The sequence below is a fragment of the Cynocephalus volans genome, chromosome 8 (assembly GCF_027409185.1).
Source record: "Cynocephalus volans isolate mCynVol1 chromosome 8, mCynVol1.pri, whole genome shotgun sequence".
In the NCBI taxonomy this organism is placed as follows: domain Eukaryota; kingdom Metazoa; phylum Chordata; class Mammalia; order Dermoptera; family Cynocephalidae; genus Cynocephalus; species Cynocephalus volans.
This window is the reverse complement of record NC_084467.1, coordinates 19,448,871-19,570,980: the sequence shown is the minus strand read 5'-3', so window position 1 is coordinate 19,570,980 and position 122,110 is coordinate 19,448,871. Positions and strand designations below refer to the sequence as shown.

General features: G+C 40.8%; 1 protein-coding gene and 1 pseudogene across 1 annotated transcript; one reads left to right on the top strand and one right to left on the bottom strand.

Moving 5' to 3' along the window:
- Positions 1 to 47,123: 47,123 nt before the first annotated feature.
- On the bottom strand, positions 47,124 to 112,735 carry CLIC4 (chloride intracellular channel 4). The gene is made up of 6 exons (XM_063105457.1): positions 112,460 to 112,735; positions 76,078 to 76,187; positions 65,531 to 65,656; positions 59,258 to 59,364; positions 51,569 to 51,750; positions 47,124 to 50,826 (listed from the first exon to the last, which is right to left on the bottom strand). Exons 1-6 carry the CDS (start codon positions 112,529 to 112,531, stop codon positions 50,662 to 50,664), a joined length of 762 nt encoding a protein of 253 aa, XP_062961527.1. The 5' UTR covers positions 112,532 to 112,735; the 3' UTR covers positions 47,124 to 50,661.
- On the top strand, positions 89,338 to 89,438 carry LOC134385327 (U6 spliceosomal RNA; annotated as a pseudogene).
- Positions 112,736 to 122,110: the final 9,375 nt, after the last annotated feature.

The following is a 122,110-nucleotide window of genomic DNA, read 5'->3' as shown; positions in this document are numbered from 1 at the left end:
CACTGCCCCCGGCCCAGATCTTAGTCATCTCATCCCACATTCCTGCAGGAAATTACCCTTCTCCCGCCACTCCCCCAGAATGACCTCGCTGTCTCAGCTGTGCCCAGTGCTGTCACAGGCCGGTCTCCTGGAACAGAGGCCATCTCTGTCCTAGAGAGAGGTGACATTTGCCCACAGGGTAAACCACGGGTCTCTGGGAAAAATCTCTTCACCCCCTACCTTCCTCAGAGGCCCTGTACCCTGTGGACCCAGCCTCTCTCTGCATTTACACAAATTGAATCAGAACTGGAAAGCCCCCCAACCCTGAGAGGGGTTCCCCTCATTGTATAGATGGGGAAGGATCCAGGACATTGCTGGCACAGATGGGAGGAGAACACGCCCACGCTAGTGTCCCAGCCCTGCTTCCCTACAACTCCTAATAGCTGAGAAGCCCCCTGACCTTGTCCCAGCTGCCCGTGGGTCCCAGGCCCCAGAGTAGTTTAGTCTATGGCAGCAGGTCCCTAAAACTAGGGAAGGCATCTGCAGACCAGATCCTTTCATGCACTTTACCAGCCCAAGACATTCCCAGTCTATTCTTGGGGGGGGCGGGGGACGGAGTGAGGGTGGGCGGGGAGGGAGTGAGGGAGGGCAGGGGGTCCCTTTTTCCCCTAGGCTGGTCTCATAATTTCCATTCCTGGAGAGAACACAAGGACCAGGTAGGTCCTAACAGAAGCACTGAGGCAAAGGGTTACTGGGTCAGACATAACATCCCTGTCCTACCTCGGTCCAGCCAAGTTGTGCCCTCCCACCCCAGCCTCCTGGGAAGGCCCAGCCAAATCTTCCAACTCCTGACACACAGCTCTCTATTTTTGACCTGTTTGTGCTCCAAAAGCAAATAGTCTTAAGCAAAATCCAGTGTTTAAAACTGATCTTAGAAAGAGAAGGTTCAGTCCAACATTTTCAAACATAAGGTCTCTTACAGGTAAAGCCCCACCATGATGGGGAACCCCATCCCCTCCCCCACCCCACCCCAGCCTGCTGTCTTCTGGGACTGTGGGGTTATGAGGGTCTCAATACCTCCTCATGTGGTTACGCTCCCTCAGCAGAAGCCCACCAGCTTCCACCAAAGGCGACCCTGGAGAGGACCCAGGAAAACCCTGGTGAGATGCTGGACTGTCTCATCTGTGGCTCTTGGACATCTGTCCAAGGGGGTGTGTGGGTGTCCTGTTAGGGGTGAGTGAGATGTGGGAGGTGAGCACCCTGGCTGTGTGGTGACAGAACAGAAGAGCTGTAACGGGCTCCCGCTGCAGCTCGGCCCCTGTGCGCAGAGGTGTAGTATTGCCCCGGAATTTTGTGGATGAGAAAGCAGGCCATGTCCAACGGCTTGGACCACATGGATTCTCATGTCTGAGCTCTTTAGTTTTAGAAAGGCTTGGGTGGAAAAAAGACAAGAAAACTCTTAAGGGCTAGACAGCGTGTGGGTTTTCGTAATTGTTTCAGCCACATCCTCTGGATGTGGAAATCTCCCCAGCACAAGGCTCCTTAGTGGTTGTTTCTGTCACAGCACTTGGCCTGCCATTGCCACCTCCAACCTGTAACAAGAGCCAGACACACACTCTGGTAGGTTAGGAAGTCCTTCTGGTGATTCTATTCAAATCCCTCCTGCTGCAGTGTCTCCTATCCTGCCCTCATTGAAAAAGCAGTCTCCATCTCTTCAAAATAGCTGGTGGGGCGCTCCTGCTGACTCCTTCACCCAGGGGGCCGCTCCACCCTGTCTCAGGAAGCAGCTGCAAATCCATTGCCCTTATACCTGTCACTTCTGTTCCCTGTGGTTGTAGACTGGCCCCAAGCCAGCCTGGGAGGCGCCTTTGGGTTCCCAGTGCCCAGCACTTTGTAACCCTGCCCCAGATTACTATCCCTTCCTGATACCCAAGCTCTGATGGGGGCAGGGATAGGAAATAAATTGACTCCTGCTCCTCCTACACCACCCCTCACCCCTGACAAAAAGTGGTGGCAGCCATGCTGAGTCTGTTTTTAAGGCCCATAGTGGGTACAGACAGCCTGGGCTGGTAAAAAAAAAAATGGGTCCTTATTTACAAGGCTGCTTTCAAGTTGTACTAGGCAAACACACTGATGTAGAAAGCACAAGGAAACGAATGGAATTTGATACATTACTGTAAGCCCGTCGGTGATGGTTACAGATCCTTTGTGACATATTGTCATGCTGAGGTGTTCATACCTGCTACACTCGCATTGTCCATAAAACCGTCCCAGAGCCGGGAAGCGGGGAGGCATAGGAGCTGCTTTGCACTATCGTTTGCTTGGTGTGTTTGTTTTTAATGCACAACTTGCTTGTACAGTAAACTGTTTGTCTTCTGTACTATTTAACGTAAAATGGAATTTTGACTGATTTGTTACAATAAGTCTGAGATGTGTTGAAGGAACTCAATGCCAGGCTTCAAGGGCCGTGTGGGTGAGGGGGGAGTTGGGGGAAGAAGACACCCCCCACCCCTGCCATTGCCCAGAAGGCCTGGGGACAGGAACAGGGCTGAACCTGCTGCTTTGGAGACACCTGGCACCTTGTCCTCCTGGCATCCAGCTCTATCGGAATGGCCACAGAGACCCTGACCCAAGGAGAGCTGATAAGACCTCCTCCTGGTGTGGCCAGAACCCCAGAAGAACATCAGACAGGTCTTCAAGGTGCCACCAACCCCTTCTCCCCCGACGAGCAGCCTCTGATTCTTCACAAGGGAACAGAAGCAGCCGTGCACCTATTCCAGCTTGTTCTCCAGACCCAGGTGTGGGGAGGAGCAGAGGGATGCCATGCTGCCTTGCTGAGAGTCACCATTGGCATTTGTGTTTACTGGAGCCATAGCAAGTTAACAACCAGGACTGGAAGCAAGCAGCTGCTTCAGCGCCCCCATTTTGCAGACAAGGTGACTGAGGTGCAAAGAGGGTTGTCATTGGGTTCCATGTCTCCCTGGAGTTGTTCATGGCTGAGCAGGGACCACAGCCCAAGGATGGGGGCTATAAGTGTGATGATGTGGGGACCTGGCTTGACAACCCCTTCCCCAGCCTGCCAGTAAGGAGGCCTGGCCACTCAGGGCCCAGCCAGCTGGGACCTGTGGAGGGCAATTTTCACAAAACAGACCTTATTTTTGAGTGATGACCACTTACTTCAAAAACTAGTCCCCACACTTTGCTCTGATGAGTTGGGTCGGTTTGCCCAAAACTGAACACCCAACAGGAAGTTGCCATTTCCCCAGCCTGGCGTACCCCCTGCCCCAGGGAGTAGGGTCCCGCCATAGCTACAGACTCTATGGACCTGCTCCTGTGGCGCCTGCCAGGGATAAGCAGGGCTGGTCCTGAAGCAGCGTCTGCATGGCCAACCCTCTGCTTTTATTTGTGTTTATTTGGGGTCACTTTGTAGGGAATAATGGCCCTCCCCACCGGCCACACTTTGGTGCCACAGCTGCTGAGAGAGACACTGCTACCTCCAGAGCCCCTGATTCAAATCTCTATGTCAAATCTGCATCCGGGCAGGCACAGACAAGCACACCCAGCTTGCCAGGGGGGAAACGGAGGCCCAGAGAAGTCCCGGCTTGGCTCGCCTGAGGTGGTAGAACCCAGGGCTGTGGAGGAGGCGCTGCAGTAACCACAGTGGCCTGCGGGTGGCAGCAGGGGTGGGGGGAGAGAGAGAGAGCAGACATCCCCCCGTGGGTAAAGTGGGGAGAAAAGGCCTCCTCGATTGCAGCCAGAGTTTGGGTTAGGCATCCAAAAGAGCTTCCTAACCTCAGGAGATTCATCCCCAAAAGGGCCTAGGAAGTGTGTTGATCTGGAGGAGGGGTTTTTCCTCCCTTAGCTTATGGAGGTTGCAGGATGTCCCTGCCCCTCTCTGAGCCTCCCTTTGCATTCACATATTGAATGAGCAACTACGGTGTGTCAGGTATGTAGTAGAATCGCAGGTCCCATGACCCCCAAAGACCCTGCTTTAGGACAGGGATTTACCTGGCTTGAAGGAAGGGTTGACTTCTGGAGACCAGCGACTCCAGCCTCCTGGAGCCTGGGCCCAGCCCTGTCCACCTTCCCTGAGCCACAGCAGGAGCTCAGGACATGGAGCAGCTGGGCCAGGCTGAGAAGGCCACTTTGTTCCAAGACTGGGAGCCCTTGGACTCAAGGGCTCCATTTTAGTGCCTCCAGCTTCTCCAGCCCCCACAGCCTGGTGATAGACTGAGAAAGGTGGTACCGGCCTGAGGGCTCCCAGAGGAGGGCCCCTGGGTGCTGGGCTGTGCTTGGCACCTCCTGAGGGGTGAAGTGTCCCCAGACAAACCCACCTTGCTGGCTTCACGGAGCAGCCCTGAGACAGCTAGGGCTCTGGTCATGAGGATGCCTCTGGCTTTTATTCTGAGAAATGGTCATCCTGGCACGGTTTCACAGGCCAGAGATAAGGACGTGTACCCAAGGGGGATAGTGTGAGGGTTTGAGGACACAGGGCGGAGTGGGTCAGACCTAGGCCTGCCTCCTTCTCCTCGCAGACCCCTCCCCTGCCTCAGACTGCACCCCCATAAGCACAGCCCTCAGACCCCCCAGCATGACCCAGGCGGCAGCTCTCAGCTGCACTGAGCACCCCAGCTTGGCCACGTGAGCAGTGAATGCACCTCAGTGGGTCGGTTCATTTTGGGGTTGTAAATGAAATGAGCTGTCAAATGGCGGGGGGCAGAGTGGAAGAATGAACTGTTCCTGGCAGACATCCAGGATGCCCCGGCTCCTTCCCACGAGGGCTACGGGGCTGGGGTAGAGTGAGGGGCCGCACCCCCCGACATCCGCAGCCACACCTGTGTGGTCCAGCGGCCAGAGGAGCCCGGGGAGCCGGATTCCAAGCTTCCTATTTTTAGTTTTGCTGCTAAGAGCGTGCTGTTTGTTTTACATATTTATACTCACCCACAGAGAGCGCCCACCCTGAGCCCGGCCCAGAGGCCTCCGTCATGCGGAGGGAGCGGAGCGGCCCTAGCGCCAGCTTTCCAGAGCCACCCTCGCTTTGTGCCCACCCTGACTGCTGGAAACAGCGGTGGGCTCTTGGTGCCCTCATCGGTGGCAGCCATTTGGGCCACAGCATCCCACGCTGCTCTCTGGGCCCGGCGTCTTCAAGGCCTTGGCCAGGATTCACCAAACATAGGCCCGAGCTCCACCCCACCCCAGGTGCCAGACACCAAAAAGAGCAAGGAGAAAAAGCCACAGCCACACCCTAGAGGAGCCCACGGAGCAGACAGACAGGAAAGCAGGTCGTGCTAACCCGCGGGATCCGTGGTGTGGGCTGGGGCGAGCAGGGGAGGCTTCTCGGAGGAGGCGTCCCTCCTCCTCTGATAAGGTGGAGAGATGAGTAGAAATTCATCAGGCAGGGAAGTGGCAGGAGAGCCCTGTGAGCACAGTGAGTCCCCCATGCAAAGGCCTGGAGGACCGGGGTGTGGCTGAGCTGGACAGGACGTGGGGAAGGTGGAGTAATGGCGATGGGAGAGAGGAGACAGCAGGCCCAGGTCATGGTGGCCCTGGGGAGCCAAGCTGAGGAGTGCGTGGGAGGGGATTGCCGTGGTGGCATGGGCTGGGGCTGGGGCTGCAGAGACCTAGGCTACTATTCACAGGCTACTGCAATAGTCCGGGCAAAGGAGGGGGAAGCCTGTGCAAAAGGATGGGAGGAGGAGATAAGTGGTGTCTTAGACATTTTTAGCACTAAAGTCAGAGGATGGACACCATGCCCCAAACCTCAGGTTTCAATGTCTCTCACTCCCTCGGGTTAGTGGTATTTAATGGAGCCATTGGGGACAAGGTCTTCTTTTTTTTTTTTTTTTTAAAGATGACCGGTAAGGGCATCTTAACCCTTGACTTGGTGTTGTCAGCACCACGCTCTCCCAAGTAAGCTAACTGGCCATCCGTATATGGGATCCGAACCTGTGGCCTTGGTGTTGTCAGCACCACGCTCTCCCAAGTGAGCTAACCGGCCATCCGTATATGGGATCCGAACCTGTGGCCTTGGTGTTGTCAGCACCACGCTCTCCCAAGTGAGCCATGGGCCAGCCCGGGGACAAGGTCTTAATAATAGTCTTTGTTATTGCCCAGTCAGCCCTTGCCCTCTGCCTCCCCTCACCCCACAAGTTTTTAGTAAAGCCTTATGTCCTGCCTCTGTTTCCTCGTGACAACCATCTGACCACACGCAAGGCCACATACAGCCTCTCAAACCGGAGGGTCCAGGACTCAGAGTCTCCTCCATGATCTGAGATATAAAGGTTACAAGACTCCTAGTCCTAGGTTCCCAAGGCTATGTATTAAATTTTAAATAACATTTTTAAATGACACTAATAATACCTAATCATCAAAAGTAGACAATACAGATTACCACAAAGAACACAAGAAAAATTACCCATAACCCTACCCCTCCAAAAACAACCACTGTTAATATTTTGGATTTTTCCCCCTAACCAGATGTTTATTTTCTATATACATATAACTACCTTTTAGGTATAAGCACTTTTCTAGCCAAATACACGCTGTATATACAGTGTAGCAATTAATGTAGTTAAAAAATACTCTTAGAGATAAAAACAATCTAGAATGAAATCACTGAAAAGATGAGATTATAGCTGTTTTCTGTTCTTTATATTTTTCTGTGTGTTCCAAGTTTTCTAAAATGAGCAAATTTGTCAGGGGTGTAGTATATTAAACTTCCAGACTTTGATAAATATCCAAGCAGAGGAGCTCAAAATCGTGCTAGGACCAACTCATCTGTCATTAGCCACAACGTTGCCTCTTCCAGGTAGCCTTCCCCGATACTCCATGCTAGGTTTGATACCTTTTCTTTATCTCTGGAATAATAATAATAATAATAGCTAATACTTACTGCATGCCAGGCACTATTCTAAATGTTTTGCCATTTTCCACTGAGATAGGTACTGTTGTTATCCCCATTTTACAGATGAGAAACTGAGGAACAAGGACAGAATTCCGCGCCAGTACTGGCAAAGGCAGAGCAATAGATAAAAAGGTTGAGTTTAAGTTCCCCACCAGCTAAAGGTATTAGAGGCTCAAAGTAAGAATTAAGTTGACTTTGGGGGAAAGGTGATATTTCTTACACTCTTGAATTTGTGCCCGATGACACATACTTGCTGTAGAGACTGATCAGCAAGTGGGGTGCAGGGAGGAAAAAGAAATGAGAAAATGTCTTTTCTTAGAAGCAGAAAGGACACAGGCTCGAGGGCCCTTTCTCTGTGTCTCTGCCTTTCTAAGTAGTGATTCTAAGATTTCACAAAGCACGAACTGGAAAGATGGAACTCACTGTCTCCATATCCCTCTGGTGACCCAGCCCATCCCTTCCTCCCATAAGGGGGTGCCTGGTGGGTGAGGCCTCCCTGGAGGGGGTCCCTGGCCCCGCTGGGACTGGCTCACGCGCCCTGGATGTGCACGTGGTGGGAATATCTGCCGAGGTGGCTGTCTTGCCCTGCCTCAAACAGGTTCCATATCTTTTTCCATGAAAACAACTCAGTCCTAAATCACCAACGCCTGAAATTAGAAAAACACGAGGCCCATATTATCATAAAACGATTTTAACACAGGGGGCCCTCGCGGTGGCGGGAGGGGTGGCCCAGTGCTCCACGGCAGCCCCTTCCAGCCCCAGCCCCTGCAAATGCTGGGAGAAGAAATTTGGTTTTCATTAGCGGCGAATGTGAGGAGTTCTGTCGCTCTGAATGGACCTTTGATTCCGGCTGGCGGTGGAATCTTTCCAGGGCCCAGTGAGTTTTGTTTTGTTTTGGTTTTTTTTCATGTAAAACAGGCTAGGCCCTTCTAGCTTATATCTCGCTGAAATACACGGGACTTGGGCAACACCCAAACCTCTTGACTTCTAATGTCAACAGCTGGGCCGGCAGGAGAGGCACCCGAGACCGCTCGCCTTTATTGACTCTGAGGTTTTATTAAAAATGTTATGGTTCCTTGAGGTCTGTGCCAGACCCAACAAGAAGACTGTCCTGTGAGGGGCTGGCACCCGGCAGAAGGGTTTTCACCACCTGGAAGACAGCCCACCTTGACCTGCCTTCTCCCACCCCAGCGACCCCCAGAAATGGCCTCCACTTTAGACTGTCGAGGGAAAACACTATTTCTTCCCTCTGCCTACTTCAAGTGAGAGAACCTTGGCCTCCTCTCTCATTCATTCAACACATATCGGTGAGGCCATACATGCCGGATGCTTAGGGTGCCACTATGAGTAAGTGTGACAATGTCCTTGGCCCCATGGAGCTTACACCCTAGTTGGGGAGAAAGGTCATAAACAAGCAAACATGTTACAAGATTTCAGAGAGCCATCAGTGCTGTAAAAAATAAATCAGGATGATATGACGGAGGAAGACCGGGAGCTGGAAGACAGCGTTAGAGAAGGTAGTCAGGGAGGTTCTCTCGGAGGAAGTGACTGCAGACTGCCATGAACTTAGCCAGGGACAGCCCAATTCCAGCTGCTGCGCTAGATGTGGTGCCTTTCCTGGAGCAGACCAACACAGTCTCTAGAATTTGGTAACCAGCTACTGATTGGGCAAGCACATTCCTCATGATCTCCAACAGCAGAGAGGGACCAAAGCAGATCCCCTTTACCTGGCAGGGACAGCAGACCACCTTCCAATGCTGCCCCAGCACAACATGAGCTCCATTCCCCACCATAATACCATTCCCAGGAACTACCCTAGGTCATGTTCCCCCAAAGCAGATTCAGAGATGGGGATCTTGGGAGGCTGGGCTTTCAGAAGTAGAACGAGGGAAGCTGGACAGAGCAGGGAAAGAAAACTAAACCATGGCATCCTGGGGCCAGGGACTAGCCTTATTCTGGCCTCGTGGGGGTGTAAGCAGCATGAATTGCACCACTGAGTTCCCCTCCCCCACGGAGCTGGCCTTTTGCACCCCCATGTCAGTCAGTATAACTGGCAGCCCCCTGAAAGGGTGTCACCTCCATGGTGAGATGCCTACTGTTCGGCAGAGAGCAAGTCTCCAGAGAAGAGGGCAGATACGAGCTGTTTGCAGCTTGTGCTCACGTGATGGCAACGTGATGGACCTGGGTGGTGTCTGTGGAACGTCAAGACAAGCAAGGACATTGCAGGGAATGCTGTTTGCAAGATGTTCAGGCCCCTTCATTGAATGCTGCCTTCATTCCCTGCGGCTGTAAACCTGGGGAGCAGAAAGTTGCAAGAACTCAAGATGCCCTAGTGAAATGCATACATGCCAGAGAGCAGCAGATATACCCCGTGGAGATCCAGGGGCCGACCATATCTATGAGGATCTTAAGGAACCAGTTGTCTAAGCCATGCCAAGTCATCCCCCTAAGATAAAGGACTAGTTGCTGCACCTTGCACTTCTACTATGCCGTAGGCAAAAAATGCCCCCCCCCCCACAAAGATAAGTCCATGTTCTAACCCCCAGAATCTGTGAATACATTATTTGGAAAATGGATTTTTGCAGATGTAATTAAGGATCTCAAGATGAGTAGATAATCTTGGGCTGTGCAGGCAAGTCTTAAATCTAATGGCAAATGCCCTTCTGAAAGAGACACTGAGAAGAGGAGGAGGCAGTGTGACCACAGAGGCAGACTGGAGTGACACGGCCACAAGCCAAGGAGTGCCCAGAGCACCAGAGGCTGGAAGAGGCAAAGAACAGCTTTCAGCAGGAGTGCAGTGCTGCCAGCACCTTGACTTCACAATTCTGACCACCAGAACTGTGAGAGAATGGATTTCTGTTATTTTACACCACCCTCTTTGGCCTCTCTGAATTTTGGAGCAGCATATGCCACACTTGGGAATACCACTCTAACTTATTTTGTAGGTGATTCAGAAAGCTAACAGTTTTGAGACAAAGCAAGAGATAACTCTGCAGAGATCCGAGCTGCAGTGCAAGCTGCCCTGCTATTCAAGCCACGTGACCAAGAACATTCCACGGTGCTAGAGAAGAGATGAGGTAGAGTCTTTGAAAAACCCAGTAGAAGAGTCCCAGTGCAGACCCCTAGAGTTTTCTGCAGCAGAGAACCACTCTCCTTTTGAAAACCAATTTCTGGCTATTTCATGCTACTGGACCCTATAGAGACTCAAACCTAACCACAAGACACCAGAGAGCTGTGGTATCTGAGCTTCGCATGATGAGCTGGGGATTATCAGATCCACTGTGCCATAGGATGAGGGGTCTCAGCAGCAACCCACTGTACAATGGAAATGGTACAATGGCATTTGGAATGGGGACCGGGCAGCTCCAGAGGGGACAAGTAGGTTACGTGAAGAGGTGTGCCAGACCCCACATCACCTGCTCCTATTGATTCTATACCTATCCCTCAACACACACCTGTGGCCTCATGGGAGATTTCTATAGTCAACTGTCCAAGGAGTAAAGGACTTGGGTCTGGTTCATAGGTTGGCACACAGGACTATGAACAACAGATTCTGGGGCTCTGAGAAGTGCCTCATGTCTGCACTAACTCCCGAGCCAGTTGGTAGGTGGCCTGAAAGGACAGGATTAAGAGCTCTTAGACAGTGTGATTAGGGAAGGCCTGACTGCCGAAGAGACAATGAAGCAGAATGTGTGGGAGACCCTCGGGTGCTGGCAGAGGGCTTTCCCATTTACAGAGCACATCTCCCATGACTCACTGCACCCTCACGATCCCGTGAGGTGGGTACCTTCAGGGCTCCCCTGGGCTGGGTTCCCACATAACAGTCCTGGCTGCAGCAGGCTCCAGGTATGGGCCCTGTCTCAGGGTGGGCTACCCAGAAGCGGACTTGGAGAAGAGGATTCAAATAAGCGCTCCCAGGACGAGCCAGTACCAGAGCAGAGAGAGCTGGATAGGAAGGGTGAAGAAGTTAGCTTGAACCTGACCTGTAGGGAGCTCTGGAGTGTAAGTTACACCTCAAAGCCTGTTCCCAACTCAAGGCCAGTGAGCTGGGCTTTCCTACTTTTGCGTGCACACCCGTCAGTCATTACCATGCTAAAGTGGCCCCAGGGGACATGAATGCCCAGGTATTTTGGCTGTGTGTGAGTGCATGTGTGTGTGCGTGTGCGTGTGAGAGAGAGTGGAGCAGCTCTAATAGCTCAAGGGGAGGCCTAGGATGAGAGTCATAGGTGCAGGCTGTTAGAAGCAAAGGCACTCGCAGAAATGCAGTGTCAGCTATGGCTTCCTATCTAGTTATGTCCCTGGCATTGCCTGGTGTACTGGGTTGGATAGTTTCCCCCTCAAAATTCATGTCCTTCTTGGAACTTCAGAATGTGACCTTATTTGGAAACAGGGTCATTGCAGGTATAATTAGTTAAGATGAGGTCACACTGGACTAGGTTGGGTCCTTAGTCTAATGTGACTGGTGTCCTTATAGGAAGAGGGAAAGAGACACAGGGAGAACACTATATGAAGATGGAGGCAGAGACTGGAGAGATGCATCTACAAGTCAAGGAGCACCAAGGAGTGCCGGCCACCCCCAGAAGCTAGGAGAGAGGCAGGGAACAGATTCTCCCTTGGAGCCTCCAATAAGAACCAACCCTGCCAACAACTTGTGAGCCTCCAGAATTGTGAGAGAATAAATTTCTGTTGTTTTGAGCTTCCCAGTTTGCGGTACTTTGTGATGGCAGCCCTAGGAAACAACCACACCTGGGAACATCCAGGCCGTGGATAAGAGGCAGCATATGGAGCCACTCAGCGTTGACAGGGAAGCTGACAGGCCTGCACCAGCATCATTTGGCCAGAAAGGCCCAGGAAGTTTCGTTCCAAAAGCAAAATGAGAAAAAGAAAAGCTCACTTCCACAACCTTCCAAGAGGTGAGGAGCTGCAATCCCACCCAGAGGAAACAAACCTGAGTCCAGGCTGTGGACAGGAGCACCATTAGTCTGGAAAACATATCCAAATGCTCCTGAGGTTGTTTTTGGAACTGCATCTGGCTAAGTGGGAGAGGTGCTGGCCTGGCAGCTGGATGAAGGCCAGTTAGGGGAAGGGGAGGAAGTGGCTGTGTACCAGGTAAGTGGTGGTAGGGTGGGGGGAGAAAGGGAGAATCACTCGCCTTTGCTCCATGAATGCATGTCTAGGAAGGGAAGAGGAAGGGAGCCTGGCTGGGGTCTTGCCAAGTTGCCCCCCTGGATGGGAGACCAGTGGCCATATCTCCTCAGTTCTGGCATCTTTTGCTGAATGAAACATCTCCCTAGGCCAAAGAAAACCCTCAAGGAGAAAGAATCCACTAGAAACAGCATTGCCCAAACTTCACTCAAGTACCACCTTCATACTTTTTGCCACATCTAAGGATCAGCTCAGTGTGTGTGTGTGTGTGTGTGTGTGTGTGTGTGTGTGTGCACGTGTGTGTGTGTGTTACACTAGTATTTTACATAATCTTTTCCTTTAAAATGTTGCTTTTTTCTACTCTCTCCAACAAATGGTGCTAGGACAACTGAATGTCCACATGCAAAAGAGTGAAGTTAGACCCCTACCTCACACCATATACAAAAATTAACTCCAAATGGATCAAAGACCTAAATGTAAGTACTAAAATTATAAAACTCTTAGAAGGAAACATGAAAGTAACTCTTCATGGCCTTACATTTGAGAGTAAATTGTTAGATATGACACCAAAGCACAAGCAACAACAACAAAAAATAGATACATTAAATTTCATTAAATAAAGATACTGCATAAAAAGACACTATCAAGAAGTAAAATGGTAAAGAATGGGAGAAACTATTTGTAAATCATTTATCTAATAAGGGTAACTTATCATTCAGAATATGTAAAGAACTCTTACAACTCAGCAACAAAAAGACAGAATAACCCAATTTAAAAATGGATAAAATGGTAGAATAGACAGTCCTCCAAAGAAGATATACAAATGGCCAGGAAGCACATGAAAAGATGTTCAACATTATTAGTCATTAGGAAAATGCAAATCAAAGCCATGATGAGATATTGCTTTATACCCAATAGAATGGCTGTAATTTCAAAGTAAGAAAAAAATTGCAAGTGTTGATGAGGATGTGGAGAAATTGGAACTCTCATACGTTGCTGGTAGCAATATGAAATGGTGCAGCCACTTTGGAAAACAGTTTGGCAGTTCCTCAAAATGTTACCATATGACTCAGCAATGCTGCTTCTAGGTATATACCCAAAAGAATTGAAAACAGGTGTTCAAACGTGTTCACACACAAATGTTCATAGCAGCCCTATTCACAATAGACAAAGATGAAACAACCCAAATGGTTATTAGCAGATGAATGGATAAGCCCAATGTAGTATACCCATACAATACAATATCATTTAGTCATAAAAAGGTATGCTACAACATAGATAAACCTTGAAAATATTATGATAAGTGAAAGAAGCAAGACACAAAAGATCACACATTCTGTGATTCCATTTAGACAAAATATCTGGAATAGTTAAATTCATGGAGACAGAAAGCAGATTAGTGATTGCCAGGGGATAGGGGAGGGGACATAAGAAGCAACTACTTAATGGGTTCAGGGTCTCTGGGGTGATAAAAATGTCTTGGAACTAGATAGAGAGTATGATCGCACAACATTGTGAATGTACTAAATGCCACTGAATTGCATACTGTACAAAGGAATTAATAAAAAATGGAAACAATGCAGATGTCCATGAACCGATCAGTGGATAAACAAGATGTGGTATATCTATAAAACAGAATATTACTTGGCCATAAAAATGGAATGAAGTAGACTACATTCTGGACCATACAACAAACCTTAATAAATTTATAAGAATAGAAATCATACAAAGTCTGCTCTTAGACTACAATGGAATTAAACTAGAAATCAATAACAGAATAATAACTTTCAAATCTCAAAATCCATGGAGATTAAATAACACACTTTTAAATAACACATGGGTCAAAGGAGAAATCTCAAAAAATATTAAAAATATTTTTACCTGATGAAAATTCAAACACAACTTATTTGTGGGAGGCAGTAAAGGCAGTGCTTAGAGGACAATTTACAGCATTGAATGTGTATCTTCAAAATGAAGAAAGATCTAAAATAAAAACTCTAAGTTTCTACTTTAGGAAATGGGAAATAGAAGAGCTAAATAAGCAGAAAAAGAAGAAATAATAAGAATTAAAGCATAAATCAATGAAATTGGAAACAGGAAATTAGTAGGGGAAAATCAATGAAATCAAAAGCTGGCTCTTTGAAAAGATAAATAAAATTGATAAGCCTATAGCTAGACTAACAAAGAAAAAAAGAGAGAGTATACAAATTACTAATGTCAAAAACAAAAGAGTAGACATCACTACAGATCCCATGGACATTTAAAGAGTAATAAAAGAATACTATGAACAACTCTATATTCAGAAATTTGATAACCTAGATGAAATGGGCCAATTCCTTAAAAGACACAATCTGCCAAAAAGAAAAAAGACATAGACAATCTGAATAGGCCTATATCTGTTAAAGAAATTGAATCAATAATTTAAAACCTTCCAAAACAGAAAGCACCAGGCCCTGGTGGTTTCTCTGGTGAAATCTACCAAACATTAAAGAAAGAAATTATACCAATTGTGTACAATCTCTTTCAAAGGATAGAAGCAGAGAAAATACTTCCTAATGTCTCATTATATAGGCCAACATTACCCTAATACCAAAACCTGACAAACACATTACAAGAAAAGAAAACAACAGAACAATATCTTTCATGGACATAGAAAGATATTAGCAAATATCACACCCAACAATGCATAAAAAGAATTATACACCATGACCAAGTGGGATTTATCCTAGATATACAAGGCTAGTTCAGCACTCAAAAATCAATTAATGTAACACATCACATTAACAGGTTAAAAAAGAAAAATTGTAAGATGATATCAATAGATGAAGAAAAAGCATTTGACAAAATCCAACACCCTTTCATGATTTAAAAAAAAAAAGAAAAGAAAAAGCTAGGAATAGAGGGTAATTTCCTCAACTTGATAAAGAATAGCTACAAAAAAAACCCATCATATTTAATGATGAGAAACCAGAAGCTTTCCCACTTAGATCAGGAACAAGGCAAGAATGTCCCTCTCACCACTCCTTTTCAACATCTTACTGGAATAATGCAATGCAATAAGACAAGAAAAGGAAATAAAAGGTATACAGTTGGGGAAGGAAGAAATAAAACTACCTTTACTTGTTCATGACATGATTGTTTATGTAGAAAATCTGAACAAATCAACACAAAAACTCCTGGAACTAATAAGTGATTATAGCAAAGCTGTAGGATACAAGGTAAAGCAAAAGTCAATTGCTTACCTATATATCAGCAATGAACAAGTGGAAATTGAAATTAAAAACACAATACCATTTACATCAGCACACTCTCCCACTCACCCAAAATGAAATACTTAGGTATAAATCTAGCTAAATATATGCAAGATCTAAATGAGGAAACCTACAAAAGTCTGATGAACAAAATTGAAGGACTAAATAAGTAGAGAGACATTTCACATTTATAGGTAGAAAGACTCAATATTGTCAAGATATCAGTTTTTCCCAACTTGACCTATAGATTTAATGCAATCCCAAACAAAATCACAGCATGTTATCTTGTGGATACTGACAAACTGATTCTAAAGTTTATATAGAGAGGCAAAGACCCAGAATAGGCAACCCAATATTGAAAGAGAAAAACTAAGTCGGAAGACAGATATTACACGACTTCAAGACTTACCATAAAGCTATAGTAATCAAGACAATGTGGAATTGGCAAAAAAAAAAAGTAAGCAAGCAAGAAAGAAAAGGACAAATTGATTAATGGAACAAAACAGAGAGCTCTGAATAGACCCACCTATATGCAGTCAACTCACCTTTGACAAAGGAGGAGAGGCAATATGATAGAGCAGACGTGGCCATTTCAACAAATGGTACTAGAACAACTGGACATGCACATGCAAAAAAATGAATCTGGACAGACCTTATACCATCACAAACGTTAACTCAAAATGCATCCCAGATCTAAATGTAAAATGCAAAACTATAAAACTCGTAGAAGATAACATAGGAGAAAACCTAGATGACCTTGGGTATGGTGATGACTTTGTAGATACTACACCAAAGGCACAATTCATGAAAGAAATAATTGATAAGCTGGGCTTCATTTAAAAAAAATAAATCAATAAACTTCTGGGAAAGACAATGTCAAGAAAATGAGAAGATGAGCCATAGACTGAGAGAAAATATTTGCAAAAGACACATCTGATGAAGAACTCTTATCCAAAAAATAGAAAGAACTCTTAAAGCTCAACAGTCAGAAAACAAACGGCCCAATTTAAAAATGGACCACAGACCTTAAAAGATACCTCAGTGAAGAAGATGTATAGATGTCAAATAAATACATGAAAAGATACTCATCATCATATGTCATCAGGGAAATGCAAATTAAAACAACAATGCGATACCACTAGACACCTTCTAGAATGGCCAAAATCCAGAACAGTCATAACAGCAACTGCTGGGGTGGGTGCGGGAATGCAGAATGGTACAGCTACTTTGGAAGACAGTTTGGCAGTTTCTTGCAAAACTAAGCATACTCTTACAGTACTACTCAGCAATTATGCCCTTTGGTGTTTGCCCAGAAGAGTTGAAAACATGTCCACCCCAAAACCTGCACAAAGATGTTTGTTATTCATAACTGCCAAAATTTGGAAGCAACCAAGATGTCACCTTCAATCGGTGAATGAATGAATTGTGGTACCTCCAGACAATAGAATATTATTGTCAGGTTTTGGTATTAGGGTAATATTGGCCTATAACTAAAAGAAATGAGCTATCAAGGGCTGGCTGGTTAGCTCAGTTGGTTAGAGTAAAGCCTTATAACACCAAGGTAACAGGTTGAGATCCCCGTACCAGCCAGCCGTCAAAAAAAAAAGGAAAGAAAGAAATGAGCTATCAAGTCATGAAAAGAATTAAAGAACCTTAAATTCATATCACTAAGCCAGTCTGAAAAAACTACATACTGTGATTCCAACTATATGACTTTCTGGAAAAGGCAAAACTATGGAGACAATAAAAAGATCAGAGGTTAGGGGGAAGGAAGGATGAATAGGTGGAGTATAGAGGATTTTTAGGGCAGTGAAAATACTTTGTATGATACTGTAATGATGAATACGTCATTATACATTTGTCCAAACTCATAGAATGTACAATGCTAGTGTTAACTATGGATTTTGGGTGATAATGACGTGTCCACTTAGGTCCATTAATTATAATAATTGTACTATTCTGGTGGGGGATGCTGATGACAGGGAGGATATACATGTGTGGGGGCAGAGGGTATATGGGAAATCTCTGTGTCTTCCTGTCAGTTTTGTTGTGGGCCTAAAACTGCTCTAAAAGTTTTTTTGAAAGTCTTTAAAAATTTTTTAATTAAAAGAGATTTTTAAAAAATGAATGATGCACTCTACAACATGCATGTTTCATCAGTACAACATGTACTGATACATGTTACTATACAGATGAACCTTGAAAACATGATGCAAAGCGAAAAAAAAGACCACATATTATAGGATTGCATTTATATGAAGTGTCCAGAATAGAGAAATCCATGGAAACAGAAAGGTCAGTGGTTTCCAGGGGCTGGGGACAGCAGAATGGGAGTGACTGCTAAAATGTACAAGGTTTCTTTTGGGAGAGTGAAAATATTCTGGAATTAGTGGTAATGTTGTATGACCTTGTGAATATACTAAAAGCCACTGAATTGCACATTTTTAAAGGGGTGATTTTATGGTATATGAATTATATCTTTAAAAAGATTACCTTCAAGTCTGGAGAAGTTGGGGTCCAACTGGGATGAATGAGACTTTTACTCTGCACGATAGCAGCACCTATCTCATAGGGTAGGTGAGCAGAAGAATGAGCTAATGCATGTTGAAGCATGCTTCATTCCTTTTTTAAAAAATCTTTTTTAGTTAAAAATTTTTTAAGATTCTCAAATTTTAGGTTTCAGCAGAATCTCCTGGAGGGCTCATTAAAACACAGACTGCTGGCTACCTTCCCAGAGTTTCTGATTGGACAAGTGGAGCTTGAAAATTTGCATTTCTGACAGGTTCCTAGTGATGCTGACACCACTGGTCCCCCTGGACCTTTAATTTTGAGAGATAATTAATATAAAGTGCTCTGTGTCTGGCCCTGGAACAGGGGTGCAATATCACATGAGCACATTTCAATTATTCCCCCAAACCAACCACCCTGGTAGACAGAATCAGGGTTATTATCTTGGTTTTTCATTTGGGGAAACTGAGGCTCAAAGAAGGCAGTAACTACCAGGAGTTATGAGGGAGGACAGGACTTGGCAGAGCTGGGACTGTGCCCAGGTCTTCCAGCTCCAGGTTGAAGGATCTTCCACTGGTTGAAGCAAGCACACTTCCCTCTGAATTCCCCATTGTCAGTAAAATGGTGCTCTGGGAGTCACCCAGCCCTTCAACCCTCTCCCTCCCTCCTCAGCCAACTCCTAATCTCCCAGCCCCTTCTGATTTTATCTAAAGCCTGCTTGCCTGGCTCTGAATCTACTTTATTCATGGATTCTGCTTCCTGCCACTCCCCTTGTCTGGCCCCAGAGCAGACCTCAGCCTGGATCCCCTGCCACTCCCTGCCCTGCCCGGGACCCAGGCCTTGGTAGGGTTGCTTGAACCAACTCACAGAAGGGGTGGTCCTGAAGTTTCTAAAGGGATCACATAAAGACACTCACAATTAACCCCTCAGAACTCATGCAAAGCCATTTACATCATTGTGTCATTTGCTCCTGTCACTTACAGAAAGTGGCTTTCCCAAGGGCAGCCAGGCAGGCAGCCTTCAGAATGAAGTCTCTCCACTCTGGGCCTTTCGTCCACTCATTCATTCAAATATTCACTAGGTGCTTGCTCTATGTCAGGGGCGTGCTGGGCTTTGGGAACACCAAGGTGATTAAAACCCAGGTGCACGGGCCGGCCCCGTGGCACACTCGGGAGAGTGCAGCGCTTGGGAGCGCAGCGGCGCTCCTGGGTTCAGATCCTATATAGGGATGGCCGGTGCGCTGAGCGCTGTGCGGGCGACACCACGCCAAGTGTTGCAATCCCCTTACCGGTCACAAAAAGGCCAAAAAAAAAAAAAAAAAAACCCAGGTGCAGAAGCTCACAGTCAGGTCAGCAAGGCAATGCTGACCTGGAAACAGTCATCACAGGCGTGTGTCCAAGGTCTGTCCCTAAGGACCACCTTGAGCAGTCCCCAGAGGGCATGAGCCCAGTCTTCATCTGCACCCAGGAAAGATTGTCTGGAAGCAGCCTGATGGCAGAGCTGAGATTTCCTACCATGTCCTGGCCTTCTCTTTCCAGATCAGGGCCAGAGGTACTAACACCTGCTGACCCATCAGAGAGGTGGGCAGATGCCGCCTGTCTGGGGGCAAGACTGCTGGCCATCTGCTTTATGGGGCTGAATCGTCAAGACAAGCTGCTTCTCAAAGGAAACTGCTTTAGTAAAGAAGATGTCCAAAAAGATAACACACTGTATTTCAGTGATTGCAAGAGGCCTGACTTTTCACATTTTAATATTTCTGAAGTCAGGGTGTGTCTTGACATAGCTCTTGACTGGGGGCCCCTGAGGGAGTTGCTACAACCTGTTCATGCTCAACACCCAGTCTAGTATGGGATTCTGTGGCTTGAAAGAAAATCCCAGAGACAATAGAGGAGTATTCTTTCAACCTCTAGGAACCACATGGTTGTGGTACTGGGTGGAGGCGGTGGTACCAGACGTGTTTAGCAGCATTCCTCTCATGGGAGTTGAGGTGGGCCAGTGCTGCCCCATGGCAAGGCCGGCCAGCGCACCAGCTACACTAAGTAGTCGTTCCCTGGGTGGAAAGGGTCTGGGGAGGCCATGAAGATCCTTCTAGGATGCTGGAACTCTCTCTCCTGATCTGGGTAGTAGTATCCGGGTGGTGTGCTGGTAAACCAGATCTCTGAAGGGGGTAAAAAACCCTGAATTGTAGCATTGGCCAATTTCCATGGTGTAAATACTCCCACTATTGCTGATTCTAAGTGACTAATGGTTTAAAAACTAGTTTGCAAAGTTGCTGAATGTTTAACAATGGGTCCTCATGAGTGAGTGTGAGCTAGCTCCAGCCTACCATAGATTGTGGATGTGTAGATACATGGATAAAAAGTCATCTAGTATACTTATGATTTCTGCGTTTCACTATATGTAAGCTTTACCTCAATAAAATGATTTTAAGGAGAGAGAGAAATCTTTTCACCAACACTTGAAAAATCATTGACTACTCTGACTCAGATTTTGAATGTGAAGAAATTTATTTTTATATACATTTAATTTCATTTTATATAAATTTATTTTCATATAAATTTTCCTTTTATGTGTGGACAAGAGTAATATGCATAATTATATGATGCTTATAAATCTAAAAGAGCTCTTTTAATAAGTATAAAATAAAAATTATATTTTATTAATTTTTTATTCTAATTAATTTAATTACCTTCATTTATAAAATAAACGAAGTGATAAGAAAGTATTGTGTCGGCTTAATTGACAACATCTTTATTTCCTAGGGTATATAAAATAGTGGTGTGTCTACATTCAATGATTTTGTAGATTTGTGGAAGTATAATAATATACTTTAAGTTTTATAGGTCTTCTCAAGGGTTTGTTAGCACACTGAACCAGGAGTTAAGACCAAGGGACAGCTGCTAGTTCTGAATTTGCTGCAGCGTGACCTTAAGCAAGTCAATTATCCTCTCTGAGTCTCAGTTTCCCTACTTCCAAATTATATTAATAATATCCACCTCGTAGGGCCGTTGTGAGGATTAAATGAGGCGCTGTGCAGAGTGGTTTAGCGCCCCGCTCTAGCAAGGCGTGCTGAGAGCTCCGTGAAGGCAGCAATTGTTGTCATTGTCATTTCTTAGCCTTTCTAAGCCTCCACCCATCAGATGGACCCAAGTCTCAGGATTGCCGGGAAGACCCACTGAGCCACTGCATATAAAAGTGCCATACACACTGGAGGGTATGCTGCTCCTGGAAAGGATCGGTAAGAAGGGTCTACAGCTTCTGCGCGACAGACATGGAAGCACATCCAGGCAGCAAGACCATGCCCGGACCCATCACCCACAGGACACAGTGAAAGAGAACCACAAAACAGCAAAACAAGACTCAAACCCACTTCCACACGTGGAAACATCTACCAATCTGTGGTCAGAACTGCTATCCCAGGCTGGCCTCTGGGGCAGGCATTTCAGAACAGAGAAGTGGCCGTGGGAATGGCCTCCTCATCTGCAAGGGGCTGACGTCAGGCCTTGGACAGAGGGTCGAGGATGAAGTGCCAGAAGCTGAACCCGAGAGTACCCAGGAAGTTGCCCCACGCAATCCCACTTGCTGCCCAGCTGTGCTGTGGCTGGGCCACAAGGTCCCATGGCCAGAAGAGGCTGGGTTCCATAGGCTCTGCCCCTCCCTCGCTGAGTGGACTTGGGCCTCTCCTCTCTGAACCTCCAGCTGAGAAAAGGGGATGAGAATACCTACTTTCAGGATTGTTGGGAGAATGAAATTCATGCATGCAAAGCACTTACATCATGCATTTAAAGCACTTAGTAGACCTATAGATGCCTCAGCAAGTCTCTGTCACTTGGGGCTCGCATGAAGGAGGCAGAGCTGAGTCCACCGAGCTCCATACCCCCGATAAATCAGGTGGAACAAGGAGGGAAATCCATGTTTGACATAATGTAGATAGTGCCAAAAACAGAAGGAGACACAGGTGGCATGGAAGGACACAAGAGTACTGCCACTCGACAAGGGGGTGCTGGAAGGTTTCCTGGGAGAACTGGGTCTCATCAGATGGGTGAAAATTAGCCAAGCCACAGAGGGTGGGAGGGGCATTCCTGGGAGACACAGCAGCACGAAGTGACACACAGTGGGTTCTGCTGCAGAGACAACCCCTTGTCTTTAGGTTGGGGGTCACAGGGAAACCAATGTTTCTTCCATGTTCTGAGCCAAATGCTCGTGCTCAACTGGCAGCAAAATGAGCTGTTGCTGCCACCTTTCTAGTTAGGGAGTGAGCTCCCCAGCATCCGAAGCGTTTAAACACCAAGTTGCCGGGCCAGTGCTGGGCCTCTAACCTCAAACACATTCCTCTCTGTGTTGTGGGGGGGGGCCGATGCTGCCAGCTGCATTTCCCAGGCTCTCTTGCCAGCCGGTCTCCAGCAGCCTCTGCCAAGGCAGGGCTCTGGGGAAACTGAAGGCGGGGCAGGCATGAAGGGAGAAGCTGGAGTATCTGTCTCCTTCCCTGTCTGCCTTGGGTGAGGTCACCAGCAGCATCTGCTCTCCTCTGCGTTCCAGCTCCCACCAAACCAGCCTCCACCAGGCGGCCCCAGGTTCCAGACTCTGCTATCCGTATCACCTCCCCTGGTCCCTCCATCCTAGGGCTGGTGGCAGTTTCCTGCAGTGGCTCATCACTGGCTTCTCAGCTCTCCCATAACTGTGCAACTAATTCCCTGTATTAAGTTCCTTTGTCTGAAATACCTAGAATGTTTCTGTTTTCTTGGTTGAACCCTAAAGAATACAAGTCCTTCCTGGTGCCCCATGGCAGGAATTGAAGTCATGGACAGGAGGCTGATCATGACGGTCCCTTGCAAGCCTGAGACTCTGGTCTCAGCATCAGGTTGCCCAGGCATCCACAGCCCCCCTCCCATCCTAGTGCCAACTTCCCTCTCATGGGGCAACAGCTACACAGGCTCCATCCAAGCAGCAAAACTCTGGAAACAGAAACTAAAACCCCCATCCTAAGCCGCCAGAGGAGCCCAATCGCCTTTCCACATTCTCCAGAGCAGAGCACGCCAGCTCCTGTGGGCAGGGGAGAATTGCATAGCGCCCATGGAAGTGTCCCTGCCCCATGGCTTTACAGTCTGGTATCCTGCTTACAAGCTAGAAAAGGCTTCCAGTGCCCTCTGGGCCAGCATTCCCATGTGAGTGTGGAGAAACTAAGGCTCAGACAAGGGAAGTGGCTTTTTCTTAAGGACTCCCAACAAGCGAGTGGCAGAGCTGGGGCTGGACCCCAGGCCCCCTGGCTCCTGACCGGAGCGCCTTTCCCCTCTAGAGTTATCCTGCCCCTGGAGCAGCCTCACAGGAAACGGGTTCCCAGGCCCACTGGCGACACTTTACATCAGACCCGCTTTGAGGGCAGCTTGCCAGGTGTTACCACGACTGCTCTTGGGGGCTGCTGTGGCCTAACAAGCCCACTTTTGGGGTACTGCCACTTACGCATGCTTCTCACACAGGCCCAAAGATATCTGTGCAATGGTGTTTACTGCAACCTTGCTTAAAAGCGACAAGCTAAAGATAACCTGATGTCCATCAGCAGGCGGTTGATTAAAAAGCATGGCATGTGCTCCTGGGCAGCTGTTAGACCGATGAGGTGTGAGCTTTTCTCCTGTGTGTGTTTTCATAAAGGAGACCACATCTGGGCATGCACAGGCAGCCTTTAGCTGTGGCCAGTGTGGGGGTGGGACTGAGGGTCTGAGTGGGAAATAGAGTCACCTTTCAGGGCAAACCCTTCACACCACCTGTGTGATGGCTATGGGCAAGGTGATGTTCTGAGAGCAGTTAATAAAGTTGTCTTTCATATTTGATTTCAAAAATAAGAAAGAATGAGGTTGGGTTGTATGTCTTGACATGGACACATGTCCCTGTTATATGAACAATCACTACGTGTATTCACTTACATATGGAAAGAAAAGTGCTTGAAGGGGCCACACCAAACTGTCCACAGAGGTTAAGATTCGGGGAGGAAGAAGAGACGAAAAAGGGCTTTGCTTTTTACTTGGTACACCTCTGAATTATTGCACATTTTTACAATGATCTTGTTTTTGTAATTAAAGGAAGAGAGGAAGAAAACCTGTTTTCAGTAAAAATCCCCGCTGGGGTCTCCTCTGGTCTCCTTGTAAACAGCTGGTTCAGCCCGACCCTCCCTGGCTAACAGAGGAAGGGGCAGCAAGGAGCCCGAGGTTCAGACAGCTGGGCCTGTGCTTTTAGGATGCCCAGAGGGGAGAGAGAGAGCTGGCGATGGCCGTGCCATCAGGTAAAGCCACCCTGTATAACGAGGATGTCAAAGGCATCTGCATTCTGCATCCAGAATGTTATGTTCAAGCCCACATGGAACAAGGATCTGGACAAATGAGAGGGTTGGGAGGAGGAAGGGGCCTGGGACATCCTATGGGGAATATCTGGAGGGACCAGACAGGAGACCCAGACAGCTGTAACCTGCCAGTGGATTCGATGTGCGATGAGCTCCACATGGTCCCAAGAGAAAGAACTAGAACTCATGGGAGGAGACCACCAGTGTGTAAAGCTGGGCTCCGCGTCAGGAAGAACTGCCAGTGCACCTGCCTCGGGGGGGATGCGCTGCCTCGAGGGCTGGGGAGAGAGCTCCCCGTCATCAGAGGGGATCAAGCGAGCTGGGCACTGCCAGCAGGATGCAGCGCCTGCCCTCTCGGCCTGTCAACAGCCCCCCGCATGTGTGGACGTCGGGGCTCCTTGCTTCCCTCTGCTTTTCTCACAGGCCGCAATCCTGCCGGCCTCTGAGCCAACTCCAAGGGAGGAGGGGCTCGGGGCAGGTGCCTGTCCTCCCACCCTGCCCCCCAGTGGCCTTGCCTGACAGCTCCTCCCACTCTCATCTGTCCAGGCTGGATGCCCCTCTCGCTGTTCCGAGCAAAGGACATGTGTCCGCAAACTCATTCCCACCTCCTGAGATCACCTGCACAGGCACTGCACGGTGGACCCTCACCCTGCCCCAGCCACTCTGGCCTTGTTTAGTCCCTCAACTGCACCAGCTTTTCTCTGCCTGGGGCTGTGCCTCAACCCGTGACACTTCCCCTAAGGAGCTTGGCGTGACTGACCTCCCACCGCTCAGCCTCTGTTCAGATAAAGCCTCCTCAGGAGGATCTTCACTGGCCGCCTGGCTCAGCAGCCCGACCTCCAAGCCGGCTCCACCGCGCTGACCCACGTCAGTTCTTCATGGCACTTGCCACCCTCTGAACCAGCTCCTTGGTTTACCGGTTGTCTGGCTCCAACCACTTGAAAGTACCTCTGGGGACCAGGACCTCATCTGCTGTGGATGCTGCTGCATCCGCAGATCGGAGAGAAGGAGTTGGCATGTAAGTGGGTGCATTATAAATGTTCATTTCAGGCTCGAATAAACAGCACTTCCCAGTTTACATGGTGCTTTCACGGCCCTAACACACTCAATCCACACAAGCCTGCAAGGTGGGTGATTTCTTGCCCTTTTTGTAAATGAGCAAATAGAGGCCCGAAGAGGTGAAGAGATTTGCCTGAAGTCACATAGGTGGAAAGTGACAGAGCTGGGACGCAAGCCCAGATCTTCCTGACTCCAAACCCCTTGTTCTTTCTTGTGACATCATAAATTCTGTCCCTGGCGACATGCTTCAGGCCGTGTCTCCCCCTGTGTGAGGGGCTGTTGTGAATCCCTGTCCTGCCTTACCCAGTTGGTGCTGGAATCAGTGCCCATTCAGGGGCTGATAACTCGCCACTGGGGTCAGTCATACTTGGGTTCAGAATCTGCTTTATCCTTTTCCCAGCCTGGACAAGGCCCTTCACTTCTCTGGACTTCAGTTTCCTCATCTCTAAATGGGCATGATAATTATCCTCACAGCTGGCTACAGTGTAAGAGTTCAATAAATGGGATGATTTTCAATCTTATTTGCATACGTATATTAAAATATTTTCAATACAAAAGTAGACCCTCAGTACAATTCTAGTTACAAAAGATTAAAACAGAAAGAAAACCGATGACCCCCTGGCAACCACCATTGGTTTGGTGACTAATTTCCAGGCCATTTTTGCCTTTCCTGGAGAGATGGGGAAGAGCATTAAAATTACAGTCACTGCCATCCCGTGTGGCTCGGTCCTAGCTTGAATTTTCCACTTAGTGCTTTGTCTCAGAGACATCCCCACGTGTCATCTTGTATGGAGTGTTTTCCCTCCTGCTTTCTGCTCTGACCTCTGCAGGTCTGTGATGTGAGCTGGGCACACAATATCCCCATTTTGCAGATGGAAAAACTGAAGTTCCAAAAATTAAGTAACATCTGTCCAAGGTCCCAGGGGGAGGAAGGGCCACATCCCAAATCTGGATTTTCCAACTCCAGGATAGCTGAAAACATGTTTTCTGGGATCAACCACCCACCCGGGTGTGCTTGGCACAACTCCATTGTTTTCATTCATTCATTCATGTATTCATTCGTTCCTTCGATCTCTCGTTTGTTCCTTTGTTCATTCCACCTTTGCCAAGGGCCTGCCATAAACCAGGCTCCTGCTGGGATGATGAGATTCCAGCAGTGCCCTGACCCACTAGCACTCCAGAGGGGAGATGAGAAATCTCTAGAGGCTGCCCGTGCTGTGCGGGCCACGTTTTTCCCGGGAGGAGAGAGGATCTGCATTTCTCTGTACTGTTTATAGTTTTAGAGACAAAGATACATTTCTTTCATTACTAAAAAGAAATAAAAAAACAAAACCAGTGGGAGTCCACAGGCAAGGTAAGCCCAGGGTAAAGCCCAGTGAGAGATCGGGCAGTGGCGGTGGCTTCTGCCCTTGCCTTACTGAAAGGCTTTGCAAGGCAGCCCCAAGACACGGGGATCTGAGACGTTCAGCTCCCAGGCAAAGTCTCAGGACGCGAAATGGTAAAACGGGAAGCATGGAACTGTCAACAGTGCTCAGGCCCCATTAAACAGGCCCCAAAACCTGAAGGTCATTTCCTCCTGCACAGTGGAGGTATTTATTTTATATATGTGGCCAAACGCAAGGGAGAAACCCAGGCCGAGAGAGAAAGGGGGAAAAGGAAAACAGAATGTGAAGTGGTGTTTTATGAGCGGCATTAAATCCCCCTCACACGATGAATCACGCCCACCGCTAACGAGGATGACTCCAGAAAGTCTAGGGAAGGGAGTCGGGGAGAGGTGGAGGAATGGGATCAATGTGGACACACAAACACATGCACACACGCACATAACACATAGGCATGCACATGCACACATGCACATCACACATGCACACACATAACACACATGCACACACGCAGAGAAAGAGAGCTGATCTGAGAAAAAAAGGGGCCGGGGAGAGAACATGTAACCTGCAAGATTAGAGCTCTCAAGCCATCCCAAGAAGAGCTCTTTGTGTAGAACTTTCATGGTCAGTGGCCGTGGGCAGCAACGGAGAGACGGCCGCTGAGCATCCCTTAGCTTGTCTCCCAAGGACTCCCCGGTGAAAGGCTTTGCCAGGCGGCCCCGAGACACAGGGATCATCTGTGGAAAGCACCTGGGGCTCACTTCCTTGTCCCCTACTCTCCTCTCCCCTAGGGCCTAAGAGTTGGGCCTGACACAAGACTGATCTCTCACACACATACTCACATGCACTCACACACCCCCACGCATACATGCACATGCACGTTCACTCACACACACCCACGCCTACACACACACACCCACGCCTACACACACACATGCACACTCACACACATACACACGCCCGTGCACTCACACACTCACATACACCCATGCACACACACACATGCACTCATCCCCACGCATATGTGCACACACGCGCACATACACCCATGCATACATGCACACACGCATACATGCACTCGTGCACACACATACACGCACATATGAACACGTGCACATACCCCACCATGCATGCATGCACACATGCACATACACACGTCTATATGCACATGCACGAACACACACATGCACGTGCACACTCACACCCCACACACATACATGCATACACACATGCATACACCCATGCATACATGCACACTCACACACACACACCCATGCATATACGCACATACACACACACACACGCATATACATGCACATGCACACATGCACACTCACTCACACCATTTAATTTCTTTTCCTCTGGGGAAGGCAGGGACATCTTGACCAACCACTGAAAGGCCGCATGTGATTCCCCTATGCTTGCCCTAACTGCCGGCCCCTCGCCCCCTCAGCTGCGGGAGGAGACAATCTCTCCCACACCTGGTAGTGCAAGGGCCTGATGACACTTGCAAATTTCTTAGCACAGGGTCTGGCTCAGAGCCTCCATAAATGGGAGGTTTTCTTTTCAACATCACTGTTATTATCATTGGTAGTGACCTTGGGAGGACCTGTGTGAGGGGGTGGGAGGGAAGAAAAGAAGGACTGAGCAAGCTAGAGCCAGAGTGGTCGGGGAGGGAAAGCCCGGAGCACAGTGTCCGGGTGGGCTGGCCCAGCAGAGACCCAGGCCCGCCTTGAGGGTTTGCTGCAGGGTCAGGCCTCATGCAGTGAAGGGAGCTGGTGGACAGCCTGTGCCCGCTGGTGTGGGACCTGAAGTCACTACAGGTCACCTAGACTGGAAGTCAGGAAGGAAAACTGGATGTGGATGAGCGTGAAAATAAACCGGACCTCAAGAAGATGGGGTCAGGGCATTCCCACTGAGCAATGGGGGAGGGGAAATATGAGTTCGGTCTCCAGGAGGACAGAGGTGGCCTGGAAAGATGCCTGCTGTCCATTTAGTCAGGCACAGAAGTTTTTCCTCGAACTGTTGGCCCTGGGCACGCACCTGACCACTCTGAGCCTCAGTTTCCTCTAAGTCGCTGAGAGTCCGGGGGTCCCCCCTTCCCACAGATTTATGGCTCAATTTGATGCTACCAACTGTACCTGCCAACAGTGTTTCTCTGCCATGGCCTCTCCTGCAAGACACTGCCACCGGCCCTTCTGGAGCTCAGCAGCAGCCAATAATTTCTACTAATTGCTCTTCCTTCCAAAGAAAACAAACCAAAAAGAGTCACAATTTAAGTGTCTTTTGAGTCTGCTGCCTGACCTTCTCTGAGCCCACCCTGATTTCTTTTAGGTCCAGGTGCACAAAAACCCCACCTTATCCGACAATTGAGAAACAGCCACTGAGATCTGATTCAGTCCACAGCAAGAAGATTGTTCTGGAGAAAAGGTAAGATGGCATATCCTGACTGTTGAGTACAGATTTGAAATTATTCTGTGGTGAATGTGTGGAAGTTAATAACAGGTTCTGCCAGGAGGGAGTGCCCGGCTGGGAGCCCACAGCCACCATCTGGGGTGGAGATGCAGAAAATTGCCCACTGTCTGGAGGGTGGGCCCGTGGGGGTGGTGGCGGCCTGGTGGTCCCCAAACCTGCTCCTTTGCAGATGTGAGCTGGAGCCCCCACCAGCCTTTCCAGGCCTAAGCCAACAGCTATGGCCAGGGTAGGAGGAACCAGCAACAGCACACCATTTTCTGGGGGCACCAAGGTAAGTCATGTTCCCCAGCTTGTCCAGGGCCACTCGGCTGGCCAGGGTGGCCAGGATGGCCAGATGCCCGTGTGGGCCATGCCATCCTCGCCTCTGTCCCTGGCAACTGTACTCCACATCTGAAGCTCAGGGCAGGGGGCATGAGGAGACTGGGGCCCTGGGTGTCTCAAGTTACAGAATTTGCAATGCCCTCCTAGTCCCCTTTCACATCTCCAGTTGACATGATTTCTGCCCTCGGAGACTCCAAGGCCAGCAACCTGTCACCGACAGTGGCTGGAAGAGGGTGGGGACACTGATTTCTATGTGTTCTTGCCATCCCGTGGTTCTTAACCAGGGGGGCACATTGGGATGCTCAGACCCCACCCTAGACCTACTAAAGAGACTCCCGATGCCCTGTGCCTGCCTGGGACTCCTGGGTCCCCTGATTATTGCCATGTGGGACATGCTTCCCCAGGCACAATCCCAAGAGCCAACAGATCCAGGATGGAGCCTGGTGAGCTGTGCAGCGTTGAGAAAATGATTGAACCTCTCTGAGCCTGAGTTCTCATCCCTAAAGTGAGGATAATACTAGCACCTATCCCATAGGGGTTGTGAGGAAAACATGAGATAGTTCAGCACAGGGCTCAACAGACCAAATGATCACTAAGTGCTGCTACTGTATTGCTGTTGCCTGTGTGGACAGGGGGAGCCTGCTGTTAACTGCTACCCTCGCCTGCTTTCAGGCTGGAATCTCTCTCTGCTCCACCTTGCAGGCCAAATTACCCCTGCCAGTGAGGGTTGCCACGAGGTTGCATAGCTTGTGCGCTGCTCAAGGGCTGGCACTGATACTGAGGCTGGAACCCAACCTGAGTTCACTGCTAAGCCATGCACATTAGCATAAGGGCTGTGTCCACAAAGGGCACATTTTCTAATCTGCCCAGCTGATGTCGCAGAGCCCTGGCTGGGCTTGCTGCAGCCTCTCCAGTCACAGAACCTGGATCAGTGCTTGCCAAATACTGTCCTCGGGCCCCAGCCCAGCCACCTTGAGAAGGTGGTGGCCAGTGCCTGGCTCCCAGTACCTCCCTGACAGGAGAACACCCCCACCCCACCCACGCCTCCACCTCGACCATGCAGGCTGGGAAGCTTTGGTTTCCCTACCTGACAGCCATTGTCACTGATGTAGCTCACAGGCACAGGTCCAGAGAGGACAGGAGGAAATTTCAAGTGGGTGGAAGAGAAGAGGATAGGGATTCACTGGAACCTGGTTTTTAAAATTATATGTGCACGTGTGTGTGTGTAGGACAACTTGGGAAGGTTAAAAATTAATTTGTTACTAGACGATATTAGGAAATGATTGTTAATTTTCTTAGATATCAGGTTATGTAGGAGAATTACCATATTCTTAGGACCTGAATATTGGATTATTTAGATGTGAAGTGTCGTGATATTTACAATTTACTTTGAAATGTTTCAGCAAAAGAAAAAAAAAAAGGACAGATAGATAAAATAAATATGGCCAAATGTCAAGTTCTTACATCTAGGTAGGTGGTGGGTATATAATATTTGTGGGACTGTTTTTGCACCTTTCTGGGTGTCTGAAAATTATCATAATAAAAATATTGAAATAATTTTTGGTGAGAAAGCGCCCCAGGCCCGTCTAAGTTCTGTTTGCTGCCTCTCTGCCCTGCGCTGCTGTCTTTGCCTCCGGGAGGGATGCTCTTGGGCAGACCCCTGTCTCCTTTTGGTGAGTGGAGGAAGGGGACCCCCAGGGTGGCATGTTAGAGCCACTCAGAGCCCAGTACCCACAGAAGGGTGGCCCAGCCACCGTCTCTGACTCGGCCCTCCCAGAGCAGCTGACGGTGCCCAGCTCATGTCCCCCTCACCCTCTCAACTTCGGAAATACTCCTTTGGGAGTGATAAACTCTACAGAAGGATATCCCCTGCTGAATTTCAGAAGGCAGCCATGCTCACACTCTACCACCAATGCCGATTCCCTGCTGTATTTTGTATAATCAAAGAGAAAGAGTGCAACCAGCCTAACTGTCCGTCAGGAGGGAATTGGTGGCAAAAATTTAAGAGCTGTGTATTTGTATGTTTTAACATGAGAGAAAACATGTCCATGATATTGGGAATGAGAAAGCAGGTCCCAGAACACTGTGTATGATAGGGCACTGTAAAAAGAAAACACTGTATCTATATGATCGTTATGTGTTTCTAGAGAATTGTCTGGAAGGTGGCCCACTGAACTATTCACAGTGATTTCTTCTGGAGAGTGAAATTGGGTAGGGCAGGAGAAAACTTCACTTTTCACATCAAACACGGCTGCATCTTTGGAATCTGTTTATAATACTTATATCGTGCATCGTAGAGCCCTGACTACATTTCAGGCACTATAGTAATATTATCTAATACTCAGGCAGCACCTACTATGTGCCAAGCACTGATCTAAGGGCTTCATGCATTTTAACTCATTTAATCCACACATGGTTTAATCCACACGTTACCATCATCCTTCTCAGTTTAGAGATCAGTGAGGCACAGAGCAGTTGAGTAACTTACTCAAGGTTGCACAGCCAGGAAGTGGCAGAACCGGGATGTAAACCTGGGCAGCGCCTCTCTGCTGACAGTGCCATGACGCCTCTATTTGAATCCCTCAGAAGCCTCTCTGGGCATTGTTCACTAATCCTCACCACAGTTCTCTCAGGGGCTCATTGGCTGACTCGAGTACTCTGTGTAGCTGCGTAGGACAATGAGAAATGGTCCTAAAGCAATTGGAGGCTGGAGGGAGGCTGTCCTCTTCTCTTCTTAGAAGGAGAAGGGGGGACACAGAGCCACGAAGGTGGACACGTGCACAAGACCCTGAAAGCTGCAAAGCCCTTTCCCTTTCACAGATACCTGTCATGCCGCACAACGTTCCACCTGGAAACTGAGGCCCAGCTGCTCATTTAACAGGTGAAGAAACTGAGGCCCAGAGACAGGAAGTGTCCAAAGTCTGGATGAGTTTGGGGCAGCCAATCCCTGAGGCCGGGGTCTTGCAGGGGAAAGGGGGAGAATAAAGGGCAGTCCTGTCCCTCCCGGGGCCCCTGGTCTTACCCTCTGCAGGTGGCAAGGACTGAGTTTTGAAATCCCATCTACTTCCACACATGCAGTGATAGGTGTGGCCCGTTTGGGGACCCCCCCGTCATAGCTGGGACCTGGGTGACTCCAGCACTCACCTCACCCCCCACATCGTGGGGGCCTGGACAGAGGCGTCACACTGCCCTGAAGCCACACCTTAGACTTCTGAGAATAAGATGAGACCCAACACCCAGGAGGCGACACAGCTAAATGTTAACAGTGGCAGATCTGGGGTGTGAAATTGTGGGTAATTTTTATTTCCTTCTTTGTACTTTCCCACAGTTTCCAAATTTTTCTACAGTGAACATGCATCACTGTTATAATTAGAAAAAAAAAAATACTGTACTTTTTTTTCTCTGCAGGAGAAACCAAGGACATTTCACAGGAAATGTTTCAGCAAGCATAAAATGTGCAAACCTTAAACCAAGAAGAGGAAATGGGAGAGGGGAGAGTGGAGCTAACGTTTGCAGGGTGCTGACTAGGCGGCAAGCATGGAGCCAGGAGTGCTATGTCCATTGCCTCTTTAATCCTCACAGCTACCCTGAGTTTGATGCTAGGATCCCCATTTTATGGATGGGGATACTGAGGCATAGAGAGGGAAAACAATTTGCCCAAGTTCACTCAACTGGTAGATGGTAGAGCTAAAATCTGAACCCAAGACTGTCTTGCTACAAAGCCCCTGGTCTTTCCACCTCACCTTGCTGCCTTTTCACTAAGTGGCAGAAAATGCAATTCTAAAACCAGTTTGGTTTGAAAACATCCAGAGGACTTAATATCCAGGGCCGATCAGGGAAGAATCCCCAGCTCTCCACGATGAGAGCATCACTGCATTGCAGCCGAGGGCAGCGACTGGAGTTTACTGTTTGCCACTTTCTTGATGACAGAGGATCATTTTTATGTTCCGTGCACAACGTTTTGTCCGGCAGCATTAATGCCTAGTGTAGAGAAAGCTGAAGTGGACTTGGTCTACCATTTGCTTACTAGGAGCTCTGAAAGTTGGTGCAGTCCTTTTGGAAGCAATAATCAGAAATGAGTTGAGATCTTTTGACTCGGGAATTCCATTCCCATGGATAGATTTCTAAGAACTACTTCAGAAATAGGAAGCTATGTGCATAAAGCTGTTCATGTCAGTATTCACTACAGTAGCAAATAACAAGAAAACAATGTGACAGGAGATGCTATAAAAAGTGATCTTTTGCAGTGGACCAACAGTGGCAGCCAGCCTCTAAAAGGCCCCCAACGATCCTCATCCTAGTAGTCACACCCTCATGAAGTCCCCTCTCACACTGAAATGGTGCTGACTTGGTGACCAAGAGGATATTGTGGAAGTGACTATGTGTGACTTCCAATGAAAGGTCATAAAAGATGTTGCAGTTTCTGCCTTGGTCTCCTGGCTCTCTCTCTGAGGGAAGCCAGCTACCATGTCATGAAGAAACTCAAGCCACACTATGGAGGGGCCCACGTGGAGAGGAACAGGGGCCTCCTGCCAACAGCCATGTGAGTGAGGCATCTTGAAAATGGCTCTCTTGAAGCCCCAGTCACGGGTCTGCAGCCCTGCTGACATCTCAACTGCAGCCTCACAAGAGACCCCGAGCCAGAACTGCCCAGCTAAGCTGCTCCTGAAATCCCTAGCCCATAGAAGCTATGAGAGATGATGAATGTTATTTTAAGTCACTAGGTTTGGGGGTATCTGTTCCACAGCAATAGATACAATGCCTCATGCAATGGAATACCACACAGCAATGAGAGGGAACGAACTATTGCCACACATGATATGGATGGATTTTTCACAGATATAATGTTGGGCGAAAGCAGCAGATACCAAAGAGGACATACTTTATGACTTTATTGATGCCAAGGTCAAAAATGGTCAAAATTAATCTATACTGCTAGAAGTTAGGGTAGTAGCTACCTTTGGAAGGGGGAAGGGGACAGGTAAGGAGGGGACCTCCAGGTGCTGGTTATGTTCTCTTCTTGATCTGGGGACTGGCTACATGGGTGTGTTTGCAAAACTTCAAGCTAGTCCGTAGTCCGTATAGTAGTATGTACAGACTAGTATATGGACTAGCTTGAATAGTACATACAGACTATTGTGCATTTCAATAAAATATTTTAAATTGCTTTAAATATTTAAATATTGTGTATTTCAGTAAAAATAATTGCTTTAAAATGGTCATTTTACACTCATTGTATGAAAGCTAGACACGTATGATCAGGACCTGGGCAGTGAGAAGAGCAGAACCATAGGAGAGTCTATACAGGGATTTGCAGCCCTGTAAAATGCACACACAGAAGGCTGGACGGAAAAAATGAAATGTTTGCATTGGGAGGCAGGGATTCTGGGTAATTTTTAAATATTTAAGTGTTTCATTTAAGAATGTATTTTACTGTCTTGTCAAAGAGAATGAAAAAACGTCCAGGAGGTATAATACATTTCCACAAGGTTTCTAACCAGAAAGTAAAATACAGTCCTCGAAGGAGTAAGCTTTTTATTCACCAAAAATGTGGCCACCCAGAATAACTCCTTCCTAGAGATTTTACAAATTGTTCAAGTGTGGTTTCTCTAGCAGAATTGGTTATTGAAACTACCGTTTTCATTAAGGCAGAAAAGAGGAGGTCTGCTTGCAAGGTCCACGGTGCCGCCAGGCTTGGAGGGGAGCCATGCCAAGCAGAGAAAAGGTGTTGGGGACATGGTGGGCAAACAAGCAGTAAGTATCAATTTGCTGGGAAGTGAGAAGGAAATTTGTGGGCCTGGAGGACCCTTCCTGGTGCTGATGGTACCAAAGCAGAGCAGAAACATCACCCTCAAATCCCAAAACAGCTGCAGACTCAGAAGAAAGCAAAGAAAATTCTCAGTTTTCCCTGAGCTGTGAACTTTGGATTTCCCATAATAGCTTTCCAGAATAAGTTTCACAGTGTTCTCGGTGGAAATCAAACATTCCAGTATTCAGGTATCATCGTGAAGACACAGGTCTTTTTCAGCCCCTCCCATATGCCATCCCCTTGTTCAAAAATCTTCAGTGGCTCCCCCTGCTTATGACCCCCCAGGATAGCTTTACAAGGTGTCCCTGCTCAGGCCCCAAAGTGCGAGTCCAACCACCTTGCTCCCAATGCAGTATCACCTCTGGCCACCAGGCCAAGACCCCATTGTATCCTTCACCTGGAAACTCCCTTCACCAACTGATCTTCACATGGCAAAGGGCTTTCTGAGCTTCAAGGCCGTGGAAGAAACCACAAAGGAAATGTCTGACAGATCCGTGCCACAGAAAAATAAAAAATTCCGGTATGATTAAAAAATACAAGTAAAAGTAAAAGACAAACAACTGGGAAAATATTTGCAGCAAATACCACAAACAGATGGTTAGAATCCTGAGTTTGTAAAGAACCCACATAAATCTATTAAAAAAAAAAAAAAAGACAAGGATGCCCATGAATAAAAGGGCAAAGGACATAAACAATAAAAAGCAAATATAAATGGCCAATGAACATTTGGGGGTGGGTGGGGAAGAATGCTCAGTCTCTGTAAGAGCCAAGTGCAAACAGCAATGAGATAGCCGGAGGTTAGCAAAGGTGCCGCTCAGTGAGCTGAAGCCCAGAAAGACGTCATCGCACAGGCCCCGAGGGCGGGTGGTGTAAACTGGTGAAATGTTTCTGCAAGCCACTTGTTAATATTTATGAAAAGCTTAAAAAAATGTTTCCACTTTGTGTCCACTTTCTTTCTTTTTTGCTATTTGCTTAGAAACTTTCTGGCAAATAATTCGGTGCTATTTACCCATCTCCTTAAAATGTTCATACTTTTTGTTTATGTTTCTGATTGTTTCCTCTGAAACCTAGAAGTTGAAATAAAGCCAAAGACATATGTATGGCTCTCTTGCTCTGCCCGTTCTTGCCATGTGACACCCTGTGTCGCTGTAGTCCTCACCAAGAGCGAGGCCCTCACCAGATGTGCCCCCTGGACTATGGACCCAGCCTCAAACTGTCCTGGCCTCCAGCACCAGCAGGGGCCCACTGAGGCTGCAGATGGTCCTTGCCCACTTCAGGGAGCAGCTTCTGGAAGAAGCAGGAGGCTCCTGAAAGGTCTTGCAGGCATCGGAATTTCTATGTTGGGGGGCCTATGTTGGCGGTGACTATGTGGGGGTATGGGGGCTGGCTCTTGATCTAGCAAAATGCTATTTTTACTTCAACTGCATGTTCTATATAGGTTTATAAAGATGCAGTTTTCGAGAAGTGTTTTTATTTCTGCTTGAATAAGATTGAGAAAATAATCGTAGAGGTGAGACAATATTATTAGTGCTATAATTGTTGCTATAGTCACTCCTTTTCCACAATCCTTTATTTGGAATCATGAATCTAAAGGGCTCAGAAAAACATGTTTTTGCGTAACCCGTCTGGCAGTAAAACCCTCCCTAAATGGATGTGAAATCACTTTAAAAAAAAAAAAAAAAAGACATGTACAAAGATGTCCACTGCAATGTAAATTTGTAATAATGCAAAGCTGGAAACAGTCTAAACGTCCTGCAGTCGAGAATGGGTGAAGCCATGATAATGGATTCTTGAGACTTATAACATTGGGAAAATAGCCTTGTAATAATCAAGATGTCCACACGAGGTGGGAAAATACACGATAGAATAGATTTTTAATAGAAAGTAGGCTCTGAAATTTTTAGAGAAAAAAAATCCTAGCCAACAGGCTAGAAAACGCACTTCAAATAGGCTGCCTCTGGGCGGTGAATTTGGGGGAAATTTGTGTATGTGCTCCTTTACTCTCTTCTGTACTTTCCAGAATTTCTACAATGAGCAGAATTACTTTGATAATCACTTGAACAGTTTAAAACTTGTAAAAATAATTATTCTCCCTGATACCCTGTTGATTTTCCTGGTAAAAAGTTTCCTTGGTGACTCTGTACAAGGTAGGCTCAATAAATATTTGTGAGTGAATGAATGAATAGTACTTTAAATAGAATGAATAGCACTTTAAGTCCCTTGTGAATCGTTTCTCACCTTCTGCTTTTATTGCCCGGTTATTTGTGTTTATGTCTTTTCGCGCTTGTGATCCTGGAAACCCCAAAAAGCAGAAATCACGTGTCTCCATTTATTTGAATCTAGCCACTGCCTTGTACCCAGGAGGTTCTCAACAGTGTTATTTTTTGGTGAATAGAGCATCCCGTATACTTGTGTGTGTTTTAACATGAGATAAGGATATTTTTAAACATGAGATCAAGATTCCGAATACCAAGGATTATTTGCTAAACCCGTTCCTTATGAAGTCGGGGACTTCCCTGAAAGCTAACGAGAGGGGATAAAGATGTGGGTCTAGTGACAACTCTGTCCCTACCTGGTGGCCATCACATGTTTATGCACATGTTTATCACATGCTGTCTAGTCCTGAGAGCACTGTCCCAGGAGCCCCATTCTGCAACTAACTAGCTAAGGAGCCTTGGGCAAATAACTCATCCTTAGTTTTTTCTGGATGGGACAGGGGTGCTGGAGTTTTCCAGCTTAATGTCATCACGACTTCTAAAAAACATCTGAAAATGAAAGTTGGTTTAGAATATCAATTTGAAAGGTAACTTCAGAACATTGCAGAATTTTTCTTTTTTTTAAAACCTCTATTGATAATCAAACCAATGCACCAGTGATTTGAGTTCTACTTCATTTACATTTATTTACATTTTACTTACATTTATTTACAGTTTCTGATCATAAATAAATAAACAACAGGCAACATCAGGATTCTGGAAAGAACCATAGAGTTCTTGGAGGATCTGTAGAGATTAGGAGCAATTCCTCTGCAGTAAACTGTTTAAGAGAATGAAAAAAAAAAATCACTTTTAAAAAGTGTTTCCAGTGACAGAAAGGAATCAGGAGGGACCCAGGCTTTTCTTCTCCTGCCCCTTTTCTGAGTGGGAAACCTCCCTTCATCCTTGTCAGGCCGATTTTGCTGGCTTACAGTGACCTCTGCAGACAGCAGGGAATTGCAGGACTGTCCCTGAGCCAAGGAGGGGTAGAGGCCCCTTCCACTCTCCCTGGCCTCCCAAAGTCCCCTCTCACCAAACAGGACCCTTCTCTTTCACACAGAAAATGGGGCACCAACGCCCTTGGTGCAGAGTAGGAACCGCTTAGTTCTGCTGGCATTGCCCACCCACATCAGGCTCCTGAACTTCCTGCTAAAATCATGCACTTGGGGGCCGCCCGTGGCTCACTCAGGAGAGTGTGGTGCTGATAACACCAAGGCCACGGGTTCGGATCCCATATAGGGATGGCCAGTTTGCTCACTGGGTGAGCGTGGTGCTGACACCACCAAGTCAAGGGTTAAGAACCCCTTACCGGTCATCTTTTAAAAAAAATAAATAAATAAAATAAAATAAAATAAAAATAAAACCGTGCACTTGGGGAGCTCCGGGCTGCTCCACTGCTGGGGCAAGAAATCAGCCTTCCTGAGTCCACACTTGAGTCCCTCCCAGCACAGGGGAGGTGACAGTAACAAACCTAGGGAGGAGGCTAAGCTCTGGAGCCAGATGGCCCTCAGTTCCTAGCTGTGTGACCTTGGGCAAATTATTTAACCTCTCTGTGCTTCAGTTTCTTTATCTAAAAAAATGAGGATGGGGATAGTCTCTCCTTCAACAGATTGTTGACAATATTAACAGACTTGAAACAGAAAAAACAAAAACAACTTACTGCAGTAATTGGCACATAGCATTTAATGAAAATTATTATTATTTGAGGAAATCAGAGAAAGAGGGAACAATTGAAGATAAGAAATGGGATCCGAAATGTGTCACTGGCTTTCCCTGCAAGGATGCCCTCAGGACGTGTCTCCTGAATGAATGCCACTCCTCCTGGGAGGGAAGTTAAGTCTCTCCCGAGTCTGCAGACTGGGGGACCGTAGACGGTTTTCCTAGAGACGGGGTCGTCACCGTTCCGCTCTATCAGGAGCGCAGCCTCCTCTTCCGAGAGGCTCTCCTGGCCTGCCTTATTTCCAGGTGGCACTTGCTCCCTCTCTGAAGTGGCCTCCTTGGCGTTTGTGTCGTCCACCCTGGCGCAGGGGCGGGCACACAGCCTGCGTCCCCCGGGCGGGCGTTCAGAGGCCCCTGGGGCGGGGGGCGGCACCTCGGGACTAACTGCAGCAGAACCCCTCGTCCCGCCTCGACCCAACTGCCACCCAGACCTGGCAGTTTGGCTGGCGACGCGCTTCCTCCAGCTGTGCGGTCGCCGGCCAAGAACCAAGGGCGTGCAGGAGTGCGAATGGCCCGGGTGGGTCTGGACGAGCCCCAGCCCGCGGGCGACCTGACCTCAGCGCAGGGTGCCGCTCTCCCTTCCCCGCAGGTTTGCGAGCCGGGGGCCCGCGGGAGGCGTGGAGGTGTCGCTTCGTGGCTGCGCCGGAGACGTCCGTTCGACACAGGAAGGAGGGAAGGAGGCCGGAGGTGCCTTCACAACACGCAGCAGCCCTGACTGATCTGATAAAGAGGAAGGAAGCCGGCGACGCTGCTGATCGCAGCTCCCCAAACGGACGAGGTCCTGCAGCTGGCGCAGCCCTCCGTGTTTGCAGAAGTGGCACCTAGAGGAGGGGCGCCCGCGCCCTCTGCTGGTCATGTTAGAACCGCACCCATCTGGTGACGTGAAAGCGAGCAAGGGGGAGGGGGCCGGCCAATGCCTCTTGCGGCACAAAGGGGCAAAGCCGTCTTGGGGGATGCAGGGCTTGGCTGGGGCTGTGCTGCAAGAGACCCGCCCTAGAAAACAAACACACGAATAGATTTGCTCCGGCTGGACTTCGGCTTACCTGGCAACCCGTTTACCTCGGTTGTCAGGGGTCAGGGAGTCTAGTCCACGCTAAGGAGAAAAGCAGATACACTCCTAAAGCCTGCCGAGCATTATCTGCATACTGCTATATTCCTCAATTTTCACTCTGTCGTTTACTAGCTGTGTGGCCTTGAGCAAGTTTCTTAACCTTCCTGTGCCTCAGTTTCCTTATCCATAAAATGGGAATAAGTAGCTCATAGGACTGTTGGAGATACTAAGTTAATGTATTTAAGGTACGTAGAATAGTTCCTGGTACATAATAAATACATATGTTCGTTAAATTAAAAAAATTATATTCCAGTATGGGTTGTAGGCTTGTCTGCACTTGCTGTAAGTGGTTCCTTATTCTGAGAATTTTCTAGCTATCATTTGTGAGAAATGCACTCACCCATCCAATGTCAAAGGGTGGACATGGAGACACCAGGTACAGTGAAGTGATACTTTAATTACGGCCTTATAAGGTTTGGGTGTCTGCAGGGCAGGCACACACGAAACGGTTACATCAGCAATTTATTCCCTAGTGTGCAAGTCCCTCCCCCCACTTCTTCATTGGCTGAGTGGTATGAGGTACACAATCTTCCGAATGATGCCTAAAATTTATTACCCCCTTGCAAGGAATTTCTTTGTCTGGGGGCTCAGGACAAGTCCGTGAAAAAGGTCCGCTAAAGCCCTGTGAAGGGAGAAACACCAGGGAATGAAGAAAACAAAAGGAGCTAGTAACTAATTACCATCTCAATAAAACACCCTCAGATAAGTCATTTCTGAAAATGAATCACTTAGATTATTTTCTTATATCATTGAATTATTGATTTCTAGTTTAGTTCCACTGTGGTCAGGGAACATACATTGTGCCATTCTTTTAAAATTTGTTTAGGCTTCCATATGGTCAAGTTTGCTAAAACTTCCATGTGCACCTGAGAAGAATGTGCATTCTGCAGTTGTTAGACATAGTGAATATATGCCAATCAGGCCAATTGGTTGCATTATTCAAATCTGCTATTCCTTACTGTGTGGGTTATTTGTTTTCCCGCTTGCCCTATGAGTTACTGAGTGAGCTATGTTAAAAATCTCCTATTATGATGATGGGTTTGTCTATTTCTCCTTTTAGCTTAGTCAACTTTTGCTGTATTTAAAGCTGTTATTAGATGCATAGAAATTTAGGACCATTGTATTTTCCTAGTGAATGAACCTTTCATCATTATAAATGTCCTATATTATAAAATGTCCTTCATCTCTAGTAACACTTGCCTAAAATCCTACTTTGTGTATGACATATAGTTACATCTTTTTTGGTTTGTTTACTGGGTTGATAGACTAACTATTCCATCCTTTAATTTCACCTTTCTGTGCTCAGAAAGGTGAAATTACTTGTCTCTTGTAAATAGCACATACTGGGTTTTGATCTTTCATTCAGTTTGACACTCTTTTAGTTGGATTATTTGGCCCATTTGCATTTAGTATAATTATTAATAGCACTGGGTTTAGTTAACCATTTGCTGTTTTTCCAAGTTGTCCTATTGTTTGATCCTTTGGTCCTCTTGTCCTTTCTTTTGGATTAATTGAATTTTAAAAAAAATTTATTTCCCCCTTGAATCTTAGATTTTTATTTGTTCTTGTAATTATTCCAGTAGTTACCCTAGACATTATATTTATCCATGATTTTACTTTTCTTAAATTAGTACTTTTACCACTTCGCAATTAATGTATGGATCTTACAAGTACTTAACTCCACTTACCTTTCTTCCACCACTGTTGTTATATATTCTGTAAAGTATACAAGGCTACTTCAAAAAGTTTGTGGAAAAATAGAACTAAAAGATAATACAAATCTTTCCATGAACTTTTTGTGTGTGTGTGTGTGTGTGTGTGACTGGTAAGGGGATTGTAACCCTTGGCTTGGTGTCGCCCGCACCATGCTCAGCCAGTGAGTGCACGGACCATCCCTATATAGGATCCGAACCCGCGGCCTCGGTGCTGCCAGTGCCACACTCTCCCGAGTGAGCCACGGGGCCGGCCCTTTCCATGAACTTTTTGAAGTACCTTCACAACAGTGTAGGTCAAGACATTATTACTGTTATTTAAATAGACAATATTCTTTTACATTCGACTACATATTTGCCCTTTCCATCGCTCTTCATTTTTTTGATTTTGCACTTCCATCTGGGGTCATTTGTCTTCTGGCTGAAGCACTTCCTTTAGTATTTTTTAATAGCACAGGTCTGTCACTGCCGAATACTCTCAGCTTTTGTCTGCCTGAATATGCCTTACTTTGCCTTCATTCTTGAGAATATTTTCACTGAGTATGATTAACAGAATTTTTTCCCAGTACTTTAAAGATTAATTCCCCTGTGTTCTGGATCCCAAAGTTCCTGCAGAAAAGTCAGCCATTGGTTTTATTATTGCTCCTCTAAATGTTATGTGCCATTTCTCTCTGGCTATCTTAGGATTTTTCTGTTTATGGTTTTCAGCAGTTTTACTATGATAGTCTTAGATGTGGTTTCTTTTTCATTCCACATGTAGTTTGCGGAGTTTCATGGATTTGTGGGATAATGTCTTTCCTTGGCTTTGGAAAGTTCTCATCATTAAATTATTTCATCAAATATTGTTCGTACCCCATTCCCTTTCTTTCTGGGACTCCAATTGCACACATATATAGATTGTGCCCCACGTCTTGTATGCTCTGTTCTTGTTTGTTCATTTGTTTTTTTGCATTCATTTTACTCTCTTTGCTTCAGTTTGTGTAGTTTCTTTTTTTTTTTTTTTTTTTTACTTTTAGCTAAACGATTTTATTGCTTGAGTACATAAACAAATTTATGCAACCAATGCAGAAGCTGTGGATGACTCATATTTCCAATTTGGGGGGAGGACTCGCTTGGTCTTTTAATATCTAGCCAATCGGTGAATTCGACTCTCAATTAGAATTAGACGGAATTTAGCATCCTTATCCTTTCTGTTCCTCTCAAGATGCTTTCAAACAGCAACTGCTTTTTTAATTAAGTGGTAGAGCTCCTCAGGAAGATCAGGAGCAAGTCCTTTGGACTTAAGGATTCTCAAGATTTTTTTTTTTTTTTTTTTTAAATTTTATTTTGTCGATATACATTGTAGCTGATTATTGCTCCCCATCACCAAAACCTCCCTCCCTTCTCCCTCCCCCCTCCCCCCCAACAATGTCCTTTCTGTTTGCTTGTTGTATCAACTTCAAATAATTGTGGTTGTTATATCTTCTTCCCCCCCCCCCGGTTTGTGTGTGTGTGTGTGTATGTGTGTGTGTGAATTTATATATTAATTTTTAGCTCCCTCCAATAAGTGAGAACATGTGGTATTTCTCTTTCTGTGCCTGACTTGTTTCACTTAATATAATTCTCTCAAGGTCCATCCATGTTGTTGCAAATGGCAGTATTTCATTCGTTTTTATAGCTGAGTAGTATTCCATTGTGTAGATGTACCACATTTTCCGTATCCACTCATCTGATGATGGGCATTTGGGCTGGTTCCAACTCTTGGCTATTGTAAAGAGTGCTGCGATGAACATTGGAGAACAGGTATACCTTCGACTTGATGATTTCCATTCCTCTGGGTATATTCCCAACAGTGGGATGGCTGGGTCGTATGGTAGATCTATTTGCAATTGTTTAAGGAACCTCCATACCATTTTCCATAGAGGCTGCACCATTTTGCAGTCCCACCAACAATGTATGAGAGTTCCTTTTTCTCCGCAGCCTCGCCAGCATTTATCGTTAATAGTCTTTTGGATTTTAGCCATCCTAACTGGGGTTAGATGGTATCTCACAGATTCTCAAGATTTTATTCCCTGTCACAAAGCGTACTTGTGCAACACCATGTGAGTCCCTCAGGATCACACCGATTTGTGAGGGAGTCAGGCCCTTTTTGGCCGATTTATAAATCTGCTCCTTTACGTCGTCAGACGTCAACTTCAGCCAGGTGGGGACGCTGCGGCGATAGGGCAGAGCCGACTGGGACAGGCCCTTCCCTGGAGCATGCATGCGACCCATGATGGCGGCAGTCAGGCAGCAAAAAAAAAAAAAAAAAAAAAAGCCAGTTTGTGTAGTTTCTATGGACCTATCTTCAAGCACTAATCCAGTCTTCTGCTGTTAAATCCATGCAATGAGTTAATTTCAGATGTTTTCTAGCTCTTTTTTTAAAAAACAAAAAACATCTTTTTTGTGGTAAAATTTATAAACCATTTTAGGTGAACAAAATTAAATGATTTTTAGTAAACTTACAGTTGAGCATCTATCAACACAAATCATTTTGCCCCTTTTTAAAGAACATATTTTGGATGACATTTAAATTGAATTTTAATTCAAGCACAAGGAAGGAAACCCATATATCTTTGTCAATCAACTTGTTAATACACTGATTACCCAAAATGTTAGTAAGGCAAATTGCCACCTTGCAATTTTAAAAATTTAGATATAATTTATATACCACAAGGCGCACCCTTTTAAAGTATAATTCAATGGCTTTTAGTATATTTACAAAGTTGTGCAACCATTCCTACTATCTCATTACAGAACATTTTCATCATCCCCCAAAGAAACCTCATACCCATTAGCAGTCACTCCCCTTGCCCCCATCCCCTGGCAACCACTCATATATATGTCTCTATAGATTTGCCTATTCTGGATATTTCATATAAAGGAAATCATAGAATACATGGCTTTTTGTATCTGGCTTCTTTCACTGAGCATATATCAGTACTTTATTCCTTCTTATGTCTCACATTGTTCCATTATATGGATATACAACGTTTTGTTTACCCATTCGTCAGATGGACATTTGGCTAGTTTCCATTTTTTGGCCATTATTAATAATGCTGCTATGAACATCTATGTATAAGATATGTAGACATATGTTTTCAGTTCTCCTGGTTATAAACTTAGCAGTAGAATTGCTGGGTCATATGGTAGCTGTTTAATTTTTTCAGGAACTGCCAAACTGTTTTCCAAAGTGGCTGTGCCATTTTCCATTGCCACCAGCAGTGTATGAGTTCCAATTTTTCCACATTTGTTATTGTTTGCCTTCTTGACGATAGCCATCCTAGTGGGTGTGAAGTGATACCTCATTGTGGTTTTGATCTGCATTTCCCTAATGGCTAATAATGTTAAATTTTATGTATTTATTGATCATTTGTATATCTCCTCTACAGTCAATCCCCACTCCTAGGCAACCTAGTGCCAGGCAACCACCCACTAAGATGCCTTCTGTGTGTTTTGGGCAGGCCCCTCTCTCTAATGAAAACTTATCTCCTAAGTATTGTGAGGTTTGGGGAGACTTAGCTCTTTTAAAAGCCTTAGGCTTAGCTTCTAGCATACCATGTACACCTCTAGAGTTCAGCAAATGTTCTGTGAGAAAACCAGTCATTTATTTGGGGTGTCTCAGGTTTCCTGCCTGCTCTATAACCAAGAGCCTTAAGATTGTCTTTTCTCCAGTAGAGCACCTCTGCGTGGGCCAAACCCCATCTTCAGTTCTGGGCCCAGAATCAGCAAATGCCCTCAGAAGAGGTCGCCAGACCATCAGTTCACCTCAGAAGGGCTTGTCCCTCTGAAATTCCAATTCTTTAGTCCTTATTGCTTGCACAGTATTCTGGTGTTTAAGATAGTTTGATGTTTTAATCCAGTTTTTCTCTGGTTGTGGCAGGAGTATTGTGTTGTTGTGACCTACTACTACATCTTAGCCATCGATTACTATAAGTTTTTAATGTCTCGATAACTTGTCAGGCAAGTTCCCTTTCTTTCCCTACCCCCAGATATATGAGTATGTTGGTTATTTGGGGGAACAACACTTTCATATGAATTTTTGAAATTCATTTATCTAGTTTCAAAAGAAAAGTTGGGATTTTGTTGGAAAATATATTCAACTTATTATTCATATAGGAGAGTACTTCAAGAAGTTTGTGGAAAAAACAGAATTAAAATACAAATCCTTCCATGGACTTTTTAAAGTACCCTCATATTATTATTCAATAATACTATTATTTATATTAAATTATTTGAGACCAAACTGAAGTTCTTATGCTTTTGAGCTCTCCATCCATGAACATGGTATACCTATCCATTAAGCAAATTTCTATTAGGCCTTTTAAAAATATCTTGTACTTTTCTCCATAAAGAAATTGCACATTTTGTTAGATCTGATCCTATAGCTTATAGTTTAGGATCTTCATTTTTTAAGCACTTTTTGTTCTTTAGAATAGGTTCTACAAGGGTACTTCAAAAGGTTTGAGGAAATATTTCCATGAACTTTTTGAAGACCTCTCATATATTCACCAGTTTCTCAAAGCTCAAAAATGTATATGTTGATAACTTCCTTCCCACTTTCCTCAGCTTCCCTTGAGAAAAAAACATTGCTACCAATTTCTCTATTAACTTTTTAAAAACAGATTCAAAATTTTCCATAGTTCTAGTAACTTTTAATGTGGCTAATATTAGTATATAGTAATTATATTGATTTTTTTTCTCAATCTTGTATCTAGAAATCCAGCTAAATTCTTATTTCTAATAATTTCTAAGTTGTTTTGAACTTTATACACACATACACATACCATCTTCAAAGAGCAATCATTTTATCACTTTTCTATTTCTTATTCTCGTTTATTTAGGATATCTCTAAATGAAGTTGCTGTGGAAAGTAGCTGGATAGCACCTGTGATAGACAGCAACCCTGTCCTCAAGGTTATAGTAATAAAGTTATTCCTGACTTTAATAAGAGGGCTTGTGCTTCATACTTATATATGAAGATTCTCGGTAGAAGTCTTTATCAAGTTAGAAAAAGAAGTTACGTTTGGTCCTATTTTGCTAAAAATGACTATCATGAATGTTTTTATCACATTATTTTCTGCACCTATTGAAATGTGCTGAATCACCCACTCATAGAAAAAAAGTCGTCTCAAATAAAACACTTTATCCAACGTTGTTATTTATTTTCATCAAGGGGAAAAAAACCCTTTATGATAGTGAAAATATACTTTATTTTTTTAATACAATAGCTGCCAGCAATATACTGGTATTGATGTTCCAGAGAGAGAAAAGAAAATACAAGTACTCTAAGCTTTCATTTGCCTGCTGAAGAAAATTCTAGAGAAAATATTCCAATTCTGTTCAACATTATGGCTAGAGGAGTTGAAAATTTTTTTCCTGATTAAAAATATAATTTTGGTGGCCCCAACCAAAATAAATTGTAAAGGAAGGAGTTTAAAAAGCCATGTATATCGTAATGAATGCTTCCCTCTCTTTGAATTAAATATTGATTATAACCAGTGTAAGAAATTGATAAATCAATAAACTTCATGAAATGTGTATCAAAATGTTCATGAAAAAAATACATTTCTATTTCCTCTCATTTTTACTTTGTAGATATTTTCTAAATGGGTTCTGTAAATGCACAGAAATAAATGCTATCTACATGCAACTCTGGAGAGAATCGAAACACAACAGAAGTAAAGTGAAAATGCCTAAATTCTAGAGTTGATCCACTTAGTATAAGAATAAATGTCAGAAATCTCTTAATTGTACACATATTGCTCAAGGGTTTAAAGATAAGTTGTGAAAGCCAGAGTTACCAAGAAATAAAATCTTATTTGAATTCTATCACAAAAGTTAATGATCCTAGCACAAGAAGAGAACAGAACCGTACAGAAAACCTGCATCTGCATCAAAAAAGGGAAGTTACATTAAGTGGAATAGTAGAGAGCTTTCCAAAGGTTGAATACAATGATTTTTCAAAATCCCTTGGAAAATAATGAGACCTTCCATCCAGATCTCTTCGCTGAAGTGAAACACGAAAGGGGAAATGATTCCTTAGTTGTAGAAATAAAATCAGATGATTTCCATGTTAATACATATGCTACACCAACTGCCAAGAAAACTTTAATGTCCCAAATATCTCAAGATTTTAAGCCATGATCTTTCCACAAATATACAATGGGGTAAAAGCATGTTGTAGGATCATCCTTCTTACTAGCTTTCGTCCATTTGCCAGACTCAATTTCACGTGAATAACTCCCCTCATAAAGTAATGAAATCTGTCTTTCTACAGAGAAAAATAATTCTGCCTTCATCAAAATCATAATAGACCTGACTTCCTTGGACATCCAGAGGGACAGCCAACTGTAATCAGTGGATAAATAAAAAACAATAGAATAAATATCCAAAGTGAAAATACTTCACAACTGAGGCTCAGAATGTACTGTTTGTCACTCTGTTTTGAAAATTGGAGCTCCTTCCTCTGTCAGCCATCTGTCCTGCACCACTCAGCCCACCATTCATTAGGAAAAAGACACCCTCCTCTTGAATCTTTCTTGTACTTTAAGCTATGAGGCAAGGTTCAATATCACCAGAAGGCCAAGTTGCCACGATTTAAAAGTAGGTGAAGAGTGAGAAGCTTGTCCGCGCACCAGTGCAGACAGGGCACTTGCACCCCCTGAAGCTACTGCAACACAATCTGTCAGTAGATAACTAGAGGGTGCTTCTTCCTGGAACCAGAAACATCATCACCCAACGTTTAATTACAAAAACATGGGTGCTCAAACTCTTGATCAGCAATAAGGAGTTCTAGAAAAGGTAAGGGAAAGGAATCTCCCTGAGCCAAATGGATACAATATAGAGTTTTTCTTATGTTTCCATACTAAGCTAGTTACTGATAGGTAAAAAATGCAGAATGCTCATAAAAGTCAGGCTGCTTCCACAAAGCCACTGCTTACTACCATATCAAAGGGGAGAAAATATTGCCATTTTAAAGCGATATACTTAAAATTTCAAAAAACAGCCTAATCAGCCTATGAGAAACAACACTTCTTAAACAAGTTAGGTATAAAAAATTACCAAAAATGTATTAGAGTCACAACCACAGTTCTTTTAGTACTTAGAAAGTCCATTTTTTGGTTTTTTTAAAATGAATTACATACATAGAAAACTTTTATTTTGGGCTGGCCTGTGGCTCACTCGGGAGAGTGCGGTGCTGATAACACCAAGGCCCCGGGTTCGGATCCCATATAGGGATGGCCGGTTCGCTCACTGGCTGAGCGTGGTGCTGACAACACCAAGTCAAGGGTTAAGATCCCCTTACTGGTCATCTTTTTTAAAAAAAAAAAAGAAAAGAAAAGAAAACTTTTATTTTTTAAGCCACCAAGTTCATTCTCCCTTGTTAGAGCACAAATAATTCCTGGTTTGGGTCTTCGATTTCAAAAACAAAAAAAAAACATGCAGGGTTATATTCTCCAATGTGGCTGTAGAAAATTCAACTTGAGGAAGAGCAGTAATTGAGATCAGGCAAAACTGTTAATATGCACTCACCATAACACAACTATAATTTACTCCACAAGGAGTGAACAATCCTCTACACAAAGTCTTAACAGTAAATGGGGATGGGATGGGAAAGTTGGCCATCTGGACAATGTATTCTTTGGGTCATCTACATTAAACATGCTTTAGAAACAAAATTTTACTTGATATTTTGAGAAACCCACCCTACATTCCATAGGTTAATTTCTGTATGTGTTAACTTCTACATTACTAAACACTGTACTGCTATAGCTAAATCAACTAAATATCAGTTTATGTAGTGTTGCTCAAAAGATGTATAAACAGCAAGGTGTATGCTTACCTAAAAAGGAGCTTTTTAAAATGAGGGAAGAAAGCAATAATGTTCCAAATGAATGGCACTGGGCAAATACACATAACACGCAATACATTTAGACAGAGTATCAGGTACCTATCAGTTTCTCTTATAAGGATAAAATGCTTGAGGAAGATATGAGAATACAGCCCTCCCTCTAAACTTTTAGCTTCTACATAGTGTCAGGTGTTACAATTGGTGTGGATAAATGCTTTTAGGCAAAAGTAAAAATCTATCTACAAAGCAAAATAGCAAAATCTGTAGTGACTTTTTGTAGAAGGCTCTTCTCTGGTGGTAATATCCCTTAGTATACACCCAGGATAGACTATTTCTGATACAGTAGCAATCCTTTCATATACTCTTACTAAATATTACAAATTTTCAAAAAAAACCATAAATATTCCTTGTACCATGCATTATGCACCAGTTTGGGGGTGACTGATGAAGTCATGGATACTATTTTAACAGTTAAACATTGCACCTCAAAAGTGCTGCCTTCTATACACAATGAATGGACACAATGGCGAGGGCTCCAGAGAGATGGCAAACTACCTCTGCAGTGAAGTTTATGTTGGAGTGTCTCCAAATGAGAGAGGAGGAGGATATGGGAGGTAGGCAGGGTAAAAGGATTTTACAATAATACTGCTTAGGAGTGTATATTTTAAGATAACTACTATACCTTGTCTATCCTTGACCCTAATCTTGAATAACTGCATGTTCATGCAAAATACAATTTCTACTTTATAGGAATAAGAGCAGTCTGTTAGGAAAAGCATATTCTTAGGGGAAGACAGAAAGATATCTCTCTCATAAGTGCTATTTTACTTGGTAAGTCTTTTGGCTACATCACTATATGCTATTTCAACCTCCTTATCACTCGGACAGGTATTGGTGAACTCATCCCTACTATAAGCATTAGTTAAGTATCTCCAGATGCCAGTCATTCCTTTTGGGATATCAAAGTTGCGATATTTTTTGGCCACCACCTGAAACACAAAGAGATCAAAAGTTAACAGATTTATTCTCCGTGTCTTGTAAACTAGACAAATCTTTGATTTTAGAACAAATTATTAATTCTGTGACTCTTTGTGGACTCCTATCTGAAAAGAAGTCTGTCACCATCATTCTAAATAGACTCTTAAATAATGACCTGGGCTGCAAGTGACACCAGTGATTCAGAAGTGTGACAGTGACTACAAATGCCAGCCTTGGGCATCCAGAGAGAGACAGCCAAATGTAATCACTGGATAAATACTTTAAAACATACAATTTTAAAACTTTTTCTTGTCTTGGATCTTTATTGCACAACTAGTGCTTATTTCTACTCTATTTAGCAATGTGCCTAGCCTGGTGTCTCACATAATAAATGCTCAATGTTTTTTTGCCTTGAATAGAAAAAGCCAGGTGATCACAGAATAGAATTTGACAATGTAAGTCCGTGTAGCAAATTCCAATTAAAGTTATCTATTAAATCTTTGAGTTTTTATGCACTCACAGAAAAAAATAAATAATATTCCTCTTTCTCACATGCCTCAATTTTAAGACATAATTTTCCATTCAATTAACTATAGGGTGTTTCAACTATTGGTTAAACAGCATTAAGTTACACTACTTTCAGGGTGGCTAAACATATACAAGATCAGAAAAGCTATAAGCACAAAGGAAGTACTACCTTGGCAAATACAATACTAAGTAATGGCAATGGGACACCACATCCTACAGGCTTACCTTGACAATGTGCAGTTTGGGCAGCAGGTTGCAATCAGCTAATGTCATTTCATTGCCGTCCAGAAATTTACGTGTAGAAAACTTAATGTCCTCCATACTATTCTCATCAATTTCATCAGGGAGGGGAGAATTCAGATATTCATCCAGTTTCTGCAGTGTTTTCAAGAGACCCCTCTCCAGTGCTGAAAAAAAGATGGGAAACTTTAAGCAAGAAGGAATACTACCCAAGCCCCAAAGTAGAATCAGTACTCTTTCAGTCAATAACTTTATCAAATGCTTACTCTGACACTAGGCACTGCAGAACAAGACAGACAACATTCCTGCTCTCCTGGAGCTTATTACATGGGGCAGGAAATGAGACAGGCAAATTTGTTTAGGCAAATGTATAAATAAGCATGATAGTTTCAGACAGCAGTATCAGTAAAAACTTATTAGTAACTAAATGTTCCACACACGAACATATTATGGCCCAACACAATCGATGTTTAAACTGGAAAAAATAGGTGGGAAAAGGCAAATCCATTAATTCAAATCTAGGCAAGAAAATCTTGCAGAGACAGAAATTCTTGCCCTCAATTTTAAGTCCTGCTCCCCCAGGAATATTTGAAGATATCATTAAGAAACGTATTAAGAAACACTAATACAACCCAGGAAGAAAGTGTGGGATTTCTGCCCTGTCTTATAATATACAAGCTAAGAATAGCACTATCTTCTACAAAAAGCAGAGGTCATATTAGAGAGTTCAATTTACAGTACCAAATTAGAAGGCTCTTCAGCCAAACAGATCAGATTATTATGATTCAGAGAGAAGTAGGACAAAGCCACCACTGTATGTCTGGAAAATCAAGGTTAGTGACCCTTAGCAGAGAGGGGATAGGAACGTCATTAGAAAGGAATATGGAATAAAAACAGATCTTCTATTATCCCTTCATTTTCTTTACTTCCCAATCCACCTTCCCCTCCCACTCTTGTAACAAGATAAACTCACACTGATGATTATAGTATGTGGCCATAAAAGAAAGTTAAACATCATGAAGTGACAATCCATACAGTTGCTAAGTGTGAATAAAGTTGGGTCTTTTAAAGAAAAAGGTAAAGTTTTACATGCTGCACTTTAGATATTTCACCAGCAACATAAATATGTCCTAACCCAATCCCTCTTCTTCCAGACTGCTGCCACCCACTCATGTCTTGGTCCCTTTGTGGTAGCCCAGGCAACAGATGGTAGTCTTAGCCAGGTAAGAGGCTGTAGGCACAAGAAGGAATGAATGGATTTCAGGGGATAAAAATCAACAGAATACAAAAATCAAACTGAATATGAAAAAAGGGGGACAGATGTATTAAACAAAATGTAAGTCGAGCCCCTAGGTCTTACTCTAAGCACTGTTAAATTCACTGCTGAATGAAACATAAAAGGTTCCCAGTCTCAGAGTTTAAATCTTGGGGAGTGGGGGACTAGAGAAGCCGTTCAACAAAAGACTCCCATGATGAATGCTGGTGCCATTTACTGAGACATTTACCTTCCTAAAGGAGAAGCAGATTTAGGGGATGTGGAGATGAGTTCAGTTAATGTACTGAGTTTGAAGCGCCTGTAAGCCATCTGAGTAGAGAAGCCCAATGGACAACTGAGTTTCAGTGTCTAGAACACACTGGGCTAGAGCCATACATTTGGAAGTCCCAAGGAGCAATATGAACACTGAAGCTACGGGGAAAAGAAGGGGCAGAGGGCCTAAGGCAAGCCCTAAGGGATATCATTTAAAGGACAGGAAGGAGGAAGAGCCTGCAGAGAAGATTAAAAGGGAAGAAATACATCTTAAAGAATCTCAGAATTCAGAGCTGGAAATGCCTTCAAATCTTAGCCCAATCTTTCACACAAGGCAGACTCCTACAACATGCTATATCATTGTATTACTCTAATATGCAAAAATATAATTGATTTTTATAATGGCCTTATATCCTGCAACCTTGTTAATTCCCTTTTTTTATTCTTATAGTATATTTGTAGATTTTTTTGGGTTTTCTATGTACACATATTGTTTAAGAATAACCATGAATTATTCCTTCCTTTACAACTCTCATAAGGAAGATAATGTTGCCGGAATTCAAACACTGAAATAATGTCTCAAAAACCACTTGAGTGGTATGGCAAGTTTGAGCAAGTTTATGATCTTGGACCTGCTCTGAATTAATCCTTTTCCTGAATTACTTCCCAAATGTATCAAATATAAAAATAAAATATCCTAAATTTACAAGTTTATAATATACAATGCTTATACTCCTAGATGTAAGGCACTGATGAAAATAACTGTTCTTTCTATAATTTGGGACTTAGCAATGAAATTGCATATACAATGGTGGTCCCATAGATTATAATGGAGCTTTGGCCTACTGACATCATAGCCATCATAACACCATAACACGTTACTCACGTTTGTGGTGATGCTAGTGTAAAACCTACTGCGCTGCTAGTCAGTACGGCACATACAGTAATGTACAGTACATACTTGATAATGATAATAAATGACTGTGTAACTAGTTTGTTTTTACTATACTTAATATCGTTATTTTAGAGTGTACTCCTTCTAATTTTTTTTTTTTAAGTCAACTGTAAAATGGCGTCAGGCAGGTCCTTGAGGAGGTCTTCCAGAAGAAGGCACTGTTACCATAGGAGATGACAGCTCCATGCATGTTACTGCCCCTGAAGACCCACCAGTGGGACAAGATGTGGAGGTGGAAGATAGTGATATTGATGATCCCGACCCTGCGTAGGCTAATGTTTGTGCCTTAGTTTTTAACAAAAAAGTTTAAAAAGTAAAAAAAGTTTTAAATTTAAAAATAGAAAAAAGCTTATAGAATAAGGATATAAAGAAGCAAAATACTTTTTGCAGCTGTACAATGTGTTTGCGTTTTAAGCTATATGTTATTACAAAAGAGCTAGAATTTTAAAAAATATTTAAGTCCATAAAGTAAAAAAGTTACAGTATTGCTATGGTTAATTTATTACTGAGGAAAGAAATTTTTTTTAAAAAAATCAGCATAGCCTATGTGTACAGTATTTATAAAACCTACAGTAGAGGACAGTAATGTCTTCGGCCTTCACATTTAATCACTCATTCATTGACTCACCCACAGCAACTTCCAGTCCTGCAAGCTCCATTCTGGTAAGTGCCCTCCCCATACAGTGTAACAATTTTTATCTTTTATAATCTATTTTTATTGTACCGTTTTTATGTTCAACTGTGCTTAGATACACAAATACCATCGTGCTACAATTGCCTACAGTATTCAGTACAGTAACACACTGTACAGGTTTGCAGTCTAGGGGCCATAGGCTATACCAGGCAGCTTAGGTGTGTAGTAGGCTATACCACCTAGGTTTGTGTTCATAAAATGATGTTCATAAAATGACAAAATTGCCTAATGACGAATCTTTCAGAATGTATCCCTGTTGTTAAATGACACATGACTGTGGTTTGATACAATTTTTATGTATCTACATAAGGTATGGCTGATAAAGCAAGCAAAAATAGAGGTACCAACAGGTAGTAAACAGCACCATTTAATAAACGTAAAAGTTTTGAAGACTAACGATCACAAAGAAGTATGAAGTTAGTTAAGATAAAGAAAATGTCAAGATTAACCACTAGAAGGCAGTAGCACACCATTAGAAAGTAGCTCCTTGTCTTGTGGAATTAATAAGTACCACTATTACTCACAAATACCCCTGCTGCAGTAATGCTGGTATCTCTAAGCTATTTCAAAAACTCTCAAAAAAATTAATAAGTGCAAAAGAGGCCACACAATCAGTTTAAAATTAATTAAGAAAATCAAAACACCCTTTTTTGCCTAGGAGAATACAGCAAAATTAAAAAGATTAATATACACCAAAGTCAGAAGTGCGGAGAAAGGAACACTTTCATGTTAGTGGAAATATAAACTGATGTAGACTTTTGGAGAACAATTTGGCAAAATACAAGAGTCTTCAAAAAGTTCATGGAAAGCTCTGTATTATCTTTTAGTTCCATTTTTCCATGAACTTTTTGAAGTACCCTTGTAGAGCAAAATTTTAAATGCACAAACCTTTTCACCTATTTAGAATCTAGCTCAAGGACATTAATTGGCAGTACTATTCATAACAGTAAAAAAACGAGACAACCTAGATGTCTATCGACAGGTAAATTGTTAATAAAAATCAATATTATGGAATATTAAACACTATTTCTAAAAATCCAGGTAGATCTATATTTTGATATGGAAGGATTTCTACCACATAATAAGTGAAAAAGACAACAGCATAATGTGTATATATATATGTATATATATATATATACATTAATATAAAATGTGTGCAAAATGACATAGAAAAAAGGGTGCACACTAAATTGTAAAAGAGGTCATCTAATGTGATTAAAGAGAGGCACTAAGTTATATTAAATTTACTTATTTCTATGCTATTTTAACTTTTCAGTAAGCATGTATTCTTTACTTGTATGATTGAATGAGTAAAATTCAAGTCAGAAAACATGAAATATAACAAGAGCATTTCTGTTGTTGAAAAACACAATACAACTCACAATGAAGACAATAAAGACTAAAAGTTATTAGTACTTAGATGGACCAAACTATACCTTAAAGCTATTGCTAGTTTTAATAAAGGGTAAGCTTATGCTCACAATTTTTGAAGGCTAGGTTACACATCAGTGGAGAATAGACAGAGAGTTCATGGGTATTTGCAGATAATTAAACGTACAATGCAGTTTCACAGCTACAGTGATGAACGACCACCCTCTGACTCCCAACACTTCCTGAGAGAGCAAGAGAGAGCAAGTGAGCAAGAAGGAAGCAAGAAGGGTGGATGGAGGAGCTCTTGAATAAAAAGGCACTTCTAGATTCCTTGCCTCCATTTAAATATAGGAATTTGGACATTATGAAATATGCCTCAGAGCATATTTAACACATTTAACATATAAGAACATTATAAATACCAACACTAGTTACATTTGAGAGCTTAGTAAATTACATAAATTAATGAAATCACAAAACCAAAAAAACTTAGGAGATCTGGGACAAGCCACACCTAATCCATCCCCATAAAAGGAATTACCCATTAATTTCTCTTTTAATGCTTAAAAGTTTACAAAAACTTTTATTCCCAATCAACTTGGACATGTCATCAAAAGAATTATATATTTCATCTATCATCAGTGTTTCCCTTTTTTTAATTCTTTAAATCTTATTTATTTACTTTGTACCCAAATCTAAGCATTGGTCCTTCTGTTTCACTTTCACTAGCCCAAAACTGTAGCATCTTGACATTTAATCCCTTAGAATTAGTTCCTAAATGGTCTTAAAAATTGTCTAAACATATTGGATCTTGTAAAATATTTAATAGGCTAGTAAAACTAATCAAAGACTTGTACACTCTGATTTACCACATAAAATGACAAATCCATTTCTTTAAATTGTCAGTATTTGGGTGAGTGTTTGGGGGAATAAGGAAGTAAGTCACTAATTTCCTAGGCTTATTAAAGGCATTTAATTGTATTAAGCAGACAGATAAAAGCAACCTGCAACAAACATACAAGGGTACTTCAAAAAGTTCTTGGAAAAATGGAATTAAAAGATAATGTGATCTTTGCATGAACTTTTTGAAGTACTCTCATATATAAGGAAGACCCATTAAGCTCCAAAGTGTTTTGGAATATTGTTTTCTAAAGTCCCATGGCAAGGGCCAGCCCGTGGCTCACTTGGGAGAGTGTGGTGCTGATAACACCAAGGCCACGGGTTCGGATCCCTATATAGGGATGGCCGGTTAGCTCACTGTCTGAGCGTGGTGCTGACAACACATAAACAAACAAACAAACAGTGACAGGTTCCTGTGGGGGGAAGCTGCTTGGCAACTGGAATTCTTATTCACCAATAGGTAATTTAATATAAAGCCTTCCAGGTTATGCAGTGTGTCATCCATTACATTGTTTGTTCTTATTGGTTACAGCATTCTGAGGACAGTAAGAGTAGGTGGTTACTTAAGACAATAACAAATTGATAGGAAAAAATAGAATACAAAGTTATACTTAAATGAGTCACTTTCTCCCTTTTTCTCTCCCCCCACATCCCCCAAAGCAAAAGCAAACACATTTTATTCCCTTCTCCTTCCCACCAAGTGTCAGAAGATATTCAACCACCCTCCAGCTCCCAAAAGCCACACAGAGAAATAAAAACATTAAACTAAGAGAGTTCAAAGAACTAGACAGCAAGAGTATCTGGGTATAAAAGGACAGCTTCATGGAAAGAACAGTTAGACTGCATGAAGGAAGGGTAGAACAGAAAAGACAGTCTGTGGAAAGGAGGGGCTCCAATATAACCATTTATTTATAATATAAATTGCTTAGACAGAAACATTAGTCAGAACAAAAGCAAATTACTAAAGAAAATTGCTTCCAAACCAAGCCAGCTACTAGAACACATTATTAATAGATATAAGCCGGACTTGGGCACTAAAATTTTTCCCTCTTTTCCTTCCACTGTAGAAAAACATTACTCATGCAGTGAATATTATTCCAGAAACCAGGAGCAAAAGACATTGAAATTCAATACTCAATTATAAAATGCTGCAATTTTTAATTTTAATAATAAAAAAAATAGGCTGACTATTTTGCTTGGAAATCTGACTACATTAATAACATAAGGAAATTAGCAAGTGTTTCACTTTTTAAAAAGACATTTATTCTTGCTTCACCAGTACTGATTTTTTTCCCTATGGTATTCTTGTTCATTTGCTGCCATAAACTTCTACCTAAACGACCACCACCCAAGCTACCAAACTGAAACTATGATGAATTAAGGTATTTTTAGGAGCTAGCTTTTTTGGTTATTGTTGTTACTTTTAAGTAAACACTAATGCTCTCTCTATACAGTTTTTCCCAGAGAGAACAATGCTTAACATCCCAAAGAGAAGAAAAAGGGAAATTACTGAATGTGGTGTAGTTAAGGTTCATCAAATGGGACCACTTTCAAAGATACTGTGCTTCATTATACAGAAATTTAGTAAGTGAAATAATAAAATAGTGTCCTTTAATAAATAAAAAAATATTGCATCCGTACTATCTAAACAATTCTTACCATGAAAATTTGACCTGAAACTAAAGTTCTTGATTAGGATGCAGAAAAATTTAGGCTTGTGAGTCTAACTACCCTTTCAAAGGAACTCCAAAAATTGCTCTTTAAGGGTAATTAGTACAAAAAAACACCAAGGCTGATTTTAGGCTGCTGGCACCCAACAATAAGAAAAGATTTAGTAATAGTTTAAATTAAGCTAGATCAACTTATTCCAAACAACCACAACGACAAAGTCCACTGTTTTAGATATACCGTTAATGCTTTTGAGAAGTTACCTTCATGGTAACTTCTCAAAAGAATATGAGAACAACTTCATTCAATAAGCATTTTATCACACACCCACTATATACGAGGCACTGTACCACTAGTTAGAAACAGAAAAACAGTAATTGAAGGACTTATTCCAATTTATCATCAAATCTAATCAACTCTGAAAGACAGTTTTTAGTACTTATGGGAATGCCTTGGCTCTCAAGTATTCATTTAGAATGGCTGTCATAATAATTTTTGTTGCTGTCGGGTTTAGAGTTTTTTTTGCAGTGGTAATTCAATTTTTTTTTTTTTTTTTACCTTCATTAGCCTCTGGCCTTGAATTCTTGATATATGCAGAGAATTTGGCAAAGATGTCCATTCCAGCAGTATTTGATTCCGGGTGTTTTGGTGAAAGCTTTAAGTACCTAAATAGAAAAGTTGATAATGGATTATAGATCCTTCAAAATTGTATTAGCATGAGTTCTGTCAATCAACAAGCCATTGTACTAGCAGTTACTAGACATTCTAAGTTATTACTTTAAGAAATCCCATCATCTGTTTTCTATGATATTTTCAAAATGTGTTTTTTCCTTAGGAAACAAAGCTCTGCATGTTGTTTCTGTACACATATTAATATTCTTGGCAATCAAAAGGCGTCCCACATTCCACCTCCATTTGATAAATTAGAATGGTGGGGAAAGAGTCAACTTATTCAGAAACTTCTGCCAGGCCACCATGCATCTTAGAATAAGATCTCTAGAGCAGCACTGCCTAAGAGAACTTTCTGTGATGATGCAAACGTTCTTTATCTTTATTGCCCAATATGGTAGCCATTAGTGCCATGTAGCTATTTGAATATGAATTTAATTCAATCACAATAAAATTAAAAATTCACTTCCTTAGTTGCACTAGTCACATTTCAAGCACTCCACAGTCACTACACTGCACAGCTCTAGAGCATTCTCAAATAGCAGTGCCAACCAGATCCTTAGTATGCCACGCACTGAACTAGCCCTGTGCAATGTACCAGAGAACCTTGACAGTGGGAGAAGAGCTTAGGCTGGTTGAGCATCTTGATCATACACAGCTTAAGGACAAAACAGTAGGAGGCAGACCATTCACTTCAGACCTACACCTGGTATTTTCCCAAACCTCCCATATATTAAATATTCCATAGTATACTTCTGAGGGTAGCAATGAGCAACAGAAAAATAAGCTGCCAAAAATTATACTGAGGGACGTTCTATTGTATTGTTACAAAGTTTTTCTACTTTAAGTACAGATATGACACACCAGCTTTTTAAAAAACATACACATACAAATGTGTATTTTTACATAGTTAGATTTCAAACACACATACTAAGTATACATTTCTTCCTCACACTGGAAACCACATGTGATAAAACTCAGCTATTCATCTTCCCTTCAACAGGGCTTGCATCAGCCCCAGGGAGTCAAGGCTAGAGGAATTCAGATTCTTAGCCCAATTTTAGGGAAGATTAATCGGCTTGAAGGTCCTACAAAATGTCACTGGAAAATGGACTTGAGGACAGTAAGACTTTAGAAAAATAGCTCACATTGAATTAGTTATTTTGATTTATTCATCTATTTGAAGACACTATCTTGCCAGTTTTCTTTAAATTAAAAATGAAGGTGAGGTAGTTTTTGAAAGAAATTGAGTTCAGTTGCAAGCTGAGTTTCAATTTAGTTTTTATATTCATATTTCTTCTGTTTATTATGTTGAATTCAGGGAGAAATATATCTTCTAAAAATTGAGCATCATACTATATTGATAAGGAGGACACAAAGTATCTATTGAACACCTTAAATGATCAAGCTATCTTTCTTTTTAATAGGTCTACCTAATCTCTAAATAGCTCTCAATTTGTAATCTTAAAGATTTCTCTTATAAACACAATTATTTACATACAGTTTTTCAGTAAACAATTATAGTAAATGAATTCCACCAGAGTTTATATATGTGTGTATATATATTTCCCCCTCCTATCTATAGAACACTTTATTCTCATTCTCTCTCTCCCCCTCCCTCCCTCTTTCCCTCTCCCTCCCCCCTCCTAACCCCATACTGAGCTGAAACAGTTAATCCAACATCCTTGGATTTCTCTTGACTGTAAAAACAACCAGCCTCCAGGTTAAATGTTTCCACCACTTGCAATACAGGCCTTTCATTGACTCATTTCAAACAAAAAATAGTACAGGGAACATAAGTGCCTCTTTAATACATCTATGTCTTCTTCTAGCCAAGTTTTCAAAATTCCTCTTCCCCAACCAGTATTTAGCTGTACCTACTTTTTCTAATGAAGTAAACCTCATAATTCTCAAAACAACTTACAGGAAAGCAAGCTTGAATTACAGATCATTTATCTATTCATTATTCACACAACATTCATTTATCTTATAATTACTGAGTATATTCTATGTGCCAGGCATTGTACTAAGTACTAGGGATGTAATGATAAGCTTACAGAAACATATTTACCACTTTTAAAATACACAAAAGCTCCAACCAGACATCTATTTTGGTGAATGAAGGCGGACTTGCAATCAGCATATCCTCATTCATATAAAAATAGATCCTATTAAAATTCTGAAAAAACACTGTTCTCTAAAGCAGGTTAAACATGCCCTATTCTCCCCCTCTGAGACAAATTATGAAATTTCTCCTATTAATTTAATGCATAGAATACTATAGCTACTGGAGACCATTCACCCCAAATCTCTCATTTTGCCTAAAAGGAAATTATGTTCCAGAAAGCTTACATACTTGCTCCAAAGTCACTCAACTACATAGTTAAAAGTATCGACAAACTAAAAACTAAGATTTCTGTCCCCAGGTCCGATGTGTTTTTTTCTACTACAGATCAGATTCTCTCTAAAAGATAAATTCTAAATAAGCAAGTCCAAAATCAGTTGTCACCTTTTTTTGCATCTCTGCCAAACATTAGATCTTAATGTATTCATTATTATTAGTTTTAACAAATAGCTTGATCAAGCAATGATTTTCAATTATTGTGACTACCCATTTTAATATTTAACAAAAGAGAGGCAAATAATTCATAAAAATCTGTGTCAATGATAGAACAGATATGAGCACTCCTTTCAGGTCCGTCCTTTATTATATATTACATCAAAAAATGGTAGACTAAGAATATTTTTATTCTCTTAGGAAAGATCTCAGACATTTTCTCCTTTCTCATGTCAATGTAAGAATAAAGACTGGTTAAATAGATTAAATTATCCTTGTAAATGCTTTCATTGTATTTCTCATTTTAAAAAATTTATCTAGCTTCCTTCTATTCTATCTTTTATCAGTAAGTTAGCCAAGTACACAGGAATGCTTCAGTTAAAAATCCAAGTTTCAAAGCTTTTTGGCAAAGTGATTCCTTCATTCAAGCAAGAGGAACTGAACTAAAAAAAAAAAAAAACCAAAATGCTTTCCCAGAGGAGAAGAAAGAGAATGTTTACTTTAAAACTTATAGGTACATACAGCAGCAAAAGTTCTTTGATTTAAGCTTTCCATTAGTCTCTAAGTTTGAAACAACTCTAGATTAGACAATTGCCTGTATTTATACTTGTCGTGACTAAATCAGGAAGCATTCACATAAAAACACTCTGTTCTCAGTATTATCAAATGTCAAAACATGTTATTAGAAATGGTAGATTCTGGTCTACCAGCTTGCACTCCTCATCCTATCAAGAAACAAGGCTCACAGTAAAGCAGGAGGAAGAGCAGGAGCAGTTAAAGACATGGACACCTCCTTGTCCTACAGGGAAAAGGCAGTGACCCAGGATGGTCCCTGAGTGCCCTAGAACAATATAGAACAGAGGAAAGGAAAAGGAATGCAGGTGGTGCTCCCAGAAACACCTCCTCCTCCCACTCATTCCCTAGACACAATTCGAATGACAGAGATTATACTGTTTGACCAGCATTTCATGGGTTGCAGAGTCCCCTAAAGGGAAGATACTCTCAATCCAAAAATGCTATTTCGATGCATATAAATAAATAGAACTTCATCAACTACTTCCCAGCTCTGCCACCATCAAGTGTGAAATCTTAAATTATTTGGATTACTCATTTTCAGTTTCTTCATAAAGTCTTTGTGAGTACTAACTGAGATAATCCACAAAATAATCCACAAAGCATAGTGCATGGCACATAATTATCACCTGAGTATTATTAATAAACAGCAGAAGCATTAGCAGCATCAAAAATAATCCCTTCTATATAAAGTGAAATTTTAAAACTTTATTTAGAAACGTTCTTCATAATATAAACTACAACACAAAACAAGGAAAATACTTCCAGAAAAAAATTTAGCACAGTGTGAACACTTTATAACAGAAAGAGTTACAAGTGTTTAAACTGAAAGAAAAGACCATCTCTGGTTAGAGTGCCTCTAAGAATATGTGCAAATAAAATAGGGCTGAAATGTCCATATGAAGAAGCAAGTGAAAATGTTTATTTTCACAGTCCAATTAAAAGCTGCAATGTCGGATCATTCTGGGTCACTTCCTCTTGGAACATGGTGTGTTCTTGCAGTTTCTTTTAATAATTTTTCTTAAATAATATATTCAGATTTGTTCTGTTTCAAAAAAAAGCTGCAATGTCCTACAGAGCACTAGATGTCAAGAAAAACAGGATATTCTGATATTAGCTCTACTATTTCTCTTAATGTCTATTCCCTCTAAGAGAAATAACAAGAAGAAATAATGAACATTCTTGATTTTTTGTTGATGTTGAAGAAGGCGAGAAGAGAATGACAAAATGTCCATTTCACTATGGTATACATGTTATCTGCACACTGATTTCAAAATACAGTTCCCTTCACAGAGAATGAATAAGTCATTCAAACTGCTTCTCTATAATTTAAAATTGATAGAATGAGCTACAGTTACATGAGAAGATGATCACTTTCAACTGGTTTCTCAGGACAAGTTGTCAAATATGGAACTTTCCTCAGAATTGACAGACTTAAGTGTAAGAAGGGATCTAGTAGGTTCTATGAGGCAACAATCTTTCAGAAGTTATTTCCACTAAGTTGAATGCATACTCATAATAGTTCCTTACTGATGTGTATAAAGCTTCAATTTGTATTTCACAAAGATTCTTCGTATTCTAATAATATGCATAACCTGGAGGGCAAATCAAGATATAGTTTTATTAATGTTGGTCTGAAGATACTTTAAGGGGAATGAAAGGAAGGTGAGAACTGGAAAGTTTCAGGATCTTTTAATTAAGATTAAAAAGTATTAAGAAAATGAAATTTTAGGCTTAGCAGAGAGCAATTCTTGTGCCAACCAGAGAGCAATTCTGTTCACAACAAACGATGGGCTAGTTGTAGACAGAGACACTGTTACTCATATTTCTCCTAGCAGCCTTCCTGCCTGCCATCCCTAACCCTGCATACCATGCTCTAGCCACTCCTCCAGGTCCCCCAAACAAACACTATTTATTCAAAATAACTCTTTTGCCCTGGAATGCCTGTCACTCCTTCATTCACCTGCTGAATGCCACTTTTTTTTTTTTTTTAAATTAAGGCTTAGTTCAAGTGTTGCCTCTTCTCTAAATTAGCCCTTCTTGATTCCTCTCACTTTTACACGCACACACCCGCCCCCACCCATATTTGAGAACCTTTGTTGAGGGCAAGAACTATATCTTATTCGCTATTGTATCCATAGTGCTTTGTTACCCAGTAATTGCAGAATGAGTGAATGAATGAATATTAAGTAATTATTTTAGAGCCCTCTGACCCAATAATCCCATTCCCGGGAAAGTTATCTGGCATAGTGGGTAAAAGTCAAGTGAACTAGCAAGAAAGGCCTTGGGTCAGAGGAAAAGAAACATGTCAGTTTTCAGGATAATAAAACTGGAAAAGCCTAAAAGCAACCAATAATGCTTTGAACCTATGCCAAGATTATAGTATGATACAAAAGTGCATGTTTGCATTTTAGGTAACTATCATTACAGTACAATATAGGACCAGGAGATCTAGAACACCTAAAAAAAAAAAAAAAAAATGAGAATAAAAATTCTGAATCCCAGAGACACAGTCTTAAAAGTCAATTCCCCTTGGACCATAGCTTCAGAAAGTTACCTTTAAAATGGACTGAGAAAAGAAAAAAATAAAATAAAATAAAATGGGCTGAGAGCAAATCCCATAGCAACATGGACTTCACTCCTGCTTAGACATCCTGGCTAGGTTCAGTTGAAGTCTATCTTTCCCTATCCCTTCTCCTCCCTAAACTTCTCTCTTAGTTTGGGACCTATAGCCCACAAATAACCAGTCTTTCCTGACCTATCTCACATATCCCAAACCTGCTTTTACCACATACTCTACAGCTTAGACAGAGTCTCACCTTTCTTAGTATGGATTACTGGACTAGTCAGAAGCCAATTCTGACATCTAGGGAGCAGTTAATTAGAAGTAACTGAGAAGAGACTCCTAGTCATTCCAAATTAATGCTATGAGAATTTAACTTAAGTTCCATCAGAAGAAAGATCTCTTAGGACAAATAAGACAAAGCTTCAAAGATATGGTAATATTTCAGCATATTTTCTTTGATACTCACTTGGGAGGGCATAAGACTTCTTCAAGAAATTCCTCAATCTTATTTACATCCGTTTTGACTTCATTGTTAAAAGTTATAAATGGCGGGTGGGTCCCAGGAGCCAAGTTCTGCAGGTCTGCAGGCTTCCTGTTAGGCAAAATAGTGGTCAAAATCAGATCATTTTTCACTCTAAGAAGGCAATGATACTTTAAATTCTGAGAATGGCTCTAAATTTTAAATTATATAAAAATGAATAAGAAATAGTATTTTTTCAACTAAGTATAACAAGCTCCAAGAGTATTCTAATAAGAAGCAAACCTCTACAAATCATATTTATGGTAAGAAAATTAAAGCCTTTGATTTTTTAACCAAAAAACAAAGTCCCTCATTCTCATTCCAAATTTAACTAAGGTGCGTATTAGACACGGTGCAGAAGGAGAGGGGAAAAAGACTTAGGAAAGTCAGTCTCTGGTTTCAACTCTGATGCCAACTAATTGTATAAAGAAGAATAAGCCATAATTTCTCCAGGCCTTCATTTTTTATTTTTTGTAAATAAAGGAAAGAGCACCTGTTTCTTGCAGTCCCTTTCAACTACCAGATTCCAAATTCTGGTGCTCCCTCTTTTCCATTTGCATAGAAGTCCAGATTTAACAAGGAAAAAGATCACCAGATTAGACTAACATCAAAATTACTTCAATATATAAAAGGTTGCATAACCAAAGGTAAAAGGCAACACAGAATGGAAAAATATTATAGTGCGTCAGAAAGGCTTAAAATCTATATTATGTAAGGATTTTGTCCAAATTAACTTTAAAAGTCATCAAAAAATCAAATAGATATGAGTCAAAAGAAATTGATAGGAGTAGATAAAACAAGTGAACACATGGAAAAATGTCAAATATCACAAATATCAAAGGAATCCAAAACTCAACAATGAAAACATTTTCCTCCTATTAATTAGGAAAAACTGAAAATATCACAAGACACTGATAAAGATGGTACAACCGTTATGCTTACAACTACTAATACCAAGAACTGTTAGTACTACTCGACTAAAAAGCAAAATGGCTCACCCAAGCCCACCAATCTTAGAATCAATGAAAGAAATGACCAGATATGTTGTAATGATAAAATATAAAACATATAGCACCATGAAGTATTCTTACCCAAAAAATTAACCCTGAATCTAAACAAGCCTTTGGGGCAGCTTTTTCTCAAAGTTTGATCAAGAGGCCCTTTCGCCAGGTGGTCCTTGAGGTCAAAACTATTCTCACGATACTAAGCCATTATTAGCCTTTTTCACTCTCATTCTCTCATGCATATAGAGTGGAGTTTTCCAAAATTACTTGGCTATTTGTTGTATGACATCACAAGTTAATAAATACAGAAGCAGACATGAGAAGTCTATTTTTCTATTAAGGCAGACAATAAAGATATACAAAATGTAAAACAATGTCACTCTTCTCACTGTTTTTTTCTGTTTGTTTTGGAAAACAGTTATTTTCTGTTAAAAATATGTTTTTGTGATAACAAGTAATGGGTTCATTATCGTTCAATTTAAATGAATTAGTAAATAAATATTTTTTAAACTTCTCAGCTTTAATTTTTAACACAGTAAAATTGATAGATACAACCCACATAACTGAAAGTTCTTTGAGGTCCCCAATAATATAAAAGCACAAATGGGTCCTGAGACCAAGAAGTTCATTCACAAGAAATGGTGGGAAGGGGATTTAGGGGAAAAAGTTAAATGACACCACAAGGAAGCAACCAGCTAAATTCTGGATTTGGGACAATCTTCAATTTAATAGACTGGATTTCTACATGTCAATGGCATGGGGGACGAAATACAAGCTGGGGCTAGAAGGGATGGATGTAGATTAAGAAAAATTTAAGAGACATAACAACCAAATTATTATAATAAGTACAATTTGTTTGGATCCTGATTTAAACAAACCAGCCAAAGATGAAAAGATATTCTGGGGATAACCAGGAAAATTGGATTATATAATAGGAAGTGGGCATAATGGCATTGTGGTTAGGTGAGAAAATGTGCATATTGTTTGAAGACATACAACACTGAAGTAGGGGAGAAATTATATGATGCCCATGATTTGCTTTAAAACATTTCAGCAAAGAAAATAAGAAAAAAAGGGAAAAAGCAAATGTGGCAAAATCTTGATAACTGAATTAGGGTTATGGAAAGGTTTATTCTGTTCTTGTCTGTTTCAGAACTTTCATAATTTAAAAAACTATACTGAAAAATTTAAACTTAAGAAAAAGCAGTATGACAATGTATTTCTTCAAAGAACTTTCCCCTTCCTATTATAGCCTGTAGAGTTGTTTATCTTGTTTTTAAATTAGCCAGTCTGCCTGCCCTCTTCCTTCTTTCCAGACTAAAAATGCACAGAATTTGAATAAAATAAAGGATATCTTTAAGTGTATCATGAAGGTAAAATACTTTGTCATTAAAAAGAATTTTCAAAACTGAGTGGATCCTAAAATCTATACTCAACCCAGCCTATTAATTTGCCCTGGTCTTACTCATATTCTCTCTCTGGCTCCATCTTTCAATTTAGGTTTGGAGAGTGCCTCATTTTTCTATGACTACATTCCACTAAAAAATACAAAGACTTATTTAATTATCTGATTAATCCAAATTTTCTTTTCTTTTCTTTTGAAAGCATTTATTTATTTATTTATTTTCCTTAATTTTATTTTGTCGATATACAATGTGGTTGATTATTGTGGCCCATTACCAAAACCCCCCTCCCTCCTCCCTCTCCCCCCTCCCACCCAACAATGTCCTTTCTGTTTGCTTTTTGTATCAACTTCAAGGAATTGTAGTTGTTGTGTCTTCTCCACCCCACCCCCCCGGGTTTTTTTTGTGTGTGTGTGAATTGATTTCTTTATTTTTAGCTCCCACCAATAAGTGAGAACATGTGGTATTTCTCTTTCTGTGCCTGACTTGTTTCACTTAATATAATTCTCTCAAGGTCCATCCATGTTGGTGCAAATGGCAGTATTTCATTCGTTTTTATAGCTGAGTAGTATTCCATTGTGTAGATATACCACATTTTCCATATCCACTCATCCGATGATGGACATTTGGGCTGGTTCCAACTCTTGGCTATTGTAAAGAATGCTGAGATGAACACTGGGGAACAGGTATACCTTCGACTTGATGATTTCCATTCCTCTGGGTATATTCCCAACAGTGGGATGGCTGGGTCATATGGCAGATCTATCTGCAATTGTTTGAGGAACCCCCATACCATTTTCCATAGAGGCTGCACCATTTTGCAGACCCACCAACAATGTATGAGAGTTCCTTTTTCTCCGCAACCTCGTCAGCATTTATCGTTCAGAGTCTTTTGGTGATTAATCCAAATTTTCTAACTCAGAGTCCTCTCCCTACTCAAGTTCTAGAGCCTCTCTCTCTTCCAAACCAAAGAAAGATAAGACATATTTTCTATCAACTTCTATTAAAACCTAAGCTCCAAAAGAGGGCTTTAAAAAGTAAAAATCCAATTTGATTTTCATCTCAGATTCTTTTATTGAGCATTCTTTAGTCTGACAAGATAAAGTTGGGCACAAAATGATGGGAATACATGAAACCTGAGTGAGGTCTTCAGACCCACATTTACTTAAGTACTGAGGTAAGCCTATGGCATTCCAGTTACTTTCGTAAGTACTCAACTCCAAATTAGAACTAACCCTTTTCTATCCTTCATTTCATCAGTTTCTTTTGGTATTTCTTTTTACTCATCATCCAGACCACCTGTTTCTTCTTTGCTCACTAAAGTGTCCAGCATGTCCAAGACCATAGTCATTGTGAGTCTTCAAGTCACCCACATTCTCACTCACAGACTCACTTTTGTTCCCATTTATAATTTATTCCCTTTTCAACTCAGGAAAGCCTGTCCACAATCAGGAGTCCAGAAACCCTAACAGTTTAGGGTTTATATATTTATTTTCAAATCTTAACATTTTAAAGTTAAAGTTAAACAACAAAAAAAGCAGCACAAAGGTAAGAAAGAACAACTATATCTCATCAAAGCAAGCAGGGCTAATAAAATTTGTATAAAATATACGAGAGACAGAGAACACACAACACACATCTCCCACAGAATGATACCAGGGATGAGTAAGAATGCTCTTCCACCTTGTCATATGCAAATCGTGATCACCTGGAAAACAATTTTGTCATTCCTAAGTCATAAAACATGTCCATCAATATTTTTACAACTAACAAATAGCCACTTAAATGCCTAAGTGTAAGGTAAGAATATAAGTCTTTTCACAAATAGTCTTTCATGAACAGGGTAGAGTTGAATAAAGGGGAAGAAAGGACTCGATGCTTTAAAATAACCCATGGTGGGGGGAACGGGAGGCAAAATAAATAACAGCTATTATAATTAATTATGACAGCTTTTAAGCTCTCCAAACAAAAATATTTATTAGGGGAGGGAGAAAGCTAGAATGGTAGAAAATAAAGAACCAAAGACTGAATAAAAAGTACTGAATTAAAGTCCCAAATTGAATAGCTCTGCCACTCACCAGCTACATGACTAAGTAAATCACAAACTCTTTGGGTCTGGATTTCCTCATCTATACTATGGGTATAAGACCTGCTTTGCCTGTAAAATAAAATCAAATAATGCATGTGAAAGTGAATTAAACAAAAGTATGCAAATGAAAGTCATGCCTGCTTTCAGTATCCCATTAAAAAAGCATTATGCGGGAGATAAAATTGGCAGTTTCAACTTTATTTAATAGAACTGGTGGTTCATACCTGGTTATCTGGCATTAACGGATTGGTAATAATAAAATCTGATTAATTTAGAGGCACATATACAACTGAGGAAAATGAAAGCTTAATAGAACTGATGGTTCACATCTGTTTATCTGGCATTAACAGATTGGTAATAATAAAATCTGATTAATTCAGAGGCACACATACAACTGAGGAAAATGAAAGCAGGCATATGATTACCAATTGTCCATTAATATTAGTGATTAGTCCATCTTGTTTCTGCTGAAAGGCCATACAGATTTTAAAAACAACAAAAATGATGAAACTATTTTCCAGGATTAACTGTTGAGATGAAGGACAAGTGAAAGTAGATTTGAGAAGAAACTTTAGTGCCTCCAAAAGGATTTGTAGACTCCAAGTGAATGAACAAGTTCTAAGTGGTGAGGTGATTCATTTACAAGCTATTTATCAACCAAATAAAACCTACGATTCTTCAACCTCTAGTCCTCACCCGGCACTCTAAGGCCTTAGTGGTTTTGTCTGACCCACGAAGGCTCATTTTACAGATGCTTCACAGAAACTTAACATTGCAGGAATTGTAATTTGGGATAAATGAAACTAAACTCACAGGCAATGGCTGAAAATTTCAGGACATCTTTGGTTTTTTTAATAAGAGGACTACAATAAATATTCAATAATTCATTCAAACTTATTCAAATGTTTTCCTTAAGTGAGATCTAGAAAAAGCAAAGTGCACAGAACTCATGTCTTGAAATAAGGGCATGGGTATTCTTCAGAGTTTGGGGATTTTTAATATTTAGCCTTACTTATCATAGTAGTCTTTTAGATTAAATGAATTATGCTGTTCTCTCCCATTTTCTTTCTAGATGAAGAAAAGGAAATAAAGAGAAACAAAAACAAGAACCAGAAAGAGAGGGAAAGAGGAACAAAATGGAGAGATCTTACAGGAGCTAACATTTTAAGCAATTGAAATGGCTTAATTTCAATTAAAATTTAATTCAGTACGCGTGCAACAATTGGAAGAAGTTGGGCTGGTGGCTCAGTGCCAGCTGCTTGCTATAAAGTAAGCACAGCACAGCTATAGGACCTTGGCGCCGGCTCTTGAAGATGACCTATCTGTAACTAGTTGACTTGATAAATGGAGGGGAAAAAAAATACTATGTAGAACTTATCTTTTAAATTGAGATGCTTTTTGAAGGTGCTGATTTTTAAGACAAAATTAATTCACATATCAAGAGAATACTGGGCACTATATAAACAAATAACAAAAAAAAAAAAAAAACCCAAAACTCACAAAAGTTAACACCATAGAATCCTTTGTTTCAGAACACTTTACTATTATTTTTTACTATATTTTCTATATTCTGGCTTAACTAATCTTAAAGTCACTGACTCACCAAACACACAATAGTCACAAAACTTAGTAACTCCTAGTTACTAAGCATTTGTATTTTTGTCTCAGTTCAACCAGTTAAAGGATTTTACTGATTTTGATTAAATGTGGTATATACTGCTAATCTTTGTCAACTTTAATGTCAATTTGTGGAGAAAAATTTTAAAAACAAAATAGCACTCATGAAAAGATTTCAAACACAACTTTTATAATTCTTAATATTTTAATAATACAGTTTATAAGTAGAGTTTATACTGATAACAGGTTTAGAAAAACATTCACTAACAATTTTCCTAATTCAGTTCTTTTTTTTTTTTTTTTGTCTTTTTCGTGACCTGCACTCAGCCAGTGAGCGTACCGGCCATTCCTATATAGGATCTGAACCCGCGGCGGGAGTGTCACTGCACTCCCAGCACTGCACTCTCCCGAGTGCGCCACGGGCTCGGCCCCCTAATTCAGTTCTTAACAGCCTCAACAGGATCATCATTGAAATCATCTTGAAAAAGAACATAAAGACATATAGCAAAATGGAAAAAAAAAAAAAAAAAGATATGTAGCAGTGAAGTTCTCCCTCTCTGTCTCAAAACCATAAAAGTTTATCCCTACAGGTATGTGACAAGCTATGGCCACACTCAGCTATATCCAGTCAGTGTCTCAGGGTGTCTGTCTATCTGTCCATCTCCATCCATCTCTCTCTGTCTGACTCTCTCTCATGACTGTTCTTGTACTTTCTTCTTTCTCTTTCCCTTGCCTACCTCTCAAGTTTATCTGTGGCACTGAAAGGTATTAGATCTAACTGTGCTCTAAAGATGTAACCTGATTTAGGAACTTCTGGGCATAATGAAGACAGTGTAAGTCTTCAAATAAAGACCTTGATCACTGCCACTAACCTGTTAGCCAGAAAGCCTCTACAATAAAGCCTGTGTGTGTGATAAAACTATTAATTCTATTAAATAACAGATCTGAAAATGGTATGAAAAGAGTACTAAAATGTCTAGCACACAGATGTCACTGAAGAAATGTTAGTATACTTTTTCCTTCCTTTTCCCAAATTTAAATGAGGTAACTGACCCCAAGAAAATAAGGGAGCTTGCCCAAGGTCCCCATGAAATTGATGAGAGGGTTCTTTCCACACAGACTCAGATCTCTACTCCTGATACTTTCTACTACATCATGGTTATTCCCCACTTGATGACATGCAACAACATCTTTAACTATGTCCCCAATTTTAATATTTTCACCTATCTGAAGCTTTTGTTCAAATGGCAGTTGATGTAATTCTAAATTCTTTCTGAAGCCTGGATACTTTTTTTTTTTTAATCTAAAAGCTCTTTTAATACAACTGCAGCATGAACAGAAAATTAGGTTTGGAAATGACTCCCACTAAAGTATTCAGGCTGCACTGGCAGGCAAGTAATGTGAGGTTGTTCAAAGCCTCACTAGGGGCATGTAAATACCAGCATAGTCATTAACACCAACTGAGACTCAAAGAGAACGTGTCATACAGTGTCAGAGCTAGAAATGAGCTTTCTTATGGATGAAATGTCATGTAACAGTCATTTTTTTCAGAGCATAAAGTGGGCTTCTAAATAGCTCTCAGGGGAGTTCTATTGCTCTCCACTGGTTTGTTCTGGAATCAGTACTTTTCATTGAGTAATTAGGCAATCATCAAGAAAAGCAGGAAAATAAGTACTATAGGCATTTTCTCCCCCACAGGTTTCTAAAAAGAGTCACACAATGTTTTAAAATTAAGAATGTATTGTGAGAGGTACTTTTTTTCACTATAGGATGTTTTATTCCTCTGTGAAAATTTTATTTTATACTTTTTTTTTTTTTGAGTCAATGTTCCCTCTATTGGGGTACCTTCTCTGAAATTTTGTTCAAGACTGTAAGTGTGTAAACTCATAGAAAAGCTTTGGAAGGATAAAGACCGAATATAACACCAGTTATCTCCATGAAGGTGGACGTTAATGACCAGGGGCTGTGGGTGGAAGGGACTCATTCTCATGTACTACTTGTATACTTTTAGTTGCCCCTTAAGAAGCATTTTTTAGAGGTACTGGAGACCTAAGATTCTAAAGAAAACAAAAAAATATAGGCTTCAATTTTAAGTGTTCTCTGTTGTTAATTTTACACAAAGCCCTAGGAAATAAGCATACATCTTTGATATTTTCTAATTATGAGACTCTGAACGTCTCATTCCCATGCGTCATCTTCTGTATGTGGAGTACATTAGTCTTAAACATACACAAATCTTTAAGTTTCAGTCAACTTACAAAAATAATGTCTTAAAAAGTCTGTAAAAGGAAAGAAACACATGACTTTGAAATAGCCATGACGGGTTTACATCCTTTTCTAAACCAGATTCCCATCATTTATGGCACACTTACTGGTATGTACCACAATCAAGCACTGTATTAAGCTATTCAAAAAGGCTTTTTCAGAGCATGGCAGTTAACTCACTTGCTCCAAGCCAAAAATGGAATAGCAGAAATCCATGTATTTTAGGACACAGTAAGGGTGTGTGCCTGTGGCTGGTCTATTTTTAGGAGTTATATTGGAAAACTTCCTTTGTGAATGCATGTAGGAAAAAAACAGTAATAGAAGGGTAACCACATGATTTATTTCATTCTTACAATAGCTCTGTCCAACATGAACTAGGTAATATCTTCCTAAGAGCCTGTAGTTTAACTCTTACTATCCCAAGGATTATTTCTACATTCATATAAATAACTATAGTGGTTACTGGAAGACTTCATGGCTTATTTTCAATTAATTATTTTTTTTTTTTGCAGCTGGCAAAAAAAATTATTTATTGAAAATAAATAATTTTCAGAGATCTGAACACAAGGCCTGTAATACGAATGTAGTACAGGGACCTGAACCTGTGACCTTGGTGTTACAAGGCTATAGTCTAATCAGCTGAACTAACCAGCCAGCCATCAATAATAAGTCTGTAGAATTTCAAGTAAATGCACTGCAATAAGTAAAGAATAAATTTTAAGAAACTAACAGAGATCCCAGAGTATGCTAACCTAGAACTGGGAATGGGATTATAGCTCTTAAACAAGTCTCAGTATGTGATGCTCACAGAGAGATAACATACATGAATTTTGCCACCCGTCAAATAATATCCTGTCAATATTCTTTCCTGGACACTGTTCGTGACTTGATATGCTTAAAAAATAAGTCGCAAACCATGTTGTGGCATTTGTGTCACAAAGAATACATTTCTACTGCCAAATCCTAGATTTTCCATTAGTACAACTATTCTTAACCTTTGGTTGAAATCTTTTGAAGGGAAGGGGTTTATGAATGTTCTTCACCTCAGTCCTGTCTGCTAAGTAAGAATAAAAAGTTCCTGAATACTACTCTGCTATTAAAAAAAAAAAAAAAAATGAAATATTACCATTCACAGCAAAATGGATGGACTTAGAGAAAATTATATTAAGTGAAACAGGTCAGGCACAGAAAGAAAAATACTGCTTGTTCCTACTTATTTGTGGGAGCTAATAAAAATAAACATAAAAACAAATGGTGGGATTGGGGGGAAGAAGACACAACAATCACAACAATTCCTTGAACTTGTTAAGACAAGTGAACAGATACATGTTGATGGGGGGAAGGGGGGAGTAGTGAGGGAGGAAAAGGAGGAATTGGTAAAGGGACATGAAAATCAACTACACTGTATATTGATAAATTAATATAAAATTTAAAAAATAAAATAAAATAAACCAGGAGGGAAAAAAAAGTTCCTGAATAAAAAAGAGCTTCCTACTCATCGGGCTCTTCTTAGCCCTCTCCACTCTGCTCTACAGAGAGAATGCTACAACTTTTCAACTAGCAAGAACAATCACAGGGCTATGAATAATTGTTCTTATTTTATAATTACATTTAACCAAATATGATTAAAATCATTTTATAGAAAGCTATTATTCTCTGAAAAGTAAATTAAATAGAATGTAACCGTATTCAACCTTCTAAAAACCCCATTCTTTAAAGATCCAAATTACATAGGTCACATGTTTAGCACATTTAAGACTAAGAAGATGTCTGCTTACAAGTTCTTTATAGCTCTATGTTTACACTGGAAAGTTCAAAGGTTTCACTTCATCCACAATAAAACCTTAGCCCCTGTTGCTGCTCATGAAATTTAAGGTAAACATACACTAAGTTACTAAAAAGACTGAGTGACCAAATGTGATTTACTGACATTGTGAGTTGTCCATAATAATTATACAAATTAAATTCCCCATAAATCTACAGAACTTTAATACAACATATTTATTTTAGAGGATATATGCAGTCAAAGTGAGGGATGGAGAAAGGATCAAACTGAAATATCAATAAAGTACATACTCTCAACTTAAGTTGATCCAAACTGCAACCATGTCTTACCTTTTCAGGTCAACGGTTGTGACACTAAATACAACTCCTTTGAGCCAAAGAATCATGAAGAGCCTCTGGGAAAAGGGGCAGTTTCCTATGCTTTCACCATCACTGCCAGCCTGGGAAACAGAATTAAAGATTAAAAACAATGTCAAAGTGATGATACTCAAAATGACAGACCTTTTTCTGAATTTTAATCAAGGGTGCAAAAAAAAAAAACAGGAAAAGCTGCATTGTGGAAGGAACAGTGGAAATCCAGGTCATTGTTATTTTGCTCTTTCATTTGCCTCTTTCTTGTCTTAGAAATGACCTAATACAGCACTGTTCAAGAAAATTTTCTGCAGTGATGGAGAGGATGTATAGTACCACTGTCCAATGCGGTAGCCACTAGCAAAATCTAGCTAGTAAGAACTTAAAATGTGTCTAGTTCAACTGAACTTAACTTTTATTTAATTTACTTTTAATCAATTTAAATTTAAATAGCCACATGTGGCTAATGGCTGCTATGTTGGACACAGCATCAATCCCTAGGGAGTAGGCATAACCATGCCTCAAGGCAAAGACTAAGTCTGTCATGGGTTTTTAGAAAGTTCCTCACAGTTCTTCAAGCTCAATGTTTACAATGGAAAGTTTAAAGATTTCCCTATATCCACACTAAAATTTAAATATATTCATTATAAATATCCCATATCCTGCTTTACAAATTCTTTCAGGGAGCAGGAAAATAAAAGATGTCTTTATTATAAACTATTTCTAATCCTACTTAATGAATGGAGCAGTTGACTTCCCTGAGCTCAATAATGAGGTAGAATTTTCCTAAAAATCAGAGTGAAACAAATCTTCTTTAATTCTATCATGTATTTCCCAAGTTTAAAAAGGAGAGAAGGGGAGAATGAAATGGGGTGAGGGGAAGGAGAGAGAGCGAGCACACCGGTGGAGAACGTTCTGACATTGCTAGGGATCAAAACAGACTCTTCACCATGAAGTCTATGGAGAGTGCCTGAGGTAACTCTTCAAGTCATTCAAAGAACTGGTAAAAGTACTGTTTATTATCCTAAAGTAACTATCAAAAAATTAAGAAGCATTTCAGTAAAATGCTACATCGGTAAATAGTGATTAGTTCCTAAACTAATGGGGAGGTAGAAGGAGTACAAAGAAGAAAAACAGAACAAAAACATGGGCACATAAGGAGGATCCCAGAGCCCACCCTAATCAGACAACATGGGAGCGTTACAACCAAGCTTGGTTTAAAAAAAACAAAATTACTATTCTTTATCAGAAACAAAGCATACACAGAATTTGTAGCCAAAGTGAATCATATTAGTTCCTAATACTGCAACTTGTACAAAAATTTACTTCCTAAAGAAAGCTTAGTTAAACTTTAATGTGATCAAGAATAAAACAAAATAAAATAAAAATTAGGAAAACATTTAAAATGAAGATTACTGGGCCTCACATCCAGGGATTCTGATTCAGTAGAATCCTCATTCTGTCATAGGCACCAGAGGAGATCCCAAAGTAAGGCATCTGCTAGATACATTGAGAAACACCGGTGTGGGAAGGTTAGGACGATATTCCTTCCTCAGAGCACAAGTCAGTTTACAGGACTAAATCATCCCACTATTTAACAAACTGGTGCTCAACGCTGACTTTTTGAACATGATGACCATCCATTCACAGCATGCAACACTGATAACACACAAGTGAGTTTACTACAGACAAGAAAAAGTTAACAACTAACCTTTCCATATATTTTGATGATGACTGTTTTCACACCAGACTGTGTCTTTAGATATTCAAATTCTATTATCATTGTTGTTTTGTTTTTTCCCTCTCCTGACAGACATATAAATACAAGAAAAAGTATCCCAAATTTGAGACTTACTGAAAAAAAAACAGTGAAGTTGGGTAGACAAAGAACTAGTCTGACTCAAGGTCTTCATCCTGTTTCATTTATTTAACCTACAAAATTAGCAATAATTTCCCAAACTGCCTGTTACAGCAGTGTTAAAATCATTAAATTGGTAAAGAAGGTGTAATGAAGATGTTACATGTAGGCACTTGGAAACATTAAACTAAAGGCTGGCTGGAGATGAGCAAGGACCCGTTACAGATCAAAACCACCACACAATAACCTCCTATAATGGTCTGCAGGGCATATCGTCCAGCACAAACAGAAGAATCTTGGGACATGAACTAGTTCATGAAGACCCGGTCAGGATGCAAATGCCTATTTGTTTTCACAGCTAACTGCCTCCTTTGTCTATAATTTTCTAGCAAATTTTCCCAATTTACTTCTCTTTCAGGTATATCAGAAGCTTGTTACACATCTCACACTCTTCATATAACTACTTTCCTTCATGAACACACAAATAAAAGCATGCACACTCTTCAAGATAGATCTGAAAAAATGCCTTTTTAATAATTACTCTCCCAAAACTCATGACAAGTCAATAAGAAATATCATCATGAACAAGTCTTCCAAGTTTTAATAGCATGAGAAAATTGGGAGCTATTAGTCAGATGATGTTCTTAAAAAGTATAGTAAAATTATGAAATTCAGATTTCTAGACTTCACAAGTAAAAAACTTTGTCCATTAATCCAAGTTGTACTAATAAAATTCCATTTCAGTAAAGTTACAGAATCAAAATTACTCTGTTTAGTATGAGCTACATTGAATACTACATTTAATCTATTGAATATATTTAGAATGAACTAAATTGAACTACACTGAATCCATTGGTACAACTGACTGAGGAATTGTGGTATAGTAGAAAGCATACTATACCGGGAGTCAGGATGCCTTTATTTTCCACCCAAATTTGTAGTAATAACAAAAATTAACAGATAGGTATGCAACAACAGCATCTAAGTATGGCTTTAATATTTCATATATATTTCCATGTTTTGATGGCATCCATCTAACTGCCATTTTTTAAGGCTTCATTGCATGCTATTGACCCAACAATTTTACATCTAGAAGTTTATTCTGTAGACACACTTTTACAGATGCCCAAAAATACAAGTAGAGAGAGGAACATTGAAGCACTGTTTGTAATAGCAAAACATTGGAGACCACCCAAGACCATTAGTAAAGAACCTGTTAAATTACAGAATACCACTGAGAGTGAAAGTCTAGGCCACCCATTCAGCCTTTGCTGGCATGGAGGGAGGTGGGACACCACGTTTTCTTCTGTAGTGTTTCAAGTAGAGCAATTATTGTCTCAAAGTTTTTGGTCTTGCTTAGGCTGCCCCTTTCCTGGTGCTGTGGATAAAGAGAGCAGGATTTTGCCAGAGCTTTTTTGTCTGTGCGTGATGATGCTTCTGGGTAGCTGGCTTCTTTAGCTTGGGATGTATGAGGAAAAAACTAGGAAATCACTATTGTCTACTCCATATCCCCAAAAGCAGGAGTCTCTCAGAAGTATTATATTTAAAAAGCAAAATTTTAAATGTATAAAATGTGGTATATCCATACAGTGAAACACTATTAGACAATAAAAAGCAATGAAATATCGATACATGCTATAACTTGGATGAACTTTGAAAACATGCTAAGTGAAATTCAGGAGCCAGTCACAAGAGGTTGGAGGAGGGGAGGGGAATAACTGCTAATGGGTACAGAGTTTCTTTTGGGGAAAATAAAAATCTTATAAAATTAGACCCTGGTGATGGTTGTACAACTTTGTAAATATACTTAAAACCATTGACTCACATGTTTTAAATAAAAGAATTGTATGGTATATGAATTATATCCAATAATGCTGTTTTTAAAACATACAGACACAGATTAGAAATATAAGTATACACATGCTAGAAAAAAACTTCAATTTGGATCATATAGTTTTAAAATTAAGATTTCATGTTATAAAACCACACATTTATAATGATTTCTTGAAAATCAGAAAACCCAAATAATCAAAGAGAAAACCTGAATGATTTCACTGACACAGAAATAACCACAAATTTCCAGATAAGGAATGAGTCTTGGCATCATTTGGATTTTATTTTTATAAAAGGGGTATTTTTATTTAACTTGCTATCTAGGATTCCTCTCACACATTCACTATTACTCTCTGCTAGCCTCATCCTCCTCCCTCCAGACCTCTGTTGTAATTCTTGAATTGCATAATACCAGTATTTAATCAGAAACTGCTGGATTATCTCCTACATTGCTGAACAGGGGTCAATGGCAGATGCCATAAATATTTTAATGTTTTACAAAGTCAAGGTTAAGAAATTGCTCACTTAGAAAACCTACTTTAATCAGTCTTGAGAGTAGTCAGATTTTTAAAACACCTTGGAAGGAGAGCTTTAACTTCATCCTTCTCTTTGTATTTGTGGGACTGGGGGTGAGGGATGACGATTACTGGGGGAAGAGAGCGAGAAGTCCGGACCTGAAGATAAGAATGGGCTCCTTACCATTAAATTATTTTCCTTGACACATTTTCTAAAGAATGGATACAGCAATGTGTTGCCAAAAAAAAATGAACTAAAAAATTCTAATACCCCATTTACCTTTAGTGTGGATTCTGACAATCTACATTAGCTGTCTGAATATACAAAATGTCTTGCTTTGATTGTGATTAACTTAAAAGCCACAAAACAACATGATAAATGAGCAAAGTCACCTGGCTTCCATTACTTATTTCTTCAGAATTTTTGCTAATCACATGCTAGATAGACAAAGGTTTGGAGCCTAAAGATTTCATAAACTGCTATCCTTCTACAGGGTCTAGAGAGAACATGGGAAATAAGGTTTAGAATCAGACATATCTGATTTTGAATCCTGATTTCACCACTTACTTAGCAGTGTAATCTTCAGAAAGTCACTTAACATCTGTGAAACTTGCCTTACTATATACCATGTTATCATGGGGATCAAATCAGTGAGGACTGTTAAAGCAAACTAAAAAATTTTGGCCTGAGAAAGCCTCTGTATTCTCATTCCTGAGCTCTTAAATACGAACTACAACCTAACTTGGCACTTAAGCACATGGGCAAACTGAAAACCTCTCTTAGAAGTGTGCTTCTGTGACGATAGCTGAATCTCAACCAACTGCAGGCAGTCGACTGTTGTGGACCTCACTCCCTTTTCCTGTACCATCACTTCCCTTTTTCTACCTATAAATGTAACCAACATGTGTTTTCAACTGCAGTCCCTCTGAATCTGTTCTGACTCTAGGGGCTGCCTAATTCGCGAATCTTTTTTTTTTTTCTTTTTTCTTTTCTTGCTCAAATTAAACTTTGTTAAATTTAATTTGCCTAAACTTATTCTTTTAAACAGGGTACACACAGTTTGTGGCACATGGTAAGAGTTTAATAAACATTTTACTAACTTTAAAGATACTTCATGCAAAGAACTCAAAGCCTAACAACAGGTTCTCACAGTTCAAGCACTTAAGTCAGTAGACTCCTTAGATTACTTTATTCGTTCAGAAAACAATAAGAGGGAAAGAATCTAAATATTTCCCACATTAACCTCTTCCAACTGACATAGGCTGGCCTTGTGCTTTAAGAAATAGTCTATGTAAAGTTTAAAAAGTCCACTAAATGGAGTCAAGTAAAGATATCCTTTATTTAAGATGTCAAACATCTCCGGCCATGCAAAAGACTGTATCATTATTTCCTGGCCATAACTGTATCATAGAACTTATTTGATAAATAAAGTTAAATGATACATAATGGAAGAATTACTACATTCCCAAGCTCTGCCTATACAGCCAGGGCAGAACATAGCAAAGACTTCAGTTGCTACCACTTCCTTGTTCAGCATCACCAACTCACAAAGTCTACTCTCCAGATAAAAGCCCATATGATTTAGAGAATGATTAGTTTGAAAGTACGTGAGGATATCCAACTACCAGGGCTACAAGAAACTCCAGGAAAAGCTGTTATGAGTTCACGTGGAACATTTATCTTGTTGAAGATGAACTCTGTGCTCTCCCAAAACAAGCTCTTCACATGTATTAATCTAGTTAATCTGTCTATCCTCTCTCCCTGTCGAGGATGGTGGTTAAGAGCACTAATCTAGACCTAGACTCTCAGACAACTTCACCACTTCCTAGCTAAATGACTTTGAAAGTGATATAACCTCTCTGGTCCTGTTTTCCTCTTCTATAAAATGGGCATAATAACAGTATCTATCTCATTGGATTGATGGGGGGACATAATAATTTAATACATATAAAGGGCTTAGAACAGCACAATGCTCTAAAATTGAGGAAGGAACAGAGAGAGAGTTGTTCATTGCATACCCTTTCATTCTTTTTGATATTTGTAAGATAGACATAAATCTTTCATTTTAAAAAAAGCAAGCAAAAACCATCTCATCCAAAACATGAAAATGGAGTAAAACACAAGTTATAGAACAACTATTGAAAAGCTCTAAAGATGAAGAAAATCTATGTAACAGAAGTATATAGGAACAGGATCCTCAAATCTCAAGATATATAAAAATCCTCAAGGAAACTGAATTAAAATGCAGATTTCCAGGTCCCACCTCCAGATACTCTGATTCAATTACATCTGTGGAGGAGTCCAAGAATCTGCAATTTTTAACATGCATTTAAAGCAATTCTAATTCTGATGCATTTGGTGGTAGACCATATCTTCCTAAACACTAACATAGAGGCAAAACATGTTTTTAAAAAATCAAAACTGCAAAGAAGTTTGCTCCATGGTTAAACTTTGAATTCCTCATGATGCCTTTTGGACTCTGCTCTTTATAGACCAGTAACCTGGTCACTGTTATAGTCAGATTTGGTAAACAACAGTCTCCTCCCTCCCATTTAAGGAATGCCACACTATCTTCCCTTAAACTTAGGCATACTGAAACTTAAACCAAGCCAGCCTAAAGACCCATAAACCCAGACACTCAAATACAAGAACATTCTTATTCCACACAAATAAGAAGCAGAGACAAGTACCTTTTAATGCAAAACAGTACAACTCTAATGTTTCTAAGAGTTTGTCTTATAATCAAATATGAGGGTACTTCAAAGAGTTCATGGAAAGATAGAATTAAAAGATAATATGAATCTTTCCACGAACTTTTTGAAGTACCCTCATATAATGTCAAGGACAATTTTGGCGATCCAGAGCCCTTTGTAGATCAAGTGCTGTGGGAGAGGTGTATTTGGTTTAGAAGAACAATTACACATTTTTTATGACTATATTATACTAGGTAAATGATTTGGCTTGTCAAGGAAAAAAAGGGTTCTGTTGTGATGTTAGGAACCAGGACCAATACCTGACTTTCCTCAGTATTAAAGCATTGTGCTATTCTAAACCCTTTATATGTATTAACTCATTACGTTCCCCCAACAATCCAATGAGGTAGGCACTGCTTTTATGCCCATTTTACAGAAGAGGAAAACAGGCCCAATATATTAAAAGGTACTTGCTTCCAGTTCTTAGTTTGTATGGAATAAGTATGTCCTTGAATTTAAGTGTCTAGGTCTTAGAGTCTTTAGGCTGACTTCGTTTAGGTTTCAGTATGTCCACGTTTAAGGCAAGATAGCATGCCTTTCCTTTAACTGAAGGGAGGAGACTGTTATTTACCAAATCTAACCCTAATAAATAGTGAGCAGGTTACTGGTCTACAAAGAGCAGAATCCAAAAGGCATCATGAAATTTCCTGGATTTTCCACTTAGAAGCTATCTACCATTGGTAAGTCACTTAATCTCTTTAGGTCTTAGTTTTTCTATTCTTAAAAGAGGAGGAGGTGGGAAAGGAGAGACTGATTTACTGAGGTTTATAATTGTAATGTAACAACATTATATATACAAGATATCCCTACTTTTAGGAAATACACATGGCAATATTTAGGGGTAAAGAGCCACAATGTATACAACTTACTAGAAAAAGAGCAAATAATAAAGCAAATAGAGTACAATGTTAACAACAGGTAAACCTGAGTAAAGGTTTGTTCTTTGAACTGTTCTTATTCTTGCAACTTGGCTGTAAATTTGAAATTATTTCCAAATAAAGTGTTTTTGTTAATTATTAATCTAGTTTTTACTTCAGTCCTAATAGTTTCTAACTATATTACAGCTCACTTTTATTGTACCATTTATGTGTTATCTCCAAGAGCAGATAAAAATCAACCTTTTAAAATTAAAAAAATTTTTAACTTTTTATTCATTTGCCAATCATGTGAGGACCTACATTAAACACCAGAGATGTAGAGATGAACAAGAGAAGACATGGTTCCTGTCTTTATTTTACCTATAGACTACAAAGTTTAATCTGAATAATTTAAGAATTTCAGAATACACTACATGTGAACATTTCAATTTTGAATACAATGAAACTCAAAATACACCCCCTAACCTTATCACAATTATAATAACATGTGTTTAACATTTTCTCAAAAGTGTCATAAACATCCCCCAATAAATCATCTGTTTGTGAGTTTCAGTTTTATGGGCTTGCCAGTGGTTCCTCCTCTGAGTTGGTGGTTCAGCTTACAACAGAACACTTGATATTCTCTTGCTATAGTCTAAAATCACTATGAATTGAAAAATTTAAAACTACAGAAAAATATGTCTTTTTGTTTTATTTTTAAATTTTAAAAAGGGTGGGGGCAACTGAAGTATTGCCAAAGTTTATCATGCTTACCTATCCAAAATAACCTACTAAAATCTATATATTACTAAAATCATCAAAATTCAAAGTTACTATGCTACTGGGGGAAATAACTAAAATACACAACACAGCCAATTGTTAAATAGCTAAATGTCATGGTTGAGTGAAATAGCTATCTTTTTTAAGCACCCTTTTCTACTCACAACTATCCATAGTTAAACCTGTTGAATGAGAGATGATTCACCTTCCAGTAGTTTCAAAGTTTGTTTGTTTCTGTTTCCTTTGGTAAATGACCAAATTATGATTCAATTACCTAGTGTAGCTAATAGTTTAATTAAAAACAAAAAAGCCCTGTAAACATGTACAATAGTCTTTTAATGAGGCCTTGCAAAGTTTGCCCTCCTCCTTTCCTAGGATTTCCCTGCCAATTCTTAAGGACCCATAGCACTACTCCCCATACCCCCTCCCATTCATTCTATACAATAAGGCCACATAAATCTGGACACTTATGTGACTAAAATCACATTATACTCCACCTGAAATGCCCACTGCCACACCTGTCTTTCAGGTCAAGTTCGAATCTCACCTCCAAGAAACCTTTCTAGATCACTTTAGCCCAAACCAATTACCTGTTCTCTCAACCTCTATTCCAATTTCTCAAACCTGATGTCAACACAAATCATCAAGAGATCTTGCAGAAGTGCAGATTCTGATTCAGTAGCTCTGGGGTGGTGACCAAGGTTCTGCATCTCTTACAAGCTCCCAGGTAATAGCAAGCCTATACCACTTACTTAACAATTAATCATGATTTGCCTTGTGATCTCTTAAATTGTAACTGTGTATGAGGGTACTTGAAAAAGTTCATGAAAAAATAGAATTAAAAGATCTTATCAATTTTTCCATGAACTTTTTGAAGTACTCTAGTATTATTACTTTACTATTCACATCTCTGCACCCTGTCTCCTGAGTTAGACTGTAACCTGAGTTTTTTGTTTTTTTTTTAAACTTTCCCATAGGACCTTATCTGCTACAGATGCTTTATTAGTTATTAGCTTCCTGTTGATTGGCTAACTATGAAAGCCTTTGAGTTTCAAAGAATGTGTTCTAGCTTATCAGTATAGAAAAAAAAAAACTAATTAAATCAAATCTTCCTGACTAATAATTGTTCTCAAAAACTTAAATTATGTCACCAAATAATCTTGGGACAGAGCTAACAAACCACAGAAGCCACTATAGCCTGCCCAATATCTATTCTCCTCCTTTGTCAAAAGACAGAACTCCTATTTTTGATCAGGCATCCATTCCTTCCTTCCCCCAAGGAATGCAGGAAATAATGACCTAATCCCCAGTTCTAGGGGTAATTCCTGACTGATTCTAAGCCAATCATGATAGTTGAATTCCCCTTGCCAGTGCCTGACTTAGGCATGTTCATGCGACCCAGTTTTAGTGGATGAGACACAGAGTCTCCTGGGAAGTTTCTCACACTTAAGACAAAGATTTCAGAAGAGGAAACCCTTGGATGTGAACCTGTGGCTGCTGTGGCCAACTTGATAGTAGCCTGAGGCTGAAACAACCACCAGAAGATGATAGAGCCAAGAGAATCACAAAGAAGCAAGCCAGAACCTGACATACTACACATGGAGCAGTCCTCTTACTAGACTTCTTTCATTAGATACATTTCCTTAAGGTTAAAGCCAATTTCAAGTGAGGTTTTCTGCTACTCACAGTCATAAGTATCCAAATCAATATCACCATTTATCTCTAAGGCTAGCAGGAGGAATGAAAATATTTAAGTGTGGTAAGGTATGAAAAAAGAAAACTCTTTATATAAGTAAAGGAAAAATAATAGCTATTCCATCCAGGGCTCTGGTTTATTTACAATTAATCTTATTTTCCATAGGCTGCCATTTAGACTACTGAAAGATTTCAGTAGCATTTGCCACTGAAGTTCAAAGGACGGCCTCTCTTTCCTTACTCACATAACATCTTACATGACAGCTTCTTGTCTGGGACCCAGATATATTTACTCAACAGTCAACACATACTTACTGAGGACCTACTGTCTCCTAAGCACCATAGTTGGCACTGGGGAAACAACTGCTAAGATAAGACCTGACCTCAAGAAACTCAGATTTTTATAAAAGAAACAGATAATGAGTTAAAAATTATAAATTGCAATAAGTGCCTACAGTTAGACCTAAAGAATGAGAAGAAGCCAGCCATGCAAACAGCCAGTGTAATTAGATCGCTGTGAGTACAAGAAAAAGTGATATTGGCAGGGGCCAGGTCATGAAAGATTTTCTAGACCATATTAAAGAGTTTGAATTTTATGCTCACAGAGGAAACAATTTATTCATTCATTTAACAAATGTTTGCAAAAGTACCTACTGTGTAGGAAAAAAAAAAGCATTTAACACAATGTTTAACAGCAAGGACTGAAAGCAGAGTGCCTGGTTTGATAGACTGGTTCTTCTACTTAACCTGTGTGATATTAGGCAAGTTGCTTAATCTCTCTGGCCTGTTTCCTTATAGGTAAAATGAGGAAGAATACCTACTTCAAAGTTATTATGAATATTAAGTGAGTTGATAGATGAAACCTCTTAAAATATTGTCCTGCGTGTGGTAAGTATTCAATAAAAAAGTATGTGCCAAGCAGAGAACATATTCCTGACTTCATGGAGCTTCTGTTGTGGGGAGGAAGAAAGGAGGGTGAGGAATGCCAGGGAAAAGAGTAATAAAGATATCACTGAAGGGTTTTGATGGGTGGGGGGCATATGAGGGCAAAATCCAATCTCCATTTAAGACAATAAATACTCTACCATATGGAAAACAGGTTGGGACATGGAGCTGATGAAGAATGGAAGGTGGGAGACCTAGTGGTTGTCGCGAAACGTGATTTAGATTAAGTAGAAGTAATGTAGATGGAAAGAAATGTGTGGATTAAATTGAATTGGGATGATACAATCCTAAAGACTTGTGGATGGTTTGGATATGGGAAGTGAGGGAAAGAAAAAAATCAAATAACTCCTGGATGTTTGGTTTGAGCAACTGGGTTGAGGAAACTGTATTGAGATGGAGGTGAGAGTGGGGCCTATACTTTGCTGGAGGACAGAAAGGGAAATCCCTTTAACAGATGCCATAGATATGTAACATTGGCATTTATATCTTGCAAATACTTGTTAGGTGTGGAAGACTACAAACCAAAATTACATTGTTTACCTCAAGACAAACTTGGGGAGAGGTAGGAATACGGGTATTAACTTTCTTTATACACCTCTGTCTTATCTGCCTTTTTATAATGAACTTGTTTTGCTTTTCTTTTTTGTTGTTGTTGTTTATTTATCTAAGAAAATTGTAAAAGAAAATGCTCCAAATGTTTATACATAATAATCTCTGTCCCTAATCAGGGGCCAAATGTTAAACTGCTTAAATATAACAGAACTTCTCTTGAATAAAAAAATGCTGAATGTAAAGAAGTCACACAAAAACTACTAGCTAAGGGCTAGATGGTTAGCTCAATTGGTTAGAGTGTGGTGCTGATAACACCAACATCTGGGGTTCAATCCCTGTACTTGCCAGTCGACCAATCAACCAATCAATCAATCAATACTAGCCAAAATAGAATAGGGAATTAATGTCAGTTGAGAAAGATTCTATTGAGTACTCTACTTTTGTTGCTTATTTGAAGCATATACTGAAGATGGAAAAAAAGGGGGGGGGGCTTTAATCTGTACTAAAATCAAATCTGAAATATATTAGCCAGACTCATCTTTTGAAACAAAGTGTCAGATGTACGATAACCAGACTTTCAAGCATAGCGGAACCATAATGAAAAATAAGTTCTGCTTGTTTACATTCACTCATCAAAAGCCTAAGAGGAGCAGTCTATCATCTCTTCAGAACAAATTACAAACCATATAATTAAAAATATTGACTGTTTAGCAGCAACATCTCCTCTTTGTACAGAAGGTCCATATCCTTGAATTAAAAAAAAAAAAAAATGACCAAAGGTATATAGTCCTTTTTCCTGTCTGAATCAACCTGGATTGTATTCCCCATAAGTATCAACTAAAATGAATCGAAATGTTGCCAAAACTGTCTGGAAACAAGTTAAGAGCTACCATTTTATCGAGCAGTTTATCTCACCCTTGATAGGCACTATATAAAAGTGTTTTACATATATCATATCTCACAATAACCACAGGATGTTAAGTATTGTTTTTCTCATATTTCAGATGAAGAAACTGAGGGTCAGAGAAGCTAAGTTATTTGCCATAAGTCATACAACTGAGGAGTGGCAGAACTGAGGTTTATACTATAAACCACTATGATACAGTTTCTCACACCAAGGTTAAGGAGATGCTAGAATCTCACCTGCTTGGTCTTAATGCTACAACTTCCACCTCACTAATATGGACCCTGCTATTAAATAATACAGGTTACCTGAACTACAACCAATATAATGCAGGCCATGCATGTTATTTTAAACTTTCTGGTTGCCAAATTAAAAATGTACAGTGCTCAGCCGAGCCCATGGCGCACTTGGGAGAGTGCGGCGCTGGGAGCGTGGGAATGCTCCCGCTGCGGGTTCGGATCCTATATAGGACTGGCCGGTGCACTCACTGGCTGAGTGCCGGTCACGAAAAAGACAAAAAAAAAAAAAAAAAAAAAAAAGTACAGTGCTTACTTTGACAGCATATACTCAAATTGGAATGATACAGAAAAGATTAGCATGGCCCCTGTGAAAGGATGACACAAATTCATGGAGCATTCCACACACCACACCAAAAAAAAAAAAAAAAGACAGGAGTAATTAATCTCAATAATATTTTTATTTAACCCTATATATCTAAAATATTATCATTTCAAGATGCAATCAACATAAAAAGTTATTCTTTGTACTAAGTCTTCAAAATCTGGCATATAGGGCCGACCCCATGGCTCACTCGGGAGAGTGCTGCGCTGGGAGCGCAGTGGCGCTCCGGCCGCGGGTTCGGATCCTATATAGGGATGGCCGGTGCGCTCACTGGCGACCCCGAGCCAAGGGTTCCGATCCCCTTACTGGTCACAAAAAAAAAAAAAAAAAAAAAAATCTGGCATATATTTTATATTTAGAGTACATCTCAATTCAAACTAGACATATTTCAAGCACTCAAGAGCCACATACAGGTGACCTATCATATCGGACAGCGCACATTTAAGAAAAGCCTCTGGGCAACCAACACCTATGTCACCAACACCATATACTAAAGACCTTGTACCTGACTCATCAACTCAGTATTCAAGCTCTCAGAAATTATTTATTCTTATTTCAAACAAATCTTAACAAGTTTATCAGTTTTACTGAACCACAACAGATTACAATAAAAAATTAAAGGAAATGGGCCAACCCCATGGCGCACTAGGGAGAGTGTGGTGCTGGGAGCGCAGCAGCGCTCCCGCCGCGGGTTCAGATCCTATATAGGGATGGCCGGTGCACTCACTGGTGGCCGGTCACAAAAAAGACCAAAAAAAAAAAAAAAAAAAAATTAAAGGAAATGGGTTTGCATCAATAGAGCTAAGTTGGCAAAGGAAGAAATAGAAAACACACACCCCCAAACACACACACACAAGCACATGTACACCCAGACATGTATGTACACAAAGGAGATCTAGGTTAGAAAAGCATAATAGCTGAGGCCATTTAGCAGAAAGGCAAAAATAGTCACATACCTCAATAGCTCCAGAGGTCATTGCTGCATTACTGAATTTATATTCAGAATGCTGACATTAATTGGCAGTTAAATTCAGCATTTTAAGAAGTCAAGGAAGCATATTAACATATCTTAGAAATATATTTATTTAAAATTAATTTGAGAACTCTCCGTACTATTTTTATAATTTTTCTATAAATCTAAAACTATTTTAAAATTTTAAATTTATTTTTAAAAAATCAGTTTGAGGCTTTCAGTATGGCCAAGCAGCTCCTATAGAATCAACCCTTGTAAACTTCTAGACAAGAACAACCACCTGAAGTCACTGGAGAGTGAACAAAAGCAGGCAGATTTTGGAGGGGAGTTGACACTTGAAAGAAGGGACGTGCACTTGACAAGTTTCCCCAGTTTTTATCTTTTAGCCTTGCACTATGCAAGGCAGCTAAAACTCAATGAAAAATTCACAGTCCTGCTGTCTTGAAAACCAAAGGACAGTCCAGAGCAACCATCACCACTGGGAAATAAGGTAAGAAGACCATAAAAAATGAGATCCAGCAAGGGGGAGCCCTAAAATCTGCATAAAACTCTATCCAAATCTTTAGCTAACACCTCAAACACACTGGACAGAGCAGACTCCAACTAGGCCAGCTAAAAGAACTGAATGGAAGTATGAGCTGCCACCTACCACAAGGGGGACAGTTTTGGAGTTTGAGTTCAGCTGAGTTAACTTCCTGCTTTAAAACAGAAAAGAAACAAAATCAAGACTCTTCAGAGGAGCATACCAAAATCCAAAGTTTCTAAAACTTGTCATGTGTAATATCCAGAATACAACCCAAAATTACTCCCATAGGAAAAAACAGGAAAACATGACCCATTCTCAATATAAAAAAATTAATCAAGGAGACCCAGGATGACCTAGATTCTACAGTATGCAGACAGTTTTCAAAGCAGTTTCTGCAACTATGTTCAAGGACATAAAGGAAATATGCACATAATAAAGGAGAATAGGAAATAGTGAAAGAAACCACAAAAGAATGAAATATAAAGTCTAGAACTAAAAATACAACATCTGAAATTTTTCTTAAAATCACTAGATTGGCTTAACAGTAGAATAAAGAGAGAAAAAGGTCTGTGAAAATGAAGACAGATCCAAGAAATTATTCAATCTGAAGAATAGAAAAAAATACAGCCTCAAAGACCTGTGGGAAAATACAAAAAGATCTGTATCTTAAATCAGAGAAACAGGAGAGGATGAGGCAAAAAAAATTTTCAAGCGATATGGCCAAAATCTTCCGAAATAAAGACAAATTTACAGACTCAGAAAATTTCATGAACATCAAGCAGGATTAATATAAAGAAAGCCACATCTAGGTATATCATAATTAAAATGCTAAAAGCCAAAAAAAAAAAAAAAAGAAAAAGAAAATCTTTAAAAGCAGGTAGAAAAAAATAGCACACTGCATACAACTGAATAATGATTTGAATGACAGTTGAATTCTCTTCAGAAATAATGGAGGCCAGAAAAGACAGAACAACATTTTTAAAGTGCTGAAAGAAAAAAACAAGAATAATAAAAATCAACCCCAAATTCTATATCCAACAAAAATATCTTCAAACAATGGAAGTGAACAAAGAAATACTGTCAATATTTCCACCTTTGGTTTGCAAATTTCTGTAAACCATATAGACACTGTAGGAGAGCTTTCTTTTTGTCTTTTTCCTTTGCTTTTGCATGACCACATGTTCTCTGTACCAGTCACTTGGGTGAGAAGTGCGCTTATCTCTTAATTGTTTTAGAGTTTTGCACTTATTGATTTAGCATTCCTTTTTGGGTCTCAAGATTTACGGAACAATAAATTTAATTTAATTTAATGCTGCATGCTATTTTTGAATCCCTCAGTTTTTCAAAGTAGGGTAAAATACTTAGAAACTCATCAAACCTGAAATTACACTGAGTGGCACTAAACATTAGTCTGTCCCAGTGAAATAGGTTAAATAAATTATGACACCAGTGGGGGGAAATAAATAAATAAATAAATGAAATAAAAGTGAAGTCAAGATGTTTTCAAGTAAAACTATTTAGAAATTTAATGTTTGGCATTTAAATGAGTTAATTTCAGCAATACAGAACACTAAATTGTGTGTATTTTATTAAGCTGTGGTGATATTATTTGAAAAAGAAACATGCTCCCTTTTATAATGAGTTATTCTCACTTTTGGTCACATCCAAAAAAGTACATCTCAAACTTTCACTGTCTAACAGTCATTTTTCTAACATCCTCTAACCAAAGATAAACTCACTAACTGCCAAGGTTTTCCCTTGTTTATCAATGGAGGACAAATATGTTAGGGGGATGGGTGAAATTCTTCTGCAAGTCAAAATTTAGTAGCCCACTTTCCCTAAGGGCAGTTTTAAAATATATATGCTGTAGTATAAACTAGATGCAGAGTGAATCATGGGAGTGAAAGAAAACGATGAAGTGTTCAAGAAATAGCCCTCTTCCCCCATCTGAGCTTATGGCAGCTACCTAAAGTTAGCAGGTGAATGCTATTTATGTTTACCAGCAAGTTCCCAGAACAAGCAATTTTAACTAGACATCCCACTAAGAGTTTGGTAGTAGAGTCAAAAATCCAATTTCTCCCTTTGTAAAAAACCTAAATTCTCTAGAAAGTAAGTTTTTTCTTTTTAAGAGATTACACTTTAGATAAACAAAAGGAAAATAAAAACTTTGGAGGGTAAATGAGATATGTGAGGGACTTTAAAAACAGAATTATATGATATGGATATGCAAAGAAAATTGGCTGTAAGGATATATATATATATATATATATATATATATATATATATATATATATATATATACACACCACAACATTGTTTGATAGCTAAATTTTGGACCTCTAAATGACTAAGAACAGTGTGATAATGATGACAATGAAAAACCACAGTCATGAAAATGTTAGAGAATATTTTAATATAAAATATTAGCATTCGACAAACATAAATAAATAAATCTTTCTCAGGTATTTTATTTTAGGTTATATATTTTTAAAATTTTCATTAAAATATATTACAAAGGGCCAGCCTGTGGCTCTCTTGGGAGAGTTTGGTGCTGATAACACCAAGGCCGCGGGTTCAGATCCTATATAGGGATGGCCAGTTGGCTCACTTCGGAGAGCGTGGTGCTGACAACACCAAGTCAAGGGTTAAGACCCCCTTACCAGTCATCTTTACAAAAAAAAAAAATATATATATATATATATATATATATATCAAAATGTTTCTTTAAAAATTACTATACATACTCAACACTGTATTTCATCTGCTGAAAAGTTAATATTCAGAATCCTTATCTATCTTCCTGGCTGGCCTAAAACTTAGAATATCTAAATAGCACAGGATAGCATGTTTAGTATTGAAATTTTTTATTTACCATTTCAATGCTCAGGTGCCTTAAATATGATAATGGCAAATTCTAACATAGAATAGTACTGTGTCTGCTTTATTTTAGACACAACAAAGTCCTTCCCTTAACTTTATCTTTCAGGTAGTTCATTTGAAAAATATATTCTTTCCGATCAAAGAATTCACTCAAAATATTTTTCATTTTTCTGGCAAATTGCCTCCATATCACTAAGACGTTTCATTGGCTTCATTTATATTTATTTTCTAATAGGTTGCTTCTAATTACAAAAATTTAATTCTCTGGATCTGATTTTTGAATCTCAGGTCTCAACTTTCTATCTGGACCTAAACACCCAAGACTAAGTCTACCTTGGTATTTAAAATAAATCTGGACATCTGGACTAGACTGGTCATCACCTCTAAGAAACACACCCAACGTTACAGATGATAACAGATCAGTTATAATACACACAGGACTTGCACCTGGCCTTCCAGTTACATAATTTGAAGATTCTAGTCCTCTAAACCAATCTGTTATTAAGTTTGAAGCAATGCTATATAGTAAGCAGCTAGTCATAAAACCCAAATTACATGTCTCAAGTTAAATACTATTTTTATCTCTGATATTTTACTATAAGGTAATATAGAACACAACACCAGAAACAGATTTAATACTCTCTTACCTTTTTCTATCCCCACCCTATGTACAACAATTTTCCCCAAAACACTAATAGATGTTTACTGAATTAATGAATTATCTCCTATATATCAAAGTTTGTGGTAGGTGGGAGATAAAAAAGATGAAAAAAAAACAGTCCCTGATCTCCTGGAATTTACATTCTAGCCTGGAAAAAGGACATGATGAAAGATGATGGAAATGAGTGGCAGAATGTGAAAATGCACTAACTGTTCTAGACAGACAGCAGGAAGGATTAGCTCTGACATGGGAGCAACAAGGTCAGAGAAGGATTCAGAAGATATTTGAACTGAGCCTTAGAGGACATTTGGCTTCATAACCTGACCCCCTAAAGCCCTTGAAATATGTTAAGCTAAACTTCTTACATAATTAGTTGTCTTCCAAAATATTTCTAATAAGATATGCCATAAACACGTAATTCTTCTCTTTAGAAGCACAACACACTGATAAGTGTCTGAGTATTTGGGCATAAGCGCAAAGGGCTCTAAGAAGGTGTACAAAAGCTGAAAACTGTATTGTGAGTAAGAATGCTTTTGGGGGCTTTTTTTTTTTTTTAAAGATGACCAGTAAGGGGATCTTAACCCTTTGACTTGGTGTTGTCAGCACCATGCTCTCCTGAGTGAGCTAACCTCCCTATACAGGGATCTGAACCCGTGGCCTTGGAGTTATCAATACCACATTCTCTGCTTTTGGGGGCTTTTAAAAGTCCTTATTTGAGAACATGTGCTTTGGACAGAAACAGACTTAGTCCATCACTCTGTTCTACAACAATCCCTATAACCAGCCAATCAGAAGAAACCCTATTACTACTTAACCGCACAGAGATCTGACTTAATGGTTAAAAACTGAGTAAACCAAAAAAACACCAAGTAAAACAGATGTTTCTTGTATGAGTCTAGCCTCACAGTAAAAATATGTGACAAAGACTCAAGGATAAAACCAACTCAAAAAAAAAAAAAAAAAAAAAATCAGTGACAGAAAAATGACACAGTCAAGAAATTTATAGAAACTAATATACTTACAACCTCCCCTCAAAGAGAGGCATAAGTAACTATGCTTCATACACAAAGCAAAAATTTTTCATTTGTGTGCTTGTTTTAAAGAAAGATTCCTTGCAAATGGTTTTTTTTTTTTTTTTCTCTTAAGGGGCAAAGGTAGGCAGACCATAAGACTAACCAATTTGGTAACCTTTTAAGTGAGCCAAAAGTAGAGGAGTGGGGGGAACAGCTCCAAAAGCACTGGCTGATCTCATTAGCTCTGCTTAAGAAACTTTATAGATGTGACTTCACTCCTGGATTACACGTCTATATTTAGTTTATACCTAATATGGATAAAGTCCCGAACTAACAGCCATTTCCTCGCTCCACAAAAAGAAACTTCCTTGCTTTTTTTCTATCAACAATGCTAAGTGCAGACTCCTCTGAAGGGAGAGGTTTAAAAAAAAGAAAGAAAGAGAACCCAGAGAAAAATATTAACAAATTAGTATATTTGTAATTTTTGTTAAACTTGGACCACTCTGACACTTCTAAATTGGAAAACTCTAAAATCAAAATATGCGACATTCAAGTCAGGTTCCTTAACAAGTTTATAAATAAACCTTTTAAAGTACCTTATAAAATACTAATTAACCCAGCCCCCAAAATACAAAGAGGTGAGGTAATGGAAATTTTATAGTTTCCTTTCAAATTTTACCAAGAGAACTGAAAGCAACCAAACTCATCTAATGAACCAACTAGGCTTGTGGGTTGTTAGTACGTTTTAGAAATACCCTTAAACATTCTCAAAATTTTTTATTTTTATTTTTTTGGGTTGACTGAAAACAGTCCATAATGAAAACAAAACTGTTAGGTAAAAATTCAACTTCCAAATAAAGAGAGAAAAAGGATATAAATAAATAAAAAAGCTCTTAGTGGTTAAGATTCAGGCTCTGGAATCACAAAGACCTTGATACAAATCCCAGCACTGCTACTTACTGGCTCTGGGACCATACACAAGCAATGACCTCTCTAAGCTTCATATGTAAAATAGTATTGATAGTATATACTTCGCAGTTTATATGAGAATTAAATTAGCTAACATATGTAAAAGGCTGGCACACTGTGTCTGGCCCATATAAGCACCCAATTCTATCTATTATCTCATGACTATTACTCTAGCTTTAACAGAGGAACAAAAACCTACTGTTCATTTTTTATGAATCAATTTACTCTGTCCTGTATAGGAATAAATTAAGTAGTTTCAAGAAGTTTATAAATTACTATAAAATGAAGGACTTGAACATTACTTTACAATCCTTACATCATCTATCAATTACAGCCATACTAACATTTTAAAGCTTTATCATCATCCATTGTAGTATAAAATGAAAAATTTTAGAAACAACAATAATCCTAGGGTCTAGAAATAAGTTAAGAATTAGGAGATTTCAACTCCACCATTACCTATTAAAAATTATTAAGAATAAAACCTATAAATTTACACCATGTCAATATCTTCTGCTACAAAGAACCTAATCTCTTTCTACGATAAAGATTCTAAAATATCTAAACATGTCTATATTTCCCCTAAAGAAAGCATTAGATAAATGCCAATTAATATATGACCAGTGCAACTTTATAAGTGAATACTATAAAAATCAAGAAATAGTGAAATTCAGTAACACAGGAAGCCAAAATCTATAATTCAGAAATATTTCTACAGAACCACTAGATTCTATGTCATAGATTATTCCTCTTTACTTCTTTTGGGTGGGAGGGAGGGAGGGAGGGAGGGAGGGAGGGAGGAAGGGAGGAAGGTAGGAGAAAAGGAAAAAAAATTCTTCCTAATAAAGGACTCTCAGCTTTAGCAACATGTCCAGAAAGAGCTGCTGAGGCAGATGGACTCGGATGGCAGAGTCCAATCTGACTGTCCTTTAATTACCTAGTAAGTGTCAACAGGATCATGGTTCACTGAAGTTAGTTCAGGAATAAGATCAAGCCTTACCTTGGACTTTCTTGTGTACTAACCCTGCTTTTTGATAAAGAATAGAAAGCTCCCCACCTATCTGCAGAGGCAATCTGGCAGATGCTTCTCTTAATAACAACATCTTAGAGGTTGAAACCACATATATTGAACATATAAACTAGCCATGGGACAACACAAGCTTAACTCTGCATTCCCAAGGGCAGAATAATAATAAGCAATCAAGGCTTACTATGTGTCAGACTCTAAGTGCTTTTCTTTTACTAACTCTTTTACCCCAGTGGAGACACTGAGGCAGCTAATGAAAGGTAGAACCAAGATTCAAACACAGGCTACCTGGCTCCAGAGTCCACACTCTTAACGACTACACTGTAACAACAGCATTAACACTAAAGATCCAGTCTTCTATATGACAACCCAATTGCCCATTTGAAATATTAATTCTAATAATATTCAACTCCAAAACAGACTACTTCAGTGCCTACAAAGAGAATACAAATGATACTACATGTCAACAACTATACCCTGACTCTAACTTTGGGATCTCAGAGCTCAAATATTACAAAGGATAGAATGTTTATGTGCACTACTGAAGCAACACTATAATCTAACATAGAGGTCCCTGCTGAGTCATGGGGACAATAACTGCCACCACAACTCTTAATCCCCAAGGTTGCCAAGACACATGCTCAGTAGTGGACTCTCCCTTCAATCTTTTTTACTTTGCAAGGAAAAAAAGTACATCTGTTTATTTCAACCTTAAAAAAAGAGTCATTTTGAGGCACTAAACCTAAATAGCAAATATGAACTGAGCCCAGTGATTTGCATCACCCTTTCAGCCTATTTCTCTGGCTTCTTGTATGAATATTTCCGTGAATTTAATATGCATTTGCTTTTTCCCCCAATTATGTAATCTTTTATTTCTTCTTTTCCCACCAGTCTCCTCTGAAATCAAGCCTGTGCAAGGAGGGGGAAAGCTTTCATATATTCCTTCAGCATTTTATTCAATAACAACCAAATGAGTTAATTGAGTAGTGTGAGTAACATGTAATGCCGTTAACATAGTGCCCGGCACAAAGAAAACACTCCATAAATGTTTAAATCAGTTCTATTAAGTACGACATGCTCTTCAATATATTTCTTCTGTCTCTTGCATTTGGGAAATGCAACAGAAAAATACATCAGTGGGGATAAGCATCTACTCTAAATATTCACAAACCAGATCTTCCTAGGAATGAAAAAGTCTCCCCAACAATGAGTTACAATGACTCCCATGGAAAATATTTTCCCATCTAAGATAATGGTGTATAGTTTTATAGTGTTCCTTCCTACATTATAGCTTGTATCTGGGCTTCTGGAGTTTGAAGGCTCATTTTCTTTGTTTCCCAGGACCTAGAGCACTGCCTGGTACTTAGTAAGCACCCAGTAAAGGCTTGTTTAATGAATGAATGCTTAAACTGGCACTAATTTGACCCTCCCTGTATGAGTATTTACAAAAAACACTACACTGAGAGAAGGCACAAATACAAAGTAGATATAAAGGAATTTAAGGCTTTATTGGCAAGTCCTAAATTTGCTTGCTATATTATTTTTAATAAAAGACAAAGGCATAGACTTTGACAAGAATCTAGAGGCCCTAGCATCATAGCCTTCTTAGCACCACATTTAAAGGGATATCTGCCAGTAATAAAGGAAGAAAGCAAGGATATAAATTCTGTGAAATGCCAAGAGACACCAGAAGCATAGGGAAAAAATTTTAACAGGTCAAGTGAAATATTAAAGGGCATGGGCCGGCCCGTGGCTCACTTGGGAGAGTGCGGTGCTGATAACACCAAGGCCCCGGGTTCGGATCCCACATACGGATGGCCGGTTCGCTCACTGGCTGAGCGTGGTGCTGACAACACCAAGTCAAGGGTTAAGATCCCCTTGCCGGTCATCTTTAAAAAAAAAAAAAAAAAGAAAGAAATATTAAAGGGCAGATATCATTCAGGCTTGAACTTCATTTATTTATGGGGAAGACTGCTCTTAGCTTCAGCATTAGAGAAAAGATTCACACTAGGTTTATCTTGTGGAGAATCTATCTTGTAAAGCCTAATTGGGCATGTGCTCAGAATAAAATTCTTAACACCCTGCTTTTGACTTTGAAGATATTATAACTAAAAAGCAATGTAATTGTAAGCAGTACTGGGCTATACTTAAAAAGGTAGAATCAAATAAGACTCTATTACTATGAACTGGGATCTTTTTCAAACTAAGTACTGTCACAACAGAAAAAATGAGTGAAAGCCTTCTCAGAAATACTGTTAACAACTGATAAGGTAAAAATTTGCCCTCCAAATCTATACTAAATCATCAATGTTTTAGTGATATAGCCAAATTTGGTGGAATGCTGTGTCTGACAGCAATTTCAGCTACTTTATGCTTTATTTTCTGTCACCAAATACTGCTGTGGAACAGATGTTCTTTTTCCAAAGGATAACATATTTTAAAGAATATTTTTAGCCAACTATGATCAGTAGCAGTAGAGTTAGGTCTATCAATTTACTTATGTGCATTTACTCATTCAATACAAAAGATTTACTGAGTGCCTATTACGAGGCAGGCAATCTACTAAATACTGTGGTTGAGGCAAATATGAGTAAGACAGGGATCCTACCCTCATGGAGCTTACTTTATTGTAGCAAAGATAAGATGTATATGCAAAGCCATCAAAGTAGATAACAGAAGAGTTACGTAAAAAGAGGTATAAAATACAAATCCTGAAGGATAATAAAGGAAGAAACATTTAAATTGAGACTTATAGAATAATGTAGGGTTTGAACAAATGGGAATGGAATAGGAAAGGTTGCTTCAGGCAAACAGGATAGCCCACAGGGAAATGGAACCAAAGAAGAGTTTGATTTGGCTGGAGTGTAAAACACAGGAAGCAGGAGATAAATTTGTTCAATTAATTTGAGCTAGACTATGAAGACCATAGACTTGAATTCCAGACTATGAACTCAAACTTGATTCTTTATTCAGTAGAGAGCAACAAAATGGTTTTTGCATTTGGGGGTGTTTTAGTCTGTTTCTGTTGCTTATAACAAAATACTTGGAACTGGGTAATTTATAAAGAAGATGAAATTTATTGCTTAGTTTCAGAGGCTGAGAAGTCCAAAATTCAGGGAACACATTTAGTGAAGGCCTTGGTGGTGGCAACAGTGATGACAGGGTATCACATTTCAAAATGTTGGAGCAAAGAGAGAAAGAGACCTTCACGTGCTCTCCTTTTAAAGCCTTCAGAACCACGCCCTGACCACCATTATTAATCCATTCACTGTGGCATGGTCCTACAATCAAATCACCTCTTCAAGGCCCCACCTTTCAATCACCATAACAGGATTTACCACCCTCAACAGTTATAGTGGGAATTAAGCTTCTAATACATAAACTTTGGGGGATACCATTCAATCAATCCACAGGAGGGGGTAAGGAATAGAAAAACCTTAGTTGGTCCTTGAAAAAACATAGTTGGATGCTTTGAGGGTATACAAAGATGAGAAACAATATCTTTCCCTAACAGAGTTTACTGACCTAAAAAAAAAGGTGGGGGGGGGGGTTGCATGAGGTTCAAATGAGGGAGACAAACACACCACATACCCACAAGGGGACCTTGTGCTGGTGGAAAAGGCGGCATTTGGCAGATTCCTTGAAGGACATCCATTAAACCATGTTTCCCTTTAATCTTACTCCTCTTTCCCTAATAGATTATCATTCAACCCAGCTCTTACGGCTCACATCTTTTTTTAAAAAGCTCTTCTTTGACATGTATCCCCTTCTAGTTATCAACCTGTCTCTTCTACATAGCCAAGTTTCTTGATAGGGTTGGCTTTACAGATTGATGCCACTTCCTTACTTCCTATTCACTCTTCTGCTCACTCTATTCTGGCTTCCCCACCACCACCACTCCACCAAAGCTGTTACTACTAAGGTTACCAATGACTTCCAGGCTGATAAATCCAACAGACATTCAACTTGATACAACTGGTCAACCCCCACCTTCTTAAATACCTCCCCTTACCACTACTGTTGTATTGCAACTCCTCTTTGTTCTCCTTTTCTAGCTTTTCTTCCGTTATCCAACCCCCAAGTGTTGAGAGTTCCTCAGAACTTGGTCCTAGGCATTTTCCTGACTCTTCCACTCATCCACAGAATGATCTCATGCATTGTAAATACCACATAAATATCATACTATACATATGTCAGCAAGTCCCAAATTTCTCTATCCTGCCTAAACTTCTTTCTGAGCATATATGTATTTCCACCTTTCTATCAGACATCTCCACTTGACATCTCAGCCATCTCAAACTCAACAAGCCAAAAACTGAACATTGTCTGCTCCTCCTCCATTTCCATAAAAGGCACTTTTTTTGCCTGCACAAGGTGTAGGGGCAGTGGGGAGGGCGGCTGGCCTATACAGGGATCCAAACCCTTGACCTTGGTGTTAAAACACTGCACTCTAACCAACTGAGCTAACCAACCAGCCCATAATAGGTACCTCTTGACCAGTGAAACCCAATTAGAGTCTAATTAGAAACTCTAATTAGAAACCCAAGTCATTTCTCACACACCTCCTTCTTCAACATCCTCCTACCAACTCCACTTCCAAAACCTACCTCAAATCACTTCTCTTTTCCTGATCACCTCCCTAATCCAAGCCACCATCATCTTTCTCCTTTGCAATGGCTTCCAAATAGTTTTCCTTATTTCTACTTCCCTTCAATCCATTTTTCAAAAAGCGGCCAGGCTATCGATCTTAAAATGCAACTCTAACCTTGATACTCCCTCACTTAAACCTTTTTAGAACTGCCATTTTTACTAAGGATAAAATTCACATGCCACACAAGGACCTCTGTGATCTGGCCCCCATCTATTCCTCACTCTACTCCTCACTTTTGTTCTCTATATTCCAATCACACTCAATTTCTAGAATATTTCCACCCTTTACATATGCTGATTCTTCCAACTTAGAATGCTCTTCCCCTCATTCTTCTACATGTCTTACATGTCATCTTCTCCAAATAGCCCTCACTGAGTTTAATTGGGTTTCCTGTCATTCTTTCTTAAGATGCCCTGTTCTTTTCCTTAATGTAATTATATACTGTCCTTTCTTATGCATTTCTTTAACAAAGGCCTCTTCCACTAGACAGTAGGTTCACTCCATGGAATGTTAACGCATTCAAATTTAACACATCAAAAACTAAACTTCTGATTTTCTCCCCATCAGAACTAGCCCTTCCTACAGCCTTCCCCACCTCAGTTAATGGCAACTCCATTATTCCCCACCTCAGTTAATGGCAACTCCAAAAATCTCAGAATCATCTTTCACTCCTTCTTTCTCTCACATTCCATATTCAGTCCATCAGGAAATTCTGTTATCTCCATCTTAGAAATATTCCCAGAATCAGGTTACTTCTCACCTTAGCCCAAGCCACCATCACCTCATGCTTCAGTATCTGAAAAAGCCTCCTCTAATTAGTCTCTCGTTTTCTGTGCCTCTCTATTTGCCATTCTGTGCAGGGCTACCAGAATGTTCTGCTAATTCAAAAATAGCACCCCCTAACATTCTCTATACTCTTTACCCTACTTCAGTTTTCTTTACAGCATCTAATCACTAGTAGACCTATGTTTACTGTTTGCCTTCCACAACATAACTGCCATAATGGTGGAGACTTTGTTCACTGATGTATTCAGGAACCTAGAACAATGTCTCCATATTCGTTAAATGAATGAATGAAAAAAGAACAGATATTATTCTGGCAGAAAGAAATTGGCAGGAGGGGAGAGGATGGAGAAGCCAAAGGTATTCCAACTGAAGAGAACATCAGCAAAAATCTTCCATGAAGGCAGAGAAGTACAGGGCCTGTTCAAGACCAATCTAACTATAATATGAGGTATAATTTGCAGCTACAGTGAGGGATAAGAGTGGAAATACAAGCTGGATCATGAATGCCAGATCAAGGAGTTTGTATCTAATTTAATAAACAACTAGGGAAAGCAGGATCCATTTAGGATTTGAGACAAGAAGTATAAGTTTTACTTTAGACAGATCAAAATTACAGAATATAACACATAACTAATTATTGAGGGAAAAGATAAGTTTCTTTAAACAACCGATAAACCATTTAATCAATTCAGTAAACTACCTTCATCTGTTAGAATATAACATAAATGAGTCATTAATGACTCACCTGTGAGTCAATTACCTCATTTAGGTTGCCACGTAAATTATTTCTTAAGCTCTTAATTCAACCGGATTTCAAAAAGCACATGAGACAAAAAGCTACTGTATTATATAGGAAAAAGATGGTGCTAATAACCTGACTACCATCCTCAACCATGGCTCATTTACTCACTATCTGACTTATCCATTAGATTATAAGACTATCTATTAGACTGTGAGCTCCTTGAAGACAAGGGGCCTGCTCTTATTCCTTTATCTCACCAGCACTTAGTATATGGAAAGTATTCAAGTGATGTTTGCTTCTATTATGATCCCTGTACAGGAGAGTCCCCCGTTAACTGCAGTTTCACTTTCCATGGCTTTAGTTAGTGGTTAACCGTGGTCTGGAAATATTAAATGGGAAATTCCAGAAATAAACAATTCATAAGTTTTAAATTATGAGCCATTCTGAGTAGCGTAATGAAATCTCGCACCACCCTGCTGTGTCACATCTAGGAGGTAAATCATCCCAGTGTCCAGTGTATCCACACTGCGTCCGCAACCTGCCCTTAGCTGTCTAGGTTATCAAATGGATTGTCCTGGCATCACAGTGCTTGTGTTCAGATAACCCTTATTTTACTTCATAATGGCCCCAAAGCACAAGAGTAGTGATGCTGGCAATTTATATACGCCAAAGAGAAGCCATAAACTGGTTCCTTTAACTGAAAAGGTAAACGTTTATCCTAGGTATGTATGTACAGGAAAAAAACATAGTAAATGAGAATATAGGGTTCAGTACTATCTGAGGTTTCAGGAAGCCACTGGGGATCTGGGAACGTACTCTCCAGGGATAAGGGGGGGACTATGTACTGTGCTCAACTGTACCTAGGCAAAGATTATCTTATATACTCCAACTATAAAATGGGCATATCTTACCTATTACATAGATATTGAAGGAAGAAATTAATACTGAAAAATAACTTGGGTTTTTAGAACAGATTTCTCCCAAAGAGCACAAAGGAAGGACCCACCTTCAAATCATTTAATAAATATCTATTCTTGAGCAATTCTAGGTGTTGGCAGACTTCACAACATAAAACCTTGCTTTCTTCCAGGAAAGATCAAACAAGGTAAATGCTCTTTGAGTGGTGCTAGGAAAATAAATATGAACACCATCTTTTATAAAACCCAAATAAAGTAAATTTTCTTTAAACCAACTCACTTAACTCAATACACGTTACATATCAGATTGGGCTTCTTTTTTTACTAAGCCAATTATTCTGCTGTCATGATGAACACTGAAATATTATACATAAATTTTCATCAATAATTCATGCAAGTTCATGAAAAAGACTAGGACATATATCAAAATAGCAATGACAACCATTTGTAGAAAGAGGGTTTAAGTAATTTTTATTTTATTTGTGCTTTTCTGGGTTTTCGAAGCAGTCTATAGTAAACACGTGTAACTTTTATAATTGGGAAAAAACACATTTTTAAAAGAGCATGATACATATAAGTGAATATACTAGAAAGCAGATAAGAAATGACATTACTTTTCAAACTTAGGACCAATATTTAAACTAAAACAGACTAAAGTTAAGTACTGCTTACACTAAGTCATTTTAAAAACTATATTTGCAATCCAGGGCCCTACTTACAATTTTAAAAATGTAAATAAAGTGTGTTACTGATGGCTGGCAACAATTTCTACATGATTTACATGATTTCTACAAGAATCAACAAGCCCTAAATATTTTTTAAACCAAAATTTTGGATTCCTATGTTAACTAAAATATTCTGTAACCTGAAACATCAAGTAATATAAAACTGCACACTCTTCATAAATTTACATCTTTGAAAAAATTTCAATTCAGTCACAGGTATGTTATGTTCAAGGCCAAAATTTAATTTCTTAACTCTAACCACTTTTTTCCCCCAATTAGTCTGTATAGTCTGGTCTTATGGCTACCACTCTTACAGTTTTTCTAAGCAGCACAATCACCTAATTTGGTTCATTTTTAGTTTTTAAAGAACGTTCACTCTAGTAATTTAACACCTGGTCTCTACTTCTGAAATAAACTGTTTGTTAGCAAAGGAAAACATGCAAAGAACTCACAAATCCTTAAAAGTTCTTAATTACCTCACCTTTCATCTAACTGTTTGGTTTTGTATTCTCTAATGTTTACTCAGATTCTCTTTTTTTCCTTCTCCCACACAAGTAAATAGCTATGCTGCACAGTGGTAAAATTCAATACTTAAGTTGTTACAGGTGATTGACATTTTTACAACTCTATTATAATTAAAACTAAATCTTTTTCATAAGAATTATTTCACATGTGAATCTGGAAGTAATAATTTTATTACAAAAAAAGGAAGAAAACCTGTTACACTCCTAGCTTAGAGTTAACACTCTACTTCAGCTTCAAGAAAAGCAAGGGGGGAAAAAAAAAACACCTATGAAAGGAAGCTTAAAAGTACAAAATATATGCATGATGAACTCTGAGGTCAATACCTCACCCTGGTTCTAATATTGCTACCTGTTCAAAAAATTAATGCTAAAACTTAAGATACTTCAAGTCTATCTTTGACACAATTTTCAAATATAGTCTTAATTTATCTACATTAAGTTGTCACCTTCATAAATTTAAATAAATAAGGGGGGGGACCCAGAAACCAAATAAGGCTAATTGATATTCTTTATATCAATACTTGGTACTCACCACTGATGAATAAAAGCCAAGTCTCAAAAAAGACAACAGCATTAAAAGTTCCAAGAAAATTCACTAACTGATACCCTGAATTAAATTTAGATTTCTGTTAAGACATACTTGGATGATTTGTAATCATGACCTAAATGTTATTTTCCTTCAGAAACTCCCTTTCCGTTCTCTTTATGAGCCTCTAAAATGGGCAAACTCATCCTAGCATATTCCCCTACTTGATAGAAATCTTAATTCACATCTTAATCATACTTCCCAACCTGCCTAACACATTTCCCTTTTATGGATTAATTCCCTATTCGAGAGACACCAGAACACTAACTCCAGCGCATTAGTGAAACAGGAAGTGGGAAAGTCTTGCTCACCATCCTTTTACTAGCTTCTAGTTAACTGCTGTAAGCATCTTTCCAAACCAACTGTGACTCTTAGTGACAGCCAGGTCCTCCAGATTCCCTCTTTCCTATCATTACTCATGCTGTATTAGGTTTCTCCTGTGTTCAGTCTCCTTGACTCAAAAGCCTCCTGTCTCTTTCCTCATTGTGGCCCCTTTCTCTCAGAATTTTACATTTAACCAAAATTATCATCTTCGCCAAAAGTAGCATTTTTAAGTCTTCAGGAACAGCTCAGGCAAAAAGTAACAAGAACAGAGTTTCTATTAACTTCATGTTTTATATTCATTTCTATTTCCTGAATTTTCTCCTCTGGAAACCTCAAATGAACACCAAACTAATTAGATACAAGATAACGTCTTGATGTTAAGTTAAAACAAAGTTCTCAGCATCACTTCCTATAGAAATTTTATTTCATTTATTCTAAAAAAAAATAATAATAAGGGGGTAGAGGTTGAAGCCTGTCCTGGAACCAAAATATAAAGAACTCCCACATTAGACTGGCAAACAGTTGAGATTCTGCCCATCTGTATGATCCATTTGCACCTTTCCAAATGCCACTGGGAAGTTTATGAATGGACAGAAATCTGAAAAATGGGGAAGTATAGGGAGAACAAATAAGGTTAGGAAAATTTATGTATTAACAAAAACCTAAGCTAGATTTTATAAGTCTCATCCTCAACTTCTAAATAACTTGTCTCCCTGGCACTATAGATTTAAATCATTCCTCTTCTTTCAAAGGTATCAATCTATCAAGTGTTCCCTTCATAAGGAGTCTACAAATGATGTCAAAATGAATATTCCCATTCTTGGCTATTCTCAATCCACCTATTCACATCATCAAGGTCAAGTTCAAGCCTACTTCTATCTTTCCCCATATCTCCTAGGCCAATTTAATGTGAACCACACTTGACTCCTTAAGCATGTACCATCTTGTATTGTTGTTTTCTCTCTAATAAAATTTATACACCTAAATATATGAAATGTTTAATAATTTCTTACATCTTCCACAGTACCAAATTGAGTATTAGACATTTAGTTCATGCCAGTAAATAAGTCACAGTTAATCAGAACTGGAAGTGACCTTAGTGATCATCTAGCCCAGCCCTTTCTTTTGTACTTTGCTTATATGACTTATTCTTGACACTCAGAATTCCACCATTTACTTCCTTCAGAATGATGGTTCTTAACCATTAGGTTAGGAATCCTTAGAAAAATGACTCATATAGAATTTTTTATGTAATTTCAAGAATATACAGAATACCCTGAATCCTACTAATGAAGCCTACATTTAAGAATAATATACTACTATCAACAACGAAACAGGTTTTTACTAAGTGTCAAGCATTCTTCCTAATGCTTTACATATGGTAGTTCAGACTCCCTTGCAGTTAGATGAAGCCATGCGACTAAGTTCTGTACAGTAGAACGTGACAGAAAGTAACAGGGCTGGAGCACTTAAGATGTACCTCCTCCATATTCTCCATCTCCCAGTGGCTGCAACCAGCTTTGACAACTCAAAAAAGGATAATTCTCTCAGGACTAGTGGGAAAATAAGCTGGAAAGACCCTTGGTCCCAAAATGACTCTGAGGAGAAAAGCCACCCCAACACCTAGAACACCCTCCTGGAGTGTTAGGTGAGAAAGAAATAAACTTCAATCTTGTTGGAACCATTGTTTGAGGGGGATTACTTATTACAGCAGTTTAGACTACCCAGTTTAGTGGTTTACCAGTTAATCACAGATTACCAGTTAATTCCCTAAACAACCCTATAAAATTATCATTATTACTATTATTCTGATATTAGAAGTCAGGAAACTGAAGCACTGAGAGCTTAAGAAACTTGCCTAACACATGATTAGAAGCCAAATTCAAGCCAAGCAGGCTGGCACCAAGGTCCATGCACATTAGAAACCCCTGCCGAATATCTCAAAGAAACAGTTATCCTTATGTTTTATACCACTCTGCACCAGATTAACTTTTTACAACCACTACCCCAATCCCAGCAGTTTAGTGCCTACTGTCAACCAAGATCACCCCAATTCATAATGGTACACTGACAAGTTTAAATTCCAGCCCATAAAACTAAACTCTGCAAAGAAATTACTTCCTAAACTGAGATCAGAAATACCTTCACATCACACCAAAGCCACAAGTTGGGGGTCAGGGAGGAATGGGGGATTAAGGAGGAAGGAAGGCAGCAGTGTCAATATGAGCTGGGCTTTTGTAAGCAAAATAAAAATCTAAAAATCCAGTCTCTTCTCAACTTCTCTCACTTTTGTGGTTCAAGAGTTAACATTTACTTTTACCCAAACAAATCTTGATTCCCCAAATTCTGGATATAGCCAAGAAGAAACATTGGTGGAAAATATGGTAGATACACGAAAGACTGGAAGTACTAAACAACAGAGAAAAAAAAGAGGTGAGTAGATAAAATCACATGGGATTTTGGAGACTGGAGGCTAGAGAAAATAGGACAAAGGATCAAAGTTTGAGGCTTTGAGCATCAGGATCTAAGCGGTTTCCAATTCCAAAGTACACTGACAACAAAATGCTCTGAAAGAAGAAGCAATCTCATTTCAAACATTTGGTACCTTAAGTTCCAGACACCCTCAACAATACACAGACCCTACCCTCAACGAACTTATTGTTTATCTAGCAAGGAAGGCCTGCATATAAATATGTACATACAAAAGGACACACAACTAGTATTTATTCACTTACTGTGTACTAGACACTGCTCTAAGATTATTGCATACTACATATATTAATTTATTCCCATAAGGTTGATCTATTAATATCCCAACTGTGCAGATGTGGTACAGAGAGATCTAAGTGATATGTCTTGGGACATAAAATTAGTAAGTGGACAATTTAGATTAGAAACAAAGGTAGCAGTCAGATTATAAAGGACTTTATGCTCTTGCTAAAGGGTCTGAACTTAACCCTATTGGTTAGTGGTTCCCAACTGGAAACATCCAAAGTTACTTCAAAAAGTTCATGGAAAGATTTGTAGTATTTTTTAATTCTATTTTTCAACGAACTTTTTGAAGTATGCTCATATACACCTACCAGGCCCCACAGGGGTAAAGTCTCTTTTACTACTAGAAGGGTGATCTATCTTCTAGATGTTGGGGTTCAAAAAAAACAAACAAAAATGGGGAACTGCTGTTATATAAGTGATGGGGAGTTACTGGGCTCATGGGCAGACAACTCCAAAAACAATGCTCACAAGGAAGGAAATGTGGTGTGAGTCCAGTCACACTACTTGAGCAAGGCCTAGACTATTTTAAATTTAAAAAAGCTCAGTCCTAGACAGGTAGGCTCAATACCACATTACACTCCTCTCCATCTCCTCTAGCACCACAATCAAATTTTTCTTTTTTTTTTGCAGCTGGTCAGTATGGGGATGAGAACCCATGACCTTGGTGTTATAGGCTATGCTCTAACCAACTGAGCTAACTGGCCAGCCAAATTTCTAATTTCTATACATACTATGTGCTTCAAGTGTAAATAAGTTTTTAATTAACACTGTTTAACACACCACTCTGGACAAGCCCAGCCTCTGCCCCCTCACTGCTTTCAAAATAACTAGATTTACAAGGGTATTTTCCCCCATTTGCATTTCCTACACATAGGTTTCGAGAAAAAAAAAAAAAAACAACTTAAGAACACCCTTTACCACATTTACCTGTTCTTTTTTTTTCCTTTCAAACAACCTGGTTTATATCTGTGCTAAGTTTTGCCTATATTGAATCACAGGGCAGCAGAAAACATTTCACCTCTCATTTCACATATAAGGCTCTCATTTCAAAATAAGGTTTGGAGTGGGAAAACAAATTGCCTAGGGTATCCCAGTCAATGAGTACAGAACTGTGACCTGAACCCAGGTTCCCTGCCACCAAGCCCAGTGAGAAAGGCTTACAAGTAGTGGTAAGCAGGATGACTTCAGGTGCTTCACCACAGAAATACAGACAACTGGGAAAGGGATATGCAAGTGACTCAAATTTGGGAAAGAGTACACCACACTCCTCTCCTTCTAACTGAAGGCTAAAATTAATAGTGAGCAGAGAATTAAGCATTGATCTCTTCCTTCCAAATTCTTATACTTCTTTTTCTTGTTTTATTGTACTGGCTAGGTTCTGTAATACAATGCTGAACAGAAGCCACCACTAATAGTATCCTTATCTGATTCTAAGTTTAATACTGTTTCTAAAGTTTCACCATTTAAGTATCTTTTTTTTTTTTTTTTTTTAAGATTAGTGGATACACTTTTCTTGAGTTTTTGGAAATTCCTTCCTTTTCCTACCTCAGTAAAAAATTTGTTCTGATCTCTGACACTTTTTCCCTTTTCCATGCTGCCTTCCACTCCTCCCCTCTCTTCTCTTTTCCTCCTATTTTAGGTTCCTTCTTACATTCTTTGCACCTCACAATAACTGTCTGCCACCCAAAGTAACTGAAATTGATATTCTGGAGGTTCTATACCTGTCTGCTGTTTCAGTTCCCTGGGCCAAAACGTTTCCAAAACTGACAACTGAAAGAAAATCCTAAGACATACACCGTTTCGATCATTTGCAGATCATTTCTTCACCCCATCTTTCAAACACACCCTTAGATAACTTCCTTTCTTGAAAATAAAAACTCAGGAAAAAAGAACAAAATAGTTCTAGATTCCTGTTAACTTTCCAGGATACTGCTTAGCTCTGAATGAGCCTGCCTTTTTAAGTTAAGTGGCTGAGAGAATCTCAAAGTTTTTTTAAAGTTTTGAACGAGGCAGCTGGATCCAGATGTTTATAACTTCTACTCTCTCCTTTGCTAAAGTGAAAAATATTAAAGAAAAAAGGAAAGGGATAAAGACAGTATTTGTAAGCAAATAAGGTAATTCTAAGATATAAAAGCTTTGGAGAAAGAAAGTTCAACCCTTTGAAGCCCGAGCGAGTTATGAATTGTCTCCCTCATCAATTTCTTTCAAAACAAAAGGGCACAACTCCGAGGGGAGCAGCCAAAATGTTGCATCATACAAAACACTCCGCGCTTGAGAAACAAGAAAACCAAATGGGGGTAAAAAAAAAAAAAACCTAAAAAACAGGACAACTCGAATTGGGAGTCTCGGACTTTTCCGAAGGTCCAGGAGCGTCTGCTAGCTTTTGTGAATTTTTTTTTAAGATTGCATCGAAAATTAGAGTTTCGATTTCATACCAGCGGGGAGTTTAATGTTCTTTCAAAAGGCGTCCAAAGAAGTTCGGTTTATCACCTGACGGCTCGAGGCTCCGGGTCCCTCCCCGGCTGGTGGACTCGGAGGGCTGAGGGGTGGGGTCAGGGCCCGGGAGCCCGGGGGCCCGGGTGGGGGTGGGTGACAGGACCCACGCCCGCCCTGGGGCTCGGAGGCGGGGTCGGCTCGTCCCACCCCTCGGGCTCTTCCTGACCCACCGGGACGCGGGACGCTGGCCTGGCGTCCGCAGGCGCCCGCGCGGCCGGAGACGGTGACCGCCGCCCGGTTCTGGGGCTTTCTGTGGGCCCCGGCCCCACCCGGCCCCTCGACGGGCGCTCGGAGGCGGGAAGGGGCGGGTGACCCGAGACAATGGGGCCGGGGGAGCGGGAGTCCCCAGCGCTCCCCCAAGTCCCGGGTGCGGACGCCAAGCGGGGGCGCTTCGGGGCGCCCGGGGAAAGCCGCTCCCCGCGGCCGGGGGGACGCCGGGGCTCGGCCGGGCAGACGGCGGGCGAGCGCTCACCTTGACGAAGAGCTCGATGAGGGGCTCTTTGTCCTCCTCCTTCAGTCCGTTCAGCGGCATCGACAACGCCATGGCCGGCTAGGCTGGGCTCCGCGGACGGCGGCGGCGGCGGCGGCTGCTTCTGCTCCGGGGTTGCTGTGGCTGCTGGCTCCCGCCGCGCTGCGCTCGCTGGACAGTCCCGGCGTCGAGCTGGCCGCGGCCTCGGCTCCACAGTACCGCCCCAAGCCCCGCGCGCGACTCTGAAGCGGCTGCAGCCTGAGCCGCTTGAAGCCGTGGGGCGTGGCGCCGGGGGCGTGGCCTCAGGCTGGGGGCGTGGCCAAGGCCCGGCCGCTTGGGACTCTCCAGGGGAAAACGGACGACCGGAGCTCGGGGGCGTGGCCTCGGGCGGGGGAGGCGGAGGAACCGTTCTGGCGCCGGCGGAGGGACCACTTAGGCGCCCCGAGACTGCCAAGGGGCGCAGCCTGGACTCGGGGGCGTGGCCTCTGTGGGAGGTGGGCGGGACTCCGAGCCACGCCTCCGGAGGGGGCAGGAGGGAAATTCCCCCGGGGGACGGAGCCTGACACCGCCTCCCTCCGCAGCGCCGGCGCGTCCTCCGCAGCTGCTGCTGGTGCTGTGCCAGGTGACCTCATGCCTCGGCCGGCCTAGGGAGGCGAGGAGGCGCCTCCAGTCCTCTCCCCCGCCGCAGCCCCCGGGAGTCATCGCCCTTTTCCGCAGGGGCCGTCTCCCCAACTCCCTCTGTTAGGCGGAGCTGCCTTTTCCAGGACAACTTTTCGGGAAGTTTTCATCACCTTAGAAACACACCTTTTTCTTCTTCCTCTGACTTCGTTTTTCCTTTGACTCTCCGGTCAATTCTATCTTGGAGCCAGCATATTTACAAATATGTATGAGGCCCTACTGTGTTCCAGGCGAAAACAATACGACAGCATCCCTCTCCTCCCAGAGCTTACAGTCTTGAGCTGCAACCCCAGTGCCTGAAAGTGACTGACGACTCCCAAACCATTGTCTATGCTGTTCCCGGTGCCAGGACCGATTTCTTTCCCCCATTCACCTGGCAAACTTGAGTGTGCATTAGCATCACCTGGGTGCTGCACTCAGCGCTGCTTATATGATTCCCAGATTCTCTGGGAAGAGAGGAACTCAGTAAACAAGTACCAGGGCAATTCTGAAGTAGGTGGTCCTCAAACCAGAAAAACTGCACTGGGGTTTAAGCCCCTGAGGGCAGGGGTTGTGATGCGTTGAGCCAGGCACGTGGTAGGCACCAGGTCCCGGTTTGCTGCTGTTGAATGCCTGTGTCAAATGTCACCTCCTCTGGAAAGTTACTGGTGCCTTCTGACTTTCGATAATACTTGAGTCGCAGCTACTCCTCCCAGGTTAGGTTGGATAGTGAGTTCCAGGGGAACAAGACGTGGGAGGTTTGCCTCCACTGTGTGCTATCCTTAGTGCCTAGCACATATAATGCTTGAAAATAAAGTGAAACTTCTTCCTCTGCTATCCCAAAGAAAGTTGCTCAAATTTTCTTGTACGAACTCTATTAAAGAGACAGTGTATCCAAATAGAAACACACGCTCTGGAGTCAGACTGTTTAAGTTCAAATCCTGACACCTCAATGTCCTTAAAACCCCTAAGGCTCAGTTTCATAATCTAGCAGGGGGTGGGGCTATTACTGGTACTTGTCTTACCATGTGTCCTGCTCAGTCAGTGATGGCTGTTATCTGCACTAGCGCTTAAAACGTCCCTACCACACTGCAGGCTAGGTTAGCGTCCTATTCAACGCCCTCTGTGACCAGGTGGTTTGCTGAAAAGAAATAAACACCAGGAGGTTGCCCCTTGGATGCGGACTTGAACCAAAGTCAAACTGAAGTGACTGGCTGAACTCTGAACCAAACGAACCCAGTGTTAATTTGTCACAAAATAATCAACTAAACCAAAGTTCCCTCCCAGCCTCCCCCCCTCTGCCCTAACTGAAAAGGGACCAAAATGGTGAACCACTTCACACCAGATCCAAGCCTACAACATCCACTGAACCTCAAAGAAGGCCCCAGACTGGCCCTGGGGCAAAGGGATATTTCAGGGGGGTCTTGTTTTCCGAGTGTGCCTAGGGGGTTATCAAATTCAGTTTGAGTCAGCAAATAGTCCCTGTGGTGAGTGCCAGTTGCAGGCCCCACGCTGGCCTCAAAGCACCAGGCTATGGAGATAAATGGGCCTGGAAGGAGGAGCAGACCAGGGTTCTTTAGTCTTCACTGACTAAACACAGATCTTAGCTGGGAGGAAGCTGGCGGCATTCTTCTTCACAGAGCCCCAAGGCAAAGCCCTGGGGCAAAGGCTCAGACCCAGAGCCCTTGCTTAGAAACCTGGTCACTCACACCTCGGATTTCCCAATTCCCAACCCCATGTGGCTCACATGCATGGGCAGAGCTGGTCTGGGGAGGAGGAGAAGGGGAAAGAGGATGGTTATGCAGCGGAAGCTCCATAAGCACATTGCATTCAAGTCTCCTCTTCCACCTTTGAAACGCATTTTACATTCTTTACTCAACAGTCTGTTTGTATAAGACACACGGAAATCTTGAAGATGGGTGGAGAAGTGCTCCCCTCCCACACACACCCCTCTGACCTCATCTCCTGCTGCTCTCCCCTTTGCTCTCCACCCCAGCCACATGACCTCCTTGCTAGTCCTTGAATGTGCCAAACACATTGTTGCCTCAGGACCTTTGCATTTGCTCTTCTCCCTTTCTGCAAACGTCTTCCCCCACAATTCCTGCAACTCCTACTCACCTCCTTCAGGTCTTTGCTCAAATGTCACCTTCTCAGAGAGATCTCCCCAAATGCCACTCTATGTAACACTGTAAGCTACTACATCTCACTCCATTTTCCACTTTATTTCTCTCCACAACACTTATCACCCTCTGATATCTATTTTACTTCTTTATTTGCTTATTATCTTTCTCCCCCTACTAGAACGTAAACTCCATGAGGACAGGGATTTTTGTTTGGTTTTGTTTATGGCTATATTCCCAGCTCATAGAACAGCTCATGGTACACACAAAAAAACCTATGGAATGAATGATGGTGCCATGTTTACACTATGGTTTCATGTACCCCTGGCATACCCTTTGGACCATCCTGCTCACCTCGCCTGAGAAGCCAGGTGGTCTGTGTTGATTTATGATTGTCACTTCACAAGGGGTCAGGTTTTCCAAAGAACAAGATGGTGCCTCCAGGAAGCCTCCCCAGAGGACACACTTCCTTCCTCCTTCCTCTGACTCAGTGGTGCTGCTTGCTGACATCCCAACCCACTTTCTGTAGTTTCAGCAATAGAGTGAGATGCTGCACACATGGACTCTAGGGCCAGACTGCCTGGGTTCCAATCCTGCCTTTGTCATATACTAACTCAGGAAAATTTATTTAACCTCTCTGTGCTTGTTTCTCATCTGTAAAATGAGTCTAAAAGTAGTACCTATTGAATAGGATCATTGATAAAGTAATCTATGTTAAGTGCTTTGAATGGTGCCTTGCATATGGTAGGTACAGGCTGTTGTACTATACTCACCTCTCCATATTGTCGACCAGTCACTGAGCCCCCACACTGCATGTGCTTTCACATCCCATCATATTTATTCATTATGGTGTTTCAGAGGCATAGTTTTCATTGTTCCCATTTTACAAATACGGAAACTGAGGGTCAGAGGACAGATTACCACAAGGCATTTGGCTGGGAAGATGGTGGAGCTGGGATTTGAACCCACAACTGCTGAGGAGTTTATGCTACTCTTCACTACACTGTATACTAAATAGGTGTGGGGAAAGGTAGGGTCCTACTCATCCTTCAAGGCCCAACTCAAATATCCCCCTGCTCCAAGACGCTTCCTTGTACCTTGCAGAGGGGAGTTGTCCTTCCTTCCTTTTACCAATCTGCAGCACAACCTGGATTCTACATCGCCCAGCAGGAACGCCAGGGTGGTGTTGCAGTTCCCAGGGCAGGCTCCCCTAGCAAACTGCCTGATTTTGAATCCCAGCTTAGGCAAGTTACTTAACACAAGTAAGTTTTCTCATCACTACAACAAGGAACCTAATTCATAAAGTCCACTATGAGGATTAAGTGAGATAATCTATGTAAAGCATTTAATAATAAGCATTTAATAAATGTTAGCTATTATTACTATTCATTCCAATGTCTTCTTGTTCTTTGGTATACTGTGAGATTCTTGGAGGGTAAGGAACCTTGTCACATAAATCTTTACTTGAGCAAAATATTGAACCTCCCATCTACGTGATTTTGAGCAAGTTACTTTCTCTATACCTTGGTTTCTTCATATGAAATGATGATAATTATAACACCTACCTCACAGGGTATGGAAATTAAACAAGTTAATAAATGTAAAGCCATTAACACAGTGCCTGGCATATAGTAAACTGCTTAATAAATGTTAGTTATTATTTATACTCTCCTATGACTAACCCAGTGTCTGGCACATAAAAGGAACTCAATTCAATCACACCGAGTGAAAGACTGAACAAATAAATTTCAAGAATTACCCTCTAACCTCCCAAGTTTCATATTGTTGTTTTTCTCACTATACCTATCACATAATAGGTGCTCAGTTAATCTTTGGTGATGCCAGTCAACCCAGCTATGGAACAGCCCAACTCATCTTTTATTTATTTATTTATTTTGCAGCCAGCTGGTACAGGAATCCAAACCCTTGAACTTTGTGTTACTCCAGCCCATCTACCAAGTGACACGTAAGGCTGCTAGTTTTGACTGGGACCCAGAGCAGGAGAAGGCTCTGCAACAGGTCCAGCCTGCTGTGCAAGCTGCTCTTTCCCTTGGGCTATATGATCCAGTAGACCCAATGGTCCTTAAGTGTCAGTGGCAGATACGTATGCAGTAGCGAGCCTTTGGCAGGCCCCTATAGGTGAATCACAGCAGAGACCCTTAGGATTTTGGAGCAAGGACCTGCCATCATCCACAGATAACTACTCTCCTTTTGAGAAACAGCTCTTGGCCTGCTATTGGGCCTTTGTAGAAACTGAATGCTTGACTATGGGCCACCAAGTTACCGTGTGACCTGAGCTGCCCATCATGAACTGGGTATTATCTGACCAGCAAGTCATAAGGTTGGGCATGCACAGCAGCACTCCATCATCAAATGAAAATGGTATATATGTGATCTGGCCCGGGCAGGTCTTGAAGGCACAAGTAAGTTACACGAAGAAATGGCCCAAATGCCCATGGTTCCTACTCCTGCTACACTGACTTCTCTTCCCCAGCTTGCACCTACGGCCTCATAGTGAGTTCCCTATGATGAGTTGACAAAGGAAGACAAGGCTAGAGCCTGGTTTGCAGATGGTTCTGCACAATATGCAGGCACCACCCGAAAATGGACAGCTGTGGCACTGCACCCCTTTTCTGGGACATCCCTGAAGGACAGTGGTGAGGGCAAATCTTCTCAATAGGCAGAACTTCAGGCAGTGCACTTAGTTGTGCACTTTGCCTGGAAGGAGAAATGGCCAGATGTGCGATTATATACTGATTCATGGGCTGTAGCCAATGGTTTGGCCAGATGGTCAGAGACATGGAAGGAACACGATTGGAAAATTGGTGAGAAAGAAATTTGGGGAAGAGGTATGAGGATGGACCTCTCAGAGTGGGCAAAGGATGTGAAGATATTTGTTTCTCATGTGAATGCCCATCAAAAGGTGACCTCGGCAGAGGAGGACTTTAATAATCAGGTGGACAGGATGACCCATTCTGTGGATACTAGTCAGCCTCTTTCTCCAGCCACCCTTGTCATTGCCCAGTGGGCTCATGAGCAAAGTGGCCATGGTGGCAGGGATGGAGGTTATGCATGGGCTCAGCAACATGGACTTCCACCCACCAAGGCCGATCTGGCTACAGCGACTGCTAAGTGCCCAATCTGCCAGCATCAGAGACCAACACTGAGCCCCCAATATGGCACCATTCCCCGAGGTGATCAGCCGGCCACCTGGTGGCAGGTTGATTACATTGAACCATGTCCATCATGGAAGGGGCAGCGTTTTGTCCTTACTGGAATAGATACTTACTCTGGATATGGATTTGCCTTCCCAGCACGAAATGCCTCTGCCAAAACTACCATCCGTGGACTCGTGGCATGCCTTATTCACCGTCATGGCATTCCACACAGCATTGCTCCTGACCAAGGAACTCACTTAGCAGCTAAAGTGTGGCAATGGGCTCGTGCTCATGGAATTCACTGGTCTTACCATGTTCCCCATCATCCTGAAGCAGCCGGTCTGACAGAACGGTGGAATGGCCTTTTGAAGTCACAGTTACAGCCCCAGCTTGGTGCCAATACCCTGCAGGGCTGGGGCAAAGTTCTCCAGCAGGCTGTATATGCTCTAAATCAGCGCCCAATATATGGTACTGTCTCTCCCATAGCCAGGATTCACGGGTCCAGGAATCAAGTGGTGGAAACAGAAGTGGCACCACTAACCCTTACCCCTAGGGACCCATTAGCAAAATTTTTGCTTCCCGTCCCCGAAACTTTATGCTCTGCTTGTCTAGAGGTCTTGGTTCCAGAAGGAGGAATGCTTCCATCAGGAGACACAAAAATGATCCCACTGAACTGGAAGTTAAGGCTTCCACCTGGCCACTTTGGGCTCCTCATGACTCTGAATCAACAGGCTAAGAAAGGAGTTACTGTGTTGGCTGCGGTGATTGACCCAGACTACCAAGGGCAAGTTGGACTCCTACTTAACAATGGAGGTGAGGAAGATTATATCTGGAATACAGGAGATCCCTTGGGACGTCTCTTAGTACTACCAAGCCCTGTGATTAAGGTCAATGGAAAATTACAACAACCAAGTCCAGGCAAGACTACAAATGGCCTAGACTTTCAGATATGAAGGTTTGGGTCACTCTACCAGGTAAAGAACCATGACCCGCTGAGGTACTCACTGAAGGCAAAGAGAATACAGAATGGGTAGTAGAAGAAGGTAGTTATAAATACCAGCTTCGACCACGTGACCAGTTACAGAAACGAGGATTGTAATTGTTCTCCCTGCTGTGTTAAGAATATGTCTCTATGTGTATATACTGTACACATATTAAGCAATTATCTTGTTTTTGTTCCTCTTGTTCTCTATCATGTACCATGAGACTTACTGACTTTATACCAGCATTTAAATGTTGTTAACCTCACTTCATAGTATTTGCAATTTTAAGTTATGGGCTGTTGGGAGAAGGGTAAATATCATTTAAGGACTTTACCTTTTTCTTCTTAGAAAGGGATTAATGCGTTTCCGGTTGTACGCAGGATAACGTATCATGTTAGGCAAAACTATTATGTTATTCTACCATTTGAAAATCAAGTGTGATTTAAGGAGATAATATGGACACCAACTTGACAGGGGGTGGACTTGTGAAGGTTAATTCTAGATGTCAGCTTGGTTAGATGAAGGACTGCTGAGAAACCTGGTAAAGCGATCTTTGCTGGTGTGTCCATGAGGGTGTTTCCAGCAGAGATTAGTGTGAGAGTCTGAGTGGCCTGGGTGGGAAAGACCCACCCTCAGTGTGGGTGGGAATCATCCAATCTGCTGGGGGTCTGGAGAGAACAAAAGACAGAGGAAAGAAGTGAAGTTCTCTCTCTCTTGATCTGCTGGAGCTGGGATACTCTCTTCTGTCCTGTCCATGGACATCAGAGCTTGAGACTCTTCAGCTTTTGGGTACCAGAACTTACACCAAGGACACCATCAGAGTCCCTGGTTCTGAGGCCTTTGGACTTGGACTGAGCCACGCTACTGGCATCCAGTTTATAGACGGCCTATCGTGGGACGTGTCTTCATAGCCACGTGAGCTAATTCCCCTAATAAGTCCCTCTCATATAATTATAACATAGCCTATTGATTCTGTCTCTCTGGAGAACCCTGACTAATACAACCTTGGTGTTATCAGCACCACATTCTAACCAACTGAGCTAACTGGTCAGCCCCCAACTCATCTTTGAACTTCAACTGTCTTCCTGTCCCCATGATGTGAGTTCAATTTCATAAAATCCTGCTGATTGTGATTTAGCCATAATTTTGACTAAAGTTTAACCTGAATGTTGTGTCAGCAGAAACACCAAACTCTTCAGCCACCCTGCAGATCTGAGCTTCCCTAGAGGAAGCAAGTTACTCAACAAACAAGGAGCTGGAGACACATTTCAGTTGAGCTTTCCTACTCTAGGAACAGAGTTGCAGTGTGTGGATCCAAGGACTGAGAGGTTCTTCCTGGCCACAAACCTCAGTAGATGGACTTTCATTGTGGGGAAGAAGATGCAGGTACCATTTATAACAAGGATATGGTAGAGAAAACTAAGGCTCAAAGAAGTTAAGCAGTTTGCCTAGAGTCACACAGCTGGTAAGTAGCAGAGCCTATAATTAAACAGAGATCTCTTTGCCTCATTGCCCATAACCTGGCCAGCCATCTGCTCATAATTCTGGCCTCAAAGAATACTTATGAACATTAAGAAAGATGGTACACAAAGTTTGGGGCACGATATAGGCACTCAAAAAACACCATTTTCTGTTTCTTCTATACAACCAACCCCCTTTCCAACTCCATCTCTCCTTTGCCTCGTGGTCCTGCAGTCAAAAGATTATGCATAACAGGCCTCAGTTCAAGTCCCAATTCTGCCACTTACTAGCTTAGGCAAATCATTTCACCTTAGTTTCTTCCTCCATCAAATGGGGCAATAATGTATATATCAGGAACTTGTGTTGAAGCAGGGAAAGAAGGGAAAGTTTACATGGGTGTGAGGACTCATTATTCACATCAAAAAGAATTTATTAACAAAACATCCACGGGCACAGGATCTGCTGGATTAGGTGTCTTCCCACTAATTCCAACGAAAAACAACTGGAAATCTGTTACCAACAATAAGAAAATTCATGAAAATGACTGGATATAAAGCTAATTTTAAAAAAACAATCTTCCTACATACAAAGCCCCACCAGTTAGAAATTGTAATGGAAGAAAAGTTCTCATTTATTAAAAGCAACCACAAATACAAAAATATCTAAGAAATGGGAAAGTATCTTAATATGTCCAAGCTCCACCTGAAAAAAATTTTAATGCTTTTGAAAAACATATACATACATATGTATGAGAGAATGTATAAATTCATGAAAAAACTTTGAAAATGCTTCAATAAATGGAGAGGCATAATCTATTCTTGCATAGGGAGACTCAAAATCATTATATTATTTGGGCTGGCCCAGGGCTCACTTGGGAGAGTGTGACACTGATAACACCAAGGCCATGGGTTCGGATCCCTATATAGAGATGGCCGGTTAGCTCACTTGGAGAGCGTAGTGCTGACAACACCAAGACAAGAGTTAAGATCCCCTTACCAGTCATCTTTAAAAAAAAAACAAAAAAACATTATGATATTAGGTCTTTCTATATTAATCTAAAATTTAATACCTGCATATCACATTTGCATACCTATATATCACCTTGGCATAACTATATATCACACGTGCATTTCTCTCATGTGATACACAAGAAATTGGTAACAGTGTTTACTCCCAGAGAGGGGAACTGAGTCACTGGGGATGGAGGTGTTTGTCTGTTTACTTATGTACTGTTTTGTAACTTTTGTCCTGTGGGTACGTATGACCTATCCAGAA

Excerpts from the sequence above, each read along its gene's own strand:
- CLIC4 (XM_063105457.1), bottom strand. The coding sequence starts at position 112,531 with ATGGCGTTGTCGATGCCGCTGAACGGACTGAAGGAGGAGGACAAAGAG. Across the intron at positions 76,188-112,459 it reads TCATCGAGCTCTTCGTCAAG|GCTGGCAGTGATGGTGAAAG; the intron begins GTGAGCGCTCGC and ends TCTGTTTCCCAG. Across the intron at positions 59,365-65,530 it reads GAAGTCTTATGCCCTCCCAA|GTACTTAAAGCTTTCACCAA; the intron begins GTGAGTATCAAA and ends TTTTCTATTTAG.